This window comes from Erpetoichthys calabaricus, chromosome 17, assembly GCF_900747795.2.
Source record: "Erpetoichthys calabaricus chromosome 17, fErpCal1.3, whole genome shotgun sequence".
Taxonomy (NCBI): domain Eukaryota; kingdom Metazoa; phylum Chordata; class Cladistia; order Polypteriformes; family Polypteridae; genus Erpetoichthys; species Erpetoichthys calabaricus.
The window spans coordinates 22,856,517-22,978,412 of record NC_041410.2 but is presented as its reverse complement, the minus strand read 5'-3'; the positions used below and the strand labels follow the sequence as shown (position 1 = coordinate 22,978,412).

Genomic DNA, 121,896 nt, shown 5'->3' with positions numbered 1-121,896 from the left:
AATGCAGTCGATTATAATGTCAAGACAGAAAAGCAAATTATCTATTCAAGAACATTAAATTTTAGATCGCAATAGAAAAACAATGGCAAGAGTTGATAATGAAAGTCGAAAAAGAAAATAAACAAAAAAGAGCTGCTTATAATAAAAATGAAGAACAAAGAGAATCGTCCAATATACAAGAAAGAGAAAAATATCCCAAACAATATGCAAACAGAAATACAAGAAAGCAACGTTCATAGAATGTAATTTAGAGGATAAAGTAATTCATAATATTGTTTTTTGTTGGGGCAATAATGTAATTTAATTTTTTATTTACTCAATATTACATTTTACTTTTTTACTTCTACTGTTTTACTTTTACTTTTTGCTATGTTTTATTATTCATTGGTATTTAAAATAGACAGTTGTAGTGAAATACTCAAAGTAACTGATTTTCTATCTATAATAACTAAGGACCCAACTGTCTTCCTCCCACGCCCCGCATGGTCTTCTGTATACCACCTCTTTAAATATAATTGCTTTCTCAAACAGAGTGGCGTCCCTACTCCCTTAGAGCGGCTCAGCCGTGAGATAACAGGCGCCCAGTGCGTGGCCCCGGGGGTTGGTGAGCGAAGTGAGCAGGGGCCTAAACCCCCTAGTTTTCCTAGTTTTTTATTATAAATGTTTTTTCACTTAATATTTCTCTGAAAAATGCATTTACGTCACAGAAGCAAATATCAGTTAAGCTATATTCAGAATTCATACCTCTCTATTTAAATAGGTAGCTTACAATGAGGGTGACAATCTAGTTATTATTTTAACACAACAGCTCCATAAACAATAAAAAAAATCATTTTGCTCACTGAAATAAATCAACAAGATAAATATAATGACAAATTTCAATGCAATTGAAGTATAATGATTATCTTTAAATATTTACTCATGACTCCTGTTTAAATATCCTTCGCCAATGTATACAAAGGATGCAGTATAACTATCCAATAAATGAATGGCCTCACAGACATTTTCCAGTGAGACACTACTATGGAGAACTTTTTTAGCATACCAGGAGCAAATGTTATATTCAGTTGTGAACAAAGGAGAATATTTTCCATGCTTTAATACAAATTTTAATGTAAACCTATTTGGGAGATGTTTATAGAATTAAATCAGCCTTTAGAAATGCATTCAAGAGCTGCAGTCTTGTTGCCATTATGATCGCTTCATTTTATTTTGCATTGTGTGTCTCCTGTGGTACTCCATTTTGAGGATTATTACTGTCTGAGCCAAGTTTTGTGTTAATATTTTTATGTTCTGTTAATCTGAAGATACAGTATGTTAAATTTATTTTGTAGGTCAAGATTTGTTTATGTATTAAGAATAGCAATAGACAATGATTAACTTTTAATGGAGTATTGTTTCTTTAAGAAAAGGCACTTGGGGTTGCAGAAAGTAATGGGAACTAGGAATTGTAGATTTGTGTGAGGACCGATAAAGCTGTGGAAGCACATGGTTTTCTTAACGTGTCTGTCTTAAAGTTTCATGTTATTACTGTGTAAATATATAACTCAGTAAATAAATATTGTTTGATTTACGAAACAATGGAGTGGATAAATGTGAAACACTAGGGACTGGACATACGTAAGGTTACTGCATCAACGTTGTTTCGCAATTGCATTTAATATTGCCATCATTCTTGTTCTTGTTAGATTACTATGTAATCTTGTTTATGGCAAGTTGACATAGAAAAAGTAAAACTATTATACCTGCAGTAAATAAAGAAACAAGAACGTTCTGTGTAAAGACAGCCTCTAAGAAGCTTAGTGTGGTGCATCTTGAGACTGTAAAGGTCTTGTGTATGTCATCAGATGTTAAGACCAAACATCAATACTTAGCATATGTGATATCAAATAATAAACTAATGGGAGTCTGACAGTTTTAATTAGTCTGAGTGTTCGTAAGTTAGGGACCGTATTGTTTAAGAAGATGCTGTCCTCCAAATTTTGCCACCCTAGGCTCACTCCTAATTTGTCTAAATGGTAGAGCCAGTCTTGTGTGTTTGTGTGTGTAAATGTCTTCTAGGGTTGACTAACACCTCATTCAGAGCTGATTTCTACCTTGAGCCCATTATGCCATTTGGATCAGCATTGGCTCCCCCAAACTCTCATCTGGATAGGATGATTAGAAAATGGATGGATGCATGGAGGAAACTCTTCATTGCTGTCAGTTCTTTTGTTCTTTGCCTGGTCAGCTATAGCCTTCTTCTCCCTCTTGGCTTGACCCATTTACAAAAAAAGCCAGAAATAGAACCCTTCTACATGGATTAACCTTCTGACTCTACAGCTGATTTTGTTTCCCCTGAAGCATTCCAGATCACAATTATGTTTAAGTGACTTCCCTGGGGTAGAATGGTGGTCAGTTCTTGGCTGATTCCTACTTTGTAGCTGGTGCTGTGGAAGTAGACTGTGTGTAGATTAAGGGAATTCAGGACATGTATGGATGTTCTCTAACACATGATGAAACCTTCTGTATAAAAGGTCCCATATGAGTGAGACAGGTTGGGAATGAATGTGACTTACAATGAACTGTCATCTTCCCAAAGTTTAGTTCCTGTCTTGCATAAATTTTAGGTAGAGCTGCCTCAATCACCTTCCAACTTGTAATGAACGAGGCCGATTCAGATACAGACAAATGGATGTTGTTGGACGTTGTATTTCTGCTCCTGTTTGGAAGTAATATAGCATATTATTCTCAAACCTGCTTTAACCACTGCTGGGTTGTGGAGGATGGGGTGGGCTAACCCAACAACATCTGATTCTAAGCAAATGTGTCTCTATTTTGTAATATTCTTTATAATTTTTCTTTGGATAATTTTATTAAATTGATTGTTTAAATCGACACAATAAAACTAAAGAATGAGTAAGCAATTGGCTGTACTTTAGATGTCACATTGTTTTCTCAATCCAAAAAATGTCAATGTACAAATTATATGAAACTAGACAAAGAGCCCGTTTCGACAACGTAAGATGAAACGGGCATGAGTTTGTGTCAGCAGTGTATGAAGAACAAATGATAAGTAACAAAGAAGTTGTTTTGTAATGATTGTAGTCCGCTTTACTCATTACTGTACAGGCTTGTACTGTTAGTTGATGAATTTTCCAGGCCTATAGTATAATATTGAATGATGAATGTTCCAGTACAATATGGAATAGTAATAAGTATAAGCACCACAAACCTGATATAGGTGTATTGAATGAATGCATAATTGAATCAGAATGCGTAATTAGGCCTCGAGCTGTAGTCGAAATCGCCTTTCAGGCCTCTAGAGCTTTGATCGAAGTTGCCTTTCTCTCTGAATTTTTGCGGCCGTAAATCTGGCGCCTGCCGCGATGTTGGGGTTGGATGTCGGTCTCGTAAGGTTTTTCGGGCAGCTGCACAGAAGGCGACTGCGCATTCAGCTTCAGACGTGCACAGAAGGCGACTGCGCATTCAGCTTCAGACGTGCACAGAAGGCGACTGCGCATTCGGCTTCGGACGGACGTGAGTGAGTGAGTGAGGAGGCAGGCGAATTATGTATTAAGATGATGAATGTGGACTAGCTCATCAGGAGTGAGTATAGATTGTGAGTGATAGTGCCTACCAATGCACCAGTATGCCACCCAGGGTTGTTTCTTACTTTGTAGTCTTTGCTACTGGGAAAATCTCACAGCTTCCCAATGCAACCCTGTACTAGCCTATTGTTCTTGTATTTGAGGGCTTTTTGAGTCTACTCTTTAAAACAATACAGATTGTGAAAGTAATTGCCTGTTACATTCCTTTTTGCATTATTGTTTCTGAATACTGAATGAAGTGCTTCGTCATACAGCTCACTGTTAATGAAGCAATAAAAACCAAAGCCAGATTAAATGAGAACTTTATTTCTATTTGTAATATCAGTACTTTGTTGTATTGTTTGCAGTGTAAAATGAAGACTGGTTGATTGTTTGATAAATAAATGCAATAATATCAAATTTTAAAAGTCCATTGTTCGCTTTTGACAAAAGATACTTTAATGAATACCTAGAGGCCTTCCATGGGACAGTGGGAAGTGCACTACATACCTTCATAACCTGCAAATCACACCCTCTGTACTTACTTTATGTCAAACTTCAATTTACATTTATGGAAATGTTTGTCACCACCCACCTACTGGGTCCTGTATGCTCTCCTCAGAAGAACAGTGCAAAAAATAGTGCTGTCCAGCCACTGAATAAAAATATCTAACAGGAAACCATCAATCAAAGTGTGAGTTTCCCCTTGGGGATTAATAAAGTATCTATCTATCTATCTATCTATCTATCTATCTATCTATCTATCTATCTATCTATCTATCTATCTATCTATCTATCTATCTATCTATCTATCTATCTATCTATCTATCTATCTATCTTTTGTGAGAATAAGGGGCGCTGTCACTCCTCCAAACCCGCAACCAACATGTCCAGACACCAGGTAAAAGTATCAGAAATAATTTTAATCTCTTCAATACTGTGCACAAAGCACCTCCACTCCCACAATACACAATCATCAATAATCAATACAATAAATCAAATCCTCCACTCCACCCAGCAGCTCTGTCGCACTTCCTCCTAACTCTGGCTCAGTCTGCTGGGATTCCCACAGTCCTTTTTATAGTGCTCGACCAGGAAGTGTTTCTGTCCTTCAGTTCATGTGATTCCATAGCACTTCTGGGTCAGATGAAAACTCTTCTTTTTCTTCAGCCCGGAAGTACTTTATTTCTTCCATCCCCGTGACTAGGGAGTACTTCCGGGCTATAAGGAAAATATAAATCCCTGTGCCTCCCTGCAGCGTTCCCTGGTGGCCCCCACGGTATCCAGCAAGGCTGTGAAGCCGAACTCCATTATCCATGATGCCCTGCAGGAATTCGGGGCACCTCCATGTTGCAGGGAGGACGTCCTCTAGCAGCCTGGGGGTGTTGGCCGGGATAAACTGCTGTCCATCTCTCACACTATCTATCTATCTATCTATCTATCTATCTATCTATCTATCTATCTATCTATCTATCTATCTATCTATCTATCTGTATTTTATGTAGTGTATTTCACAAAGCACACTTACTTCTGAAAAACAGATGAACACCCATCCAGTTTTTAACTCACTTATTACAGTATAGAGTTTTGAACAAGTGCCTATTCTGGCAGCTTCAGACACAAGGTGGAAATCGACACAGTTCATTGCAGGGCTCGTTCATAGAAACACCCACACTCACTTATACCAGTCAAAATCAAGGAATCTGACCAGTGCCAAAGTAAAAACTCCTGTACTGTATCCAAAACAACAGATGCACACCAAGGTGCACAAGACAGTTACATTTTGGTTATTTTTATATAGCATTCTTCACTGAATGCAGGCTCAAGGTGTTGGGACAAAAATTACAGGTAGATACAAATGCAAAGTTTACAAATTACTAATTACATAACAAGTACACATAAACAAACATATTTATTTAAACTGACAGGTTTCACACTGATTAACATAATTGTAACCTAAAAATAACTGTCCATTAATTAATTATTGAACTATGGTCAGTTGACAATGGAGGAAAGAAAACAAAAACTACAGTCAGCCGCATACCTGGAGAAAATACACCTCTGAGGGTCCACATTCAGTTATAATGCAAAGTCAAAAGATAAAGTAAGGCACAGTCAGAGATCTGGAGACCTCAGCCAAATGGCCAATGAACACATGCTAAGTCTGAGCTATGCTCTCCAATCTGATGGCAGAATCTTTCCATCCGTTGACTCAAATTCTCCCAGAATCTCAGGTGTTTTACCATGGGCAGGAAAATAGCTTGGATATAGAGCAGGGCAACAACTGCCACACCAGGAAACAGATAAAAGAAACAGAGTTAGTAATGGTTCATATTATTTAATTTTTTTGTACAAATGACTGGCAAAGACAAAAGCAATATGCACAGCTAATCAGCAGCTCTAGTCAGGGTATTCTGTACTAAAGTAGTGAGTCTTCAGCCTGGATTTATAGGCTGAAACTGAATGGGCACCTCCTATATGAGTAGGCAGATCATTTTATAGCTTCAGGGCTCTGTGACATATTGGTGTCACCTCCCATCATCCTTGGAATTCTTAGTAGGCTGGCATCTTGTGATCTTATTCCATGCTCTAGTTGATAATTTCATTTATGTAAGCTTCGCCTTGTCCATTTAAGGTTTTATTTGAAAGGAGAAGAATTTCAAAGTCACCTCTATGCTAAACTGGAAACCAAAGTAACAACTTAAGATCTGTAGTTACATATTTATACTTTCTAGTTCTAGTTACGATTCCTGCAGCGGAATTTTGAATTATGTATAAACTGCATACAAAAGTAGTCAATCCTAATAGAAATAAATGCATAAAATATTTTCTCAGTATTCTCCGTATTTAGAAACTATCTTAATGTTCCAATATTTTTAAGATGGAAAAAACATTAAGTTAGTGACAAGACTGGAACATACACCCTTTAAACGCAACCTCTTAGCCAACAGTTGTCTATATATTGAAAAAAGTAAAAAAAACAACACTGGCTTATAAACCGTTGTTTGATTAATGAAATGTAACACAACTTTCAAAAATCTTGCACCCTAACTCTGATGTGTCAAATTGTGGCAACAACACCACAGAATGACAATGCCCATGGAAAACAGAATGACGGAGGGCAAGCCCTCACAGGCTCCTATTTAAATTAGCCCCTTAACAGAGAATTTATCATACTTTTAACAAAGCAGAGCATGGTCACCCAGCAGTTTTATTCTCCACTTTTGTGTTAACACAAGGAGACTCGATTATTACATCAAGCATGTCCCTCATGGCCCCTTGGTTATTTCGGCATTTGGAGTCTACATCATTTCATCGAGTGGAGGGGGCAAGTGAAAGTATAAACATTTCATCAAGTGTTTGGCTGTGGATTGGGTTGGTGCTCCTTGGTCATTTGAGTTTGCAGAGATTCAGTCTTTTCATCATGCTAGGTGGGTGTTAATTGGTGAAAAGGCCCCTTGCCATCATAGGACCCTGTGCACACACCTAAACAGCCCTAATAAGTTATCAATCCCTGAAAAACAGAAATATGTTAACAAAATTCAATGGTTCAGAGAGAAATACAGTATTAACCTGAATAACCATTCAGCTAGAATCCACTATATTCAAAAGTACTAAAATTCCTTAATTGCCCAACAGAAAAAATACATTTAATCCAAAAACATTATTAACATATCCTGATTTATGAAAGTGACATGCAGAGAATCATATCCTTTTTCCACTATAGATCTTAAACTTTTCTTTAAGCATCTGCCAGAGCTTAGTCCTGTCTTGTGCCAACTATGCCCTAACAGCTGTCTCCAGCTGGGCAACCCCCCACATTCTAAAACCTGCTTAAGTCTGATTAAATGTTGTGCAGACAGTACTGGGAGCAAGCCAGGGAACAGCTGAGGTCAGGGTGCCTGTCCACTCTGCGGCTAATTCAGTAGTCATCAGTTAAGCTCAAGAGCTGTGTGAGGAAATCTCGAGCACCCAGGAGTAATTTCTTAAACCTTTGCTTTAAACAATTCAGCAGTGCAAGGGGCCAAAGCCTATCCTGGCGTCATTAACATCCCTCAGTTTCCTCGTCTCTTCCTTTTTCCATCATGATATTTAGCATGAGCATGTAAGAGGTGATGAAAGCTGAAGATAACATCAAGTGTTTACTGATCTGATTACGCACCACCTTAACCAGTCTTTCGACAAAAACATCAAGAGGAATTAGACAATTCGTATCACAGGCTCTGAATAGAAAAAGGAATATTCTTTTTGCAGCCAACGTTTCCACTTGGGAGGTTAGAAAAGGTGACAAAAAAAACCCATATGTGGATTCCAAAAGACATAGTGGAATACAGAACTATCTAACTGTCAGGAAGTTATATGCAAAACAAAGCAGGACATCCCTTTCACACATGGACATGAGCAACAGTTTGATTGTTTTCAAAATCAAACAAAGAAATGATAAGGAAAATGTTCACTGTAAGTAACAAAGAAATGTATTACAAAAGCCAGTAAAAGGAGGAGGACAGTTTAGAAAAGAGCCATCTAGTGGCGAAAACTGAGATGAACATTTGGAGCATTCAAAAAAAAAAGAAATAAATAAGCAGGTTTGGAAAGAAAATGAACAGAAGGAAAGACTCCGAGCCTGAAATGATTTAATTACTGTAAAAAGCCATCATTTCCCATGGTGGAGTAAATAAAAATCGTTATTTATTCTAAAGAATAACAATGGACAAGAAAGATTTTTCTTACTGAATACTTTCAGGTGTATCTTATGTATTCACAAAAGTCATGTTGAAATCTTTGTATTATATGCCATTTTATTGCCATTGTCTACTATTGCAATATCCTCTCATATTTTAAGTATACAGTAGGTACGGAAAATATTCAGACCCCCTTCAATTCTTCACTCTTTGTCATATTGCAGCCATTTGCTAAAATCATTTAAATTAATTTTTTCCCTCATTAATGTACACACAGCACCCCATATTGACAGACAAAAAAAGTATTTTTGAAATTGTTGCAGATTTATTAAAAAAGAAAAACTGAAATATCACATGGTCCTAAGTATTCAGACCCTTTGCTGTGACACTCATATATTTAACTCAGGTGCTTTCCATTTCTTCTGATCATCCTTGAGATCACCTTCATTTGAGTCCAGCTGTGTTTGATTATACTGATTGGACTTGATTAGGAAAGCCACACACCTGTCTATATAAGACCTTACAGCTCACAATGCATGTCAGAGCAAATGAGAATCATGAGGTCAAAGGAACTGCCTGAAGAGCTCAGAGACAGAATTGTGGCAAGGCACAGATCTGGCCAAGGTTACAAAAAAATTTCTGCTGCACTTAAGGTTCCCGGGCAGCACGGTGGCGCAGTGGGTAGCGCTGCTGCCTCGCAGTTGGGAGATCTGGGGACCCGGGTTCACTTCCCGGGTCCTCCCTGCGTGGAGTTTGCATGTTCTCCCCGTGTCTGCGTGGGTTTCCTCCCACAGTCCAAAGACATGCAGGTTAGGTGGATTGGCGATTCTAAATTGGCCCTAGTGTATGCTTGGTGTGTGTGTGGGTGTGTTTGTGTGTGTCCTGCGGTGGGTTGGCACCCTGCCCGGGATTGGTTCCCTGCCTTGTGCCCTGTGTTGGCTGGGATTGGCTCCAGCAGACCCCCGTGACCCTGTGTTCGGATTCAGCGGGTTGGAAAATGGATGGATGGATGGACTTAAGGTTCCCAAGAGCACAGTGGCCTCCATAATCCTTAAATGGAAGACGTTTGGGACGACCAGAACCCTTCCTAGAGCTACCGGGGGTGAAGAGCCTTGGTGAGAGAGGTAAAGAAGAACCCAAAGATCACTTTGGCTGAGCTCCAGAGATGCAGTCAGGAGATGGGAGAAAGTTGTAGAAAGTCAACCATCACTGCAGCCCTCCACCAGTCAGGGCTTTATGGCAGAGTGGCCTGTCGGAAGCCTCTCCTCAGTGCACATGACAGCCCGCATGGAGTTTGCTAAAAGACACCTGAAGGACTCTGAGATGGTGAGAAATAAGATTCTCTGGTCTGATGAGACCAAGATAGAACTTTTTGGCCTTAATTCTAAGCGGTATGTGTGGAGACAACCAGGCACTGCTCATCACTTGTCCAATACAGTCCCCACAGTGCAGCATGGCGGTGGCAGCATCATGCTGTGGGGGTGTTTTTCAGCTGCAGGGACAGGATGACTGGTTGCAATCGAGGGAAAGATGAATGCGGCCAAGTACAGGGATTTCCTGGACAAAAACCTTCTCCAGAGTGCTAAGGACCTCAGACTGGGCCGAAATTTTACCTTCCAACAAGACAATGACCCTAAGCACACAGCTAAAATAACGAAGGAGTGGCTTCACAACAACTCTGTGACTGTTCTTGAATGGCCCAGCCAGAGCCCTGACTTAAACCCAATTGAGCATCTCTGGAGAGACCTAAAAATGGCTGTCCACCAACGTTTACCATCCAACCTGACAGAACTGGAGAGGATCTGCAAGGAGGAATGGCAGAGGATCCCCAAATCCAGGTGTGAAAAACTTGTTGCATCTTTCCCAAGAAGACTCATGGCTGTATTAGCTCAAAAGGGTGCTTCTACTAAATACTGAGCAAAGGGTCTGAATACTTAGGACCATGTGATATTTCAGTTTTTCTTTTTTAATAAATCTGCAACAATTTCAAAAAGTCTTTTTTTTTGTTTGTCAATATGGGGTGCTGTGTGTACATTAATGAGGAAAAAAATTAATTTAAATGATTTTAGCAAATGGCTGCAATATAACAAAGAGTGAAGAATTGAAGGGGGTCTGAATACTTTCCGTACCCACTGTACATTTACAGTATAGCAACTAAAAACTGGAGCATCTGTGATAATCTCAATGTAGTGGCAATGCTTCTGTGCATACAGCTCAGACTTACCAAGTACTGTGAATGGGACAGCCATGCAAAAGAGTCTTATTGCATTAGAAAGAACTGGTCGCTCCATAAGCAGTTGGCTTCAATAACAACAACAATTTATTTCTTGTATAGTCCAAAATCACACAAGGGCTTTAATAGGCCCTTTTTCTTGACATCCCACCAGCCTGGACTCCCTAAGAAGACAAGAAAAAAATCTAAAAAAAACCTTGTTGGGAAAAAATGGAGGAAATCTTGGGAAAGGCCATTCAGAGAGAGACCCCTTTCCAGGTAGGTAGGGCATGCAATGGGTGTCAAAAAATGGGGTGAACACAATACACAAAACAAAACACAAGTAATCCTCTTCACATATCTAGATAGCCTATCTATAATTGCTACCTCAGGAATACAGACAGTGTGGTGTAGTGGTTAAAGTTTTGGATTTCAAACCCTGAGGTTGTGGGTTCAAATCCCTCTACTGACACTGTGTGACCCTGAGCTAGTCACTTACCTACATGTACTCCAAATGCAAAACCAAAAGAAATGTAACCAATTGTATCATAAATGTTGTAAATCGCCTTGGATAAAGGCATCAGCCAAATAAGTGAATGTAGAAATATATTAGTACAAATCAAAATGCAAGGGTAGATTATATCACATATGAGGATACAGATACCCTCCCCAAACCCCCCGACTTCCCCGCCATTCCAAAGCTGAGTTAGTGAAGGACCCTTCTTTCCGATGATTCCAGTGCTGTTTATCAGAGATGACTTTTCCATAGGCAAACAAGCATCTTGGCATTAGGGCAGTGGCACCAAGTGGCACATTTGAGTACCGAGACGAGATATAGAATAGGCGAAGAATAGTACCAAATTATAAATATCACATTACTTATGTTTTAGTGCTCATAACTAAGAACAGAGATGCATTATGCACAGTTAATCAGTAGCTCTAGTCAGGGTATGCTAAACTGAAGTAGTGAGTCTTCAGCTTGATTTAAAAACTGAGACTGAAGGGGCATCACTTATAGTAGCTGGCAGACCATTCCACAGTTTTGGGGCTCTGAACTAAAAACTCAACCTCCCACTGTTATTTTATTAATCTTTCAAATCATAACCAAGCAATTATCTTGAAATCTTAATGTGCATTCTGTAAGTAATGAGAAGTTCAAAAAAGTAAACCGGACCTTGGCCATTTAAAGCTTTACATGTTAAATGGAGGGTTTTGAAATCTGCCCTAAACGTAACCAGTGCAAGGATTTAAAAACTGGAGTTATGGTTTCAGGGCAGAAAAGTGTGTATCATAAACCATGTGTCACTTCAATAAAGATATTTTTGCATTCTCTTCACATAAGTCTTGGGCTGATGTAAATATTTTGTGAAAACAATGAATAAAAAAGGAAGGTGAAGTATTTTGACAGTAGTAACTAATAAAGTAATAACTAATGCCAAGATTAAGGAAGGCATTTTTCTTGGCCCACAAACCAGAGTAGTCATCAATATTGAGCTATTTGAAGTTCGAGTGCATACAGAGGGAATAACATGGAAGACAGTAAAAGATGTTTTTGAGGATTTTCTTGACAACTAAAGAAAAGCAGACTACGTCTAGCTGGCTGACAACATACTTCAAGCATACAAAACCATAAAGTGCAACATGTCGCAAAAGATTAATCTGCTGCATTCTCACTTGGATTTCTTCTCTGCTAATTTTGGTGCAGTCAGTGCCGAACATGGGGAAAGGTTTCACTGGGATGTTGCAACGATAGAAAAGCGGCATGAGGGCAAGTGGAATACCTCAATGCTGATCAACTATTGTTCGACACTAAAATGAGAAACATCAGATTCCACATTCAAAAGAAAATCAGCATCCAAACTTTTTTTTAGCTCAAATTAACACATTCAATGTGTCAGGATCATTAAGCAATTAAACAAAATTAGTTTCCTGTTTCTCCAGATTTCTGCATGATAGTCAATCTGAAATTATGCTTGAGTTTTGCATGAAGCTGTCAAATATAATCAACAAAAACCTTTCAGGAAGGAAAATGTTTTGAAAAACTATGTTGTCCAGTGTAATAAATTGCTGTCAGTCTAGCCTCATAGGCTTGAGCTTTTACGTGATTAATAGCTTCATGTTATTTAGTATCATCTGCCTGAAATCACAAAATATATGAATTTACCTGTCTTGAATATTTGTGTCTCTTGCTAATCAATACTTTAATTTTCAGCTGTAAATAATTCAAAAATGGGATAAAGGATCAGGCCCATCTCTGTTCCCTTCTCATAAGTTAACAACCAACATAGTTCATGTTGGAGATTTGTGGCTAAGACTGCTAATACAATTCTAGCCTTTGAGACAAAAGTGGTCCTGGGCTTCTTTTATGTATATAGTGGCTGAGTTGAGGAATGACAGCCACGCTACTTGGAAATCTGGGGCACCAGCCGCATCATTCCAGACAGAACAAAAGCAAAAATAAAATGTCCTTTGGCATGTTTCTCATTATGTGGAGTATTTAAGACAAAAGCAACAGGTTTGTTGGGCTGCATAGCCAAGGTCAGATCGCTAATGTGACGATTCCTTCCAGGATGTCCAGGTTTTTATGGTGGCTGAACCAGAAGAGCCGGGATCAGCTGCATTCACTAGGTGGCTTCACGGTACTGTGAAGAAAGGAGGAGATGACAGTGGTAGCAATAGCGCCCCCTTTTGTCCCAGCGGATCATTACATAAGGAAAGGAAAGGAATGGAAAGGAAAGGAAGAGTGTTTCTCTGTATGGTGGAAGAAATCACTATCAAGGTATTTTACTTAATAAAAGCAGTTTGTTTTTAACTTGTGTGGATTAGTTGTGACTGGGGTTTGATAGTCTGCAATGTCCCCTAGTGGTCACAATATATATACACACACATACACATGTATATACAGTGTATATATATATATATATTGTGGCACGCGGCTGGGGGTGGTGCCCAGCCGGGACGCCCAGGAGGACAGGAGGAGGGCTCATTCCTCCTCCGGACCACGAGGGGGCGGCCGCCCTGGTTCCTTTGAGGGCCACGGGTGCAGGGCTTGGAAGCCCAACCCTGTAGGGGCCCGTGGTCTCTGCCAGGGGGCGCCCCCATGCCTGAAGGACCCGGAACCCCAACACTTCCCCAAAACCAGGAAGTACTGAGGGGAAGAAGTTTGGGAACACCCGGAGGGCTTCTGGGAACACAGCCGGCACTTCCGCCACACAGGGGAGTGTCTAGGGAGTGTCGGGGATCACCTGGAGCCCATCCGGGCACTTATAAAAGGGGCCGCCTCCCTGCAGAGAAGGACTGGAGTCGGGTGAGGAGTGGACAAGGTTTTGGAGGCAGGAGAGAGGAGGCAGCCTGACGAGCAGGCAGAGAGAGTGTGAGAGCCTGGACTTTGGGGGAGATTGGTGCTTTGGCACTGGGTTGGTGCACTTGGACATTGTAAATATAATGTACAATAAACGTGTGGTGGACTTGAATATGGTGTCCGTCGGTCTGTGTCCGGGCAGCCTATCACAATATATATATATATATATATATATATATATATATATATATATACACACACATATACAGTACATAGACAGCTTTCATGACAGCACATATAGAAACAGAGAAATTTATAAGATATTAATGACAGGAGCAAATCAGACATGTGAACAAATAAAGAACAATGCAGGATAGACAGAGTCGAGTGATGTTTCTGATTTCTTAAATGAGACTGACAATATAATAAGTTTAAATTACTGTATACTGAAGAAAACAATGGGAAATTCAAAGGAAATCAAAAGATGTTATTCTTCTGGACAATAAAGCAATATCAAATAAATGCACATCTTAATATGTACGGAATGGATAGGTTATTGGGGATCTGGAATAAAACATTACAGTTTTTCCCAGCACTGTGACCAAATGTATACACTAAGCTGGCATTTGCTCATGCTGACTTTCCAGAATCACAGTTTTGTCACAACTGTAAACACATTCTTAATACTACAACACAATTTGTAATTCCATTGTACCCATTTAGCAAAACACTGCACACATACAAATCTCAGTGTGTAAGCCCAGTCCTCACTGTGAACACCTATTTCATTTGAAAACAGCATGTTCATCATCAATCAGAACTCAGTGGGCTAATGCAGAAACACGCAGCCTGATTGCGTAAAATTACCCAAAATCAAGCACTCACTATCTGACATAGTTAAACGTCTCAGAGTGACACAAGGAAGAGCACAAAGGAGAAGAGGCAGTGGAAGATACAAAGGACAAGGAAGACAAAGAAATATTTCCAATGAAATGAAAGCTATTGTGGTCAACAATGTTATTAGCCACAGCATAAGCATGAGAGAAAGTGGGCAGAGAGTGCAGCCATATGTGAGCCGTCATCATACGGAGTACTGACTAAGTTTTCCTAAAGTGCACAATATCTGGCTTTACTATGTCTAGGGGAAACAATATTGACCGTTTTTTCTCTGTAGAATACATAGAAGACCGTTGTAATGGATAGCATGGGTTTGTTGGCATCCAAGTCAGGGTGGATAGTTCCTTACCTGGCCAGGAGGCCCTTTAAATGGAAGGATGTGGAAGGAAGGACATCCCAACCAGGTTTGTTAGTTGTGCCTTTCCTGGTTGGGAGGCCGAAATAATTGATGGATGTGGGGAACTGCTCCCCAATGTCATGTGCTTAACTAGTACACTAGGTGGCAACATTCATCTGGCATATATTCCATTTGGACACCCACAGGGCTGCATGGGAGTTAATAGTTTTGGTGGAAAGCCCTGATGGGGTTTTGGGGACATTCACACCCAAGTCCATAAGTTCCTCACACAAACTGCATGCAAACAAACGTGCACCACCATGTCATAATTGGTTATTCATCTCTGTGCAGTGTGCTACATTTACATGATGGTATAATGACTTTTTATTACGAGGGATTCACAGGTCTTATGTTAAATATGTAATATCAAGAGCAATGTGTCTCAGTTAAACCCCCTCAGATCAATCCAAAGTGAAAAACTGAAATATGAATAAACTCCTTACTGATGCTTTGTCAAGTGTTATGTGGACCCAAAGAAGTGTATGTTAAGGTCTTATTACTGCATTTTTGCAGTTCCTAAACTAAAGTGTTACCAAATAAATTAACAGCAAATTAACACTGGAAACAAATGTTACCTGTAGGTGGCTCCCCATTATGTCTGAGTTTAGCAAAGTGGCCCCTGTCCTAAAATATTTTGAGAGCCACTGACTCAAACACTTAACTGAAGGTAAAGGCATCCACATCTTAATGAATATAATGACATTGGCTCACCTACGAGCTTTTCAGCTGCTCAGCAGATGCTACAGTCCATCATCAGTCAATGAATTTTAGGTTGCAAAAGACAGCATTCTTGTTTGTAATAAATGTGCTGAATTAATGTATCTAATACACAGGACACAAAGTCCCTTTAAAGATTATTCTGTTAAAACGCAACTTAATGAAGAAAGACCTCAGACAAACTAAAATCAACAGAATATATTTAGTATTTTTCAACAAGCTACTGCTCTGTACAAATCTTAAAATAAGTCATATAAATTAAGTGATATGGCTACAAAGAAATTAAATTATATATTTTGAATAAGTACAAAATAAAAATATTAACATTTAAAAACTCTTAATAATTGTAATATCAAGCAGTTATTTTGCAGCATTGAAAAACACAAAAGTGCAAAATTAGCAGCACTTCAGCAAAATAACAAAAACACTAAAAAACAAACCTGGTACATGCTTAACCTGTTTGTATTTGTAAAGTAAAACATTTGGTCACAGAATGCTTGGCGGTGGCAGCCTTGAACAATCCCAAGATGTGCCACTCCGTCTCAAACACTGCTGACCACAATAAGATTCGTTTCACTACCAAATTTTCTATACTACAGTCTATTTCTATAGTGTTAGTTACATATATCATATTCAGATTTTAAGGTGTTATAAATTCAACGTACAAATCATGGTGCAAAATTATTTAACATTTTGATCTGTAAAACATATTGACATTCTCTCAAAATTCAGAACTTGTTTGTTGTTCACATTCCTGCTGCCTTTGTAACATCATTGGACCGAGCCATCTCCTGACTTAAAATAAAAATATTATTATTAAAAGCACTTGGAAAAAACGAAAAAGGAATTGCACTGCCCGAAAGAAAACTGCACATAACAAATAGAAAAATGGCTCCTTACAAAAATATAAATTCTGATTTCTATATTAAACTTGATTCAGCTCACATTTTTGAATTTTTAATAAATACAATAAATATAGATAAAAATTCTCCCTGAAAGAAAATGCTAATCCTTCGGAAGGATCTGCATATCCAAAATGAAGCACCATGAATGCAAATGTCTGAAGTTGCACTCTTCTATACAGAAAATATACAGATATTTACACTTTTATAAAAAAAAGCTTTCCATAGAAACCTGAGGATTTGCTTTAGTGTTTTCCTTTTGATTAATGAATAATGAGGGGTTTTTTTGTAGATTCTTAAAACATAACCTTGCTTTGCAAAAATATGACCTAGTTTGTCACAGTGACAAAAGGCTTTTATGACTAATGTCTTTGTCCTTGACCTCGTCATCAGTAAATGCCTTTTGTGTGTTTTGAATCTGAAGGATGACTATGTGCTTCTGGCTTTGCTGATTCACTGCTTACTCAGTGTGAATGTGGTCGCTTAAATTTACAACGGCACGTTTTCAAGGCTCTCATGCTTAAAATATCCTTTTATGTGAGAAAGTCTGAAAGTATCTTCAAAAAAGTGTAAATAGTATTTTCTTACATCCAGCGTTACTGCACATACACTGCCCACCATAAGGAAGTCTAAAGATGTACAAAATATAGGGATAGGTGTGTTTTTTTGTTTTTTTTTTTTTTGCAAGGAAGCCATTTGGCAAGCAGAGGGCAAAAACAAGCTTGTTAGGTGGAGATATGCACCTCTGTCTCTTGTAAAAATTACATACAGCCTTTCAGGAACAAACATAACTGTTTTCTGATTCAGTCAACTCCAAGAAAAATGTTCCTGGATTACAAGAAATTCATCTCTTACATGCTTTGATTTCAGTCGACTTTTGCTATCGACAAGAAGATCAGGTATCCAAAGAAAGTCCAAAGTATTGAATTTTTTGCAGAATGTGAACCGTTTAACAACATCAATTCTGCAGGTAGCCATTAATATCCCATAATGCAATTTGGTCCTGACCAAGCTCTTGCTGTTCAACACTTCTTCATTCCACAGGGCTGCAAGGCAACTTGAGGGACAATGAATTGTGGAGCAAGTTTGAGAGTCTGTGTTGTTGGTGGGATGCAGTAATAGACCATAGGAGTTCTAGGTTGGTACACAGTTGCACTGCATAAAGATCCCTTTCCTCCAAACTGCTGCCACACTGGGGCAGGATGGTAGAAATACTGCAGTGATGCAACTTGAGGCTGGAAGCAGAAACAATTCATTAGACTTCATGTTAAAAAATACTGACAACATAATGCGAAAAAAGGCACAAAGCACGTAAAATGTCATCCAGCTTTTAAATAAAAAGAAACAAGGAAATGACTAAAATAAAATGTCTACCAAGTTTGTTACATCCATATGCCAAGCACTTTAATAAGTAAGTTCTCTATCTATCACTGTACTAATAACAAATAGAACAATGTAATTACCATACTGGGAATAAGTCATCTCAATGAGCCTATTTCACTCAAGTCCAGGACTTCTAGGCTTCAGACTTGTATCCTCTCTTTGCTACCACTGAGACCACAGCAAATCTAGCTGCGCTCTTACTTTAAAATTACACACACTCAATTCAGCCAAGTAAAATCCCCTACCTGTTTGTGTTTTTTTTTGCGGGATGGCAATGTTTTAATCACAGGAGTGAGGTTTTCAGAGGCACTTGCCAATACACCATCTTCCTTTTGGCTTTCCTTCTCCCCCTCATTTTCTGAAGATGTCTCCGAGTTATAATCCGAAGAGCCAGCTGAATGATAATCAGATGTTTCTTCCTGAGAATCAGGTTCAGAAAGAATTTCCTCATCATCGGTCTCTTTAAACTGAGCAACAGTAAAAGAGCGACTCCTCTCTCCAGACCTGGGTAGGAATAGAATCAAATCAGGTTAAGAGGGTCAAAAGATGGCCAACAAAATCAAATCAAGTTACACAATGTGTTTCACAGCTAATGTTGCCACTCAAGTGGAGGGTAAAGACTGGACCTGGACAGCATACTACTTCCATTCATGCACACACCTGCATTCATATGGGGCCAATATAGAATCGCCATGTCACCCAAAAATTCTTGTCTTTTAAAAATCGAGGCTGGAAGAACTGTTAAGCACTCCTGATTGGGAAGTTAATTTTGGTCGATGTTTACTTTAAATGCATTAATAGTAATTCAGCAGTCGAATGATATATGCTACTGGCACTCTGACCTCCAAAGATCATCTGAAAAGACAATTTCCCCTTGGAGATTACCACAGTGTACCAAATACCAAATACTATCCTTTGAAATGTCTTTAGCAAACATGCTGTAAATCTGAAGCTTTTTCTCTGACCTACACATGCAGATTCAGTTCAAGGACAGTCGCATGACTGAAGTGGCTACACTGGAATAGTCCATTTACCGTATGTACTCACTTATAAGTCGGGTCTTGAAACCCGAAAAAATCAGACCCCGATTTGTATGCCCGTTCAAAAACGCAACACTTATTTATTTTTTGTAACATCTTCTTGCCTCCTCCAATCTCGCATCAGTTTCTCAGATGCATCAAATTTTGTTGCAGCAGCGCTGTTACCAATTTCTCTCACTACTTCAACGACATTTTATTTAAATCCAGCTTCTTATTTTCTTCTGATCAAACGCTCCATCGTTGATAAGGGATGTTCTTACGATAAAGGTGTATGATGGTGTGAGATACAAAAAATGCAAAACAGTGCAAACATTGCTTCGGAATAGTATTACCGTGTGGTCAAGTAGGCACAATAGACAGAGACAGAGGTTAGGAGCGCTCGTTGATACAATGCATTGTCGTACCCACATAGGAAAAAAGGCAGTGTGCTCCATGGTTACTCTCTCAGGTGGGCTTTAGTATATCATAATCTCTTGGACCAATAGCGTGAGTTTTCCACATTTGATTTATACAAGCGGCATTATAAAATACCAGAAATTATACTGTCAAATCAATTCCCGACTTATCCGTGAACATATACAGTACTTCAATGTTCAGTTTATAAGTCAGCAATACTAATGAACTATGCTGCAGAGAACTTTATGAAAATGGTAATTCTAGCTGCAAAAATCTGATGTCCGTACACTGCTCACATTCGGAGACTGTGGTTCTCAGTCCTGTTCTAAATATCACATTCAACTTGTCTTTTTACAACGTCCACAGCAGGGAATAAAAATACACTGTCAGTCATGCAAAAATAAAAATCAAAATTGGGTCAGTTTAAACAGACATTGAAAATACATCCTTTGATGACATGCTCTAGCAAAACAATTATAGTTCATATTTAGTATCTGACTTACTTACATGCAGATCGTTTTGTGAATGTTTACTCTTATAAGAGTAATGTCATTTCCCAGGTGTCATTTACATAAAGTAAATTGTTATGTATGTCTTAGAACACAATTTTCAAAGTTTGGAAGAGACAAAGAGAGGGTGGATTTGAGTTAAATTAGCATTTTACACCTCTGCGAGAATAACCAAACATGCTGATCTCCTCTTAAACCATACTGTATTAACAATAAAAGGTAGAGAAAAAGGTTTAACTAGCAGTCTCAGCATACAGGTTTCTATTACATAGGTCAGGGTATGTGTCATTTTATTCTTTAAGATCATTACAATGCTGTCAAACTTTCTTCTTCCCATTTCACCTATTTTTAAGAATGCCCAAGAAACAGCCCAGTCTGGATATACAATATTGTTAAGTTTGTTTTTCTTTAACTAACTTCATGCCCAAATGTTCACCACACCTTCCTTAATTTTAGACAGGAACCTACCGAGCGCAGACCTCAAAAGGATCAATCCAGAGTATCAGTTCACGTGGCAGGCCAAGTTCTGAGGGGTTCAGGTCACTTTCTTGAAAAGCTTGCAGCACCAGTTCATCACATTGCTGACTGCTACTGATGAGAATACTCCTTTAGGTAAAAGAGAACGCTTTTGTTAATGTGGAAATTATAGGAAACAATCAAACACACAAATAGATCATTAGAAGGTAGTCTTCTGCTATTATTGTTTCCATATTTTTATCACTCTAGTGACAGCTGCTGTTCAACCTAACTTCTAAAGCTGTGTGTACAGATCATGATTTGTGCTAATATAATTACAGCAGACACTTTATATTTGCATGAGCTAAGTTTTTGCAATTTGCACAAATCAGTTATTTAATGTGCTGGTTAAGCTATTGTCAAAAAAAAAAATATATATATATATATATATATATATATATATATATATATATATATATATATATATATATATGGCATCAATTTTCAATACCAGTCATCACTAAATAAGATGGTAACTCAGTTCTTTGGGAGCTTCAAAAGTGAGAACCAAAAATTACTTCCCCTTTTGTTTCTCGATCTATAGTTCCCAGCAAAAATCAACTACTAACACGAATTCAATCTAAATGAACAGACAACCCCTTCTGTATAGGATTTTTATTATGGCATTTTCACAATGATGTTAAAAGGAAGTTCGGCAAACACTGGTGCATTAGGTATAGTTGCAGGACTGCTGTCAGGGTCAATGGGATAGACATCAGTTTATTTTTAAAGTCCAAACAAAATCATCCATATACAGCTAATCAGTAATACATTATAAAACAAGTGTTTCACATCTTTTGGAAACTAGCAACTTTTGAAGTAAAAAGGCAAAGAGGGACCAGCCAAGAATATCTGGTTATTTGAGGCTGCACTGGCTGCATTTAGTGTATGTACCCTGTGATAGAGTAGTGTCTTGTGCAAAGTTCGTTCCTGCCTTTGCCCGATTCTGGGAGGTTTGTTTAAGGTTTCCAATAATCAGTTTTCTGAAGCATATACTTCCTTAGATTTTCCATTATTTAATTTTTATTTCCTTTTAATAAAGACTAATCGTGCCTATTAACTCAATAGGGTTGGGGCACCCTAACTAAATGGTTCATTTTCAGATCATGCATATTTTCCTATTCTAGTTCTATAATTAAACGGTGCAGTAATATTTTGTTAGTGTTTTTTGGTAAACAACTTGCCAGTTCATACACAATAATATAGGAGATTTTATAAGAACTGACCTGGTTAATGATAACAAAATGGAAAAATAGTGCTCATGCATAAAACCACCTTAATGCCAGTATGTTAAACATAATGTCTAATAAATATTGCCATCACTAGGTAATTGCAATCTACCTTTACTTGGCTAGCTTATCTTGCAGTGCCGAAGCTACTCTTGGGCCAGTAGCTTGTTAAATTATTCACTTTGGGTATTACATGATTATCTGTCAAAATGTACCGTAAAATATTATCAATATGATAGATCAACTGTATTGGACTTAAGACAGCAAGACATACAAATGTTATCAAGACAAGACTTACATGTATGGTACTAGTTGGAGATCATCCCCAAGTCTGGTCTCATACAGCAGAAATAAATGAATAGGAATTATACTAAGTGAATAAGCGGTTCTCTGAGTTAATGTACATGTCATTCAAGTTAATATTCAATTGGTTGAAAGAACACCAAATGCAACAGGTTCCACAGTGTACATTCTATGATTGCTCAAAATAGTTATCAAAAATAGCTTTTTTCTATAGTAAGCATCTTTGACATGCACTTTACTCTATTCCACTGTTGTGTTCTAATTTTGCACATTTCTGAAATGCATATCCCTCTTTATAGCTCTTATACACATCCTATAATTTATATTACACTTGTTTTATTTTCTTTATTTATTCACAGCAACTAGATAAAAATATATACTAAGAAAGTGATATGACACCAAAAAATGTGAACTGCAAGAATATAAATGGCACAAGCCATCACTCTTTCATATTTTAAGTAAACATTTCATACCAATATTTTTATCTGTAATTTCAAGGTAAGGTATTTCACTAATCATGACACTGGAGAGTAGGAACCCATTGCATGTTAATTACCACATGTTATGTAAGAATTTCACTACAAACCTATTAGAGGGGAATGCTAATCATAGATACGACAAGGTCATGCTTGTGAAGAAATGTACTATAATGAAAATCTGAATGAGCTTATTCATCAGTCCACTTCATTAAACCACGTATTGAATTACTGGAGTATAAGCAACCAGTCTATTCAGGTACAAAGGAAGAAGTAAATCTGGTCTAAACAACAGTCCACCGCAGGACCCACGCCTGCAAGCATGCACTGCGATGTGGGTGTAAACTTTCAGACAGTGGGTGTCAGTAATGTTACCTTATTATCCCATGTGTTGTTTAAATATGTCTTGTACTTCATATTGAATAGCACTATACATTAAAATAAATTTAACTGAATTTTAGATAGAGAAGTGTCAACGCTTACTAATTTTAGTTTTTAAAATTCCTTGTACTTGTCTCTGTGCAATTCTTGTTAAATATCTGGATGGAACAAGATGTTTATTTGAATACAAATAGTTTGTACTAGCCTACATATCATGATCCACTGTGTTCCTACAGGCACACATGCTCTGGACCACCTTTATTTCTACAGTGGGACGTGTTAATTCTGAGGCAGGACTAGGTCTAATAAAAGTATTGTGGCAAATACTACCACTGAATCCTCAAAAATGCATTTGTCAGCTAATTAATGTAAATCTAGTGTTATATTTTTATAGTCCATGGCTTCAGAGAATTTTGAAGCAAAGTTTTTACTTTCACCTAAGAAGTATAGAGTCTCCACGGTGTCACTAAATGCTCTATGTCCACACACATTCATTTTTCCAATATCATTGTTTTAGTGCAGGGGTCCTCAATCACGGTCCTGGAGGGTCGCAGTGGCTGCAGGTTTTTGTTCCAACCCAATTGCTTAATAAGAAGCCCTTATTGCCCAAGTAACACTTCTTCTTCACTTTAGTTGTCTCACTTGTTAAGATTTTGAACCTTTATTGCTTATTTTAGTCCTAAACAGCTGTATTCTTGGTTTTTAATTGCTCTTAATTAGCAATTAAATTGCAATGACAAAATAAACCAGCATTTCTCCATTTAGCTTGTTACCATTTACTCCTGTGAGTATTCATCATGCACTATTGGGTTTAATGAAATACTTGGGAGGAAAGTGAAGAGAAAAAAGCAAAGGACTGAGAATTACTCCTCCATTTTAGCCTTCAAATCATTTGGATGATATCCTTAGAAAGTGGAAGAAAATCTAGGATATGAGAATGACCTGACATGGCAGAATTAAAGCACTAACAAGCCATGAAATTTAATTATTGGCAGGAATTGCTTTCTAATTAAGCAACCGGGTTAGAACAAAAACCTGCAGCCACTGAGGCCCTCCAGGACTGTGATTGAGGACCCCTGCTTTAGTGTAAAGTGTGTATATGGGGAACAATGACCCATGAAAATGCTGCCCTATACCCACTCATGTGTCATTCAGGAATGAAAATATGGAGATGGGGAAACCGCCATTCAAAATTTTTTTTCTGAAAATATTTTTTGGAGCAATTAGGAAGAACAATCTTTTTGTTGCAATACAATGTACATTGGTTAACAGAATCATTTTGGTGCATTCATTTATTTACCAGTTTAGTTATTGTTTTATAGTACTTATAAAACAATGGCTTTATTTGTTTAATCAGTTTTATAACTGACCACTTTTGAGGTTTCACATAGCCAAGTACACAGAGCGGGGGGGTTCTTTCTTGGTATGGTGTGTAGACACAGTGGAGACTTTAATATTGTAGGCGTTCATTAACCAAACCTGCATATTATGTCAAACTAAAAACTTTATATGGTAGTTTTCTTTCTATTAACCACCTACAATTTTAAGTATCCCCAACTGTTGAAGCACTTCCATAATAGATATCCGCTTATTTAAAAAGCACAATTTTCAGTAGCACACAATGCAAAACCATTTGAATTACCATTAGTCAAATGAAGGACTAAAATAATCCAAAATGGGAATTGATGGTACACTTCCACACAACGTACCTGAATGCCTGTCCCTTGCTAGGGTTGGTAGGGTACCAATGGTTAGTATACCGCCTAAAAAGGATGCTTGTCAACTTCTTGCCAAAGCAATCCACTTTCTGTTCATCTGCTTTCCCTCTAGCCTTCAAGAGGCGCACCAGGAAACCCACTCCTGCTTCTACTTCTTTCTTCATCCTACTGTGGCCTGAAAATTCAGAAGACAGCACTGTTTTTAAAGTTGCACCCAAGTTCATCAAAATGGTATTTTACATCAATATGATACTCAGAAAGAGAAGAATGGTTATTTTTACTTATTCTAGATTAACAGTCATAAAGCACAAAAATAACAAAAGACAACTTTAAAATTTTAATATATTCTAATAAATAAGCAATGTTTATTTATATAGTGTGTTTCCATAGTGACCACCAACTGACAACATTTTATAACTACAAAGGTATAATACACTATTTGGCCACAATTTTGTGGACAACTGCCCATCACACATATATGAGCTTGTTGGAGATCTCACTCCCAAACCATGGTCATTAATATGGAGTTGTGCCAGTCTCCCTCGATCCAGACCACCCATCCCACTTTGTGGCTATAACAACCTCCACTACAGTAATCCCTCGCTATATCGCGCTTCGCCTTTCGCGGCTTCACTCCATCGCGGATTTTATATGTAAGCATATTTAAATATATATCGCAGATTTTTTGCTGGTTCGCGGATTTCTGTGGACAATGGGTCTTTTCATTTCTGGTACATGCTTCCTCAGTTGGTTTGCCCAGTTGATTTCATACAAGGGACGCTATTGTCAGATGGCTGAGAAGCTACCCAGCTTACTTTTCTCTCTCTTGCGTTGACTTTCTCTGATCCTGACGTAGGGGGATTGAGCAGGGGGGCTGTTCGCACACCTAGACGATACGGACGCTCGTCTAAAAATGCTGAAAGATTATCTTCACGTTGCTATCTTTTGTGCAGCTGCTTCCTGAAACGACATGCTGCAGGGTGCTTCGCATACTTAAAAGCTCGAAGGGCATGTATTGATTTTTGATTGAAAAACAAACTCTGTCTCTCTCTCTATCTCTCTCTCTCTCTTTCTCTGCTCCTGACGGAGGGGGTGTGAGCTGCCGCCTTCAACAGTTTTGTGCCGCGGTGCTTCGCATACTTAAAAGCCAAACAGCCCTATTGATTTGCTTGCTTTTCTCTATCTCTGTGACAGTCACTGCTCCTGACACGCACTCCTTTGAAGAGGAAGATATGTTTGCATTCTTTTAATTGTGAGACGGAACTGTCATCTCTGTCTTGTCATGGAGCACAGTTTAAACTTTTGAAAAAGAGACAAATGTTTGTTTGCGATGTTTGAATAACGTTCCTGTCTCTCTACAACCTCCTGTGTTTCTGCGCAAATCTGTGACCTAAGCATGACAATATAAAAATAACCATATAAACATATGGTTTCTACTTCGCGGATTTTCTTATTTTGCGGGTGGCCCTGGAACGCAACCCCCGCGATGGAGGAGGGATTACTGTATTCCAGGAAGGCTTTCCAAAATATTTTGGATTGTGTCTGAGGAAATCTGTGCCCATTCAGCCAGAACAGCTTTTGTGATTCAGGTACTGATGATAAACAAGAAGACCTGGGTCGTAATCGGTTGTTCAGTAGGGTTGAGTTATGGCTCTGTGCAGGCCACTCAAGTTCCTCTGTGTCTTTATGGACCTGGCTTTGTGCACAGGACCATAGTCATGCTGGAACAGAAAATGACCTTCCCCAAAGTGTTGGAAGTGCACAACTGTCTAAAATGTTTTTGTATGCTATAGCTGGAAGCAAGGCAATAAATCGATTTTATTGTTTAATTTTAATTTTTGGTTTAGGGTGATGTGTAAAAATGGAAAACTTGATTCACTTTAACCTTGGTAATTGTGCCATACAAGACTGGTCTCTGTCAAACTGCCCTGCCGCTATGCGCACAAACACAGTAACAAGATGGAAGAACATACATAAACAAGCGAGGAGATCTATAAGTATCTCCTTTGTCATTTGAAAATGTGGCAACTAAAGATAGTAGCACATCACATTTACTCCAGTATCTCTATCAGAGGGTTGCAGCCAAGTGGGAGAAGAGTGTGTAGCTCTGCAAGATGCACAAGCTAGCAGCAGCCCCAAAACGAGGCCCAGACACTGATCCAGTTCAGTGGTGTAAGTGCCATGAAGCAAACTTCCCAAAGCTCAGTAATCGATCCAAAAAATATTTCTCCACCCCTGCTGCACAAGTGTCCCATCAGAGAGGATCTTTAGTATGGGGGACAGCATTGCAACTAGCCAAAGGGCATGCCTCAAGCCAGAGGCAAAAAACCTGCTAATGCCACTTCCTCAACATGTCTTTTTGTAAAGACATGAAATGTGTGTGGTAGTCTTAAACATTGTGATTTGTTTATTGTTAACAACAAAATATATTTTAAGTTTAAAGAAAAAAAAATCATTAAAATTGTGAATTGGGTATAGGCAAGAAAAAAATCATGAGATTTTACTTTTAGGCCATATCACCCGACCCTAATTATAGCATTACCAGTACTCTTCACTGGAATCAAGGGCAAACCCCAAATCCTGAAAAACAGCACAGACCGTTAGCCCTCCTCCACCAAACTTTACAGTAGGCACTACACAGTCCTGAAGGTAGCATCTTAGTGGTAACCACCAGACTCAGATTTGTATATCAAACTACCAAATAATGAAACGTTATTCATCACTCTGATCTCTGAAGGGCTCTGAGCCCTTTATTTGCAATGGTGATGGACAGGTTGACAGACGAGATTGGACAGGAGTCCCCCTATGATGTTTGCTGATGACATTGTGATCTGTGGCGATAGTAGGAAGCAGGTTGAGGAGACCCTGGAGAGGTGGAGATATGCTCTAGAGAGGAGAAGAATGAAGGTCAGTAGGAACAAGACAGAGTACATGTGTGTAAATGAGAGGGAGGTCAGTGGAATGGTGAGATGCAGGGAGTAGAGTTGGCGAAGGTGGAGGAGTTTAAATACTTGGGATCAACAGTACAGAGTAAGGGGGATTGAGGAAGAGAGGTGAAAAAGAGAGTGCAGGCAGGGTGGAATGGGTGGAGAAGAGTGTCAGGAGTGATTCGTGACAGATGGGTATCAGCAAGAGTGAAAGGGAAGGTCTACAGGACGATAGTGAGACCAGCTATGTTATATATGTTGGAGACGGTGGCACTGACCTGAAAGCAGGAGACAGAGCTGGAGGCTAAGATTTGCACTGGGTGTGACGAGGATGGATAGGATTAGAAATTAGGACATTAGAGGGTCAGCACAAATTGGGCGGTTGGGAGACAAAGTCAGAGAGGCGAGATTGCATTAGTTTGGACATGTGCAGTGGAGAAATGCTGAGTATATTGGGAGAAGGATGCTAAGGATAGAGCTGCCAGGGAAGAGGAAAAGAGGAAGGCCTAAGCGAAGGTTTATGGATGTGGTGAGAGAGGACATGCAGGTGATGGGTGTAGCAGAACAAGATGCAGTGGACAAAAAGATATGGAAGAAGATGATCCACTGTGGCAACCCCTAACGGAAGCAGCTGAAAGAAGAAGTGTCACTCCAGAGAACACGTTTACACTGTTCCAGAGTCCAATGGTGGTGGTGTGCTTTATACCTCTCCATTCGACACATGACATTGAGCATTGTGATCCTAGGCTTGTGTGCAACATGTCAGGCATGAAGACTGACGTTTCCAATGAAAAGCTCTTGTGCTGATGTTGCTTCCGGGGACAGTTTGTGAATGATGCAATAGAGGTTGGCAATTTTTACGCACCATGTGCATCAACATTGGTGGTCCTACTCTGCGTCTTTGCACGGTCTACCACTTCATGGTGTAACAGGGTGTAATAGCATGTAATAGCAGTTACGGTTGAACAGGGCAGATGTATTAGAGTCTGACTTTCACATACTGACTTGTAGTAAAGGTGCCATGACAGTGCCAAATTAAAAGTAACTGAGCTCTTCAGTGCAACACATTCTAAATGCCAATGTTTGTTAACAGAGATTCTGTGGCTATCTGCTTGATTTTACACACCTATTAACAATGCACACAACTAAAACACCTGAACTTTATAATGTGGAGGGGTGTTCACATACTTTTGGCCACATACCGTATAAATGTGTTAAGTCACTAAGCTAATAAAAAATCACCTTTAACACTATAACAATGAATTGACATCTTTTTTTTTTTTTACTTTATACTCTCCATAGTCAATGGCCACCAAGCACAAAGATATAACACCTGAGGTTTTATTTTTGTTTTTTTTCCCCCATTTGTAATCAAGAGTGTGTAAGTCAGAGGCAAGGCCTGAACCACAGACCTTGCAGTTGGTAGTGGCTTTTTTTATTTTTTTACAAAAAGTAATCAGTCGAGGTTGACTGAAAATGAAACTATGCCTCTGACCAAATGGTAACTACCTCTTAGTCTTGTAAACATGGGGATTACCCAACAAATCAGTTTTCCATAACTCTTGTTCCTTTAGGAATTCACCAGAAAGCACCTAACATTTGGGGAATTCAAAAACAGGTTTACAGGAAAAAAGAAAAAAACAACAAAACTTTGCAATTATGATGAAATTCCTTTGGTTTATCATTAGCATCAAAAGAACACAACCTTAAATAAAGTAAATGTGATGTTCACCAGCATTCCAAGAATACAGAGCTCTCTGCCAAGTTAACAGTTTTAGTGCTCGACTGGAGGGCATGTTGACTGGCCTAGTTGCATCAGCAAATAACAGAACAGGATGTATTTTGCCGAGGCCCTCCCAATAATTCTTGAGGCATGATGTCTGATAACGTCATTTAAAGGTAACACAAAAGAACATAATTTCTTCTAACAGGTTGAATCCAGACAACTTATTGATGTACAGTATGTGTCCCTATACAAGTTCAAATGTCAGGAACTTAGCATTAGTTCTTTAAATCAAAACTGTTTTATCTAGTTTTACTTTTTGATACCCATTCAATGTGTATGTGTGAGCAAATTCATACTACATAAGCAAAACATAAATAATGGTTATTTCCATAACAAAAAATTAAAAAGAATTATAGAGACATGTTTCCAGGCTTATCCCCATGTGGATAAAGCTGGCAGCACTGGGAGGATTATGTTTTTTTGATTCCTCCCGCGCCTTCAATACCATCCAGCCATCCCTGTTACAGGGAAAGCTCAGACATGTGCAATTAGATGAGACTGTGGTGTCCAGGAAATTGTCCGGCAGACTGCAGTCTGTGAGACTCAAGAGTTCTGTTTCGGATATGGATGTGAGCAACACTGGAGTACCACACAGAAACGTCCTGTCTTGTTTCTTCTTCACCCTGTACACCAATTACAATTGCAAAAATTCTCTTGACGATTCTGCACTTATGGGGAGCATTTTTAATAACTGGATGCTCTCATGTCTAATGCACTATGGCATATGGAAGGACATGCATTTGAAATTCTGACTCCCTCAATCTTTTTAAGAAGCACCTGAAGGCCCTCTTGTTTGGTGAATTTCCGTCTGATATTAGATGTTGTATTTTTGCAACCTAGGAATTGTAACTATTCTGTGTTTTCTTCCGAGACCTTCAGCTGTATTGATCAATTTTGTAACCTTGTCCTGTAACTCTTGTTCCCAAACAGTCCCCCAGACTGATGTTTACTTGGTTATGTTGAGTGAAGTTCAGTATCTAAAACTCCATTTTTTAAGTTTGCCTAAAAATTAATTTCTACTTTATGCATATGTAATGTTTAAGGAGAAAGAAGAAAAGCACATACTTCACATTATTTGTCTCGCACCGTTTGTCTCACACAGTGAAACTGCAGGAAAATGTACACAGAAAAAAAACCGGCAGAATTGCTCATGATTACTCAGACACATTACACACATCTACTTGGTACTGCCTAAGGTAAAACAGTCTCACTGCCAGACAATCCTTCAGCTCTCAAACCTGCTTAATTTAATTCATGGACATAAGAGAGCCTGGAGCCTGTCCTGGTAAATGTGGGTGCAAGACAGGACGTGTCTTTTTGCATACACTGTAGTGCATGACTCGCAAAGTGTTAACTTGTCCTGTTACACTTGTTCCTGAACAATCCCCGAGACCGATGTTTACTTGATTATGCTGACCTATTTTATAAGTCGTTTGGATAAAAGAGCCAGCTAAGCAACTAAAAAAAGTAATCTATGCATTATTCAATGTCTGGTGTCTTAAAACAAGTGATTCTGTAACTACAGATTTGTAACTATTTTTTTATCGGTACAGGTACCACCTGTAAAGATAAAATTTAACAGTGCATCCTCTAAGCCTGCCACAAAAATATGAAAAATCTCCTTCCCAAGAGCTCATGCCAGGACACACCATGATGAATGCTACACAGCATCAACATTGCACACTTAGACTTTTTTTCAGCAAAAATACAGAGCCTCTAACCTTTTCGTTTCATGGTGCTAACTAGCCTGTATTTCAATTTTCTGATATGGAGAAAGGTTGATGAACTTAACAGTTACTTTCAGAGCTATAACTTACAACAGAATGTCATCATCCCGCTGGTAACGAACTTTCTACATTCCAGTATCAAACTTTACGGCAGTGGATCGACCTTAAGATCGACACAAGACCGTTCGGTTGAAGAGGAAGCAGATTTCAAAGGGTGTTGTGTATTACATCTTGTAACCAGTAAATCTGCGACTTCATCTTATCTGTCTGCACATCTGGGAAATAACCCACAACAAAGTACAAGGGGCGGCGCTGAAGCTGATGTAACGACAAGTCAATAAAGTCCTTCAGGGTAATAACAGAACGATGATGAAAATTACTTTTGAGAGATGACTATGTAAGGAAGTACACAGAGCGCAAAACGCTGCTTTAAAACTTTACCTTTGTAATCAATAAATCTTATCGATGAGGAACAGCTGTTTACGCACGTGCTCTACGTGACCTATATCAACACTAGATCAACACTTTGGGTACAGTACTGTATCCAAAATCCAAATACTCTATACCTTTTAAAACAACTCAACTATTGTCTAAAGATGTAGAAATCATCATATGACATATACTTGGTGTATTAAGTCATTTTCTGCTGAAGAACACTGCGCATGGACCTTAAACCGCCATCCTCACTGTAAGTTTCCCTCACACGTGCGAGTAGGAGTAATGCCCATCCCCCATTATCTTCTTATTGTCTTAAAAATAACTTCTTGTTTAACGTGCCGAACGAATTCTTAAAATGAAATATGTGTTTATTTAAAGTACGGAACTTGTATCGCGCGTTTAGAATTATACAATGGATTGGATATTTAGACCCCAGACCAAAACCTTGCGCAAAATACCACGCGGAGATCCCCCAATTCGAAAGAGGAATAAACGGACAGGACTGCGGACGCTGAAACTGTATATAAGAACAAAAATAAAGGTCCAACTCCTCCGACTTCTTATTTGCTCTTCATACGTGATTTATTCATACCCAACACCGCCACGCAACATAACTAAAAGTTTATGTCATCTTTCTAAAGGAGGTTCCTACTTTCTCTAAAGAAGATGCCTACCCAAGATTAACTTTTAACGTCATTGTATTAAGGCAAGTTAGTTTAATACCTAGAAAAAAAGAGTTCGTTCAACAGAGGGAAGCAGCGAAAGTTACCTGGACTCCTTCCTTGGCAACGCTTCTGCCCACTGGCTGCCGTTTGAATGCGTCTCAACGATCTTCAGTGTTTTGCTCAGCCTCGCGATTGCTCTTCCGTTAAAGGTGGTCTGGTGCAGTCGTTCTGATTCATGCATGAGTCAGCTGTCGAATGTTTGTGAAAATCCTCCTTTAAACGTCACATGAGGGGGCGGGGTTACGTATGCAAACTCAGCCAAAGGCGTTTACTATACTGTACTTATAAGTATTGCTTGATGCATGCAACCTCGGGGTAAGAGTGGTGTGTCACCCTATATGTGGTGTGATTGTAAACCGAGCTTTGTCATCGTCGTGGTGTCTTGCAAAATATTCCAAGTCATACGGAATTAAGCAACTCACGTCGAGTATGGAGCCTTGTAATTACGTCTTGGAAGCGACTAAACAAAAAACTGTGTCTGTGCCTCCGTACAACAAAGCAGAATAAACAGACAAAGTACTCACATAAAAAAAATAATAGCAAAATATCCTACTTATTAAAACATACCAGTTTTATTTATTTTTTCATATGTTTGATTTCGACTTTTCGGCATACAACTGAGTATTCGAATTTTAAACTCTCGCCGCTAGACTTCATTGATCCAATAGACTGGCGCTCATTACACATAACAATAAGTAACGACTTCAAGCCATTGAGAAAAAGCTGATAACCACGGAAGAGACCCCACCCAATAAAGACATTTGTCTGGCCTTACAAAGTCAATTCTAAAGAAGCTGCTCATTAATCATCGCGTCCTTCATACTGCCACATATCAGATAAATTGTTTTAAAAACTATAAGGAAATCCGGTGGCAGACTACTGTTTTACTGTTCAACTATGTAACCTATCCACTGAATGCTCAAATAAAGTAAATATAAATATATGAAAATATCTAAAATTACTTTGGGATCGGTCAGCATTTCACATTTTAAGACTTATTTTTACTATTAAGCGGCGTAAACACTCTGAATACTCAGACAAAGCAAATATAGTTATCTATCTAAAAATACCTCTGGATTGGTAAGCATCTCATATTTCAAAAATACTTGAAAGGTTTTTCCTGTAGTAGATTAATTGTTGTTAAAGGTTAAAAAATGTGGTAGTTTATTTATTTATTTTGCCTTTTGTTTTTGTAGATAAAAATGAATGTATGTACAACCTTCTGCTAAATAAATACATGTAATATAGATATTTGACTATGACTGTAATTATTATTATGATTATTATAAGGAAAGTAATGAAAAAGTTGTATGAATGTTTATTCATTATTTTTTAACCAACCTATATTAACCACATATGATTTCCCAGCAGGCAGTGTGTGTTATGTGGTGTTTTAAATGTTCTTACTCATTTCAAGCTTGTATCCTCTAGAGACTGTTTAGTTGAATGGGGCAGTCTAAAGTAGCCCACCACACTGTTTTCCTTTTAGATCAGACTAGCTAAAAACAAGACATGGAGAACATTAAAACTGCACATGTCCTCCATGTCTTGTTTTTAGCTATTCGTTTTTACAATGTATGTGTGTGTGTGTTAGGTACATTGGTAATTCTTTAGGTGGATATGTGAGTGAACCCTGTGAAGGACTGGAGCAATTCATAGGTTAGTCTCCTGCTTTACACTCAATGCTAGCTGGATAGGCTCCCAACAACTCTGAATTGGTTTTCATAAACAGTACAGGTATATAATTATAATGGCTGTTATATCATAATAAAAAATAACACCATTCTGTAAAGGGGGGCATGGTGGCACAATGGTAACCTGGGTTCACTTCCCGGGTCCTCCCTGTGTGGAGTTTGCATGTTCTCTGCGTGGGTTTCCTCCGGGTGCTCTGGTTTCCTCCCACAGTCCAAAGACAAGCAGGTTAGGTGCATTGGCGATCCTAAATTCTCCCTGGTGTGTGCTTGGTGTGTGTGTGTGTGCCCTGCAGTTCCTGCCTTGCGTCCTGTGTTGGCTGGGATTGGCTCCAGCAGACCCCCGTGACCCTGTGTTAGGATATAGCGGGTTGGATAATGACTGACTGACTGACCATTGTGTAATAATCAAAAACAAATTTAAATGTAATATTCATTAAGATATAAAATACAGTTGAAAACATTGCTTAAAATTTAAGATATGAAAATTATGCAGGCTAAAAAAGTAAAATTAGATTGAATTGTAAGAAAGCATAAAATAACCATATAAATATAAATCAGACTTTTCATATCATATCATTTTTGGTAACAAGGATCCATTGCCAAAGTGTTGTAATTCTGTAGGGAAAAAGAAATGGGTAAGAAGATGAATGAATTATTCCCAGGTAGTTTTCAGTATTAATGTAGGTGTCACATCTCTGTATATAACATCCCGCATCTGTCTGTCTATCTGTCTGTCCACTTTTCATGAGAGAACTGCTTAATGGATTTAGATCAGGTTTTTTTCTATAATTTGCTTGAACATTCCGGTTGATTTTGCAACTTCTCTTATTTCGCTATGTAACATAGTTCACTTGCAGTACCAATTTATTTGTGCGAATCCAAGAGACGTGCAGCGCCAGCCTTGGGGCATGCCTTACCTCCGCTTAACTAGTGAACAAGAGAAGTACTTAATGAATTTAGATTGGGTTTTTTCTATAACTTGCTTGAACATTCTGGCTGATTTTGCAACTTCTGTCATCACGCCAAGAATCATAGTTTGCTTGCAGGAGCGATATATTCTCGATAATCCGAGCCAGAAGCTAGAAAATGGTGAGGGCAGGAGGAGTAGTAATTGGGCATTAAAAAGTTGATACAACGCTGGGAAAATTGCATTGCAAAGGAAGGTGACTATGTAGAAAGGTGATGCAATTGTTTTGAAATTCTTAATAAATAGAGTTTTAAAAAGTGCGGAAACTTTTGAATGTCCCTCGTAAATAGAACATCTTACCCAGCAACATTTTGATGCAGGATGGTTATAAATGGCAACTAAATTTGTGATTATGCATACAGTTGATAGAGCTGCTAACTCCTTGCTGGTATGATTTCATTATCCCCTTTTTATGAATGAGTGTGCATTTGCATAGGTGCACCCCGTGATGGATAGTCATTGTTAGTTCCTGTTTGCACCTAGTGCTGCTGGAATGCGATATTAATGTCTGTGGCCTCATAATGTACAAAGCAGATTCTCGAAATGGATGAATATATAAATGGATCCTGATACAGATTTGATGGGTAGCATGGTGGCGCAGTGGTAGTGCTGCTGCCTCACAGTAAGGAGACCCGGGTTCGCTTCCCAGGTTCTCCCTGTGTGGATTTTGCATGTTCTCCCCGTGTCTGCGTGGGTTTCCTCCGGGCACTCCGGTTTCCTCCCACAGTCCAAAGACATGCAGGTTAGGTGGATTGGCGATTCTAAATTGGCCCTAGTGTGTGCTTGGTGTGTGGGTGTGTTTGTGTGTGTCTTGCGGTGGGTTGGCACCCTGCCCGGGTTTGGTTCCTGCCTTGTGCCCTGTGTTAGCTGGGATTGGCTCCAGCAGACCCCCGTGACCCTGTGTTCGTATTCAGCGGATTGGAAAATGGATGGATGGATTTTTATAATACATATTCATCCCAAAAGTTTGCAGGATCTTAAAATGTAATACCTTTCTCGAATGTAAAACAAAATTAATTTATCTTATTTATGTTTACAAACCTAGAAATTAAATTTTTTGTGAAAGTACTGTAGGTGTGCACTAGCAGAGTTTTTTGGGGAAGGTTCAGTTACACTATATCCATAACACAGTTCCTCAGAAGGCAGAAGGAAACAATATAAAATCACATAAAAATGATCGCAAAGTAATTTCTTTTTTTCAGTAAAGGTGACAATTCTCTGTAAGATACAGTAACTGTAAAAGAAGAAAGTGCCCACATTGAGACCCACTAACCTACTAAAGAATTGTTACATTAAACATTAGATTTACTGAACAGTATGTGAAGGAAGCAACTGTTCTTTTTTCCAATATTTCACACAACATTACATTTTGAATTTTCTGCTCTTTTCCCATTAACTCTGTATATCTTTTGATTAAATGTTTTAAATTACTTACACGATTACTAATTGACTATATCTGTATGTTACTTTTGCTGAGCTCACTCAGCAGATTTCAAATTACTGACTGGAAACTTCTCCATTTGTGTTATTTTTAACATTTTATTCTGCTGATTACTGTCTGCTGACACTTACATTACTACATACCAAAATAAAAGTATGTAAAACTGTAAGTTCATTTAGTACAGGTTGTCATTTTTTTAATATTAATACGAATCACCTCAAACACACTCCAAACCCAGAATATTTTTTTAAGATTTCACAGTTTCAGTGAACACATTTTAATAGAACCCCACTACTCCATCCTTCCATTTGTCCATTTTCTTACCCACCTAATCCAGGTCAAGTCTATTCCCGAAACACTGGGGGCTACAGGAGCTAACAGGGTGTCAGTTTTAGCGCAGGGCATATTTGCTCATACCAGGTTAGTTTAGAGTCACCAGTTTAAGTGAAGTGAGAGAAAAACTGGAGAAACCTGAAAAATAAATCACACAATGTCCAGGCTGTGTTTCAAACCCAGTCTTTTGGAGTTGTGAGGAAGTAGCTCCCTGTTGTGCCATTGCCACCCCTTTTTTACTTAGTTCTAAACATTTTAAACAATAACTAAGTAGTACTAGAGTGTTGTACCGTGTTAGCCATTATGAATGTAGAGAAAAGCCAAGCAAAATGACACCTTTTATTGGCTAACTAGAAAGATTGCAATATGCAAGCTTTCGAGGCAACTCAGGCCCCTTCTTCAGGCAAGAGTTGCCTCGAAAGCTTGCATATTGTAATCTTTCTAGTTAGCCAATAAAAGGTGTCATTTTGCTTGGCTTTTCTCTACAAACAATAACTAAGAATTTTGAATTACACTCTTAAGTAATCTTCCTTTTCAGTTCTTTCAGTCTGACTAAGGTAAGAACAATTTCTATTTTTGCTGCAACAAATTGGACGCCAGAGTTTTCCAAAAACCCTTCAATTTTCTTTTCATTTTTTTCCATTTCTTGCAGTTGCATGGATCTAAGCGCATCTGCATTATCTTGATGTTTTCCTGCTTTTGTATGCAATGTCATACTCATATTGCCATACCCCAGTCTTTTTCATGCCAGTTGCCATATAAAGGACTCTTTACAGAGTTAGCTTGTCCTTACACAAGTCCAGAGTTTTCCTTGTTGCCTATTTTAGGGTTATGAACATTTTAAATGTGTTACTTGACTTTGGTTTTGTAAAGCCTGTTTACGTGCTTGTTTTTGGTCTGATCTGCTTTTATTTTTTCACTCTTAAGCAATGTTAGCAACTGTGTTTCACCTTCTCACTGATTACTATTATAGAAACAATCTGCTTCCTTACCTTTCTATGTTTGTCCATTTTTTCATTCCTTCTGTATGTAAAACTCATACCACTGAACTCACTTTCATTATTAACACTAGTAATTTACATCACTCCACAGTGTTTCCATGTCCATAAATGGTGGCCTTCTCAATAGGGAAGATCAATACAAATGCTCAATATGCATCAATCTCCTGATGAATAAGGTGACATTGCTTGTGAGGATGTAAACTCTTGCCCAACTCTGAATGTACTGAGATGCCACCTTACTTTCTTCTAATAAAAATGTGAGATCTTCAGTCATACATTTTCCCACATAAATTTACAGTACTGGTGATATTTTGCCTTATACAACTTAGCGTTAGTTTACACATTTAGCTTGTGGCCTTACCCAAGGACTTGAATGTTGAGTAGAGTTACCAACCTCCATTAGATGAGGTTAAGTGTGAGTGTTGTAATGAATAGGTACCCTAACCATGATTAGTTCCAGCTTTGCAAACAGTTCTGCCAGGATAGCCTCTGGCACCCTGTCACCCTGAACTGAATAAAAGGTTAGAAATGGATAATTGAGATTAAAGTACATGAAAAAGCTTGTATGTGGCATTCTACAGGTATGTAGAATTTCATCTATCCCAAAGGATAAGATGCTTCATTATTATAAAATGGTTACCTGCCTTGAACCATATACTGCTAGAAGAGGCTCTGGCTCCCTGTGATCCTTAGCTGTATTAAGTGGGTTCAGTGAAATAAATGGATGGATACAGTCACAAAAATGAACAAATGTTTGTTTTAAATAGATGCTTCTGGGTTTATGTTATTGCCATTTATGCAAAATCAGTGGCTTTGTGGTGATATACATGTTTGGCTAGTAATGCATAATAGTGGAGGGTGGTAGCATGTTGGATATTAGTCAGACAAGCAAGTGAGACTTTAAATATTATAGGCCTGACAACAAACGTGGACGTGGCAAACAACACAAAACATACTTTATCTTCTCTTTCCCTCAGCTTCAGAGTACTGCACAATTGAGGTAAGAACAGTTGGATGGCAGAGCTTTCTAAAAGCACTCGTTCAGTTTTCAGTTCAGTTGTACAGTGGCAATAGTAAGCAGCTAACTACATCTGCATTATCTTGATGTTCTCCTGCTTTTGTACATAACTTCATACTCATATTGCCATACCTCAGCCTTACCCATTCCTTTCTTGTACCCTTTGCCATGCCTCTCACTTATCCTTGGCACCAGGGACTCATGCAGCCACATTGTGCCTGCTTATTTAACTGATGTTTTACACAGAGTTGGCTTCTCTAGTAATGACTTTTGCTTTGTTGCCTATTTTGTGCTTACAGATTTTGCACAATAAATTTTATGATTTCATTTCCTTAGCTGTGGAGTATTGCTTTCTTCTCTTTTTAGCAGTGTAGCCTTTTTCATTCCCAGCTGTGGCACATGTCTCATCTTTTTGCCAAAGGTAAAGAAAGCTTCAGTTTCTTTCATCTACCTTCCACTGCATTCTTCATCTGAATGCAACTGAACTTTTCTATCCTTCACCTTTGAAACTACTGGCAGCATCTGCAAGAAGTGAGCTTTCTCCTGTTGTACAATGGGAATTGCTTTGTATTTGATGAGCACCTCTTGGAATTTATTTTCTTTAACACCACTAACTTCATTTCAATTAACTGCCTGTGAAAAAATACAACTAATCAGGCTGTAACACCATTGTGATGCACTTGATCTTCAACAGAGCCCACGACATCCATTGATGAAGTGTTCATCTTTCTCACTCGTTTATGCAGCTTAGCACTCCTCTGGTGTCTCACACCTTTACAGACTCTGAGTGATTCATTGCAAACTCTTTGTAGTTGGTGTTTTGTTTAAAGTTGACTTCTTTCATTACAGTGATGTTCAACTTCAAGGGATCAAATTTTCTTTGTCATTATCTGTTTCATATTTTTACTGTTTCAGAGACATACAGTGGATTCAGAAAGTGTTAAACCCCTTCACTTTCTGAACACTTTATTATAGTGTTATATATTTAATTTTAAATGGATACATTAGCCAATTTTCCTGAACAATCTACACTCAATAACTCATAATGACAAAGTGAAAAGGTTTAGCCAAAGTATTAATAATCAAAAACTGAAATTCCTCATTCACATATGTATTCAGACCTTTTGTTGTGTCACTTTAAATTGTGGGCCGGCGCATTCCGTTTGTTTACTTCTCCTTGAAGTTTCTAGAACTTAATTGGAGTCCACCTGTGGCAATTTAAATTGATTGGACATCATTTAGGAAGGCACACATGAGTGTACATAAGGCCCCAAATTCACATTGCATGTCAGGACGAAAGCCAAGCCATAAAGTCCAGGGAACTCTCTGTAGAACTCTGTGATAATTCTTAAGCTTTCAATGCTCCCAAGAGCACAGTGGCGTTAATAATGAGGGAAAATGGAAGATGTTTGGAACCAGCAGAATTCTTCCTAGAGGTGGCCATCCAACCCAGCAAGAAAGGCCTTGGGAAGTGACCAATAACCCAGTGGTCAAACTAATCGAGATTCAGAAATCTACTGCTGAGATGGAAGAACCTGTCAGAAGGGCAACCATCTCAGCAGCATTCCATCAATCAGGCACAAATGACAGCCCATTTGGAGTTTGCAAAAACGTCACTTAAAAGACTCTGACAGCATAAGGAAAATAAATGATCCTCTGGTCATCTTTGGGCAGAACTCCAAGCACTATGTCTGGCAAAGACCAAGTACTGCTCATCATTTGCCTAATACCATCCCTATGGTGAAGCATGGTGGTGGCATCATGATGCTGTGGAGGTGCTTCAGAATTGAGAGAAGGATGAATGCTGCTGAAAACAGAGAACTTTGTTTAAGAAACCTGCTCCAGAGTGCCCACAATCACAGACTGAGGTGATGGTTCACTTTTCAACATAACAATGACCATAAGCATATAGCCAAGACAACACTTGAGTGGCTTTTGGACAAGTCTCTAACTGTCCTCGCGTGACCCAGCCAAAGCCTGGACATAAACATTATAGAACACAAGTGGAGAGGCCTGAAGATGGCAGCTTACAGATGATTCCCATCCAGTCTAACAGAGCTTTTCCCAGGGAAAATGGGATACAATTCCCAAATCCAAGTGTGCAACATTTGTAGTGACTTAAGCAAGAAGACTCGAAGCTGTAGTTTCTGCAAAAGGGGCTTTTACAAAGTACTGAATATAGACAAACTTGGCTATATTGGGATTAATAAAGTATCTATCTATCTATCTATCTATCTATCTATCTATCTATCTATCTATCTATCTATCTATCTATCTATCTATCTATCTATCTATCTATCTATCTATCTATCTATCTATCTATCTATCATTATTTCCATGACACTTTCATCAGGTGTACAACTGAAATAGAAAGAGAAGGTAACAAATATAGGAGAGGAAAGATGGAACGAAAGGCAGGACAGATAAAAGGTGAAAAGATGAAAGTAGGTGAGAAAAAGCTGCAATCAGTGAAGATGAAGGGCAAGATTAAAATGTTAGTCAGTCATTGAAACCTAGAGAAATACCTGATCCCAGGTTAAGAATGAGCTTAGCTTCTTCTGATTCCCTCTGAAAAGTGTCTTTGACACACCGTGAAAGAACACAAACAGCTATGATCAAGGGGTGTGAAGTGTACCACAATAGACTTTGCAATGTCTTTGATTTTAATGGCTGGAATGTGCTCCCTGAAATGGTCTGCTAGCTGTCTCCCTGTCTTACCTGTCTGGATGACTGGCCTTATCCTACAAGAAGTACAGCAAATAAGATTTTTAGACTGGCATGAGGAATAATGTTTAATATTGAATTCACCAGAGGGACCAGATACAAGAGTATTGTTGGTGACATATTCGCAACGAATGTGGTTCTCCTCTGCACATCTGAAGAAGGCTGTATATCTGAAATGTCATGTTATTAACCTCCTTTTCATTTTAGCATGGATATAATCTCTAACCTTTATATTTTAAACTAGCTGTCCCACGTGGCTCTGCCCCCATAGTAGTGAAACAGGACAAATTTTAAAAATCAATAAAAAAAAAATGTAATTCTGGCCAAGAGGAAGGTAGGTATGCTCCAACGTCAAACATTGGCATTATATCTAATTGTGTTCAGCTGTGACAGGAGAGTGTCCTCCACGTGGGGAAAAAAGCATGTGGCCTTGAAATCTCTGGCAATCAGCAACTACCCTCTAAAACGGACATAGCTCTGATCTCTCTCTCAAAAACGTCAAATGTTACTCCTTAACAATCTCTAGATGATATTGTCTGCTGAACAAACAGGTATCGCTAGCTAAGTGGAGGTAAGGTACACTCCAACATGTGGCAAGAGGTAGAGCAACTCAAACAGAGGCTGGCTCATAAGTGAGGATGACCTCGTCCGGCTCCCTACTCCTGAGAACATTGTGACAGGTACAATTTTGATATAATTTTAGCCAAATAAAACTGCATCCATTGCAGACACTGGAAGGCATGTATCTGTTCTGTGTTCTTTTAGCAGTGTGTGTGTCCTACCAGATAATAACACTCAACCCTGCCTGGATTTTTTAAAAGGCACATTTTACATGCTTCTTTGCTGCCATTGTCATTTCATTTAATACAGGACAATTTTTTTTTTCAAAATTATTCCAAAATTTTTTAAAAAATTATTCTACTTTAAATTTTAGTAGGTAAGTTTCAAAATTCTTGTCATGCTGTATATTAATGATAGTGCCATATGTTTGTGCAGAAGAGAGCAACCAAGTGCATCTGTTGGCTGACTGACTGGATATGTCCCACTCTGAATTCTACCTTTTCAGTCTTGACCATGGAAGACTGCAAGGGGACTCGATCCAGATGTCCAAAATTAGTAAAGGTAATTTAGCAGAATTCCTTCAGTTAAATAGAAAATCATTTACTTGAGGACACCAGAGAAACTAGGCAAAAAGTGCACTTAAGAATGAATCCAGGAACGCTTCTTCATATGAAGAGTTGTGGAAATCTGGAACAAACTACTGAGTCATGTAGTTGAAGCGGAAACCTTAACAGTTTTTTTTTAAAGTATCTGAATAAGTCATTGGCACAACTTATCAATTAGCAGACTAAATGAGTCTGTTAGATTTAATAGTCTTATGTTGTTTATAAAACTTCATATTTGCTTATGTGTAAGACTTTCTTATTTGAAAGTAGAACAAATCCAGGCTGTGCAAAATGATGAAATGCATTGAATGTAATATATTTTTCATGTCCTTGGATTGTGTTTAATATAATTTGAAACATATCTATTAAATATTTATTATTGGGCTTCAAATGCACACTTTTCATAGAAAGATGTTAAATTATTTCACAAGGTCACTTACTAGATTAATGCTTTTATATATTTAAAAGAAAAAATACAATTCTAAACACATCTCATATGAATATGTCAGTTTCAACTAAAAGATTCCACATTCTCTGACTTTATCATTGGTAATGACTATTTCACCAAATTTTGAATTTGGGGTCTCTTTTAATATGGACAGTTTGCTGCGTTAAAATTAATCTGTTAAATCAGACACACTGTTGTTTTACACTTCAACCTTTTCTGAACCTGCAAGGCCCAGTTCACAGTTTCTGAAAATTAAAGCCTATTTTGGCAGCCTCAGACACATATCAGGAATCAATCCGGGATGGGTTATCAGGCCATTGCAGGGCACACTCCCAAATTCACCCAAGCAATGCCGGATTGAATTCATGAATTAGCCAGACATACTTGTCATTAAGATGTTAAGCTAATGCCTGTAAGGAAGAGACTCAAACCCCTTATGCTTTGATATATATTTAAAACTTTATAACAGTTTCAAACTTGGTAGCTAATTAGTATTGTGTCTTTCATGTCAAATGATATAGAATGGTCAGAAGCTTTGGGGGTCACAAAAGCACCATGTGCCAGTAGAGGACCCAAGCAGATACCTCCTTAATAGACAGGGAGATCCACATAAGCAGTACAGAGTAGTTGTTCATGATGATAGACCCTGACTGGATAAGGTATGCCCCACAAGGGAGTCCATAGACAGACACATAGAGGGTAGTGGCACTCTTGGTAAGCATCACCAATGCTCCTTCAGAACACTGTAGGGCTTATATTAGGAGCACCTAATCCATTAACTAAAGAGAGAATAAAGCCATGGAGGACAAGAAGGAAGCCACGGTTCGTTTTGTCAAATGCCAACCTCTTCTCTGGAACAGTGGGTAGAGAAAAGACCTTGTTGCCCTTAAAGATGAGGTCAGTGAAAAGGCGCACTATTTGTTGAGGCCAGTAGGTGTCAGTACATGGCCTCTGTTTAAGAGAAAGGAGCTTGTGCCGTCCTTTTAAAACAGCAGGCAGCTCAGATGGGGCTTGGAGTCCCAATACTTTGGAAACTATTCAGGGTTTAAGGGGGTGCCAGAAGGAGCTCTAGCCTAATTGCTTTTTAACCAAAGGAAGGCTGATCCTAAATATTATTATGGAGCTTGTCCCAGATTTGAGTCTAGGAAAGAGTTCAGAAGAGTTGGTAACATGAGAAACCACCCGAACTAACATACATGGGTAGCAAGCTGTGTAGAAAGCCTCAGAGATGTAATAGGATTTGTATAAGTGTTTCCTTTGGCATTTTGAATTATATTTTTATTTCTACCACTGTATGTGTTCGATATATAAATTAAACACATATATTTTGTATGACTTGAGAGGCTCCCTGGCATCATTCTATGTGTAAAGTGGCACAGTGTGCTCTTCTTGTTAATTTTCTCATAAAAACATACTTTATACCATCAAAAAATATAACATATCTAAAACAGAAGTAGAAGCACAAATACGTAATGCTAATAATTATTTCTAATTTACTTTTTTTTATAGTAGAGCAAATTCAATTTCAGAGTGAAAATACAAATTGATGTGCAGCTTGACTCCCATTAAGTCAATTATGAAGGCAAATATCTAAAATGATACAGCAGGCACATTTGTGTTAATATTTAAAGATTTATTTATTTACAGTAAAGGGGTGATTAGTGTTGCTGCATCACAACTCCTGAGTTGACATTGCAACCCCTTTACTGTATACGTGGATTTTGTATATTTTTCCTTGTATACAAGTCAGTTTTCTTCAGGTTCTGTAGCCCACGCCTGTATTCCTAAAATGCAAATTAGTTATTTAGTACTCTTAAATTGGTGGTTGTGAGTGGGTGTATACCTGAGTGTGCCAGCGATCAACTGGTGTCTCATTGAAAACCGATTCCTCCCTTGTGCCTGAGGCTGCTGGGATAGGCTCTATCTTATGCTGCTAAAAAGGGATTTAGATCATATTGGTAGGTGCCATGCTGAAAAATCTCTGTTGCATTCAGTTGCCTTGCAAAGACTTATTTGGATGCAAAGTTAACTAACTCCGAACAATCTTTAAATAAAAGAACATTTGGGACAGTCACCATTTAGGATTAAGCTCACTTTTCTGCTCACTACTAGGAGGCACTCTACAATTCTGTTAACCTCAGTTAAACATTATTTTGTCCTTATTCACCATAGGCATTGAAACCCTGAACTTACCCAGTATTATATGGACAGTATTTGGGAGCCATTGCTTTCATCTTGCTGAATTAGTTTCAAATTCAGTTTAACGAGGAGCCTTGAAGGGAAGTAATTCACCCCAAAGTATTAGCTAACACACTTAGGAATCACTCCTAGATGGACTGTCAGTCCATTGCAGGGTACACTCTTACTTAAATACTGCTAAATTCATGCAATAAATGCCTGATTGAAGTCAATAAATATTGCTGAACTGTATGCGCATCAGAAATTGCAAATTTCTACAGGTTAAAGAAAGTGGTGGATGAAATGTCTACCAAAATCTGAAAGCAAGTTAAGTGAGCCTGCTCCCTAAAAACCTAAAGCTATTGGTAAATAACAATTATAATTTATTTTAATAAGCCCATTGAAAACTTCATTATGCAGTTCACACAAAATCCCATAACCTTAGTTAATTTCTGAGTATTGTGCTGCATTTTCTCCACTTGTTCTCCTCTAATTGTCTAATTGTTCTGGCTGGATAAATGTAAATTGGTACAATACTAATTACTGTGGATTTATAAATATGTGTATCTTATAATGGACAGGCATATTTCCTGTTTTATATCTTTCAGTGCTGGTATATGCCACAGTTTAATCAAGTGACCCTGCACAGGGATAATCAGGTGCTGTATACAAAATGAGTGGATACATTTGAAAATATGAAAGCAAATAATAGGTAGCACTGTAATTTAGCTCTGCTCTTTCACAGTTCTAGGATGACGAATTCTAGCCAGGCCCCATTCTATGTGGACCATGCACAATCTCCCTATTCTCTGATTATCCAGTCTTATCCCATACAGAATTCATAAAATGAAAAATAAAGTTTCATGTATATGATCAATGCATTTATTTTAAAATCAGTTTAATCCAGTTCAGTCACACACAATTTACTGGGTGTGAGGTTCAAGCCTAGCAAGATTATGCTTAGACAATATAATGGACATGTAAAGTCACAAATGGAATGTTGTGCTCAGTTTCTGAACACAGTCACTCATACATGATCAACTCATTGTCAGGCTTACTTGGCTAGAAAACTGGTACACCAGACGAAAACCTGCAGGCATGCAATGAATGTTTAGATTTCACACAGTCAGTGTTTGGACCAGAGTTTTTAATCTTCAATTCTGTGAAAGTTAACCATTGTATCAACCCACCACCGTCACAGAAATGTTACTAAAGGTACTGGTAAAGGTGTTGCTTATTGAGGGATGAACTTCTGGCATCTTAACATCTTGACTTGAAAACACTGTCATAATTTAAGAGAAACTGATGGACAGTGTTTTCCTGGTCTTGATCACGCTCTTTCTTATGGTAGTAGGTTATTGCAGATTTATTCATTCATTCTCCTAAAGTACTTTTCCAGGATAGAGCCTTGGAGCCACTATATTTGTTATATGGTGAATATCATTCATTTTCATAGTCTTACTTAATTATAATTCATAGTAATATTGATACATTTTAAAATGGGGATATTTCATTCATCATGTGAACCCTCTTAATCTATTTTTAGGGGCATGGGTAGCTAAAAGGCGAAGTGGTGGCTCTGAGGCTAAGGATCTGCACTGGCAATCGGAAGGTTGCCGGTTCGAATCCCGTAAATGCCAATAGAGACTCTGCTCTGTTGGGCCCTTAAGCAAGGCCCTTAACCTGCAATTGCTGAGCGCTTTGAGTAGTGAGAAAAGCGCTATATAAATGCAAAGAATTATTATTATTATTATTATTATTAAAACCTATCCTTGCAATAGTGGGAGAAAAGTAGAAACTAGCCCAGGGCAGGAGACAAGGCCATCACAGGGCAAATGTGTTCACAATAGATCAGATCAGCCTTGACTGAAACCTTTGGTTTTATTAGACACTCCATCTACTCTTATTACTATTATAAAAACATAACAGGACATTCTGATTCCTACTTAATCAATTTGATTGTGCAGGAACAGGAGGTTATTCTGATAGCACTGAGTGAAATCTACAGTAGGAACCAAACCTAGATGGAGCATCTGTCCATCACTGGGCCCAGTCATATTCACCAGCACACTCACACAGATTTTATCATTATTTATTTATTTATTTTTATGTGTGACTGTTGTTGTATGTTGTTATAGCATAAGGCTTGGACCCTTGTGCCTTCTGCTTGGAGGTTTGTATGTCTTCTTTGTGTAAATGTCGATTACTTCAGGAACTCCTGTTACAGCTCATAAACCTTGGTTATGCTCTTGATTGATTTCACTAAATGTGCCTATTAAGAATGTTTGGCTTTTGACAGGCTGGTATCCCACCCAGAGATTGTCTCTCCACTGAGTCCACTGCTTATATAGAAGGCATAGTCTGAAAATGGACTACAATTACGAAAACTCTACATTCACTTGTGTTTTATGTATTCTTCTTATCCCTTATTAGATTTCTAGCATTCATTCACTTATTTATTCACCTGTTCATCAAATTTCCACTTTTTTTTGGTGAGGTGTGGCAATAATAATCGAGACAGTCACTGTTATATGTTAAATATATATATATTTCCTTCCATATATATTGTGGCCTGCAGGGGGAGCACCAGCTGCCCAAACCCAACACAGATAGAGATACCAGGCATACGTTCAGCACACCACACCTTTATTTATAAGTGGGAAACACTTCCCAAACCGAATCCCACAGCAGCACAGTACATTAAAGCACAGCACTTTAGAGCACACTGCACTTTCTTTGCCTTCTTCTTGTTTCTGTTCCTCTCTTTCATTCACCTCCACTCCTCCTTCGGCAAACGTCGTCTTCTGGCTCCCCGAGTAGTGGCCGCTGGTTCCTTTTAAGCAGCACACAGGAGGCCAAAAGCATGTCCTGGAAGAACTTCCAGGTGTGGCAGAACCCCAACGTAATAGAGCAGCTCCCCCTGGCTGAACTCACAGAACCCAACAGGACAGGGCTACCACAAACTCCAACTCCCAGTGTGCCTTGCAGGAATCTGTGGTGCCCCTGCAAACCCAGGGGAGCAGCCCTGACCATCCTCTCTCCCCAGGTCCTTCCATAATGTTGGCATCTCCACCAGGTAGGGCCCCTGGCCGTCTGCGACTATATACATATATATATGGAAGTGAAGGTCTGTTGTAATGCTTAGAAATACAAGAATCAAAGGCAATATATAGCAAAATTAAGTGGTGGGGGGGTGGTCTTAGGTTACTGTGTGCGTGGGGGGTGAGGTGGGGGTTGGGAGGAGTAAAAAAAAATTTACAACCAACCCCTACCTCATTACCCCCCCCCCCCCCTCATGCACACACTGACTTAAGAACACCCCCTACCACTTAATTTTGCTATATATTGCCTTTGATTCTTGTATGTCTAAGCATTATCCTCTGATGACGGCTCCTGGCAGGGGCTGAAAGCTCAGGAATAAAAATTACTCTATGATACGTGATTCATCTTCTCCCTTTGTGGATCTCCAGCTGCACATATATATATATACAGTCATGGCCGAAATTATCGGCACCCCTGGAATTTTCCCAGAAAATGCACTATTTCTCCCAGAAAATTGTTGCAATTACAAATGTTTTTGTATATACATATTTATTTCCTTTATGTGCATTGGAACAACACAAAAAAACAGAGAAAGAAAGCCAAATCTGACATCATGTCACACAGAACTCCAAAAATGGGCCGGACAAAATTATTGGCACCCTTTCAAAATTGTGGGTAAATCGTTTTATTTCAAGCATATGATGCTCATTTGAACTCACCTGTGGCAAGAAACAGGTGCTGGCAATATAGCAGTCACACCTGAAGCCAGTTAAAATGGAGAAAAGTTGACTCCACCTTTCTGTTGTGTGTCTGAGTGTGCCACACTAAGCATGGAGAACAGAAGGAAGAGCAGAGAATTGTCTGAGGACTTGAGAACAAAACTTGTGGAAAAATATCAACAATCTCAAGGCTACAAGTCCATCTCCAGAGATCTTCATGTTCCTTTGTCCACTGTGTGCAACATATTCAAGAAGTTCACAACACATGGCACTGTAGCTAATCTCCCTGGACGTGGAAGGAACAGAAAAATTGATAAAAGACTGCAACAAAGGATAGTCCGAATGGTGGATAAACAACCCCAATCATCTTCAAAACATTTTCAAGCTGTTCTGCAGACTCAGGGTGCAACAGTGTCAGCTTGAACTATCCGTCGACATCTGAACGAAATGAAACGCTATGGCAGGAGAGCCAGGAGGACCCCACTGCTGACACAGAAACATAAAAAAGCCAGACTGGAGTTTGCCAAAATGTACTTGAGGAAGCCAAAATCCTTCTGGGCGAACGTCTTGTGGACAGATGAGACCAAGGTAGAGCTTTTTGGTAAAGCTCATCATTCTACTGTTTACAGAAAATGGAATGAGGCCTACGAAAAAAAGAACACAGTACCAACAGTCAAACATGGTGGAGGTTCTAAGATGTTTTGGGGATGTTTTGCTGCCTCTGACTGTATGCAAGGCATCATGAAATCTGAAGACTACCAAAAGATATTGGGGCGCAATGTAGGGCCCAGTGTCAGAAAGTTGGGTCTGCGTCAGAGGTCATGGGTGTTCCAGCAGGACAATGACCCCAAACATACCTCTAAAAGCACTCAGAAATGGTTGAAGACAAAGCGTTGGAGAGTTCTGAAGTGGCCAGCAATGAGTCCGGATCTAAATCCGATTGAACACTTATGGAGAGATCTCAAAATTGCTGTTGGGAGAAGGCGCCCTTCAAATCTGAGAGACCTTGAGCAGTTTGCAAAAGAAGAGTGGTCGGAAATTCCAGTTGAGAGGTGTAACAAGCTTGTTGATGGTTATAGGAAGCGCTTGATTTCAGTTATTTTTTCCAAAGGGCGTGCAACCAAATATTAAGTAGAGGGTGCCAATAATTTTGTCCAGCCTGGTTTTTGAGTTTTGTGTGAAATGATGTTATATTTGGCTTTTTTTCTCTGTTTTTTTGTGTTGTTCCAATGCACATAAAGGAAATAAACATGTGTATACCAAAACATTTGTAATTGCAACAATTTTCTGGGAGAAATGGTGCATTTTCAAGGAAAATTCCAGGGGTGTCGATAATTTCAGCCATGACTGTATACTAGGGGGCTCTGCCCTCTGCTCGCTTCACTCGCCAACCCCCGCTAGTCATTGCCCGGATCTGCTGCTTGCAACGAATCATGCTGTGCTTTTGGATAAACTTGAATATCAACTCTGTCTTTGATATCTCCGTCTTTTGAAACTTTTATCGCTGACAATTCATTGCATGTTGGTTTATTATATATGCGAGCGTGATCTTTCGGATTCATATAGAAATCCTAGAAAACTTTGTCCATGTTTTTCAGATAAATTTTATGTAAAGTGCAATACTTTTGGACGTATGGATTTGTATCCATTATTGGCTGTAGAAATTATTATACGTCCGATCGTTTAACTCTTTCGATTCTATGTTGCATTGCTTCTCTGTGAGCATAAATATAAACATGATCAAATTGTGGTTTCTTTGAAATTAAACTTGTAGTTGCTTTAATTGTTGCAGGACCACAGATTCTCATAGCGTTATGATCCTGAATCTTGTAAATCTACGTTTTGAGCATTGAATGATGCAAAAGCAAACAGATTATTGTAGATTCGGATACTTTGCCTGTAGTGTTTGTGGATTTCACTTTCACCAAATAACAAATCTTTTATTTCTCGTGGATACGCCTCTTCATTTGGAAGAAACACTACTTTCCCTGATGGCAACACGAATTAGATGATCTACAAGTCTCCAACTTAAACGTTAAAGACGAACAATATCTACATACTTCTGTCATATCACCTATATCCATATATTCAATCTCTTTTTGCTGTTCCATTGTTTCACTGAGTAATAATAATTTCCATTTGTTAGCTCTAATGCGATCTTTACTATCAGTTTTTTGAGACTTTCGAATTTTAGTACTGTACTTTCATAATCTCTAACCTGCTCTGCATGTGTATCGCATCAATGTTTTTGAAACTCTTTACAACTAGGGGGCTCCGCCCCCTGCTCGCTTCGCTCGCCAACCCCTGGTGTTGGGAATGACAAAGAGCGTGATGTATGAATGAGATATAGAATAGTGTGAAGGTGTAGATGATGCAAATAGAAAGCAAACAATAAAGTGTGTGGCACAGTGTAAAGGTTTATTGGAAAATTTCTTTGTACACGCCGTTTAAGTGTAAAAGGTAATTCCAGGTCAGAACTTGTAAGGTCAATGAAGATGGTCATTATCGTGATCAGAGTCAACTTTGTCAGAGCTTAGAAAGAGTTGTGTCTCTCCAGGAAGTAATGCAATGACTTGGGTATTTATGTTTTCCACATTAATATTTTTTGGACATAATATAGTGCGTTGTGTTAAAAGGGGCATTTGGTCTAATGAGATTGCTGTTCCAAATCTCTCTGTAACTAAGTCGTTGCAGATAAAGGCTTGAGGAATTGTAATAATATGTGGCTGAAGTCCATCTGTATTGGTGAGTGTACCATCTCTCAGTTGTAATAAGCAATTGTTATGATCTGGTTCTGGACATCGTATCTTTTTTACTAACTGTATCTTTTGAAAGCAATGCCAATTGTCTGCGTATTTTAAGGTGCATTGAACAATAGCTGAGTGCATGGCATCTGGAAGAATAGCTAATCACTGTTTAAAATCTCCTCCTCATAAAAGTACCTTTCCTCCAAATCGAATATTATTATTCATAAACGTTTGTAGAAGTTTATGAATGGTGTTGAGTAAGTGACTTCATGCCATTGTACATTCATCAATAAACAACATTTTTTGAAGACGGATGTCACGTGCAGTGCCCACCGTTAATGTTCATAGTGGATACCGATTTGTAGGATCTAATGCAGTTGATAAAGATTTCACTTTCAGGTACATCGTCAGTTAGAATCTTCTATAGATATTCAGTATATGAATGTAAAGAAGGCAGTCTAATTTGACCCTTTTGACAACAACGTCTAAATGTATTACTTGTATTGCCAGTTGTTTCTTCAGGGAAGTGAACTGAATGACAATGATTGCAAATGACATTCATTAATCGGAATGAATTTTTCCGGGGTATGTTTTGCTTGTGCCGTTTGAGAGGCGCGTTGTTGCATATGTAGTATTTGGGACGTGTTGTTTTGGAGCTGTAATCGATTTGCCTGTGCTGTGTGAGACGCCCGTTGTAGCCTTCCTTGCCGTTAACGTATGTCTGAGACGGGAGGTGTTTCGTTTTGAATCCGTGCCTGTTGCGATGCAGCACTTTGATTGATAGTTTGTGTCATGTGGATCCAGGATGTAGATTTGTGCATATTTGCGTTGTTGATTTGTTTCAGGGTGCACTGTTCCAATGCGATGCAGTATTTGTGCACATATGGGAAAGCAGTATGGGCCATTGCCTTTTGGTGGCCTGATATTTACTAAAAGCAAATGAACTATTGTAGGATCTAACGCAGTTCATAAAGTTTTTACTTTTAGGTACATCGTTAGTTAGAAGCTGTAGTTGAGCTTTGCGTTTTTGGAGTCGAGACATTTTTTCTTTTAGAAATATGGATAAGTAATAAGAAGTATTGCACTCACTGTTAATATGGAGACTTTTCTGCGGTTGAACGGTTAATAGTGCCTTATGGTAATGAGATCCACCTATGCTGCATAGCCGTCTATTTTGTTGTTTCTTTCGTGTTCGTGTGTTTGTTCCTGTTATCCTTTCCTTTTCGTTTTGTACCCGTGACCGTGTATTCATGACTTGTTTCAATATGTTTCCTTTTCTGCAGTTGAACGGTTAATAGTGCTTTATTGTAAGGAGATCCACCAATGCGGACACCTATGCTGTCTAGTGTGAAGGTGCTGACGTTCACTTTAGAATATGTGGCTTTGGGTGTGACTTCTTATGGATGTGGGTGGGGGGTGGGGAGGGGGGTTGTTGAGGATTGTTGTTGCGCGAGCGTCTTCTTTCTTTTTGTGTTCCTGTGTCTTGTTGAATCCCCCTCTTTGTGTGTGTCTCGTCCCTCGCTTGTAGGGTCTGTGGGGTGGTTTTGTGTTCTTTTTTTTGTGTTCCATGGGCTTGTTGAATTCCCCTCTTAGTGTGTTTCCCGTCCGGTGCCTGTGGGGGGGGGGGGGGGGGGTGCCTTGCTGTTGTGTGCGGGCCTCTTTTTTTTTTTTTTTTTTTTTTTTTTTTCGGGTCTAGTTTCGTGTGCAATGTGTTTCGTGCTTTTCCTGCGTTTGACTTTGCGCCTCATTTCTCCTTTTTGTATGTGCTCACTCCTTTTTTCTGTGGTCTTGTCCGCCACTCGCGGCCCCCTCGTCCGCCTTTGTCGCCCTCTTTTCTCCGCCTTTCTCCGACTCTCGCGGACTCTTTTTGCGCCTGCGCCTCTCGCGGCCCCTCATCCGCCTCTCTCGCCCTCTTTTGTCCGCCTTTCTCGGCTCCTCAGCCGACTCTCGTGGACTCTTTTTGCGCCTGCGCAGTACGTCTTTTTGCAGCTACGGCCCATGGCCGGATGTGCCTGCGTCCATCATCCGGTTTAGCATTCTCGGTTAGTAATATGGATGTTCTACTTTGTCTTCTACTCTTTGTCTTTCATTTCCGCCCCCACTTGGACCTGTTAGGTTTTCAGTTCCACTTGGTCCAGGCTGATTATAACTTTCCTTATTTTCTGAATTTACACTTAGATTATTATTGTTCTTTTTTGAATTCTTTTCTCTCCCACGCTTTTGGGCCTCTTTTCGACACGTTGCCCTTTCTTCTTCACTTAGCCATTGACGTTTCATCTAGAACGTATAAAATTATTGTCCAGAAAAGGACTGCAGCGAAGGAAACTAATATAATGTATGTCTTGTATTAAAATGAGGACAACGTAAAAATTTATAAGAGCTGAGAGCACAGGAACTGTGTCTGACAATAGCATTCACACAAATGAGTGCTGAGTGGACCGTGGGCGTGGTTAAATGTCTTGGCACAAAGTCATCTCACGGGACTTGAAATTATCTCTCCAAAAAAGTGTTGTCTCGTCCCAAGATTTTTTTATATAATGGATATATATATATATATATATATAACTAACAGCTTAAAGTAAGGATGAACTCAGAAATGTTCATTTTGTTAAATACAGTGTAGAAAGGTGCTATATTGGCGCCCGACCCGGCACAGAGAGATACAGAGGCACACGTAAAAGAAACCAAGCTTTTATTTTCTCTTCACCTGGGGGCCACGTCTTCCCTCAGCCCTAACACAGTCCCACAAGCACAAACAAGTCACAAAAGCCAACAAATAGCACACTGGTCTTCACCACCACTCCTCCTGGCAAGCATTGTCCTCCTCCTCCTCCTGACTCTCGCTGCCCGAGTGGTGGCTGCTGGCTCCTTTATAAGGCACCCAGAAGTGTTCCAGGTGCTTGATTGCCCATTTCCGGCTGCACTTCCGGGTGTGGCGAAAACACAGCCCATAAGGACTCAGCAGCTCCTGCTGCAGCACCCCCTGGTGGTGCCTTTGGCTCCCAACAGGGCTGCACCAAACTTCAACTCCCATGAAGCCCTGCGAGAGTTTGAGGCACTGTTGCAAACCAGGGGGTTGCCATCTAGCGTCCCGGGGGAGGTATTGGGTAGCCCATGCTTGCTCCCCTGGAATATATACTGAAGGGGCGTCCCAGCCAGGCATAGGCTCCGGCTGTCCGCCACAACATCCAAAACATTACTAGTATTCCTAAAGGCTATTACTATTTGAAATGACTGATTTTTAATTTATTATTCACATTTGACTGCAAAGTCCAATTTCAGCAGCCGTTCCTTCAGTCTCCGAATAGTAAACTTCCATAGCTTATCCTTAGTTATTTTAAACATAAATGGTTTATTAGAGAAACCTTTGTAATTGTATCAGCACCACTGAAACCTGTTATTCTGTTCACTTGACTTGAAAGGAACTGACATTCCTAAAGATCAGTTCTGGGTTCCAAAATGCCCAAAATGAAACCGCTTTATCAAGAAACAGGTCAGTCTGTGTTTTTTTTTATTTCTCAGAATGAGGGTTATTCCATGTGACACATTGCCAAGTAACCGAAGATTTCATGCAAAGGCATCTTTTAGATTTTTATGAGAAGGCAAACAGGATCTAACCAGGATAGTCAACGAAGGAGAAGTATAAGAGGAGATGTACATTCGAGTCAGTAATTTGAGAAACAAGTTGGCTTCTCCCTTAAATACACGCCAAATACCAGTGTTGCTGCAACCGAGAAAAGACGACTCCAAGAGCAGATTTTCAAAGATGAAGCCATATCTGCAATCGGCAAATAAAAAGAAAATTGTAAAATGGGCAAAAGAACAGACATTGGACAGAAGATGACTGGAAAAGCGTTATTTTTGCCAGCATCCTGGCGACGTCTTTTCATTGCTGCAGACGACACTGGTATTTGGCGTATATTAGTAACACTAGTATTGTACAGTATATAGAAAGGAGAAATATTTGTTAATTTGCAAACTTACTCTCTCTGCTTTGTGTTTTCCGTAAGCTCGTGATTAGGGCTTTTAAAATGTGCTTAGTACATGCGCCGGTGAACTTTTCCTTCTTCTCAATGTTATTAAAGGATGTCACCTGCAGATGTTATAAACTGACATACACACAAGTGTGGTTAGCAGAGTAAAATGCCGTTGCTCCTCAATTAGTCATCTCCCTGTCGGCTGCATGTAGACAGTCATACACGGAGTTACTGGCATGAGTGACATAATAGTCTGTCATGCAGAACTGAACTGTGGCATGCTTCGAAGACAAGGAAATCTCCTGTGCTGTTTCCAACGTCAACGGGAGATGGCGCTGAAGGCCGCATTGACGAGGGACAGACGGGGACCTCCGTGAGCCCTAACTGGTTCATGCTGCAGTGCACACCCCGAGTTATTGATCTCACGGCTCACTTAACCTTGTAAGTATGGTGTGAGGGTATCGCGTCTGGGCGATAAACCTAAATCGGAAGCAAACGCAAGGCTCCAAACTTTATGGGAACTGAACCTCGAATGGCCCTTACTGTGTTCACGTTTTGCGATTTAAAAGCACGTGCTGTGGTGCAGCTGGGTACTGTTTGATAATTAACCCTTTAACGCACCGGGTTTTATTCATATTGCAGCTGGCACTGGAACGTAAATGCACGAGCCCATGCGCGTGATGATCAAAACTCCGCCCCATATCCTGACACTATCCAATCGACGCTCTTTCACTGCCGGCAAGCTCCCATGGCAACCAATCACAACGACTAAATGAGCCCTTGTATTTCATACCCATGGGGATTTAAACGGGAACTTGACTTTCACCCGCTGTGCTATATGCCTTCGTCTAGCTGCATTAGAGATGTCGTACTTAACATGGAAAAGGGACTGATTTTTTTTCACGCTGATTTCGTGGAGTGATTCCCCCATTTCTCTTTAGGCGACAGTGGAAATTTTCAAAAGGATATTAACAAAAATGGCCGACAAGCAGCCATATTTGCCTTATGGGGGGGGGGGGGGGGGGGTTGTTGGGGGGATGGGTGCAGTTCTTATTGTGGCGGGGATCAGGGTTTTATTACAATTGTCAAAAATCCCCCGCGAAGACAGAATAACTGGATCAATTAATACAACTCCAAATTGGAAATGTTTCTTTTTAGTATTACCCTTCTCCGTGTTACTACTAATTAATGTTTCGTTCACTGTTTAACTTGGCACTAAAATACATCTAAATAATTTTAATTTGTAATGTTTCAACGACTTATTAAAATCAGGAGCCAATATTCTAGCTGAAAGTTTCAGAAAAACCATGAATTGAATGCAGAGGAACAATACTAAGACTGAAGACGATAAAATTGCATACTTGGATCATTCTTGTGAAATCAAAATATTTCTTATTGTTATTTATTTCTTCTAAAGATATTTTTTTTACTCTCCAGTACCTGGACAATATATAATTTATTTGTTCTTCCATTCTTTCACACCTCCGTAGCTACTATTTAGATAGGTATCCTGTGTATTTATTTATTTATTTATAAGCACACACATCATCCTCATCATCAGCCTGCTGCTCAGTGCTGCTGTCATTAGACAGATTTCGTGCAGGCGAGAACAAGTTTCCTCCATGAGTCCCGATCACCCACATACACATAAAATATGTACTGTATATTTAATTTGAATTCACATTTTGTCTTAAGTAGAATCTAAAACCAAAATGCAGCAATTCACACTAATTTCAGGATGCATTTCACCATCATTTCCATGATGTATAGCGTCATCATTACTTCATTGCTTCATTTAAGTGATACCTAGATAACAGAATAGCACAAATCATAAGTATATGTTGATGCAGTCTGAGTACATGAAGATTACTTGGTCATTTCCAAAATGAGCAGCAAGGTGTCTTGACTGTGCTTGCAGTTGGTAATCTCCTGACCACATTAGTTATTATCATTATTTTTTTTTCCAAAGTGGCATATAACACCATTCTATGTTATGGTGTGCTGGGCTGGTAACATCACTTCAAGAGTGTTGCCCACCGAATCAACAGTCTAATTAAAATGGCAGGCTCACTTATATGATGCATTCTGGACCCCCTGAAGGTGGTAGCAAAGGAGAGGATTGAAACAAAACTGAGTGCCATTATAAACAATTCTGCACATCCTCTCACTGACACACTAACACTGAGGACTTTCAGCCAACAAATTATTCAGCAGAAGTGTGAAGAAATGCGACTGGGGGTCCTTTATGCCAACATCCATACACGTGCATGATGCCTCACTAGGATTACGACAGCCAACTCAGAACCTTTCTTTGTTTTGAATTTTTCTTGCTTTATAGTCATTCCAGTGTGTGTTCAGACCCAAGAGTGACTGTATATGTATTTATTTACTTATTTTTCTGTAAAATAAGTTTCTGTAAAAAGCCAAATTTCCCCCAGGGGAAAAATAAAAGTTCTATCTATCTATCTATCTATCTATCTATCTATCTATCTATCTATCTATCTATCTATCTATCTATCTATCTATCTATCTATCTATCTATCTATCTATCTATCTATTCACAAGTCCATGATATCAAATACTGCACTCTTAAAAATAATAGTTCTTTAGTGACAGTTTGCTGGGTTGTGTGGTTCCTTGTGGAGCTATTATTATCTATTCATGACTATTTATGGAACATGTTAGGGCTGTCTAAATAAAGGATTTGTTATGGACCCTACTTGTAGACGGTTCTGTTGCAAACCAAAAATGGTTCCCTATAGCATTGTCCTGAAGATCCACTTTGGCACCTTTATTTTTAAGAATGTATTGCAACTACTCAAGCCATGTCAGGTACAGTATCTACACTTTTTCTGGTTCTTTAATGACACATGTGGTTCTTTATTGGGTTGTGTGGTTCCTCATAGCTCTATTGCTTGACCAAGCACCTTCATTCTGGAAAGGGTTCTTTGTGCTTTGAAAAACTTCCTAATATGACGGACGTTCAAAACATTTCAGAACTTTTTTTAACTATTTATTAAGAATTTCAAAACTAAATGACATCACTTTTCTACATAGTCACCTTCGTTTGCGATGCAATTTTCCCAGCATCATATCATCTTTTTAATGCCCAGTTAAAACTCCTCCTGCTTTCACAGTTTCCAACAAAAATATAAAAGTGCGAAAACTTTTTGAACGTCCCTTGTATATAGAAAATTGAAATTGTTAATGTTTGGTAGGCTACCTAGCATGGCATTAACAAATTAAGAAAACATGAACATAGCCTGTGCTATTGTATGCAGTGAGAGTCCTTTTAAAATTATGATGCATTGGTATATCACAAATCCATTACCATTTATTCATGATTATTTACTATATGGAGCCAGTTACAGATCTAAATAAATAAAGGATCTTTCTGGAACCGTCATTTGGGTGGGTCTTTTGGGAACCATAAATGGTTCCCATATGGTATCACTCTGAAGCACCACAGTGGCACCTTTATTTTTAAGTGTGTAAGAGTCTTTCTTAACTAAATTATTGTAAAGGAATCAGAAATGTTTAATATTTTACAAGTTAAATATAAGGCTGCAATTTTTATTTAATCATTTATTTTTGTCTTTTTACTTGGCTTTGGAAAAGTATTTCATAATAGTGCTAACTTTGAGTGTCATAACAATATTAAAAAAAAGATTAACAAAACAAAGTGTTGCATGGTTTTTAATAAATACAGTCTAATGTTTTAAAAATTGTGTGAGTTGATGCAAATGAACATAAAAATGCTGATGAGCATGTTTTCTTTTAAACACTTAACAAATATTCTGCTGGAATTGATCAATTCATTACCTAATGTACTTAATTTTGTATGAAGTAATAAAACAGGAGTGCATTTATATTTTAAAGCAAGATGGAAATGCTCAAGTATTCATTCCATACTGTCACAATTTGAACCTTAACAATTTTTCATGAATTGTATATTGAAAAAAATATACTTTGCATGTTTTTGTCTATTAATTCATTCATGCATTCAAATTAATTCAGTTTTTCAATTCAAACTTCATTCCTGTTTGAGTCATAGGGAAAGGCTTATTGTTAAATAAGTGCTTAGTATTTTGCATCTCAGTACACCATCCTTTATATATTGAAACATATAAAGAAGATTTCAGCTTTGTTTTTTAATTTAAAATGCATGCCAAATATCAAGCCATTCATGCTAAATGACCCATTCTTTCTTTCTTTCTTTTTTTGTCAAGAAGTAGCAAATATATTATTATCTAGGTAGAACTGCTCAGTCCTAACGTTTTAAATTGTCAACTCCTAACCTTTTTGGAATCAATCATATTATATGAACTATAAAAAAACAGGAAAATAGATACTTAGTAGTTAATGTGGCTGTCTACATCAACTAGACATTGACTTGAACTTGCCAAAGTAAAGTTAATGAGTATACAAGAATGAAGCATTATGAATGGTTTGCACCCAACTGTGTATGACTGGAGGCTGGAACAAGATGATGAGTGGCACAAGTCAGAGTTCTTTCCGAGTCAACCCTGTTCATTATTATTGCAGTATTAAGTTGTAGGGGCACAGGTATGAGATAGGATGTCTTGCGTGATCGCAAAACATGGAGGCAATGCTTAATTCACGTTGATAGCATTGCCAGCTTGAGACTCAGTTCAGATTCTTAGAATGTGGATTAGAATAAAAGAATAGCCGGCCAAATGTTTCTAATAGTTGTTATGTGTATTTTGTTTATATAATTACTAACTTGTCACTCAAAAGTAGACAGTAATATTGCAAACATATACTAAGGGATACGTACCCTCCTGCTCCTCCTTCATCGTAATTAGAGTCATCAATGTTAATGTTCCACAGTAAAAAGTTAATTTATTTATTAGAGAAAGTTATGCCAGTGTGAAAAAGTAGTTGCCCCCGTTGACCTCAATAACTAATTGAATCCATTTTGGCAGAAATAATCTAAAGCAGATGTTTTCTGTACTTATGTGCTGGAGGAATTTGGGACTATTCCTCTTTTCAGAACTACTTCTGATCACTGACACTCATGAGTTTTTGAGCATAAATCACTAGATCAGGGCCCATCATATCTTATTGGGTTTAGATCTTGACATTGTCTAATCCATTCCAACATTCTAAAAGTTGTCAGTCACTGTGATGCAGACTTTACATTTTTCAGGCTAGTTTCTTGCAACACAATCCAAATGTATTTCAGTTTTATCTCACAGACAAATAGCTATACCTTCTCCTTGAGAACTGAGCAGAAGTCATGTTTCCTACAATGATTTTAAGTTCTCCATACAATAGATTCGTATGCTTGACCTTTGGGGGGATAGGGGGTTAAGGTCCTCACTGTGGAAGGCAAAGATTATATTTCTCTAGATATAACAGAGCTCACTTCAGTCAGTATATTCCACTTTAAATTCATCTGTACATTAAAAATTGCACTAGGACCCATGAGCATAATGCAGGTGCATTTTCATCCACTTGTGGCATAATGTCACCTAATCATTATTAAGAATATGTCTTAATCTGGGTACATGGCCATGGATGCCATATTTACTTGGCATATTTTTAATGATGAGGTGACATGCAAATTCCTAGATCCTGTAATTGGATTTTTAGCAATTCCTAGGAACTTTAAAGTTTGTTATTTTGGTATGATATTACTTCTGCTGTCCATAGACATGACTTTATTCCAATTCCAGATTCCAAATATTTATGGTTGATTTCAGGCATTTCCTTCAAATACAGTACGATGTTTTTCCTAGATCTTTTGTTCTGACGGCTTTACCATGATGACAAGGTACAAATTATTTTTTTTATATATCTGTCAGGACTGACAGCAAATAAAAGCAACTTTAAACAGATACTTTTGAAAACATTTCGCACGTGATGTATTAAATATTGAAGATGAATATGAAATTTTATGTCCTGGAAAACAGAGAATGTAGAGACAACCGGATAAAAGGTTGTTCAAAATCTTCCATTCTAGTTAGTTTAGGAGGATATAGGATTTATTTTTTAAACGCAATATGAGAAGATAAAGCGTTGCCCAGTTTAAATAGCAGAGCGTGTTTAATTGAGATAAAAATGATTGATTTATTGTGTGCTCTCCGTATCTTGAACATTGTTTCCTTGAAGTACGCAATCTTGCAATGAGATTTTATCCCCCTGCTGTGCTGTCAAACTGAAAAATGACGCGCTCGTTTTGGAAAACTAAAATTTGAGGCGGGCGTGAACTGCACACGACGTGTTTCGGTGTCCCCGCGTAACCTCAGCGCTGCGCCCATTTCTTAGGCCGAACTTTGACGCTGCACTCGGATTCCTCAGCGATGACTTTTCCAAGAAGTCCTGCCAAGAAAAACAGGCATCTGGCAGCTGTTTTCGGGAAATAACTGAGAGAGACAGCAGGGGAGCTGGGGCTGAAGCTGCCCCACATCTGTGCAAAGTGACAGCTTCCAATCTCCCCCCGAGTTCAGGACTTGCTTGGTCGAAACCCCACAAATCAAGTGACAAACACAGGTAACAGGGGTCGTTGTTTTGTGCACAACGGGTGTTGGGCGTGTCCGAGTTTGAAATGTCTGTTACCTTAAGTAAACTGAAAACGTGTGTGTGTGTGTCCCCAGAAGCGGAGGTATAAGCACGTGCTTGAGTGATGGGGTGTGCGCACGTGTCCCTTTGTGTGTCAAAGATGACTTCGGTATATGTGTGTGTGAATACAAGTACAGAGGTAGGGGACTTTGTTATAAAAGCTTTAAAAAAAAAAAGGTTTAAAAGAGTTTGCATGGTAAGGGAATGCGAGTGACTCCCAACAATTCTAGCCTGCTCTTCTGTAATGGAAGTGTGTCCTCACAGCAACTCCATAATTGATACATGCACTTCACTGTAAAGCTGTTACAAAGATGAAGACATCCAACCCATGGCCACACACATTTGTGTGCAAATAAATCACATGAGCATACATTTGCAAATTTCCCAACAGTCAACTGTCTAATTTCCTCTCTGTTGTCATACTGTACACATATGTTTCTTGAATGTATTTCACACACACGTCTTTGAACTCTTATTGTGGGTTTTACAGAGTGTCTTTTGTTAAGGACTTCTTAGTCAGCCCCATACAAAACTTAATATAAAATATAAGTTCACAGTAGGCAAAGAAAAAAAGACATCCATTCATCCATTATCCAACCCGCTATATCCTAACTACAGGGTCACGGGGGTCTGCTGGAGCCAATCCCAGCCAACACTGGGCGCAAGGCAGGAAACAAACCCCGGGCAGGGCGCCAGCCCACCACAGAAAAAAAAAAAAAAAGACATGCATTTTCTAAATGTTTTACAGAATGAAGACATTCTTAACAATAGTGATGGTTCATGAACAGTTGTTTTTGTAGAGACATTGTTACTGTGTAGACACGATACCCCTTCTCTCCATGTAATAATGAGCTGTTAGTCTATCCATTTTCTGTGCCCATTTTTTCCAATGCCATTCCAGTACCATTTCTAGTTCAAACTCATATTTATTATATTTTATATATTTATTATATATAAAATGCTAACACTGCGGTGGGCTTGCGCCCTGCCCGGGGTTTGTTTCCTGCCTTGCACCCTGTGTTGGCTGGGTTTGGCTCCAGCAGATCCCCATGACCCTGTAGTTAGGATATAGCAGGTTGGATTATGGATGGATGGATGAAAATGCTAACATCTGTCTCTTCTGCCACACTGTTACATGCAAACTACTGGGGCTAGAACCTTGACTTTGGTCTTGATTCATTGAAAACGTATAACCTGATACTTTCTGGTAATGCAAAAAATTTGAGGTGGTAGCAACCTTGGTAAACTGACCTGAACTTGTGGGTTTCATAAGGTAAAATGACTGGTTGGAAAGAAAAAGAAGACACACTACATCTGCTGAGCATCAAGCAAACTGCATAGGCTGCTGACATGATTAAGAATACAATGATATTTAACAGAAGAAGAACAGTGTCATCTGCTGAGCATCAAGTGCGGGATACAGAATGTAAGAACAACCGAGTCGGAGAAATCCATGAACCTGGAGGTCTGCATGTAACTAGGGGCTAAAACATTTACCTTGGTTGTAATCAAAACCTTACACATTCTGGTAATTCACAAAATTTGAGGTAGTGAAAGCTTCAGCAAGCTGACCTGCACTCATGGATATCTTACAGTAAAGTGAATGGCAAACAAGGTGAGATGGTGGAAAGAAAAACAAGACCAGTTACATCTGCAGAGCATCAAGCAAATCACATTGTCCGATGAGATGTTGAAGAACACCATAGTAATATTAATAATAAGAAGAAGAGTTGCACCATCCAATGAGCATCAGTGCAGGATGCAGAATACAAGATGACAAAGTCGGAGAAATGCATGCGACTGGAGATCCATGTGTTTCACTAGTAATACTATAAAAGTCTTACTTGGATATCTCACATAGACTAGTGAATGTAGTAAAAACACACCTCCACGCTCTGTTCCAGCATGCACAGCAGGAACTAACCCTGAATGAGCTATGAGTCCATCAAGATGTAGCTAAGCACACAACCAAAAGTACACCATGCTGATTATCTAGAAGGGATCAGTTCACCTGATACCATGTCTTTAGACTGTGGGATTAAGTCAGATTACCACTAGGAACCCCCCTGAACACAACCAAACATACTGTACCTAAAACAGCCCATCCAGGAATTAAACTGGGGTCTAGGTGCTGTGAGACCACTTAGTACACTGGTGTGTTAATCTAAATATGTATGTGTTAGATTCACTCAAATAAACACAATAACACACATTATTTCATTTCTGTTCATCTTCTTATACAGGGAGATAAAATAATCTTTCTATTGGTTTGTTTGAAAATATTTAAAATAACAATAGTATTTAACTTAATAGAAGTTTCATAACTAGAACTTGTTGGGCTCTAATGTAAAGAAGTAAATTTGGACTGGAGGGCACAATAGGCCTTAGTGCAATACATCCCCATTCGCACTGCCTCTATTCACACTGCTGCTTGAAAGACATGTTATATTATAAAACGTTTTGATACTAACTACTGATCAGTTAATCAATCAGTTACCATCTTTGAGAACTATTTTAATCAGAAATGTATCTCTTCTTTATTTCAACTAGCTGAGTTACATGGGTAAGAAAGCGGTAAGGTGCAAAGGTAGACAGCTATAAATTACCAAACAAGTTATAAATTACCAAAGACAAGTTATAAATTACCAAACTTTATCACAAATAAACTTGTTTTATTTAGCAAAGTATGTCATCATCATCATCATCATTTAATGCATAACTATTTTTAGCACCGGAAGGCTTTTTTTCTATATAATACTATCCTAAGTACCTGGCATTGCCCGGGCAAATTTGTAGATTACATTAAGGAAAGAGAATATAGGTTTTTGTGTTTTTTAAATGGTAACCCATTGTTATTGCTAGCTGTCCCATCTGTCACTCACACTGCCTTTCTATCAATTTCATTGTGCTTACGAGTCAAGAGTTTGTCCTTTTTGGGTCCAATTGGATTCCAGAATTGTGGTAACTCCATGCTGGGTTGCAACCATAAATACTGTCATATCTGACGTGTCTTCTTAGTTGAAGGTCCACAGTTTGTAGTGCTTAAATTATAAAGAAAAGCCAACAACGCAAGAGTTAAACAAAAGCCCTTTAATTCTCCGTTGTGTTGTTCTGTATTTCCCCTCTCGATCAAACCTCACCCAACAGCACACAATACTCATTTTTTAATTCATGTAGATTGAAGCAGCACATGGTGTTGCCCTGGTAAATAATGTTAAGCTCTGATTATTTTGTCTGCAAGTTTGGTTTCAGTCTGTTCAAGTGTTCCACTTGCTTTGAGCCAGCAGGTGGCACTGGTGTGCATACTGTAGAACCTAAGAAAAACAAAACTACTGGGACCCCTAGGGCCAACATTTTGGGTTCCAAAGTGATTGGTTTTGGCCATATGGAGTGCAACTATGCAAAATTTGGTCCTGTTCAATCAATGGATATGGGATTGTGTAGGGAACTACAGACAGACATTCTATTTTATTATTCAAAAATGATATTATTTATGTATTGTTTTATTCTATTATATATATATATTTAATATTATAATATATATTTATATTTATATATTGTATGTATAAATATATATTCTTGGTTTTTCCTTCTGATGTGTAGAATCCCAATTTTCAATAAATTAACACAGTGAACGATATTACCCTACTCGGGTCGGTTTAAGTCGATGACAAATAGTCATGACGGAAACTCCTGATGAAAGAAAAAGTGAAACGGTTAGGAACCAGGCCCAAATTGTATGTTTGAAAGGCAAGATTGATGAATATCACAACATATGTGGTGCTGCTTCACTGCTGATAGATCACTCTGTAGTATTTCTTACCACTCGAACGTCTCTGGGGAAAGTCCAAAAATGTGATGTCAAAAACGTAACTTGGGTGAGAACTTGTACTGAAATTTCAAGTTTGTTGTTTGAAAAACCAAGCTGTTCATAAAGAACAAACAAACAGAGATTGAGCTTTATTGACACCAAGATTAGGTAAATCTGTGTTTTTTTATTGCAAAGTGTTTGATTCAGAATTGTAATTTTTAGGAAGCAAACTCACTTTAATTTGACTTCTATTGGACAATTTCCTAAGTATTATGTGAGTTTCTTTCTGGTTCGATTTAATTTTTCCTGCGGTATAGTTCTAGATACTCAAGGTGCCAAAATGTTTTTTCAGAGTGATGCCATAGCCGAACCATTATGATGTTTCCAGAAAGATCTATCCACATGATGGTTCCAGAAAGAAGCTTGATTTATTTAGACCCATAACGGACATCACAAATAACTATGTTTAAATTATAGATTTGTAAAATGCCAATGGGTTCCTGAATTTAAAAGGACTCTTGCATAAAATAACACAAGCAAAATTCAGGAGTTCCTGATCTTTTGTATCTTGCTAGGTAGCCTACCATGCACTAAAGGTTTCTGTTTTGTCCACAAGTTAGGAACGTCTTCAAAGCTCAAAGAACCAATTTAACCTCCCAGAATAAAATGGTTCTTTGTTAAGCAATGGCTTTATGAGGAGCCACACAAGCCAGTAAAGTGTCAGTTTAGGGCTCTTATTTTTAAGAGTGTAGTTCCGTACAACCCTGACGTGGGAATGGTGAATACAAAAATGGATAAATGAAGGGATGTTTATTGTTATTCTTATCTATATTCTAGAATACTAAGGATTGAAACTAAAAGCTTTTTAGTTATTTCTAAAATTGTGACACTATTGCAGAGGTCAGGTTGATCATTTTCATAATAAGTAAGAAAAACAAACTAAAACCACAGAATACAATAATAAAAACATGTAATGGTATCATGAATAGATTACTGTTGTGGATTGTTATTTAAATTACTTTTTGACCGGCGATATTATGAAAAGTAATACACAAGTAAAACATGTTTTGTATGGTTGTGTAACATTGACTCCTATGTCTGTGATTGGACAGACACAATAAAATTGTTAATGATATGATTTATATGATTGCCCTTTTATTTATCTTAATTTAATTCTTTGTGATATGTCATGAAAACAGTAGTTCCGAATATTCATGTGTAAGCAGAGGGATGTATTTAATGTCACTCAGAACTGCACTCTGTGGTACCTTTCATGTAGTAGATGTTTCTTTCTCCATAATACTAGAAATGTCTTCCCACTTCAATAAAAAAAAAATTCAACAGGATATATGAATGGATGCATTATTGTCCGGGACTGTTATTTAAGATGCCTTGTGATAGTGGACATAAACAAATATTTCTTTTTTCCTTCATGATTTTGATTTTAGTTGTTTTATTGACTGTTGTGTGAGAGGGTGAATATGAAAGGCCTTACAAAAAATAATTGCTTTATTGCTAGTTGAATTTCTGTGTTTTATATGATTGCCCTTTATTGTTTGATCAAACATTTTGTGGTGAGATTCATTAGTAGGAAAAGCAGATTAAGAAAATGGATGCATTTTGCAGAAGAGAAACCCTTAGCTTTTGTATATTAAATTGCTTTTCAAATACAGGAATGCTTTGACATTAATGAGGACAATGATCTTATTATCTGGCCAAATATCAAGCCTCTCAGATGTGACTTGGTGTATTCATACAGTCAAATGTTTATCTTGTTACACAGTATGTTCACCCTTCTATCACCAAACTCTTCTCAAAATACGTAAAAATCATTGAAGCCAGCCATTCAGATCTGAGTGGGCACAGCTCACTTGACAGTGATCAACATAAAATATATTTTTTTAACTATCTGACACTTGAATATAATCCAGTTTAAGATTAATGAAAAAAAAAACAAGTTGATATTTTCATGTCACGCAGTTTATTCCACATATTGCCACTGCACTATGCAGTAAGCTTTCTTACTGTGCAGTATGGCCAAAAAATAACGTGGCCAAACTGCAAAAAGGAAACTTCTTGCTGGCGTGTTTCATTTTGTAGGATCTTCTTAAAGATACAAAGCCCCGTGGAGTTTGTTTTTTTATATTCTCACCTACATATCAGCAACATAGCAAGTTTATTTATATGAGTGCATAGATCTCCCTGTCCCTCACTTATACTTTTAAATACGACCCACTAGTTGAAAAGGAATACATATTTATTTGTATATTATGTCTTTAGATCTTTGAAAAAAAAAAGAAAAACTGAGTCTGATGAAATTTTAAACACAGCGCTTTATATCCCCTATATACAGATATGCGTGCTCATTTTACAGTTTTCAATTATTTGCCTTGAATCGTAGATTAAAATATATTAAACGGCAGTTAAGGCACTCGACGGTAATCGGGACATAGGCGCCCACCCTGCTCATTTTTATTATCCCCCTTTTCGTGCTTCTTGTAGACCTCTTGAGTGTATCTACGTGCGCACGGATTTCACGAGGCACACAACCCTTGCGGTTTTGAAACAAGATCTATAAAATATTTTATGGCGGCTCAGTAAAAGTTACCGCACTCCACATTAACATCGAGTACAAGCGAACAAAAGAAATTTAATAATAGTCTGTGCCTATTTTAGATGCTTTCCTTTTTTTCTTCTTCTTATCATTACTGTACTTCAAAGCCTTCATTCTTGGCAGCAGACCATCGCTGCCTGCTTATCGTGGATTTCCATAGTATCTGCACGTTGAAATCCGATCGATCGTGTCTGCACGGCGAGTCGCTCTCTTTTAATAGCGCCTGCCAGCTCGGTACGCTCACCGTGAAATTTCAGCAACCGACCACCGAAGAAACAAGAGTCGACCCTGGCATTTCAGTAGAGCCTGTAATAACAGAGTAGCTTGTATCGATTTGTTCAGAACCGCCGCAATGCTAACTCAGGGCTTTGACATGAGAGAATGCTCGTTTAGAGATGCATAGAGAGATTACTTTTGGGTCATCGGGAAAATTGTTCAGCGCGACTTGCAGTGGGTGTGTCGAAACAAATACGACCATCCTTTTCATAACTTCTGAAATATTAAAAAGCAGAAGAATTACATTTTTGTTAAGTGTACCAGGCATGCTACCTCATCAGCCTGAAAATTTGAAAAGAAGCAAAAAGAATGAGTAGTTTATTTAACCCTGTAGATAATACATTATCAGTTGAAATCAAGTAAGATTTGAGAGATTTTGTATTTTTACAAATGACTTTAGAAGACGAATGTAGTTAACATCCATATGTTTTGTGAATATAGCCAATATGAGGATGCATAACTGCATGGGATGATGCTGTATAGTCCAGTGTCACGTCCACCTACAGCATAAGTGAATTGCGTTTGTAAAGCAGAAGGTATACTTTGTTTTATTTTTCAAATAAACACTGAACTGTATACAAAGCCTGAGTGAGTCCTTTAGGGCATGAAATCAATAGTTATTCTTTATTCTTTTAATCTCCTGGACTAAAATTCCCCTCTAAAAATGTGATTTTCTGCTTCACATCATCCTCAATTTAGCAGAATTCATTGTCCAGAGGTTCCCACACATGCTAAATAGCATTAATGGAAAAGCTCTGCACTACCTTAGGGGCAAAGCTGTATTCATTTTATGTGATGTTTTAATGTTATGTAGTCAGAAATGTTAGCTTTACTTTAATGTATTGTGATTTAATTATTATATGTTCATTTTTCATGAGAAGATTTATTTAGTTTGTTTTGCTTCAATTATTGAATCGATAATTGAATGTTATTTTTGGCAAATGTGATGTCTAAGGAAAAGCCTGCAAATTATTTAATTTATCTTAGAGAATCTTAACTGGGGTGTATGAGAGAACTTTCCAGAAGCATAGATTCCAAGTTCCCAACATTTCAGACTTTTGTTAAAGGTTATTAAAGAAAATTAAAATTTCTACGTGCGTGCACCTTATGGAAATTATAATTGTTTACAACTTACCTCAGTAGTAGCTTTATTGTTAAAATGAATTTAAAATTAAAATTTCAAGTTCAATGTATATCGAATGATGAGACGGTCATCTGCAGTTACTTTTAAAATAGGACCTGCTACCAAACTTCATATATGATTTTTACATTTGTATGTTACTGTATATCATTATAAAATGTTAGTAAATATTATGTCTGTTCTTATACAGTTGTAGTCTAAATACATGTTGGGGCAATGTTTAAACTGGTACTGGAATTTATGGTGAGCAAAGCCCATTGTGCAAATCAAATAACCCACGTAGAAATCCCATTATAAGTATTTCACTGGCTTGGTCTGGAATATAATACTTCTTGATTTCCTATGGAGAATGCAGTGAATCTGATCAGATGGGCATCAAATCCCTGTAGTCTTTAAATGGTTTCCCTTAGGATCATTGGCAGCTGTCTGTGTGTGCATTTGGGACAGTATAGGGTAAATCAGAGAAGATACACACTTATTTAGTTTCATTGATTACTTTCATATTAATAGTCAGCTTCATTCCACTTGAACGCATTGGTTAGTTTAAAGAATGACAGCTTTTCAAATGTTCATTTAGGTATTTCACTTCAAACTTTATGCTGTGCTTGTGAAACTGCAAATATATGTTTTCTGAAAATAGTATTATCTATCTATCTATCTATCTATCTATCTATCTATCTATCTATCTATCTATCTATCTATCTATCTATCTATCTATCTATCTGTTTTACTCATTTAAGCAGTAAACATTAACAGGTCAAGTGTATCAACAAATGGCTTAAAAAGAAAAGAAGCAATATTACATTTTCCTGGAATTGATGATTTTTCTAGTGTCAGTGTATGTAATTTAGTAATAATAATTATGCTGAAAATGGTGATATGTAGTATTTGAAATAAATGTAGAAACAATTGTGGAGTCTGCTGGAAATGTTACTTCATCCATCTATCTATCTATCTATCTATCTATCTATCTATCTATCTATCTATCTATCTATCTATCTATCTATCTATCTATCTATCTAATATAGTGCCTTTTATTATCTATCTATCTATCTATCTATCTATCTATCTATCTATCTATCTATCTATCTATCTATCTATCTATCTATCTTAAAAATAAATATGCCACAATGGTTCTTCAAACCAGTGTCATAGTGGAACCATTTCTGGTTTCTAAAAGAACCATCCATGTTAAGGTTCCAGAAGGGACTTTTATTCCATAAATAGCTAAGAATAGATGATAACGGACTTCTGAAATATCAGTGAGTTTTTAATTTAAAAAGGATTCTTGCTGCATACAACTCCACAGACTAATTTCAGGTTTTCTTGATCTGTTAGTATATTGCCAAATAGCCTATATATTAAACATTTCCACATATATTAGGAAACCTTTTAAAGCACAATGTACCATGTTCATATGCCAAGACCCCTTCCAAGATTTAAATGGTTCTTTGCCAAGCAATGGTTCTATACAAGGAACCCAGCAAAATGCCATTAAAGAATTGTTACTTTGAAGAATCTATCTATCTATCTATCTATCTATCTATCTATCTATCTATCTATCTATCTATCTATCTATCTATCTATCTATCTATCTATCTATCTATCTATCTATAGATAGATAGATAGATAGATAGATAGATAGATATCTATCTATCTATCTATCTATCTATCTATCTATCTATCTATCTATCTATCTATCTATCTATCTATCTATCTATCTATCTATCTATCTTTTCATCATTATAGCAGTACATTTCAAAAGGTCAAATGTTTGGACATATAACTTGAAAAGTAACCGTAGAAGCAAAAAGAGCATTTTTATATAAAAGGTACAACAATTCTGTTCATCTTTCTGTCAGTGTGACTGTATCAAAGTTAGTAAAATAATTATGCAGGAAAAGGTGATACGTATGAATATAATGTAATTTCACATTTAGAAATAATTGTGGAGTTTGCTGGAAATGATAGATAGATAGATAGATAGATAGATAGATAGATAGATAGATAGATAGATAGATAGATAGATAGATAGACTCTTTAAAGTAACAATTCTTTAATGGCATTTTGCTGGGTTCTGAACCATTGCTTGGCAAAGAACCATTTAAATTTTGGAAGGGTTCTTGGCATATGAACGTGGTACATTGTGCTTTAAAAAGTTTCCTAATTTATGTGGAAATATTTAATATATAGGCTATTTGGCAATATACTAACAGATCAAGAAAACCTGAAATTAGCCTGTGGAGTTGTATGCAGCAAGAGTCCTTTTTAAATTAAAAACCCACTGATATTTCAGAAATCTCTTATCATCTATTCTTGGTTATTTATGGTTCTGGAACCTTAACATGGAACGTTCTTTTAGAAACCAGAAATGGTTCCACTATGACTCTGGTTTGAAGAACCTTTTTGGCATGTTTATTTTTAAGATAGATAGATAGATAGATAGATAGATAGATAGATAGATAGATAGATAGATAGATAGATAGATAGATAGATAGATAGATAATAAAAGGCACTATATTAGATAGATAGATAGATAGATAGATAGATAGATAGATAGATAGATAGATAGATAGATAGATAGATGGATGAAGTAACATTTCCAGCAGACTCCACAATTGTTTCTACATTTATTTCAAATACTACATATCACCATTTTCAGCATAATTATTATTACTAAATTACATACACTGACACTAGAAAAATTGCTGTATCAATTCCAGGAAAATGTAATATTGCTTCTTTTCTTTTTAAGCCATTTGTTGATACACTTGACCTGTTAACGTTTACTACTTAAATGAGCAAAACAGATAGATAGATAGATAGATAGATAGATAGATAGATAGATAGATAGATAGATAGATAGATAGATAGATAGATATGTAAGTCACTATAGCTAACTAGTATCTGCATATCCGTCTACATGTGTATTTAATATTAAAACACTTACTGTCAATTTACATTAAGCATATGCTGTGTTTTTTGTTTTCTTTAGTGCAATAGCTGCAAAGTTATATTTACTTCATTTTACATTTTAATAAAAGCATATTATGTTTAACAGGTTTAACATTTAACAAGATACGGTAATGTGTTAAATGGCATTGCTCAGGTTGGTATTTGAAACATAATTCACTAACTCACGGGTTTCTTTTCAAGGCTAGAACACATGCACGGCATTACATGCACATTGTTAAGTAAGCCTGAAATATATTTGATCCAGATGACTTGACTTTAATTGTTAAAAAATTAATGTGTCCTAGCTTTATTATGTAGTGCATGGATGACAATCAATATTTTTGTTATGCTTTATTCGGTCGTGGGTCACAATATAATGAACGTTACAGCTGTAATTTCTGACTTGGGAGTAAAGGATGTTGAGAAGTGAAAAGTTGATCATTTTACTCTTTATTTAAAAGTGATGGAATGAATTGACTATAATTGCAATTCCTGTCAGATTCATGCAGCTACTAATTACCTACGGCATTTGCAGTCTTTCACATTTGGAATTTGTGCAGCAATTTCGCGCTCTTGTTAAATTGTTGCAACCACACACGGCAAACGAGTAAAGGGTTAATTCCTCCCGTCGAGTTAAAAAAAGTAGAAACGCGGCGTTTTGGCTGAGCGCACTTCATGAAGTGTAAGTCTCTGCGCATTTCTGGCGGCTTTCGTATGACCATTGTTTTTTTCTTTATTTGAATGTATATCTCAGTTTTGTGAATCCATATTGTAGCGGGATTTGGACACACGGGTGGCCTCGTTTTTACCCTTAATTTCGGGCGGAGGAGCGAGTCGCTCGGCGTCCCTGGGTCGTTTAGTGCGCAGGTTTGTTTTCTGGACTGCGAATTGCTCTGTGAAGTATATTTGGTTTAGGCTGTAATCGATATTTCCCCATGTTTATATCTTTATGAAGGCGGGCTAAGTTGAGGTGTTTTGTGGGTTGCGTCTAGCGGCTGCACTGTTTTTTATTTGTTTGTTTGTTTTTGTTAATGACGTAACTGACATGTCTAATTGAACACCTGAAACAAACGGAGAAAATACATATATACGGAAAATTGGTCTGAAAGCATTGCGACAAAAAAGTATCGTACAGAGTAGCTTTCATTGCAATGGAAAGATGAGCCCAGAACGGAGGAGTCTCCAGTCCGCGCCCGGAGGCTGTCACAGGCTCTGACAAGGAACAGCTTCCACCGGTGAAAGCGGCTAAACCCGACTTGGGTTTCTTATGTAGGTCGCCGAGTTTTCTCCTGCTACAAGCTCTCTCTAACCTACTTCTCCCATGTATGGAAGAAAGATGAAATCAAATCGCACACTCTGTTCTGCATTAAAATTAATCAGAATATGATTTCAGGCGTGCTTCTCTCCCCACCAAGACCCTTGAAAGAAGTTAAAAATGCATTCGTTTACCTGGCACCTTTTGATTCTTCATGAAAGTGTTTACACAAACGTATGGTAAAACAGAAGACATTATAAAGAACAATGCACGCAATATAACAAAAAATGTGTTGCAGTGTTCTCAATATATCACGGAGCTCTTCATTTGATTGTAGTTGTACATGTACTATATGCAGGGAATTGTAACTTTATCATCCTTGACATAGATAAATAAACGTGTTTATTAGGAAGCATGCTTTAAATTTCATGTTGTTGACAAATGGCATACTGGTTTGGCTGCATTTCCTTTGATCCATGCACAATGTAAACACTATCTACAGCAAGGATCAAGTGATCCAAGTGTCATTGAATTAATAACTGTAACGTTTTTTTTGTGAGAGGCGCACTTGCATGTGATTGGAGTTCCTTTCTAAAAAACAAAGTTTATCAGAATCAATTAGCACTAAATGTACATTTGACATATTTTGGCCGTTATTAAGGGGGACATATTGAAAAAGAACTGCATTGAAATAAGCGGGTTTAAGAAACGAATGATCCAAACGAACTAAGTAAGAGTTCGTGTACAGTATATTGCACAGAGTGATTTGAAATGACGGTCATCAAGAAATTTCATAAGTGCAGTCATTATTTGATTGGTAAATGTCAAACATTTATCACAATGCAATATTATAAGTCACACGTGGTATCCATTTGTTTTCCGAACAGCTTCTTTCAATCCAGTGTCGCTCGGAGCCGCAGTCTGACACGTCCCGGTTTATTTTCAGCTTCCCAGTGAAATCTGAAAATGATCAAAACTTCGCTTTGATCATAGCTGTTTTGATCGTTTGATTTTAGGATTAATCTTTCTGATTTCTATCAGTTTTATTAACAGTCAAGGCTAATTATCTGCAGCCAAATCTTTCCACAGAAGTGTTATTTGTTAATGGTTAAAAAGTTCCAACTTTTTATCAGATCTAAAGGAGAATTATATGATTAAGTTTTTTCGATTGCATAAAGTTCCTTTAATATAAAGTTTATTTAAATAGTATTTAATAGGAAAAGATCCTTGGTGTACTTTATCATTTTGTGTATTGGCAAATTCCCTATTGCCCCTTATATTTATCATTTTGTGGGTTTTATTTTGATAAATGTATGTATGCCCTATGTTTGTGTCAGCTTTAATATTTTAGAATTCCTACAAAACTGTTGAAAACCAACTACAGTTATATAAATCATTCCTGCATGTTTATTGCCTAAAACATAAGATATGATCTTCGATCGGGAAACATATAAAGTAACATAATATATTGGGGTATTCATTGTTTAGAGTTATGTGATGGAAAAAATAAACCATAGTATTATGTTTAAAAATAAAAGGATGCCATTTTTCTTTAATCATTCAATTGTTAATTATTTTGCACTTTATTTCCTCCAATCAGTGTTTCATTTAAAATATTTTATTTAAGTAGAGACCCCTTTTCACCTTCAGACCATGAAACAGAACAGAATAGTTAATTAAAATGGATGAATATATTCTTATGCAGATTTTTGGTCAATGGATGGATAGATTATTTTTAACATCTGACAACTGTAAAACTAAAATCTCACACACAAGATTATAAATATTATAAACTTTTGATAAAACAGAGGTAATTCAGTACATGTCCTGTAACAAGTTGAGTGATGAAAAGCTGTTCAAATGCCGTCATGTTCTTCAGTTGGCTAATTAGTTCAACTTTACTTAGGCACAGTTAAGTTTGTCTGTTGTGTTTTTGTTATGTATTAAAAGTTCTTGTACTTAATATTTTTGCTTTAAAATGTATCCATGTTTGTTTTATAAAGCGTCTTGTACTCTGTGAAGGACATAAAAGAAAGATCCATAGTTTGATTGTAGACTTGGCATGTGTGACATGAAATAAGGATTCACTGAATACAGTTTTAATGATTACTCCATTATATGTAGAGGAGATTCACAAACAAAAGATGAATTGGCATACATTTAAATAGAACATATTGATGAATTTTTATTTCAGTAATATTTTTAATACAGTAAGAGTTTCTACTGCTCTTTTGAGTTATGTTTGTTGGATACATTTGTACAGATACGTACATAGGACAACTAGAAATTCCCCTTAACAATACATCTTCTTTTACTAACCATAAATAAAATTTAAAAAATCTACTTATATAGATGGTTACAATATCTGTTATTTAAAAATGTCAGAGAATATCACTATGGACTTGCACAGCGATACATTTACTTGTAGTTAATGTTTGGATCACCTTATTTACCAATTACCGTATGAGTGCATGATAAAATAAAGGCTGCATTAATTTTAAGATAATAAGATTTTAAATATTTATTCTGCCATTTATCATAACACATACTGTATAATGAATTTGCCTTTACTTGGAAATACTGTTTCATTTCCCAAACTGTTTTAAAACATGAGCACAAGTTGTAACAAATAGTTTTGATATATTACATTTTGAAAGTGCACGTAGAAGTGTTTTGAAGGTAGTAAATTAACAACTAGGTTTTCATTATGATTTTTTCCAACACTAAATGACATTATCAAATGGAAACAATAAATGCAAAACCAGAGTTGATGTTCACTTATTTAAAAAAAAAACTTGATTAGAACTTAGTAAGTTGATGTCTTCGTATGCAAATACACAGTTATTACTAGTTCATGTGCTGAATAAACCATCCATTTTGGGAACCATGTTCCAGAGTGCAGCTGAATAAAACAGTTCGGCTCAAAGAACAAATATGAGTAGCAGTGAGGCAACAAAACAAACAAAAGAAAGGAACTATAATGAAAGTATTTCAAAAGCAGCATATACTGCAGGCTGTTGTGTAAGATCTTTGACTTCTGGGTTTAGGTCGCCATTCTTTTTAAATTGCATCTTTGATCAAGATGTTCTTGCCAAATCGTCACGAGTCATTTGGAAGTTTAAAAAAAGAAACTAATCATCACCTTGAAACAGTGTGGCGCTCAACACCGGCACCTTTATTGAGGTCAAGTTAAAATATAGACATGTATGCCCTCAAACTCTCATTTTCATTTTCTTGCACTGTCAGTTCAGCTGTTCCCTGTAGAAAACAAAGCCTTTCTTCCCCCACTGTCTTAGGAAGAAACACACATTGCTTTATATTGTAATGCCTGAAAAGCACACTAATTGAATCAGAAAATAGAAAGTAATCTCAGATTTACACCTAACAGTGTTGTTACTTTAGCTGATTTATAAATGGGGAATGGTGTTCTCATGTCCATTCTCAGACTCTTTTAAAATGTCGATTTCTTGCCACATATAAAATGGCGGTGTTTCGAACAAGAGCCCTTCCCAGCAAAACGTGGGCGTGGAAGTCACTGCCATACTTTGATCCTGAGAAAATGAAATGTACATGCACATTTATGCAAAAAATTCAAAGCACATCATAAATCTTTGTTTGATACCTGAATGCTTTGTCGAGGGCAAAGAGACCTGAATTGTCATCTGGCTCTCTGTGAAGCAGATCAGACAGGTATTTTCCAAGCAATATTGTAGCCAGCTTCTTTAGAGGTAATGCAAGAAAAGCCATTGTGGAAAATATAGATAAAAAGTTTACTTTACCATCTTTTTCTCAGTTTTTGTTTGTTAATTATACTATCAAAAGCCCCAGCAGGTCTAAAGGATTCTCATGGAAGAGCAGCAGTGATCAGTTCTGTTTCACTCCTTGTTATTTTGAGTTTAAAATCTTGCATAGGATGACAGTTGATCTCCTTTTTTTCATCCGTGGTTCATTGTGTCTTCTTTGAACCATGTCTGCTTTTGTCATAGTAAAAGGCAAAGGACATAAGACTGGCTTATTGAGGAAAGACAAGAAATATCCAGAGGGTCGTGTTTAGTTTTTAAAATACAAATTTGCTGTTTCATTTTGTTTTTTACTAACAAGAATCAGCTGAGTTGTAGTTGAAGAAAGAGAGAGAGAGAAAGAGAGCAAACTATTGGGGCATATAAGCAGACTGTGTCACAGGTTACACCTTTGGGAACGGTCCAACTGGAAGGTTCAGCTCAGTTCCTTCAGAGCTTTAACTCTTTTCTGGTGTTCATTCCACTTCATCTCACAGTTTTAGAATTCACTGATTCCCAACCTTTTTTTAACCACTGCTTTTGTTTTATTATTTTCCACAGACAATGCTTCATTTATCTGGTCCAAGCTGGGTCCTATTTAGTCACTTAGCTCTGAAAAGGGAAGGAAGACCCCTTCTCATTTCACACAGTTGGTTCCTTATGCTACAATGTGCTACAAGTGCCTTACTTCACTATGTCCAGCTGGTAGGCTGGTCGTTTGTGTGTGTTTGCGAATTGTCATTAGCCCAATTTATTCGTTTGTTGGAATATTTTTCTGTTTTTTTTTTGTCATGCAATTTCTTGCTGATACTACTTTTTGCTCCATTCATAACATTTTAACGTTTTAAATGCTTGATGTTTTAACAGCCTTGTGGGGTGGGGTTATTGCTGGTAATCCCAGAAAAATCTACTATTCATTTTAGGAACTGCTGACTTTTGAAATAGTTTTTCAGACATTCTGCTGTGCCTTTCTTGAAAAGAGCTGCACCCTTTGGCACCACCCTCTGTTATATTACACAACAGCAAAAAAAAAAAAAGAAGAAATCTGAAAATCAATTACCTTAGATGACAAAGAAAATCTGTAAAAGTAGCAAAAGTCACAAAAGTCAAGGCTTTAATTTGCAGCTAAAACGTTCACCTATCTATTATTAGGCCTGCTTCAACCAGTTTAAGGTCATGGGCCCAAAGTCTGTCCTAGCGTGGGTATGTATGGGATTGTGTCCTTTGATGGAATGGTGCCCTATCTGTGGTTGGTTTCTGCCTCGTGCTTGATGCTACTGATGGGTTGTTTTGAAAAAGTGATACGAGGATCCTTGTCTCTTGGACAGAATTGTGGCATCTTTGAAAAGAAATAAAATAGTGGAGCAAATGTAGGTGGGTGGTTTTATTTTTACAGAGTATTAGGTTGGAAGTTTGAATGCTACATATTTTCTTTCATTCGGTGAAGGGGCTTTCTACTGGCATCGGTAGAAAAGTTTTTGCAGGAAAAGCAGTTTCAGTTTTGGGTTCCTGTCTGCTGAGACTAAGGCAGAAAGAGCGAAAGAGAAATGCTGAAGGCGGCCTGAATTGTAAAACTGGGTCAGAGTAGAGGAGAGAAGAGCAGGGCGAATGGGAGGTGGCATAGAGCAGAAGGTGGAAAGAAAAAAGTCATGATTGGGTTTTCTGTATATAGAATTGATTGAGAAAAAGGACAATACAACATTTGTACTTTTTACATTTTTTTTTTTTGCTGGAATTAAAGGCATAAGAGATCTTCTTTTAAAACCTGCTTTGTCAGTTGTTACTTTTTAGTTCTTGGCATATGATAAAAGAAACCATTCTTTACATTTTAGTGCTGTGTCATATGACAAGATTTAATCAGGGAGAAAACAGAGTCTGAGACAGCCTTTACAGGTCATTTCTGGACAGAAAATGGCAAGTGGCCTAAAAGAAGGAAACCTCTGTAATCTGGGTTTAATATAAATCACTATTGTAGACAACGTTGCTTGACGACTAGACCATTTAAACTTAGAAGTCCGTCACTTCTGCCTAAAATAGAATTACATATTGAAATTTGAATAAGTGCCAATTCTAAAAGTAGAACATTTTAATTTTAACACACTAGCATTCTAAACTCCTGGCAGAGCTTAAGCCCTACTCATCATACTGAGTGTCATCAAGCCAGCCTGGTTGAGAATTTCTATCTTTTTAAGAGGGCATGAGCAGACTCTCGAGTAACTAAGGTGGACAGCAGCATGCCTCGTCAGTCACAAGAAACATTTATAAATAGGATAAAGTCTTTATGTAGCACCAAGTCATTCAACTTACTTTACCATGACACAGTGGCATAATCAGACATATATACATTTCATTTGGAAATGCTGTCTTCCTCTAAAGCTACTTAAACACTTAAATTATTATGTTTTTTTTTTCTTCTTTCTACATTTCCTTTTCAAGAATTACAAAAAGACAGGATGCTCCTATGGAATGTTCAGCACAACTAAAGAAGCTGGGAACCTTCTCATTGATTATTGGATCATTTTAGATTGTCCCATTACTCTCATTGACCAAACTCTGCTGTAATCAGACTTTTGAGTCACCCTCCTCGGATGAGTTCATGAACTAATGCTACTTTTTAAGTTCCATCGCTAGAGTATGTGCCTGCGACTTCTTGTCGTGGCCCTTGTCATTGTGTATCTGCTCCAATCTGTAATACTGGAACTGCTTTTTCAATGTTATTTCTTCACAAGCATTAACAGGCTACGTCAAGTTTGAAATGTAGCTGCTCAATTACTGATTCAGCTAAGTATGTATGTTACATGTTAGCTGGCTCAACAACATTGGTTTTCTGTGAAATATAGAATGATACATTTTTTAGGAATCACTATATTGATGTTGCTCATAATCAGTAAAATAAAAAGATAAAGTAAATCAAATTGTTCCCTGCAGAAACTGTGTATTAAAGTAGAGAATATTGTCCTACGAGTAACGAGTAGGGATGTACCAAATTTTCGGCCACCAAAAAAATTTGGTAAAAAAAAAAATGGCATATTCAGTATTTGGACAACTTACCAAAAATACCATTGTTTTTGGCTGAATGTGTGATGCTATTTAAATAAGCTGAGCTTAAACAATACTCATCAGTAAAGGATTAGACAGAGCATCCTGACAAGCTAGCTCCACTCACGTTTTCCTGTTTTTTATTTAGTAATTTACTGTATTTATTTTCAGTTTGTTTTTTTTAAACATGTTTTTTATGAAAAATCTAACTTCAATAATGAAAGGTTTTTCAGCATCTTGTAATTGTATAATTCAATTTAATTGAAATGCATCAAGGATTTTTGTTTTGGTGGGAGGCGTCTTTACAGTTTTTTGCCAGAATGGGGGCAGAAGAAGGTCATCATGGTGTAAATGTAAAGCATTTCAAATAGTAATTCATTTTGCCAAACTGGGTGCTAATGCAGAGTTAGGAAATGAAGAGGACCTCCACTTTTTAGGAAAATATTTGTACAAAAAAGTGTTCAAAAAATTGTGTAGTTTTTTTATGCAAACACTGTTAAAAGAAAATAGTGTGGAGTTGCAAAAGCATTCTTAGTCATTTATTATGATTCCTTATATTATCAATATTAAGAGATCACTGATGTTTTCTTCAGTTTGATACCATTTTGATCAAATTGAATCTCACTATAAAATTATTAAAGTTTCATTTTTTCCTACTACTCTCTCAGCTTTTGACTGTCCTTATGGCTTCATCAACAATTACATTTAAATAAAAGCAAAAGAGATACTGTACCTTCTGAACTGGCCAACCATTGAACTGATCTGGAAAATCAGGCATCAATCTGAAATTAAGACAAACTGTGATTATGTCAAAGGGTTCCTTTTGTTTGCATTTCTGTGACCCACACTGTTAAGCATTACACTTATTAGATGAGTTCTCTATTTTATTTTTCTTATCAGAGTACTAAAAGCATTATGATACTTCTCAATTGCATTTACTGATATACTAAATTACAGTATTTGGGAATATTATACTTTTCCTCATATCTCAAAAAGCAGATGCAACATGTTTAAATGAATCATCATTAAGAATGAGTTAAAATGTCTGATAGGATCAAGGTGAATCAAGGTCATTGGGTCACTAATATGTGCCACAATATGCAAATTCGGCACATTGCTGCTCTCATCAAATGCTTCACAGTCTTTCCTTAGTGACATGCAAATAGGAGCAAAATAACTAGGCATGATTCAGAGAGATGCTTTCAGCATTATGAAATAAAACAAAGTGTGTATTGCTAATGATTTGCCTATGCCAGCTACAGGTGGTCTTTAAAGTTTCAGGAAAATGTTTCTTCTCTCAGTCTTTGTCTGGAATGACTTCAGCAGATCAGCACCCAGGTTTGGTGTATGGGCGCTCCATGAGAGATGTGCTGCGCACTCTTGGCCAGTCATGAATTCTCACAGTTGCTAAGATGGATGCCAGCAATTGCTTATGATAGCATGTTTAATACACATCTTGAAAGTGTTGTCATCCGGAAAGATATTCTGCTACACAACATCAACTAGAAATAATTCATTTTTTTAGTCAAAGTTTGGTCTGGGGTCATTTTAAGGCTTCGACAAGGACCTAAGCTTTTATGCCTTGCAGAAATTTCCATGTTAAGTCAGCTACATATAGTTACTTTGTTTTCCTGTTTTCCCTGTATCTTCATGTGTGAATTGGCTTGTCCCTCGGCTATGGTATGGAAACTCAACCCTCACACTCATTGCCCCATATTCTAAAGAACAGACTCAAGTAACATAACATAGTCAATATATCTAGGTACCTTTGTGTGTTTTCGTAATGTTCACTAAGTGAGCTTTCAGGTCATTTTTGATAACTTTATGTAGTGACCTATAGTAATATTTGTACAAGGATGTCTGTTTATATGCTTTATCGCTCATTCCACAACTTTAGTGGCGATATGTGGCTTGTATCTTCTCACAGAGAACAACAGATACATGGAGTAAGTTGCAAAGCAACATAGCAGATAGCAGACTTTGGGTCCTTTAAATCTTGACTTGACTGTGAGTGAGTTAGGTTAATAGAGTTTACAAACTGAAGTGGTTTGAATGGTCTGTTCTTGACAAAAACATATTTCATTAAGATATATGATTTGATTTGTTTAGAACCTTTTTTTAATTATTTTTTTTTTATAAAACTTAAGTTATGTGTATGGAAATTTATTTGATTTTAATAAAATCAATAAAATTAAAAAAAAAAAAGATTTGATTTGATACTCCAGGGAATGTTCAAGCTTTGAATACTATTTTAATTTTAATGCTGCCATTTTGTTGCTGCCATTTTGTGGAGTTTTTTCCGCCATGTTCTTTAACAGTGCCATGATCATGCTGTCTCAGATCATGTAATGCATAATGTCAAGATGATGCTACCTATAAACCATGGTGTTTTATCTGGATCGAATCTAAGTAGATCCTTGTGGTTCTTTTTTCCTTTTTTACCGTCTTGTTTTGTTACTCTGATCCTGACCCTTTTGAACTAATATTTTTGGCTTTGATTATTGGTTACTGTTTTGATTTTGGTTGCAAGGCTATTTTTGACTTTTTGGTATTGAACTTCTGCTTTAGACTTTTCTTTTGGTGTTCCCTTTAGTTAATTTGCTGGTCCAACTCTCAACTGTCTTTTTTTGGACAAGCCTGCCTTTTTCCTGTCAGGCAGTGTAACTTGGTTACATTGGTTAAAAGTTCATTTACCACTACAAGTACAGCGGAAGTAGGAAGTACTGTTGCAATCTCTTTAATGGAGTTCAAGGAGTTACAGCTCCTAATGTTGAACAAAAATATAATTGGTACTCTGTCAATGATACTTTAAAGAGACATATAGCTATGTGCACTAGTTATAATTACATTACAAGCTTGTTGGCACAGTAGTTTTAGCCAGTTTGCCCTAGGGGCATGCGTACCTACCGATTTGCATTGAACTTGAATTTTTTTGCATCATAAGCTATTGGGAAATTTGTTCTGTATGCCCAAGACTGTTAGGTGTGGCAGTGGCCTTCATGCGCTGATCACCGCTCCACTAACCTTTTACCGCTGCACTAGTCAGTCAAAATTCAATTGCTAGGGTGGCTTAGAGCTGTGTGGCTATACATTAATAAAAATCACAGACATTTGTAGATTATGTGAAGAACTATGCGGCTGTGTATTAGTGAACAACACAGAAGGACTGGTAGACTTAAATGATTTTGAAAACATATTGTTCTTCTATTTTTGTCTGGGCTGTTTTCCTTGGCATATTCAGTCTGAATGTAGAACAGAGATATTCCTCATTTATTGTATCATCAACACCCACTCTCTGTTGGGAACAGAGCGTACAAAGTCCCAATGAGAATGGCTGACTTTAAATTTTTCTAGTGCACAGGGAATTAAGAGCATCTTTTTATGTTTTTGCACATATTTTATTCATGCATTCTCATCCCTTACATCCAGTTCACAGAATGAGCAATAGCTATGAGTGACCTGTGGTTTTTTTCCCCGTTTCTAGAATTTGTCTGTTTGTCTATCCAGTATAGAGGCTTGATGAACCCAATCTCTAGAAGAATCGTTAAGATAAAATAAAAAAAAAAAAATTGAAATTCAAATAAATCCATAAATAAATTCCCCTTCAGAATCTTTACTGGCAATTTTTATGTACAGTCCTGCTACTGTGTGTGTATTCCCCTAATGTAGTTATCTTGACTTAGTTCTGAAAATGTTGATTTGCCCTGTATTTTAGGCAATGGCGAATCCATTGCACATACAATGCCTTACTAGTTAGCTATCAGTATGCTGCATGTGTGTGTGTGTGTGTGTGTATGAGTCCAAATTATGTTAACACTAATGGTACTGCTATGTATATACTTCTATACAATTTTTGTGGACAATTTATGTGCCATATTTGGTACATGTGTTGAACATGATGGCGAACAGGTTGAGACATTCCTGTAAATCATCTTGCACATATGAAGTATGTTTTGTGAATAAATTGTTTCTGCCATTCAAATGTTAACACACATATATATATATATATATATATATATATATATATATGTACAGTATATATATATATATATATATAATTATGGTTGGGTTTAGTTGAGCAAAGAACTGTTGTCTTTAACGGTATAAAAGAAATGATCAAATCATTGTATTATAAGTTTTACGACATTTGCTAAATGCATGCAGAACTGTTTGTGTCTTGAATGTTTTCGCACTAGAAGCTTTGTCATAACATATGCTTGCTGGATTTGGAAAATAGGTGGATGGATTTTAAAAACTTTAATGGCAACATTGAGTGCAAGGCAGAAACCAACCTTGGACGCATGGAAATAGCCCATAACAGGGCCCACCCATGCACTCAGTTTAGAATTATCACTTAATCTAAAATGTCGCAAAAAAAGCATGATCACCAAGAGCAACTCCTGTAAGTACAGAATATTCTAGATAAACTCAAGAGAGAATATTGGAACTTCAGGTGAATGAAACATCAAGTCTGAGCCACAGTACGACGAAGAGAGATTATTTGTGTACTCCCCTAATGTAGTTATCTTGACTTAGTTCTGAAAATGTTGATTTACCCTGTATTTTACACAATGGCGAATCCTTAATTGTGTTAACTTTCCACAGTGCAAGCTTTAAACATACAGTACAATGCCTTACTAGTTAGCTATCAGTGTGCTGCATTTAATCACCAATCATATCATTCCTATTCAAACAGACACAAGATCTGACCAACCAGATTTCTTGTGATTTCAAAACTCACATCTGTTTTATTGTGTGCAATAGATAGCCTTGTATACACCCCAGGAAAGATCACTTCGAGTACAAATTACACCATTAGCTGGAGGAACTCCATCTTAGAGTATATTAATAAATTCTGCATTTGTAAATTATAGCATAGCTGTGTTCAACATTCTCAATAACATTCCTGACTTGTTGTTTTGCAATTTTTTTTTAGTTTGTGAGTAGTGATATGCACACTATGAGGTGGTCTGCTTAATTTTTTGATGTCATTGTTTGCTTGAGGTGCAAAAAACTCTGTCTACAGTGTGCTAACAGCACAACCTTTTCTGATTTGACTGGTTTCCTTTTAGATTCAATGTTTGTATGAGTACTGTTAACGTGATTGAACAATATGAATGTATTTGCTATTACAAATATTATAATAATAACCCACCATATTGAGCACTAGCCCTTTTCTCCTCAATGCCACCCAACTGAGTATCAAATCATCCCCACAATCATATCAGATCAGGGCCTGGTGTACGTACAAGTGTCTCTGACTTACAGCATGAACAATAACGTGAGTCTCTACTGACTGAAAAGGACAAGTAATGTTGGTATTATACCACTGTCAGTAGTCTGTGGGAGGCATGCGAGTAAGAATTTCATTGTACTAATATACCCATGTCAAAGGCGATGAGCTTGTCTTGATAATGTTGTACTTGTCAGGATTATTACAAATGCACTCTCCGAATTGTTCTGGTGTATGGGAGTGAGTGTGGTTGTATTCTGCTCTGGACATATTTGTTTTCTAACCATTGTTAATGAACTATTAGCTGGAAATAAAAGGCTCCACTTTCTGAGAGGGATCAAGACCAAGAAAATTTTGAAATTGTCAAATAATAAAATGGCACAATTTTTTTTCAGTGTATTTTTGACAGCACATGTCAAAAGACGCCTGTCTCTTTTTTGTTTTTTAGAGATGTTGCTCAGAAATACTGCTGCTACTCTGTTTATTATTCTTTCTCTTGTAAGGAGTTTAGAGTAAAATAGATGCTTGTGGCATTGCTGCTCATTTATGGTTATTTGAATACCATGGTGAGACACAGTGGCTGGAACTTCTTGTAGAAAATAAGGGCCCCATTCCAAGTATTAGCTATCCCTGAAAGTCATATGCAGCAGAATTGAGATATCTAAGCCTGAGAGGTGGATGGTAGAATATAAGAATAAGGAAAATTATCTCAATCATTTTTTATACGACAAAGTTATTGCGAACACCACACAGAAAGCTTACTAAGAGGAAATTGAACTAGGATCCAGGCCATTTTATGCTTCTTGCAGATATAGGTACAGTATATTCTTCTGGGTTAGTTGGGCTGAAGTAAATGTGTGAGATTGAATGTGTCCTGTTTATACTGGTCATGAGCTTCAGTTAATATTGACATCATGGGGTGGGGGATGCAATCTCGGTGATTTCAAATTTGGCATGATTGTTGGTGCAAGATTGGCTGATTTGGGTATTTCTGTAACTGCTGATCACCTGAAATTTTCATGCACAACAGTCTCAAAAGTTTACTCAGAATGGTGTAGTAAACAAAAACTGTGTGGAGGTTCTGGAGTCAAAAATGCCTTGTTGATGAGAGAGTTCAGAGGAGAATGGACAAACTAACAGAAAGGATACTGTAACTCAGAAAACTACTCTGTACAACTATGGTGAGCAAAAAAGCATCTCAGAATGCACAACATGTCGGACCTTGAAGCGGATGGGCTACAACAGCAGAAGACCACATTGGGTTCCACTACTGTTAGGAACCACCAGGAACAGAAAGATGAGTCTGAAGTGGGCAGCGGTTCACCAGATCTGTGCAGCTGAAGACTGAAAAAAATAACCTGGTCTAATGAATCTTGATTTCTCCTGGGGCACAGTGGGTTGGATCAGAATTTGAATCTATACACTCAACCTACCTATGTGTCAGTGATTCAGGATGGTGGTGGTAGTGTAATGTTGTGGGGAATGTTTTCTTGGCATACTTTAGGCCCATGAATCTCATGAAAACCATTGCTTAAATGCTATTTCCTATTTGAGAAATGTTGTTGGCCATGTGCATCCCTTAGTGAAAACATTTTATCCACCTTCTAATGGCTGCATCCAGCAAAGGGTGTCTCAAACTGGTTTCATGAGTATGACAATGGATTTGGCATTCTTCACCTGCTTTCCCAGTCACCAGATCTGAATCCAACAGACCAACTTTGGAAATGTGGTAGAATGAGAAATTCCCAGCATGAATCTTTAGAAATTGCATGATACAATGTCTGCATGGACCAGAATCTCAATAGAATGTTTGAAACATCTTGTAGAATCGATGCCACAAAGAACTGAATCAGTTTTGAGAACAAAAAGAGGCCACAGCCAGTATTAGTATAGTGTTCCTAATATTTTGTTGTGTGAGCATATGTTTTAAATAAACAGTTATAGAAAAGTGTCCTGTACAACAGGGAACTATGAACATGAAGCACCTGAATGAAGAAAGAAAAAATACACACAAAGAGCAGATCTTCATTGTGGAGCTCACTGATCTGAAGCTCACTGCACAGCAGTAAATAGTCATGGATGGAAAACAGATGGGTTCAGACATGTAATAAATAAAATCCATGCAAATATACAAGAAACAATGGAATGTGTTTTGAATATAACAGAAAAATACTAATGGGGATGAAGTGCTTCTTTTTCATCTTACATTGAGGTAGGAATAAGGCAGGGTGTGTCATATATTCCTGGAAACTCACAATTGTAATCCATATACTTTCTGTATGTAGAAGTGCATTGATAAAACAGTACATTTCAGTGTTGTAATATACCTTTAATATTTACTAATGCCTGCATTCCTTTATTTGCTTGTTATGTTATTTTCACACATGAACGTCTTTACCAAGGTAATAATGGTAACAGTAAGTGAAGCCTAGATGTGTTCTGACCTAATAGCTCTGTTGGTGTTAAGCAGAATAGTCAAACGCCATTTAATTTATGTATGTGTTAGTCTACATGGAAAGGCAATGTAGCCTATTAAGTAAGGTGTGGGGTTTGTAGCTGGACTTACAACCCAGAGTGATGCTAGTGTGACCGAAATATACAGCTTTAATGTGTTTATGAATAAACACATGAGAGGAATGAAATCTGTGGAAATACAGTGGTGTGAAAAACTATTTGCCCCCTTCCTGATTTCTTATTCTTTTGCATGTTTGTCACACAAAATGTTTCTGATCATCAAACACATTTAACCATTAGTCAAATATAACACAAGTAAACACAAAATGCAGTTTTTAAATGATGGTTTTTATTATTTAGGGAGAAAAAAAATCCAAACCTACATTGGCCCTGTGTGAAAAAGTAATTGCCCCCTTGTTAAAAAATAACCTAACTGTGGTGTATCACACCTGAGTTCAATTTCCGTAGCCACCCCCAGGCCTGATTACTGCCACACCTGTTTCAATCAAGAAATCACTTAAATAGGAGCTGCCTGACACAGAGAAGTAGACCAAAAGCACCTCAAAAGCTAGACATCATGCCAAGATCCAAAGAAATTCAGGAACAAATGAGAACAGAAGTAATTGAGATCTATCAGTCTGGTAAAGGTTATAAAGCCATTTCTAAAGCTTTGGGACTCCAGCGAACCACAGTGAGAGCCATTATCCACAAATGGCAAAAACATGGAACAGTGGTGAACCTTCCCAGGAGTGGCCGGCCGACCAAAATTACCCCAAGAGCGCAGAGACGACTCATCCGAGAGGGCACAAAAGACCCCAGGACAACGTCTAAAGAACTGCAGGCCTCACTTGCCTCAATTAAGGTCAGTGTTCACGACTCCACCATAAGAAAGAGACTGGGCAAAAACGGCCTGCATGGCAGATTTCCAAGACGCAAACCACTGTTAAGCAAAAAGAACATTAGGGCTCGTCTCAATTTTGCTAAGAAACATCTCAATGATTGCCAAGACTTTTGGGAAAATACCTTGTGGACTGATGAGACAAAAGTTGAACTTTTTGGAAGGCAAATGTCCCGTTACATCTGGAGTAAAAGGAACACAGCATTTCAGAAAAAGAACATCATACCAACAGTAAAATATGGTGGTGGTAGTGTGATGGTCTGGGGTTGTTTTGCTGCTTCAGGACCTGGAAGGCTTGCTGTGATAGATGGAACCATGAATTCTACTGTCTACCAAAAAATCCTGAAGGAGAATGTCCGGCCATCTGTTCGTCAACTCAAGCTGAAGCGATCTTGGGTGCTGCAACAGGACAATGACCCAAAACACACCAGCAAATCCACCTCTGAATGGCTGAAGAAACACAAAATGAAGACTTTGGAGTGGCCTAGTCAAAGTCCTGACCTGAATCCAATTGAGATGCTATGGCATGACCTTAAAAAGGCGGTTCCTGCTAGAAAACCCTCAAATAAAGCTGAATTACAACAATTTTGCAAAGATGAGTGGGCCAAAATTCCTCCAGAGCGCTGTAATAGACTCATTGCAAGTTATCGCAAACGCTTGATTGCAGTTATTGCTGCTAAGGGAGGCCCAACCAGTTATTAGGTTCAGGGGGGAATTACTTTTTCACACAGGGCCATGTAGGTTTGGATTTTTTTTTCTCCCTAAATAATAAAAACCACCATTTACAAACTGCATTTTCTGTTTACTTGTGTTATATTTGACTAATGGTTAAATGTGTTTGATGATCAGAAACATTTTGTGTGACAAACATGCAAAAGAATAAGAAATCAGGAAGGGGGCAAATAGTTTTTCACACCACTGTATAGCCTACCTAAATTGTTTCTGCTCCCTTTTTACTGAGTAAAATGTCAAACTTGCACACCTCAGAATCACAGAAAGCACTTTCTTTAACTCTGATGTCTTGCTCTGTCTTTCTCTCTCTCTCTCTAACAAAGCCTCTCTTTCTTCGTTCGGTGAGTCTTGTCCTAAGCTCACTTCCTCTTTCTAGATTCATAAAGATTTGGAATCTCATGGGGCATGTTTAAAGTCTTGGGGCCACAAACTGCTGTAGTGCTTCAATGTCCTTTAGACCACTGTATTCCTGAGCCTTCCATAACCCTTAAAAGACTTTACCTCTTAAGCACCCATCACATTTCCGCTACTTTTCCTGTGATTTTTCAGCTATAGACTTCATTTACATCACCTTAGGAAGATGCACGGAATCATGGCATGTGCTTGTAACTGCCAGTAGTGTAATATGTTATCCTCAACTCAATCTGTTATGGTGTATTACCCTGGCTTAAGTTTATTTTTTGTTTGTTTTGTATTTGTGTTGTTTTTGAATATTTTCTTTGTCATGTGTTTCTTGTTTATATTTATTTTTTGTGTAAATATTCTTAATTTATGTATTTTGTATTTTACTTTCAGGATATTCCTTGTGTTTTGTGGGTAGAACTGCCCAGAGGTGGGATCACCCTGACATCACTGCTGAAGGACCATCTTCAACCTTTATATTTTAGGCTGGTGAGTTAGTCTTTCTATGGTTCATTGATGTTCCAAAAATGTGTACTAGAAGTATTTTTCTGGTTTCTGGTTTCTTGCTTCTGTTTCTGGCTGTTTGTTTGGATCTCATGTTTGGATTTGTTTGCTGTGGCTTCCTTTTTAGGCAATCCCTGCCAAGTTATTTTTTGGCTTTTGCCATTTTTTTGCTTCTTTTAGAATTACCAATAAATATTTTTTCATTTATAAAGATTTTTGTTTTGTACTTGTCATTCAAGCCAGGGGTTTTGTAGCCATGGTCCCTTGTGGTATGATTTTGGTATTTTTTCATATATAATATATCTTGGTACATTTAAAATACATTTCCAACTTTAAAAGCCAGGGCCCCATTTTAGGCCTGTGCAGGCCACAGTCTGCCTGCGGAATTTGGTGGCTGAGGCTGGGGTGAGGCTATATCTGGGCAGGCTAGTGAAGGTCCCAGCCTGATTTGTGAAGCTTTTAAGAGGCTTTACACTTGTTATGAACTGGGAGTCCCAAAAGCACAAGTCAAGTCAAGTCAAGTTGGGGAGCATGCACTGGTACAATGCGTTGCCGCACCCACTACACAACGAAACAACTCGGGATCCCGGTTGGCAAACTCCCAGGCAGACACGCGGTCCAGTCCCACCCGCCGGAAATGACCCTTTATCTGCTGCAGCCAGGTGTTACGTGGGTGACCCCTTGGCCTGGTTCAGCCACTCAGGTCCCCAACAATGAGGATCTTACGAGCCATAGTGCCATAACTGACACTTCCTCACAATGCAGGTAATGTGCCTCATTCGGGACTCCATGAGCAACCGCTCATTCGACACAAAGTCAAACCAACGGTACTCAAGTATTTTCCGGAGAGACACAGTACCAAAGGAGTCCAGTCTTTGTCTCAGGTCACTGGATAGCGTCCATGTCTCGCAACCATATAGCAAGACAAGAAACACCAGGACTCTAAAGACTTGGACCTTTGTCCTTTTGCATTGATATCAGGAGCGCCACACACCCCTTTCCAGCGACCTCATGACCCCCGTGCTCTCCCAGTCCGTCTGCTGACTTCATAGGAAGAGTCACCAGAAACATGAATGTCACTGCCAAGGTAAGTAAACCTCTCGACAAGGTCGACATTCTTTACGCAAACAGACACACTGCTGATGGCTGTGCCCAAGAGGTCATTAAAAGCCTGGATCTTGGTTTTTATCCAGGACACTCGCAAGCCCAGACACTCAGACTTCTCGCTCAGTCTCTCGAGTACCCCGATCAGAGCCTCCATTGACGCAGCAAAGATCACAGCATCGTCAGCAAAGTCAAGATCTGTGAATCTTTCTTCACCAACAGATGCCCCACAGCCACTGGACCCCATGACCTTGCCCAACACCCAGACCATACAAGCATTGAAAAGAGTAGGAGCAAGAGCACACTCCTGACGACACCCAGAATCAACTGGGAAAAACACAGAGGTTCTGCCTCCACTCTGCACAGCACTCACAGTACCAGTGTACAGGCCGGCCATGATATCCAGCAACCTCGAGAGGATCCCACAAACCCTCAGGATGTCCCACAGTTGAATGCTTTATGAAATTCGACAAAGGCTGAAAAGAAACTGTGCCGATATTCGCATTTGCACTCCATGAGAACCCTCATGCAGTGCTAGGATGCAGTCAATGGTAGACTTCTTAGGCGTAAAGCCAGACAATTCCGGTTGGTGGTAGGTAAACAAGTGATCACGGATCCTATTGAGGACGAGGACCAAGGGGCAAGGACCTTACCTGGCACCGAGAGCAGTGTTATCCCCCTGTAGTTGCTGCAATCCAGGCGATCACCCTTCCCTTTCCAGATAGGGACAACAAGTCCTGTTTTCCAGTCAGTTGGGATGATGCAATCTCCAAAATGGACGCAAAGATTGCTTGCAATGCCAGGAGGACAGCCTTACCATCTGCCTGGAGAAGTTCACCCCGGATACCACAGATCTCTGCAGCCTTTCCTCCCCTCAGCTGGTTCGCCACCTGTGCAATCTCAATGAGATTGGTTGGTTCACAGCTAATTGGAGGATCAGCCTCAAGGACCGTGGTCCCAGAGATATCCAGTGTCCTAGCTGGAGGATCAGCTTTGAACAACTGCTCAAAGTAGCGGTAGTAGTGGGTCACAACTGCAGTGTCATTCAAAAGCACAAAAGTCCCAAAATGTCCCACTGGGGGTGGAGGACAAATCCATGGCTAGAAACAAAAAAGGGCCTTGGACAACCTTTTAAAAAAAATAATAAAAGAATTGTTTTTAACAAAAATGCTTTGTAGCAGAAGAAGCTCCAGAGAGCACAAAAAGGATTTGCCTGACAAGGCCAGACAAACCAAGGCAAACACAGTCCCAAAACAGAATAAAAAAAAAAGTTGAAAATAGAGCAAATGTTAAAAAATCTAGTAATCACAAAAGGAACCAAACACAGAAAAAACAGAGATAACCATTACACTCCGTAGAGCATTTGATGTGAACCACCAGTAACTATAGGGTATCCTCCATGTTTATAGGGCAGAGGGCAGTTCCTGGTAGTGATTGGCAAGTGGTTCCTTCTCTTGGAAAACCACCCACAAAATACAAGGAACATAACACAGGCATTGGCAACAAAACATAATAAACAAAAGTAACATTACCAAAGGTAAATGGCGTAAAAATGAACAGAAAAGACAAGAAACATAACTTTAAACTACACCCCTTTCACTATATTTGTGTGTTCTCTAATCAAGACACAGTTAGACTGGCCTGTGACTTGTCCTGACAGAATTAAACAGGTTTAATTTTGTCTTATGTCACGAGGCAGGCTTATGTGTTCAAAAGCTATCAACCACTGAGCACCCATTCAGAATTACAGTGCAGACGTACAGTGCAGACAATGCAACTGCAAGGACAGAAAGAAAGTGTGTGTTTTTGACCATGCAAACAGAAAATATGATAATATTGTGTTTCTCATGCCAGAATGGAAAAAGGAAAAAAAAAGTCCTGAACTGAACCTTAACTGGCCATGCATGGAAAGCATTAATATAACACTGACACTTTTAGGTAGCATGTTAATTGGCTGTCACAATGGAACTAGCTTCAGACACTTTGGAAATATGAAATTGTGCTGAAACATCAGCACAGAATTTGTAGTTTTTTAATCTTTAGATATGTAATCTGACATTTTCCAAGTGTTGTTACATTTGACGTGCTGTCCGACTAGAAAAGGTGTAATGTGCTACTGGCTTAAGGCAAGGTCCGGATGGCCTTACTTGAAAGAGCTCCACAGCCCCCCAACCCAACATGTACTTTTTCGTCTCTTGAACTATATTTTATTACCTAATAGGTTGGTGATGTATCATAGGCAAGTCTTCTCAATTTCCACCATGACAAGGACAATATATTCACGCTTGTAAGTCTGGAACATTTGGTTCCCCCTACTGGCCAAGGGAATTGTGCTGTTCTTCTAACATTACGTTGACTCTCAACCCTAGGAAGGCTGAGCAACCCTGAACCTGTCTGGTTGCTTGCCCTCTAGCACTGTTGGGGATCTTTGAATGTTTCCTCACAGGTTTCAGTTTGCAGTCTCTTTTAGAGCCTTTCAGTGCCACTAATGGTCTTGTGTAACTCATTCCTGTCTGGCAGCCCATCACAGGCTATAAATTATGAGATTGCTTGCTTAGTCCCACTACTGACTTGCCATCTGACTCTGAGGTAGTTACTAAACTTGAAAGTACATAAATGGTTGAAATATGGATTCAATTAGGATTTGTAAGTTCTATCGGATTAAAGTGTCAGGTAAATAAGAACCTGCAAATCCTGCTACCTACAATGAACTTAAGTCCTGCGAGTCTGCAGCCAAATGGTACCCTGTAATTTTCTTTCTCATTAGCCTTTAGTCTTTCCTATTTAGCTTTTAAAATTTCATCACCTGTTTTTGGCTACAAAATATACATAGAAAATTTAATTCTAAGTGTAATGTAAAGTATAGGTCAAAAACCCCTACTTAGCTCTCTGTTGGTACCATGGGCTTGCCAACTCTTACGATTTTGCCTCAGGAAAGAATTTGGATAAAAGTGCTAAATAAATCTTGACAGACACTACAACTTAAAAAGATTCAAAACCAGGTCTGATGTTATTATTTAGTTTATTTTTTTCACCTGCCCTTAACAGTTTCTCACAGCAACATAAATTTAACCAGATTGTGATAAAACAGGTGTTTAACAAGTCACTACCGCCCTCTTCAAATTCTTGGATTTGGATTATACTTCTGAGCATTGAGTATTACCGTTTGTCTCTGGTAACCTTTGTTCCATGTTAATTGTCTCTTTCAAATACTCTCATTGTCTTGGTAGCTTTTCAGCTTCTTGAGGTGTTGTGTCACTTTCTACATCTGTGTTTTATTTTTTTTCTCTCAGTCGCTCCTCTTCACAATACTGGTTTATGTAATTTTAATTGTGTGCACAATAAACCAATCCTAATCTTATTTGATTTTTGTATTTTTCATTTCTATGTCTATATAGCACACCTCCAGTTGTGATAAAAAATCTCACTCTAAAATGGCTAGTCTGGGAATAATTGTTTTTTAATACCACTTGAAGAACAGTGGCAGAACTGAACCCAAACCTATGAAGGTTAAGTGCCAGCATCTGGAGGCAAAATGCAATTATATTAGCTGCTGCTCAACACCCCAACCCCCCTTGGCAAAATGTGATGTCTGTGCTCGTTGATCGTCAGCAAAAAACCACAGCCCCTCCACCCACTATCTTTTTAAGAGGTATTGATCTTATAAGTCTGTAACACAGCTGATCAATAAATGTGTTTTCAAGATCAAGGCTCTTCAGCAAATGCCTTCCTTGCAGGTAGCAATGTCCTTGGGAGCAGAATGGCTGTTCAGCTGAGCAGTTCTAATAAGATTTCACTCAGTAGTAATCTAAGCAATCCAGTAATTTAGTTATGATTTATAAATATGGGAGTTTCTTTCATCAAAATAAATTCAAATTCAGACTTTTCGTATCATACAGTATCTCAGTGTCTTTCCTGCAATCCATCCATCCACTCTATAACTAGCTTACTCCAGTTCACAAGTCTGCTGGATTGTGTTTGGTTCTGACCCCTCAGCCACTATTATGGCCTTGTTGGTGATTTCATCAGAATTTTAAATGTTTGTTTTTGGCAGTTTTTATGGCTGCTTTGTCATGTGTGATCTGTATGTCACAGCCTTTAGGCAACTAATGTCACCAAAGGCAGAGGGATGGTCAAATCTCAGCATCCTCTGTTCACTTCTTACAGGGCTTTAGTTTTGCCACAGTTACTTCCGTGCTTCAGTTAGTTTTGTCTTTTGTCATGTGTTACAAAGTTGGATTTGGCTGGTGATCTTCTTTTTAGGGTAATGTAACAGAGGCAAGGAGTGAATATGCTGTATTGTGAGTTGTAGTGATACCTTCTCCTTTCAAAAAGTGACTTTTCTGGGTAATGGAGTGTTATTTTAACCCAGAAAGGCAAAACACTTGTTTTTTGATTTATGCAAGGGTTAACCACTTTGAAGTGGTTGATTCAAGTTCAGAAGTAGGTGAAATCATTTTGTTTTGCAGTGAGAGTTTGTTCCAGTAAATACTGGCCACTACTTATTACAACTACCAAAGAATATAGATCAGAAACATTCATAACTGACCCGCAGGAATCAGCAACAGGTATCAAGTAGAAGCAACTTGGAAAAAAATGAGGTGTTAAAGTCAAGAAGACAAGGCAAATATATTGTCAGAATTTAGTGGACAGGTAAGTCCAAAACATGTGTTAAAGGTCGATTTCCATTGGGAGAATACGGGTTGTTGGGGAGGCGAAAATTCTCAGAATTGTTTAAAAAAACTTAATTATGAAACTTACAGCATTTCCCTTTTAGTCAGCTTCAAAATACTCTTCTTGAGATGCAACACATTTGTCGCTGTGCTTCTCCCATCCCTAGACACATTTCTTGTACTCATTGTTTGTTACCATGTGTAGAGCCTCCTGCATTTTTCCTGCATTTTCTAGCATGGTAGCAAATTGTCTTTCGTTTAGCCCTTTTTAATTTTGTGAACTTTCTCTGAAAATAAATTGCAGAGAGCAAGATCAGACAAATACAAGGAGTGTGAAGCAACAGCCACATTGTTTGGATCAAAAACTCTTGACTCACGTTGCGATGTGAGAAGGTGTGGTGTTGAGGTGCAAAATCCAGTTCTGGGTGTGCCACTTCTCCAGACTTTTCTTCCTATAGCTGCCTCAGCACTTCAGAATAATGTCGCTGATTAAGCAGTCTGTCCAAGAGCAACAAACTCTTTATGAACAAGTCCATCAATGTCTAAAAACATGATCATAATTGTCTAAAAATGCAATAATCTTTGTCACTTGAAAAATCTGCCATGGTGATTTGGAAAAAAAAAAATGCCCAAGTCACATGCACGATTGTAGAATAAACAGCAAAAATATGCACTCCATCAAGTTGGCACGATACCACATGGGGGAACGATTAATTGAACTGTAGGCATGTAATACCTAGTGTCATTTTTAATTACTACACCCTACTCCTGTGCTATTGACCGATTCTGGGAATATTTCATACCTCCTTGTATATGACTGAAAGAGGCAACACAAAGCTCCATACTGTGTCATTTTAGGCATATGTATACTAGTTTTAGCACTTATTGCACCTACGTTTACCAATATATATATAATTCTTGGAGCAAACGTAATTGTGAAATAATATTATGATATTTCATCATAGCAAGAACAGCATAGTGGTGCATTGATCAGTAAGTCTGCACATTCTCCTTATGTTTGCATAGTTTTCTCACATTACCTTCCTCCTCCCAAAGATGTACATATTTTTTGAATTGGATTTACAGTTTTTTTTTTGTTATCAAAATTAAAAATAATCTGTGCTTTTCACTTGTTTAATCAAGTCACTACCACAGTATACTTTATTCATTTATCACACTCTGTTACTTTATCTGGGACAGCACAGTGCCAAGCAATGCTGCATCATAACTCCGGGAGGCTGAGTTCAAATCACAGCCTGGCCTCTTTATCTGTGCTCATTTTGTACAGTCTGTCCATGACTGTGTGGGTTTTTCGCCTGATAGTCTACTTTCTTCCTACATCCTAGCGAGGCTTGATTGACTAATGACTGTAAATTAGTTTGATGTGGGTGTTTGCATGAGTATGCCTTGTAATAGAAAAAAGTAATGTTAATGTTGCTATATAAAATAAAGAATGATTAATCAATAAAAATAATGAAAACACTTTGGTAAAATTAAAAACAATACATTTTGCATCCTTCTTAAAATACTTGTATATTCATTTTAGGTTATTTGATGACTCAAAAATGGCCTGGTATGAGCGAATTTGGTGGTGTGTTAGAGTATGCTGTATAATGAAAAATATCCCAGTCATAATTCCTGCATTGCACCTACTGATGTATCAATTGCATCTGCTTCCCCACCAGCTCTAATAGAAAAGTAAGAACGGAAACCAGCATTGGTGTTTCTCTGAAAGGAAGAATATATACCATGTTTTAGCTGTGAGATAAGGTATGTAGTGGTTTACAAACAAAACCTTGGTGAGAAGTAGGCAATATATATGAAAAGGTTACGTGGGTCACTTGGCAGACAAATCCTACAGGGTAGAAACAAGCTTCAGATGCAAAAAGAAAAGAAGACAGTAGATGAAAATATGCATCATTGGAAATGTGGTTCTCTACTGTGTATTCCTTATTAAATGAATGTTTTGGTCTGAACAGATTGTAGATCATTTAGTTATTTGTATTGTTTTAGACACATCTTAATGCAGTTAGATCTGTTTCTCCTAACTTTAAGTTTGTGTAAAATCATAAGATTACTTACAATTATTGTCTTCATTCTTCAGTGATTTTGTTTTCATATTGGGTTGGTCATGTCTGGTAGTACTTTTATCACCATCTTACTATGCTTCTTTTAAGCTACATCTGAGAAAATTCAGGTCTTGATGCTGAATAATGTGAGTTAAAATTGTGGAATATTTATAATTTAATCTTTCTAGCTTGCAGTCAGTCAATGCATTATAGTAACCTGTGATGGACTGGCACCTCATCCAAACCCATTTCCTATCTTGCTCCCAGCCTTTGGTTTCCCAAAACAGTGAATTGGACAAAGTAGGAACACGAAATGTTTAAAAATTCCGACTTTCCTTTAGGCTGTGATTTAGAAATATCACAACATTTTCTTTTACTTTTGTGAAACTTTGTATGTCTGATTAAATGCTCAGTTTAACTGTCAGTTTATTTGGAAAGTGTCATTTGGGAAAGGAAAAATCGAGAGGTTTTAATGGAAGGTCCAAGTTTGATAAGTAATCCTTGCAGATGTTGGCTGCAGAGAGGGTCAGCATGTTAAATGTCAGTAAGATATGCAGGTTAGAATTTATGCCATGATAAATTAATTCAAACTAAAACGTGGTCACTTATTATTAGGTTCTGCTCTTGTCACATTATACTGTATAGCATGCTAACGTCAAGACTGTAATAAAGTCTAAGTAAGGTCACATCTGACCTTGGTGAAGACAGGCTATTGCTTCCCGTCGACAGAGTGAGGCTTGAAAGACCTTGGCAGTGTCATATTTAGTTCTCCACAGTATGTACTTGTGCAATATGTCACTTTATCAGTACACATGTAGCACTTTATCATTTTCCAAACATCTTTATCAATATACTCAGCACAGAATTAATTTTGCTGATCATGGTCACTAGTTTTATAATTTTCATCTAGCCTTTTTTTGGCTAGTAATGGTGTTATTTAACTCCACTACACTTTCATGGGGTCTCCTGTAAAGGCACAACATGAGCCAAATGATGGGCAAAATTGCAGGTTTCTTTCATTAACTAATACCAACCATAGGCTATACAGCAGCTCACTGAAGCCATACTTGACTTTGGTCACCAAGAGTAGTGAATTTTGAAATGCATGAGTACCGCTAGGAAAATAAAGAACGGCAATGTATTGTCTCTTAACAAGAAGTCTATTTAATTTTTACAGCCTATATTTTTTGTGCCATGCCGTGCAGCAAGAAGTTTTTTTTTAATTAAATTATTTGATATATTAAATGAGAATTTTTAGAAGAATCTAGATGAGATATTGGGACAGCTTAGCTATTAGCTAACCAAACGGGCTTGATGGACTGAATGGTCTCCTCTTGTTTGTCAAATTTCCTATGTTCTTATAAGTGCTCAGATGAATTCTCTTCATGGAAAAGCAAAATAAAGTTGAATAATATGCCTTCTGACATAGGTGAACAATTGTGTTTTGTATTTGAAAAGGGAAATAAATGTTTTGGCATTTAATTCTTCAAAATATACTGTATTACAATATTAGTTTATGGAGTGGTAATGCTGTACTGTGTGTGTTTAAGACACTTTTTAAAAAAATATGCGCATCCGAAACTGGGCCCTGTCCTCCATCTTAAGCAGAACAAATCACCAACATGTCAGTTTATTCAGAGGACATTGTTTACACAGATATAAAGCATGGAAACTGTGATAAACTGAATGTTCTAGGCTCCAGCTGCCCCGTGACCTTGCCCCGATAAATGGGTTAAGAAAATGCACGGATTGATGGTTGGTTTTAAAAACTGACAGCATTCTGACATAGATTACCACTGTGTCATAGAGAATATTTAAAACTGAGAGTTGTAAGGTTTAGCTTTTCTGTTTAGTCAGGTCTCAAAGTACACACACATACATATTTTTAGCATGGACATACCCTGCCTTTACTATGCTTGACTTCACAGTTCATACATAGCTCCTGAATTCTGAGGTGTACAAAACTGGAACCGTGAAGCTGTATTGAGAAAGATGAAGTTCGGTACTAGCTCCCATTTTGTTCCCAAATTCTTTTTGACAATTTGTGGTAAATTTTGCCATCATATTTTGTATTTGTATAGCCAAATGTGGAAGTCAAATTCCCACCTGCCAATTTCACCTCCCTCATCCAACCACTTGACAAAACTGTGATACATATGTTCAAGGCAATCCACACTGCACATATTTGAATTATTCAAAGATCTGTTTTTCTGTGAAAGTTTTGCTTCTTGATTGTTCCAGTTATAATGTATTTTATTTAATTAATAATAACAAAATTGATGTAAGCAATATAACATTTATAAAAAGAAACTAAAGTGTAGTTTATTTGCACAAGTAAAGATTACCATAGATACTCGCGTATTAGTCGATCTCGCAGATAAGTCGAGTGTATTTTTTAAGCCGAAAATTTCGAAATTTGTTATGACCCGCGTATAAGTCGAGGGTAAAACTAATTATAAATAATTATAATTATGGCAATCGTTCGCATCTTCCATTGGCGCTTGGGCACGGCCTCTGAAGCAGTAGCAGGAGCAGATCGATTTGGAGCTGTAACGAAGGGCTTAACTATGCACAAAGATAAAGACAAAAGAGCACAAAAGTTAACTCTTTACACAGCGAAACACGTTGATGCTGAATGAGCGAGACGAGACTTCACGGTTAATGCAGCGGAATCGAATTTGGCACTCCGTCACTGAGCCAATCAGCACACAGGAACTTAACTGCTTGCTCTAATTGGGCAGCTTCTCAGCCATCCGCCAATAGCGTCCCTTGTTTGAAATCAACTGGGCAAACCAACTAAGGAAGCATGTACCAGAAGTAAAAAGACCCATTGCTGGCTTGTAATTATTAAATTGTGTTGCCCCACGGATAAGTCGACCCTGTTTTTTTGAATGAATTTTAAGGCATACATTTTTCGACTAATACGCAAGTATCTACGGTACATAATTTATATCTGTGGAAACTTGAGTAGTTTTAAGCAACTTTACTTGAGTGTCTTTTTCCTTGTTTTTGAATTTTTACTCTTATGTGGCTTCAGTAGTTGGAGAATGTTATGTATGTTCTACAGCGTGTGTGACCCAACTTACAGAAGCACTAGGAACGTATCCTTGCATAGTTTAAGCATTTACAGTACTTTATCATTATATGTACCTTTTCTCGTAAAAATCTTTTTTTTCACCTTAGGAAACATATAGGACTATTTTTTTATTAAAATGAATACATAGTAAAAAAATTCCTAGTTAGACAGATGATGTTTAATAAGGGTACCAGATTAGATAGATTAGATTAACTATTTAGAGTAATGTGTTTTCATTACCTCTTTTTATAAAAAAATGCTAATTGTGCTCTGCAGTCAATTATTATTAATCATCCTAACACTGCTGTATTGTCTAAATAACATGACCCTATAGTGTAATAATGTATGGCACAGACATATGATTTAAAGTACTGCTTTATAAACACATACTGTGGTTCTTTATTCACATGTCATTTTGACCATTTTCCCCATGGTTGTCAGTAATTTTTCAGAATGTACCCTTGGTCAGAGGTCCTCAGATGAAGGGTTTTAAGTGCATCACAGCAGTCCTCTTTGTAAACTGTTATTCCAGATGAATCTGAACATTCAGGAGCCTTTGATTTGATCCTTTCATATAGACACAGTGCTCATTCTCAGACTGTGACAGGATCACATCTGACTGTGGTCATTCAGGACTGGCCAGCATCCTTCATCTTGCAGTTTGTCAGCTGAGCCACAACTTAAGGTGAAGAAGCTAAAGGAGAAGAACTAACGAGGGTAGTTTTCTGCTTAAACAGATGAAAATCCTACCTAATCTTTAGTAAAACACAAGCACTATTGTTGGTCTCTGTCACGGATCTAAAACATTTTGATAAGGATTTATTTAAGGAATAGAGGACTAATTGTTAAACTGTCCAGAGTAAAAATGAGTACAGGAGGAACACGTCTGAGACAATCAAGAGCTTCAAGTCTGCTGTCTGACGGATGGCTTTTTGGACGACCTTTGACTCAGTAGATCACTCAACTGTGTCTACAGGACCCTTTTGATGAAAGTTGGGGATGCGTCTCTAACTACACCTCACAACAGATCAGTCACTCATTACACTAAAAAATGGCCTGCCCACATTTAGGCCCAAGAAACAAAGGTTTTATTTGAAGACTTTATATGTAGTCAAGCAAGTCAAATTTATAAGATGAATTACTAAATGAAACATTGAATGTCTTCATTGACTTTATTTTTATTTGATGGCAACACTTGTTTCAGAAACAGAAGTATCTGTGAATGATTTTTCTAACGGCTAATACTAGAGAATGCTTTACCTACACTATATTTGCACATCTGTGTTAATGTATTGCATATATTCAGAAAATAATTAGCTGCAAACCCTTTATTGAAAATTGTTTATTACCTTATTTATTTGTATTGTTGTGGTATTTGGACGCTTTTTTGGCTGTCAGCATTAAGAAACTTAACATGACTTTGGCCACCCTTCCTTCGGAGAACCAAAAAAACTTGCTTGATCTATTCAATCGAGCAAAGTAAAAAAATGTATTTTACATTGCATTCCTGCAAGGTATATTTTTTTGTGCTTTTTTTTTTTTTAAGTGAACTATTTTTCTTTGTGAGAGCGCATTCACACACACACAAAGAGTCTGCAAAGATGCCCGAAGTCTGCTGCCCCTCCCCCTCACCAATCCCACCCCCCTTCTTCCCCGCCCCGTACTGAGCAGTGTTGTGGCTGACCTGGCATGACCCTATGTCTGGCTCAACGACGTGATGTCCCTGTAAATGAGCACCCCCCCCCCCCCCCCCACACCACTCAAACATACATGCTATACCGAGTCGAATGGAAACTGAAAACGACATAGTCCACACGAGGCAAGCCGTGCCATGTCTCAGAGTGGGCCTCATTTTAGAAAATGCAAGCTCTACTCGAGAGAATGCTGTTTTGTTCTACTAGGTCATTTTAAACTGAAAATGAATCTACTATATCAAATTCCACAAATACCTGTTTGTCGCTTTTCGAAGCATCCTGGAAAAACTGTGGAAATGATGCCTCCTGACAAATTGCTGGGTGATAAAAGATCCTGACTGAAATGGTTATTGACACTTTTGTTATAGATGTACTTGTGTGGCAAGTTATCCATTGAGAACTACTTCTAGAGAGTAGAAATAGGCTAATGAGAACTATAGTTGAATTAAAATAAAGTAGCCTGCATATACCGTATATCTGAAAAGAGTAACTAAGATTGCGTTATTCCAAGAGAAAGAGACATTAAGAGCTTAATTGAATTTAGACCATGAACATCACTCAGGTTAATATACAGAGTTATCAGGGTCTCTCCAGCTCACTTCTTTTGGTTTCTCTCTCTGTCTGCTTGGCTTTCATTAGTACGTTAGAGTTGAATGGATTTGTGAAGGGAGACAGCAGTAAGTCTGGCTGCTGGTTTTATAACACACTAACTAAATTACTTATCAGGTGAGAATTCACAAGACAGTGCACTGTTCGTCTGGCCTAGACAGTAGACTCAGCACAGCTTACGATGAAATAATCCTGAAGAACAGAGTGCTTTCTCTTGAATGCTTGTATAATACGCTGCTGGACCTTAAGCAATTCTTTCTGCCTTTTTTTTGTTTTTCTCTTCTTCTACATTCATTGCTGGGGTTACACAGCTACCACAGCTCTTTTTTATGTGGCTCACAAATGAATGGCTTTATGTAATAAGGATTAATTCAATGGTAGTTTCGGGGGGTAATGAGCAAGCTACCCCCACCCCCACCACCCCCCTGAAATCCCACCAGGCAGACTTTAGATTTAGATTTAACTCTTTCAGACTGTCTTCATTTTTCCACCCAGTTCAGCTATGTCATTCGTCTGCTTAGGCAATGATTTGTGGATTTTGTCTGGTTGGACATCCAAAGTTGTAGGATTTATGGTCCCATATTACTTTTTAATAATGAGCAGGGGGCAAAAATACAAACACATTACTGCTAAATGAATATTGTCTCATTCCTCTTTGTAATATATGGATATGTTAAGTCTAGTTTAGTAAACGCATATTCTACAGTATATAAAACATGTCTTTTTATGCTATGAATTAATGTATTTAATTTTGAGTATGTGAAATGTAATTTATATTACTTTTTGAAATCATCTTATTTTCTGGACCAAACTGATAAATCAAAGTTTTTATATAAGCATCTTTGTATAGAATATAAGAATGTAATAAATCTGACAAGTGAGAGGAGACCATTCAGTCCATCAGGCTTGTTTGTTAAGCTAATAGCTAAGCTGTCCCAAAATCTCATCTTGACAGTTCTTAAAGGTTGTCAAGGTTTCTGCATGAACTCCATGACTCAGTAGTTTGTTTCAGATTCCCAAAACTCTTTGTGTAAAGAAGTTCTTCCTGGTATAGTGAATGACATTGTATTAGTTTACATATTATTTCTTTTTTTGAGTCTGCTTATTCTAAAACATGGTCATAGCATGCCACACTCTATCCTGGAAACATCAAGAACAAATGTCTGTTTATCGCATAAGGAGAAGTTTGACAAATGAAAGGTGCCCATTCAGTCCATCATATTCATCATGGCTATACTCATGAACAATCAGTTTAGACATACCAGTTTAACTAACACACAAGTCTTTGGAAAATCTGAGGAAAACCCTCGACGAAACAGAAATAACGTGGGATGTCCACAGAGGTTTTTCCCACACCAGCATTAGAGCAAGAATTTCCACTTCTTATTCATGTACTATACATGTTTTTTTTTTTTTATATATATACAACAACAACAACATTTATTTATATAGCACATTTTCATACAAAAAGTAGCTCAAAGTGCTTTACATAATGAAGAGAAGAAAAATAAAAGACAAAATAAGAAATTAAAATAAGACAACATTAATTAACATAGAAAGGAGTAAGGTCCGAAGGCCAGGGTGGACAGAAAAAACAAAAAAAAACTCCAGAAGGCTGGAGAAAAAAATAAAATCTGTAGGGGTTCCAGGCCACGAGACCGCCCAGTCCCCTTTGGGCATTCTACCTAACATAAATGAAATAGTCCTCTTTGTAGTTTGGGCTTTTCACGGAGTCACTTGATGCTGATGGTCATACAGACTTCTGGCTTTTAATCCATCCATCATTGTTGGAACATCATGGTGCTTTGGGTAGATGGTGGTGGTGCACGCCACCACCAACAGGACACCGGAAAAGGAAACAGAAGAGAGAGTAGGGGTTAGTACAGATTTTGAATGAATAGTTATTATAATGAATTAGATATACAGAGTATCAGGATTAAATTACAGTTTTGCACTGCTTTAGCCAAATAATAGTTCTCTAAAACCTCTATGAAAATAAGTAGACCAAACAAATCTAATTTAGGTTCATAAATATTAGATTTGCTCACTCATCCTGCATATCCATAGTCCTTCATACTAGTAAATTTTGAGTTGCATCATTGTGCATTGTTTTGTGCCCATACTGCACAGTTGATTTAGGACAAATGGAACCTGAGGCATTAATTTTGTTTTCCTTTGAGCATTATTTACATGTTTCAAGAACTTTACCACATATCACACATTACATTGTCAAACCCACTTAATCTGTTTCAGGGTCATATGGGTGCAGAGTCTATCTTGACAGCACTAAGCAGAAGGCAGAAATCAACCCTTAATAAATGGCTAAGGAACTTCCTTCTTATGCTGCTCCATGATGATAAATTATAGTTTTAGGTTTAACTCTAGTTGAATGTGCTCTCCAGAATTTATCACATGGACTTGTATTAACTACTTGCTTTACCATAAATAAATATCCAGTCATCTGTTCTCAGAAGCTAGCATATACAGTATATTTGTGTTTATATTGCAGACTTAAGTGTTTTCTGAGTTATGTTTCTGTATTTATAACTTGTAATTTTGTGTTTTACTGTACTACTTTTGAGATAATATGTTATGCACTGGGCTTAAACGTGGAAGTGTATATTCTTAGAATAGTTTCATTTTAAAGTTTTTTTTTTCTTTTGGAATACTGGTAGATTAAGTAATTTGCTCAGGGTCACACAGCGAGTTAGAGGTGGAGATTGCACTGGCAGCCTTTTGAATGAGAGTTCAGTTCCTTAGCCACTCTGTCTGACTTCTTCCACAATCATCACCAGAACCTGCTCTGGTCTTACATAATGTATTTTTGAATAAGCAGACTACATGGCTTTGGACCCCCCTGAGACCCTCTGTTCTTATGTAAGTATCTATTTGAAAAAGGGAATGTGGCTCTAATGGAATGCGGTGCTTAGGTAAAGTGTACTATTCAAATTATGCTCAGTTAAAATTTGGAGATTTAAAGACTACCAAGAAAACATTCCTAACACTGTTATTCTAACAACTCCAACATGTACCATTGATATGAGGCCGGATGGATTAAATGATTTTTGCTGTTTAAGCCAAATTTTTACCATCTACATGTCCGGTCAAACCAGGTGCCATTTAACCAATCCTCAATCAACCAGTTTTGGGATCACATGCCCACTGTAGGCATGTTTTCATGTTATTAGCTGACAGGAGATAAATCTTGCATGATCTTCTGCTTCTGTGCCTATCTACTTCAAGTCTCACGTGTTGTGTGGTCAGAGATGGCCTTTTACCTGCCACTATTGCAAAGAGTTATTATATGAGTACTATCTATCTTGCCATTTTCCTCACAGATCTCTAAGAAAAAAGCTGTTTTCCACCGACTGGGTGATTTTTGCTTGTAATGCCATTCTCTTTAAACTATAAGAAGTATAGCATATGAAAAGTCCAGGAAAGTCCAGGAGTTGTTTCTGAAAGACACTGGCCTAGCATGTCTGGCACCAACAATGTTACCATGGTCAAAACTGATTAGATTATGTGTCTTTTACATTTTTATGTTTTTTCCAACAACTAAACGTCTTATCTGCATGCTGTATTTATTGAGCTACAGTTGCATGATTGGCTGTTTGGCGAGGAAGTCAACTTATATTAACATGCAGATGTACCTAAATAAATGACTAGTGTAAGTGTAAATCCTAAATAAAGCTGTTATCAGACAGTTAAATGATTAATTCTCGTCAAGTTAGAAATGCTCCCTATTTAATCAAATTCAGAAGGTCAGACATCCTGTGTCCTGCCTCCTGCAAGGCTTCTGGATTTCACTCCCCCACGCTCTTACAGTAGGCACATAGCTGCTGTTAATTGCTTAGTCTCTTGCATATGTGGTATGTTGGTGTAGTGTGATCACCACTGCCTGAGACTTCTAGCAAACCAGGGACTGACTCCCACCCTTGCTACTACCTATATGATTTCTGAAAGTTTTTGTGCCGCTCTGTGCTGGTGATAACTTCAGTGGGTTTCATTAAAGGGCAGATGTCCTATTCAAGGTTTGCTCCTGCATTACCTGAAATGTTGCCAAGTGCTGGCTTCTGAAAACAGGTGGCTAGATATTTATGTATGGTATAGCAAGTTGTGGATACAAGTCCATGTGATAATTTCTGGAGAGCACATTCAATTAGAGTGAAACTTTTTTGATATTAAAGCTAAAACAATAATTTATCATTATGGAGCAGCATAAGGAGGAAGTTCCTTGGCCATTTACTAATTTTTATGGAGGACCACAAATTAGTTCTGCTATGAGATGAATGTTGAAACAATTAAAAACGACTGTAACAATGCCACCATTATACAGTTGTGAGGATGCCCCCTGCACATTGCCAGTGTAACCATTTGTAACAAGCCATCTGGGCTTTTCATGAAACCTTCTAATGAAAACAATGGAAGTATTGTATACAATTGACACTACTTGCAACTTTATTTTTTTTATATTTCTCTCTTATACTTTATTTCTTTTACTTTTCATACTGTAATGACAGAGTGAAGTTTCATTCTTAGTAACTAGTTTGCCATCAACAAATGCAATGAAGTGTAAGCCATAGATAACACGGGTATAAAAACTAACAGCGAGTGTTTTTCTTTTTATTTTGCAGTATTGCCTTAGAGTATCTGTATTTCAAAACTAATGATCGTATCAGATAATACTGAAAATCCTGGATAAAAAATGTTGCTGACCTTTAGAAATCATTAAGAAGTGCATTCTTGGCGGTTTTTCAGAAACCCCCGAGTCTGTCTAGTCAATGTGCAGAGTGGCCCTGTGTCAAAGAATGAAGACACAGCACAGAATGGCCACATAGAAATGGAAATTTTATTACAGACTGGTGCAGATTTTTTTTTTTTTGGGGCACCTGTAGCTGTAAGATATAAGAAATTTAATACTTTTCAAAGTGTGTGTGAGTAGTAGTTATGCTGTTTTTATTTTTACTCTTTTTTCCCATGATTCATTTTTTGAGCTATAGATGTTCATATTTCCATTGGTTTAAATCAATTAATTCATTTTCTTTCCTGCTTGCTCAATTAATTGCAGCAGCATTGGTAGGTAATCCTAAATAGGCTGCCTGTCCATAACAAGACACATTAATGTAACCAGCCACACTTACAATTTAATGAAGTTATTGTTACTTGGCTGATGCCTTTATCCAAGCCAACTTACAATGTTTGGGGTACAATTGGTTACTTTTTTTTTTCCAAATTGGAGCACAGGCAGATGAAGCAACCTGCTTATGGCCACACAGTTTCAGCTCTGAGATTTGAACCCACAACCTCAGGGCTTGAAGTTCAAAGCCTTAACCACTATGCTACACTGTCAGCTATTTAGAGCTGCCAATTGACCTAACACACGCATTTTAGGATATGGAAGAAAAATCTGAAGTATCCAAAGCAAATGCACAGAGTCACAGGGATAATGTGCAAACTCCACCCAGGCAGTTGACTGGGATTTTAATCCATCAGATATGAGTCAGTAGCACAGTCTATTGCACAACTGTGTCACTCATTTTTACTTATTAAATGCAGGTGGGTTTCTGGTTATGGTGACCTCGACTTACACCAATTCTGCAGATGTAAATGAGCACATAAAACTCAAATGTTTCTTTTTAGCTAAAAAAGGCTGAAATAAGATGAATTTCAGTTAATTTAAATCCAGCAAGTTCTATTTTTTTACTTACTAAAGAAGCACTTGTAACTAGTTTTGGTGTTACTATGTAGCAACTGTCACTAAAGAAGAGGCATAGTACAGTATGGTACATCATTTTGCAGCACTTCCAATCATTGTGTGCTTTCATTCACACATTTTCATGTAATCCACACCATGTGCAGGTGTGCAATAAAATTTCATCAAAGCTAAGCTGGTAGATCCGCAGCTCCCCACTTACAGTAAGCGAGTGGTTGAACCTGTTACTTGCAATTTCCAATATTCTAAGTACATCTTGAAGCCATCCTATCTCAATGAATATAGCCGAGGAAATGGCTGACACTCTGAGTGATCCCTCAGAAGAGACCGCTTGTGTCTCACGGTCATCAGTTAGTAGTGAGTTCTAATGATACCATCGCAACTTTTCCAACTCTGGGATCTGCTGTATCTTTATCAAAACAGGGTATGTCGGCATACTGAAAATACCTGTAGTTGAGTTTAGTTTATACCGGTAATAGTTTAAATGATTTATGTTTTGTGATTTAAGATACAGTAATATTGTTTCACTGTAATTTTATTAATATGCTTGACATGTTTTTTATGTAAAATAAGAAATAAAGCAGTATGCAATTTTTCCATTAATAGACACATTCAGTGCTTGTTCCAACTTAGATACACAGAACCCTACACGAATAGAACTCAATCATAACCTCAAGCCAGCCTATAATTAATAGAATTTAATTGAATTGTATATACAACTTGATTGTAAGGCCCAGACATCTTATGATTATAATGTTTTCAGCTTTTTAATACAGACTGATTCTGGGTTGGTAAAGATTTGATTTTTCACAATTGATGTGCGTTTTGTTTTCTTTTCACCGCACCCTATCCATCTATCCATCCATCCACTGACTTACTCCAGTTCAGGACTGCCTTGAGACCAAACCTGAGCAGTGCGCCCATACATTGCAGGGCACACTTATTCACACGTGGTCAGTTTGGAGTCACCAAGCAATATAACCTGCACATCTTTGATATGCACTTTCACTGTTACCCATTCTGGCAGCTGGGGCAAATTGCTTGAAGACTGGATTATTGGGTGCTGTGAAACTACTAATCACATTCATGGCTTTTGATTAACATATTAGTCAATGGCAGTTTCAGAGAGTAATGTAAAAATCAACAGCAGAAGGACCCCTATTCCTCGAAAGCAATTAAGGGACAAGAAATTACACCTGAAGAACCTTTGCCAAATTTTTGGTTTAATTGGATTTGCTCTTTACCATTACCAGTGTTATTGCACCATCATTTTTTTAGGGTTGTTTGAAGGCAGACTGATGTGTAACTAAAATAAACAGTAAGACAAAGAAATAAAAACTCACTTTGTAGAATTTTCTTTGTACTCCAGTGACTGCACAGATGACTAGTGTCTCATCCTGGGTGGGTTACTTTTATTCTTTTTTTTTTTTTTTTGCGGTGATAGGACTAAAATGGTCCTCTACTTAATGTAACCCTGTAATGGAAAGATCAAATTCATAAAATAGATGGGATAAAATGAGTAAATGAGGTTTTGTCAGCTCTCAACAATGAGGATTTTTGGAGGTTTGGTGTTTAGAGCTACGATTTTCCAGGTTTAAAGTGTGAAACCAATATTTTGTTCTTAAATGGTAACATGACAGAGCTCCAACACAACTAAAGAAACCCAACAAATCCCATTGAATCTAGGAGTCTGTCAGCTTGTCCTGTCATCCTCCATGCATCTGTAGTATCATACTTGCCACTAAACTGATATTGAAGCAACACGTCGTTACCGCAGGAAGACATCTTTCCACCACTTACAGAATGTTGACTGTGTCCATCTCTCCTTGTAACATGCTGAAACCACTTCTTGTGTCTTCAGCACTTCTCTTGATTCCAGCAGTAAACTAAACTACACTAAACTTTTCATGAGCACTTGTTCACTGGTTAAATTTTCATCTTAGACAATGTGGCTGACACTGCTGCATTGTAATTTATCATTTCGTTTCAGGAGATCAGACCCCAATAATCCCTAGCAACCAGGAGAGCAGCTTTCACTATAAGAATGTGATGCAGGGATAAATAAAACAAAAAACAAGTACAATTTCAAACTAATGCATGAAAATAAAGTTTGAAAATTAAACTTTTCGAAATATATAAAACTTGTCTAAACTAAAATGTAATTATTCTGAGCAAAAAGTTTGTGAAGACAACACACGTTTCCAAATTGTCAGCAAGATTCTTGTGTGAACTTGTAATTCATTTTGAATTTTATTTTAGTTTAAAAATATCACATGCCTTGTGATGGTGCTTGCTCTTATTTTTGCTACCTAAAATATGGACTGATTGATAATCTAGTTCTTTTTTAGTTTTGGAAATGGAAAAAAAAACGTGCAGTCTCCTTAGCATAAACTATTAAAGAATTTTTTCTTCTTTATATTTGTCAAGGGATGGTTTACAGTTGTCAAAAAATTGACTATTGGTATAAATATTGGTTGCTTATAGAGTTAATAAATCTGTCTTCATGCTTACAACCAGGCAGCTATCTTCATTCAAAATGTAATAGTTATGTATGATCCACCATAGTTGTCAATATTTACTTTTTTAAAAAAATTTGAAAGGAGATCTGAGTGGGGTGACTTAGAAATGTGGAATTTGGTGACTGTTAATAATCCATATGTGTTACTATGTTTTTCATATTTTTATTTTTTTATAATAATTGTGACACTAGGATGTGCACCCATTAGTGCATACAGTAATGTTAACAAAAAAAAAAGAAACAGACCACCTTGAAGGACACAAACCACTAATGACCAACTAATTTTATGGTAAACCATTCAGCAGTGTACTGAAGGTGTCACTGACAACTGCACAATAATTTACAAAAGCAGCATTTGTGCTGGGTTATTTTCTCTTAGAGAAATGTATTTTATGCTTCAAGCAATATTTCCCAGGGTGAATATGTGGTTAAGCACTTGATGTAGATAGTGAACACTTTGACATCGCCATGAGTAATCTCAGGACACCAGATCGGTCAGATCTTGTCAGTTTTGAATAGCACTGATGTGACTGGTGATTAAACATGTTGCACTGATGTACAGCTCAAGGTGCTCGGTGCAGTGTTACATAAAGGACTGCTCTAAGAATGTGTTCAGGCTTAAAATAAAAGGCAAATCAATATTTTTTAAGAAGAAGTTCAGACACCTAAATTAGGACTGATACAGTGAGCTATTCTGGGAATTATGGCACATTTGGCCACTTTAAGTTGCCAGTTGTGCACTTTGTGTCTGTTGGGAAGTTACTGATGGCTATCTGTTTCCTGCTGATCGTGACACTTTTAGTGCAAAAATTCAGAATACACAGATTGTACTGCAAAAACTCACAGATTATTCACTTACAGCCCATAGACTATATCAGCAAATTATCTACTAAAGATTTTTTTAAACTTGTCCTCATTTATTTATTAATTTGTTATTTATTAAATATATAAATTTGTTATTTTTTTCTTAATATGAAGAATGTAGTGATAAAGATGAAAACAGTATAGGCTATATAGAAACCAGTCCATACTGTAGCCTGTTCAGCTACATCAGGGAAAAATTCCCTTTAAGGGAGTGAATTAGATGGTTCAAAGAGGCATTGGGATATGAACAGCCATAAGAGTGATGTTGATAATGCTTATAGATTTGAAATTCAGTTTTGACCAGTAAAGAGTGACTTATGGGTCACTAATATATATCCTCAAGCAAACCCAGTTACTAGAGAGACGGATGTCCAACTGCTGAACTGTGAAAAGATGAACTATGATATAATGTTTAGCGTGGGAAATGGAAATTGTGAACTAAGACAAACTGGAGCCTTGGAATCTATGAATTTCCCTTATTGTCTGTGTTTGCTAAATTGTAACAGGGACTGTGTTAGATTAGAAAACTTAAGAAAGATTTGTCATGTCTAGGTAATCAAACAAAGGTTATGGACTTTGACAATGAAGGGCCAAGACATAACATTTTCAATTCAGCTTAATCCGGTTCAGCTTTGTGAGGGGCCAGTTCTGAACCTGACAATATTGGGTGCAAGGCAGAGCACACACATACAAATCATATTTAGAGTCAAATCTTGCCTAAAGTACACACCTGTGATTTGTGGGAGAAAAATAAAAAACAAACACTTGGACATATGGACAACACGTATTGACCAATGATGAGATTTAACAGAAGGATGCTGGATCCCAAGGGAAGTGTGCCAACCACTGCACTATGGCTCTTCTCTGTAATTCATCTAGTTCAATTAAGTTTGTTGCGTGCATACCTTACGGTACAAAGAAAGTAACTTCTCAAGCTTGAAAATGCTGCTGTAAATAGGAGAACACTTTTTTCTCCAGAGTACAAAAAATGCTACTTTTGTGTATTCAGATCTACACTATATCCATAATCATCCATAACCATCCCTTATGCAAGATGTAAGTTTGACATTTTAATCAATACATGTTTGATACAACAGCTTTCACAGGCACACTATCACAAAGCACTTTTCATAATAAACATGTAGATGCAATCGTTACAAAATATGTTTTGATTATTGCTTATCATGGCACTGCAAGCCCTATCTGATAACTTGACCCCATGTTCTGTTTAGTCAGCATTTGCTCATCTTTATTAGATATTAGGAAACATGATTTACAGGATTGTTTACAAGATGGGGGTTGCGTTTACGCAGAATTGCATTTTGTGTAGTGTGGAAATTTTAATAAAATCGAGGAAAATATGAGTAAACAGAAGTTTCATTAATATCTTTGTGTAAAACAGTAACCACATGTAATTTGTACACCAGAGTGTATTTATTTGAACCTTTCATTGACACTAGCATGACCTAAAATATTCCTTGAGATACGCAATGAAAAAAGTGGAGTTAAAAGTGTTGTTGAAATTAGGTGAAAGTTGGAGTGAAAATGCAAGTGTAACTGGCAGTGCAAATTGCATAACAAAGGTGTCATACACAAAGAATTTACAGCAGTAATGGGCTCCCTCTGCCCTACAGAACTGCAAGGGTTGCAGGTCTAAAGGCATATTTGTTTTTCAGACAAATGATCAAAGTTTTGAACAAAAATAAAACTTCCTAACTGAACTGAACTACTTGTTTATGAAGAATGTTAAGAGATCATTGCCCTTGTCTCATTAAAACATTAAAATATAAACTTGACAGAAAACCATTTAATCTGTCAAGATTGTTTGATAAACTAAATTGTTCCAGTTTTTCTATCCTGGTCTCCAAACAGTATCTTTTTCGTGATTCCCAACACAACACTTTTCTATAGATGTTCTTAAGTATAGTTTTTATTTTTTCTCAAGAGGAACTCCTTTGTGTTCAATGACAACACACCTGTTGTACACATCGCATTGTTAGGCAAAGAGTTTTTGACCAAAAACCTGATCTCGCTCCCCGTGACTTTTTTTGTTCTCTAAATTTAAATTAAGACTGAAAGGAAGAAGATTTACTGCCATTTTAGAAATTCATTAAAGATTGATGGAAACTCTACACTTGGTAACAACATAAATGTGTCCAGGAATGAGAGAAATGCTGCAACAAGTGTACAGCATCTCAAGGAGAGAATTTTTTTATAATAACAATAAATAAGTTTTTTTTTTAATAATTCAGAGAATTTTTGTGTTTTCCATTGTATTTGTTTATTTGACGGTGTAAGACAAAACACACAAATCACAAAACTTTTGATTGCTTAACAAGATAGTACTGTACAGTGTTATAGGTCAACTGAGATTCAGTAGTAGTATTAAATTCTTACTAATATTTAGTTGAGTGCAGGAAGTTTAGTATTACAGCTGGCAATTAGATTTAGACAGCAGAGGTTTAAGTTATAAAACACATAAAATGTAGAATGTTGTATTCTTGTATTGTCAAGACATGAATTGCAAATATTGCTTAGTACAGTTTAGAACAGTTACTCTTAAACTTTCAGTGGTAACCCAATGAATGATAAATTATTGTTGTGGTTAGTCTTAGAAATATTGAATGGAGTCTACACATCTGTAGGGACCTGGGTAAACATTCGTGTGATCTCAGAAATGATACATTACTACAGAGCCAGCATTCACAAACTGTTATTAGCTGTTGATTGAAACGTTAATGCAATAAAAACATTTTCAAGTAATCTATGACTGAGTTTGTCTAGTACTGACTTAGCATTTCATACCAAATAGTAAGTTTCCCTTTTCCCATCAAGTTGTTATTAGATACACCCAAAAGTATGTACTGGGATGCAGCATCGGTGATGTTTCCTCGGGGTCACTGGGTGTTTCAGGTCTTCCAACATCAGATACTCTCACCCAGATGATCCTGTTTGGGTTGTTTAGACCACGACTAATATCCCAGCACCATTCATCCATGGATTAATTCTTTTCATCCACAGTCATCTCGAGACTCTCCTGGCAGCCACAGTTGCTGATCTGATGAATGATCACTTTGAAGGCCTCTTTATGCCTAGGAGTGTGTAAACGTTTCAGAGATATCAGACAGATAATCCTCTGCCTAAATTACGATACAACTAGCATTTGATCTATTATTAGTATAAAAACAAGATTTAAAAAATAACATAAATGAATTATATTGCACTTAATTGCAATGGAATACATCTTTTGGGTAGATCACTTGGTGGAGATGGTAGGATAACAAACACTTATGGCAGTAAAAAAGTCCAGTATATGAAAGGGCATGATTAAGAATTTCCATTCAACTTTAAACAAATTACAAAATACCTCTTTATTGCATATGCTGTTTTTAAGGGAAATACAGTATTCTTAAAATATGATGCAGCCCTTGTGCATCTGAGTAATACTTCAGCTTTTTTGGAATCAGTATTATTTTCTTTTCCTCCTTGACCTTAGCTTAGACCTCCTTGCAAATGACTGCAAAACATAATATAATTGTCTATTATATTTATCTTATACATAGACCAGCACGTTGGCTAGCACTGCTGCTTTATAACTCCAGAAACCTTGGTTTCAATTCTCTACCAAGTCACTATGTGAAGTTTAGACCTTATGCTATTTCCTTCCACATTCCGAAAATTTGCATGTTATGCTGATCTCTGAATTGGCCTAGAATGAATGAGTGTGGATGTGTGTGACTTTATTCCATAATGGCCTGCAGCCCAGTTGGTTTGTTGATTTTGCTGGCATTGGAAAAAGTACAAAATAGATGGATTGTGTGTGCATGTGTTTGTATTTATAAAATGTATCTGTCATATATATGCAAACAGTATATATTTATGGCAAGAAGTCCACATTGGAATAAAACGAATCATGTATCTTAAAATAGTCTTTTATTCCTGAGCTTTCAACACCTACCAGGTGTCATCATCAGAGGAAAATAATTAGACATACACAAAAATCAAAGGCAATAAATAGCAAGTGGTGGGGGGGGTTTGTCTGTAGGAGGGTGAATTAGTAACGTATGGTTCAGAAGATGTAGTTCTTAAAGTCTTTTTTATTATTTGGGTGTTTTTCTTTTTAAGCCTGCATATGCTGGATTCATGTCCAAGTGTCTGTTAATGGTATTTTCATTTGATAGCCACGATTCAGTACTTTCTTTAAATTTTAACTTGCTCATTGTGCCAGTTAAAACGTGTGGTCTAGTTGAATTGGTATGTGCATACTGTATATCAGATACAGTGGATTTTTGTTTCTGACAGCATCGCAATGTTCCTTGTATACATTTTGCAAGCATTTTAGATGTTTGTCCCAAGTATTACAGCTGTCTATTGCACTGCATTGTATACTGGTAACACAAAAATTCAAAAGAAAACTAGTATGTATATTGTACCACTAGTCATAGTTGTGGATTTATGCAGACAAACCTGACTCCCGTTTGTAAATGTAATAAATAGGAGTTAAAGATCAGATTGCCTTTCTCCTTCTGACAATGTTGTGATGTTTTTCTGTATATGTTGTGAGTGTTTTAGGATGTTTGTCCCTTTGTATACAGCTGGGCATGCACCTGCATGGTATACAGTATACTGCGTTTTGTGTCCCTGCCTGCAGATTTCTTGCTTTTGGCTTAAAAAGAACTGTCTGTAGAGTGTTTCCTGGTTTATGTGCTACTTTAATGCCTGATCTGGAGAAATTGCTCGTTGTCGTTTCAGATTTGCCACGGCGATAAGAAACAGAAAGAATGGAAGATCAGGTTGGTGCCAATTGTTTGGCTGAAGTCTTGGGTGTCTCCTATGTAAAACATTGTATATATTACATTAGATTTATATATACTGTATATATACAGTATATGTATAGTAAAGTACTATATAGAGTATATATTATAATATTATATTTTGTAAAACAAAACTGTTCTGAGCCTGTTTAAAGTGAAGTGTGGTTTAATAAGAATAAATAGAGCACAACTGAAGAATTTACATTTTCTTTGAAAAACTCTTTCCTAAATGCACACTATTACAAACACTTCTGGCCCTATTCATTTTTCTTACAAAACACACAGGAATGTTAACAATTGTAACAAATTTCTCTTTGCTGGAAACCTCCTAAAACATTTTAACTCTTGATGTGTGTAAAATTTTTTTAAATAGGCTATCATGGTGATTATTATTATGAGGGATTTTACCTCACCGTCTAGGGTAACATTGTATGTTCAGTATATTTTAATGGTGCATTCCAGTGTACTGGGGAGAGTGGTCTGTAATCCACCAAGTTTATTTTAGCCTTAGCTGCTTGGATGCTGGTGTTTCTTGGATTGTGTGGGACAGGAACATATTGAGATAGCCTTATTTTACAAAGCCTGGGTGGTAGTTGATTATATTATTTAATGGATCTGTTATACATTTATTTAATTACATAATGGTTCTTTAATTATAATGAAATTGTTGTTTCATTATTTAGTTTTGCAAATTGCTCATACTGATTAGGACAATTACGGGTTGATTGAAAGTAACTGTGGGGCTGCTTAGGATTGCTGTCGGAATGTGGTGGAGTCATCCCTGAATTAATTAGGATGCTGACTGCTCAGGACAACCCGGTAAAATAAAAGGTTTTGTATAGGAAAGGCAGTCTGATATTTGAATTTAATACTCCTGTTTTTTTACATTTAGAAACGGGGGTCATGTTTGTCTGAATAGATCCACAACTATGAGTAGTGGTTTAACATGCTACAGGGTTTTCTAAGAACAGTGTTTTGGCCACCAATGAAAGCTGTGTTTAACTGTAAACTCCTCTGTTTATTCTATGGTGTTCTAGCAGTGAACCTTGTCAGAAGAGTATACACTGCAATGACTTGGCCACAAGCTCTTCAGCCACATGTCTTGTGCCTCTAAAGCTGTCATTTAACTTGAACTGTATTCTTCCTTGCTTAATGAAGCATTTTATGATATGTGCTCTTTGAAATGCACAATATAGGATATAGGGTGATTGATTGGTTAATCTATAAAGTTTTGTGAAAATTCACTAGAGCAATGATTTTCAAACATTATTGATGGTGTTCTGATTTCCTTTGTCAAAAATAAAACCTTTAATTTAATTTCATAAATTTGTTGTTTCCTCCGTCCTAAGTAGAAAAATTACATCAGAATTCACGATTCTTTTTACCCGGACACTGTCTCACTTCATAACTTAAGTCATGAAGCAGTTGATTCATCTCATGTATAATGTTGGTTTGATGTTAGAATATTCCTATGACAAGGTGATCAAGCTCAGAACTGCAATACAGCATGACTCATAGATACCAACAATCCAAGGTCATTTGCTAATCCCTTCATTTGCTTCAACGTATCTGCGTGAAACAGGATTTTCTGTAGAGTGATTTGAAACAGTAGAGCATATCCTCTTTTAATTCTGTATTATTAGCATATCAGACATAACTACTGTGTTTTTGCATATCTAGTCCTCAACAAGCAGAAATAGATGATTATGACCTGCAAGTGGTAAAGCCGAATCAAAATGAAAGTGGGTCTACTTACATTTTCACATCATTGGATTTTATCTCATCAAAACAAAAACACAGAAAATCCAATAAATTCGCAGTTCCAAATGTGCGGTTGTCTAGCAGCACATCTGATAAATCAATGTCTGTGCTCAGACCATTTAGGTTTATTCCATTTTTATTTTATCTCTTGTCACTGGCTAAGTGTGAATTAACTACATGTTCAGACAAAAAGTGAAACAACATGACATCAAAATTACCATTAATGTGTATAATAGCATGTTAAAGATGAATTTATTCCTCTAAGCAAAGAGTGCCATACTGTGCCCAATGTTTCATTGCCTGGAAAAGTCTTCAGAATGGCTGCTCTGGAGAGATGAAAAGTGCATCTCCTTTGAGGAGGTGATGAGTTCAGTTAATCTACCAATCTGTCCATTTGCTATATAGCAACTTCTTTGTTTTAGTTTTGTGAGAGCTGGCCCACAACCTGGCAGCTTTCACAAGTTTAAGTCCAAATATCCCTCTCTATGGGACACTGAGTGTATCTAATGATATAAAATACTAATGTGTGTCTGTCTGTCCCATGTTATTTAACAAACTAATGGCACTAGAACATTGAACTTGGTCTTAAATCAAAAGCTTATGACTTGATATGTTCTGTAAATTCAAAAAATCTTAGGTAAGAGCAACCTGGTGGGCTTTTTTTAGTAAACAATGGACGGAGAGTTTACTGTTGTTTATATCTATCCTTTTGTAGGCATTTTTTAGGAACATTGGCCCGCATGTTTTACTAGTCACAGAATAATCTGGTATTGGTTTTATTTTTTTTCTTTATTTAGCACACTTCTGTAATGGTCTGTCCACGGGGATTGGTCCCTAAGTCATTATTGCCAGAGTAGGAACCCCACAACCCTGAACGTTTGATTAATTAGATTTGTTAAAGGATGGATGCTCAGGGTATAGCACATTTAGCAAGCTCTATAACACATTTCACTTTCATAAGTATAAATGAAGGTACAAAATGGTTGAGGCTTCTCAGTTCGTGTTTGTTCCCTTGCTGTTTTCTGTGTGTCTGAGTGAGGAACGCTTTAGTGGGAGGCTGTGATTGAAAGCACCAGAGGGTGGGCATATGCACTAGTAATAGCACTAAAATGGTACAGTTAAAAGTAGATATTGTTGCATATCCAACACCCCATGTTGTCAATCTAAAGGAACAGCCTGTATTATGAGAGAAGGGCTCTGAATTGGGGCTGGAATGGGTTGCATTCCCAGTCTGTGTCTGGGAAAGATGCTTAATCCTGATGTACTAAAATTTTACAATTGTAATTAGGAACCACAGTTTTGCTGGATCAGTCTGTACTGACATTTATAAGATGTCACTGTGTACTATGTATATAAAGCCTTCGGCATAGTGTTCACTCTATAAATGAAAAATAAAACAAAGCTTGTGGTATTGATTCTAGCACTTTGGCATTCTCTATAAAATGTCTCATGTGAAATTAACGTTTGATATTAGTGCACTGACTTTTTGGCCCACTGCACCCTCCCTGCATCAGTGTTTCTGTAGGCCAGGGCTGTCCAACTTCAGTCCTAGAGCAGCACTATGGCTGCAGGTTTTCATTCTAACCCTTTTCTTAATTAGCAAGCAGCTTTTGATGCCAATTGATTTCTTTTGCTTG

The 121,896-nt window shown here is 37.5% G+C and overlaps 1 protein-coding gene across 2 annotated transcripts; it reads right to left on the bottom strand.

Annotated features, from left to right (window-relative positions):
* Positions 1 to 15,971: 15,971 nt before the first annotated feature.
* On the bottom strand, positions 15,972 to 78,459 carry si:dkey-79d12.5 (maternal B9.15 protein). 2 transcript variants are annotated; one of them, XM_051920505.1, is made up of 5 exons: positions 78,103 to 78,459; positions 24,620 to 24,803; positions 20,474 to 20,611; positions 18,306 to 18,564; positions 15,972 to 17,912 (listed from the first exon to the last, which is right to left on the bottom strand). In XM_051920505.1, the coding sequence occupies exons 2-5, from the start codon at positions 24,790 to 24,792 to the stop codon at positions 17,700 to 17,702; spliced, it is 783 nt and encodes a 260-aa protein (XP_051776465.1). In that variant the 5' UTR covers positions 24,793 to 24,803; positions 78,103 to 78,459; the 3' UTR covers positions 15,972 to 17,699. The 2 variants fall into 2 exon arrangements, with proteins under 2 accessions (XP_051776465.1, XP_028679066.1); XM_028823233.2 differs by lacking the exon at positions 78,103 to 78,459 and adding an exon at positions 32,276 to 32,400.
* Positions 78,460 to 121,896: the final 43,437 nt, after the last annotated feature.

What these genes read in the sequence shown, in the direction of transcription:
- si:dkey-79d12.5 (XM_051920505.1), bottom strand. Translation starts at nt 24,792, where the DNA reads ATGAAGAAAGAAGTAGAAGCAGGAGTGGGTTTCCTGGTGCGCCTCTTG. An exon ending in AGCAAGGGACAGGCATTCAG is followed by an intron (nt 20,612 to 24,619) that starts GTACGTTGTGTG and finishes TTTTACCTAAAG; the next exon opens with GAGTATTCTCATCAGTAGCA. An exon ending in GCAAAAAAAAACACAAACAG is followed by an intron (nt 17,913 to 18,305) that starts GTAGGGGATTTT and finishes TTCTGCTTCCAG; the next exon opens with CCTCAAGTTGCATCACTGCA.